The 144179-nt window shown below is 41.1% G+C and overlaps 2 protein-coding genes across 4 annotated transcripts in view; one reads left to right on the top strand and one right to left on the bottom strand.

The window, feature by feature from the left end:
- Window positions 1–8247, top strand: part of SHH (sonic hedgehog signaling molecule) — a 10172-nt gene extending 1925 nt beyond the window's left edge. The window contains exons 2-3 of the mRNA XM_062493795.1: window positions 3197–3458; window positions 7004–8247. Coding sequence (XP_062349779.1) covers window positions 3197–3458; window positions 7004–7698 — 957 coding nt within the window. The 3' untranslated portion in view covers window positions 7699–8247. The remainder of the gene's footprint in view (window positions 1–3196; window positions 3459–7003) is intronic.
- A 23416-nt stretch (window positions 8248–31663) lies between these two features.
- On the bottom strand, window positions 31664–133848 carry RBM33 (RNA binding motif protein 33). 3 transcript variants are annotated; one of them, XM_062506408.1, is made up of 18 exons: window positions 133643–133848; window positions 122457–122535; window positions 116979–117027; window positions 115092–115168; window positions 112282–112582; window positions 104327–104498; window positions 99333–99541; window positions 97197–97449; window positions 91905–91963; window positions 75913–76072; window positions 74656–74987; window positions 73958–74200; window positions 72899–73186; window positions 64878–65513; window positions 51251–51451; window positions 49679–49867; window positions 38615–38703; window positions 31664–38433 (listed from the first exon to the last, which is right to left on the bottom strand). In XM_062506408.1, exons 1-18 carry the CDS (start codon window positions 133668–133670, stop codon window positions 38385–38387), a joined length of 3414 nt encoding a protein of 1137 aa, XP_062362392.1. In that variant the 5' UTR covers window positions 133671–133848; the 3' UTR covers window positions 31664–38384. The 3 variants fall into 3 exon arrangements, 2 of the variants coding, with proteins under 2 accessions (XP_062362392.1, XP_062362403.1); XR_009933851.1 differs by lacking the exons at window positions 31664–38433; window positions 38615–38703; window positions 49679–49867; window positions 51251–51451 and adding exons at window positions 60203–60736; window positions 61960–62563; window positions 111066–111176 and having other exon boundaries at window positions 97197–97506; XM_062506419.1 differs by lacking the exons at window positions 31664–38433; window positions 38615–38703; window positions 49679–49867; window positions 51251–51451 and adding exons at window positions 60203–60736; window positions 111066–111176 and having other exon boundaries at window positions 97197–97506.
- Between the last annotated feature and the right edge of the window lie 10331 nt (window positions 133849–144179).

The raw sequence follows: 144179 nt of genomic DNA, 5'->3' as shown, positions 1-144179 counted from the left end.
AGGAGAGGAGAGGAGAGGAGAGGAGAGGAGAGGAGAGGAGAGGAGAGGAGAGGAGAGGAGAGGAGAGGGACAGCGGGCGCGGGGGGAGCCGGGGCACGGTCGGGAGCGGTGGGATGCGGGCCGGGGGTGGGCTGCGGGCTGACCCCGGCCCCGCGGCTCTCCCGGGGCACGCCGCGCCGGCTACGCGGCTGGCCGCTCCCGCTGCATTAGCTGGCAGCGTCTGAACTCCTGACCTTCTGTCAACTTCCCTCAGACGAACGAAACGAAAACAAATACTTCCCCCCCCCCCCCACCCCCGCCTTCAGTCCTTGTTCCCGTGCCTTAGACACAAAGGGGGGAGGTGGGATGAGAGCGGCGGGGCCGGGGAGGCCGTAGGGCCGGGTACCCGACGGTAAAGAGGGGAGCGAGGTCGTGGAGCGTGCGGGGCTCCGGCACCGCTGGGCCAGGCAGGGAGCGGGGAAGCGGAGCGGGCCCGGGCAGCGAGCGGACTGCTCGCCCTTGCTCCCCGTTCCCCGGAGTGCGGTCCTGCCGCTGACCTCCCTGCCTTGCTTTCCTCTCCTTCCCTCTTTCCCTCGGCCAGCAGCCTCTCGTTAAATCCCAGCCCTTAAACGCCGGCTTCGGGAGCCCTTCAACCATGGAGAGATCTTTCATGGACAGAATCGTTAAACTTGCAGAGTGGTTGCCGAATGCATTAGCCGCTAGTTAATATTAACTCCAGAGGGGGTGTTGGTGGGGAGAGAGGAACGCAAACAGAGGTAGGTAAGTCAGGTTCTCAACTTTGCAGGTGACACCAGCAGTTTGCTAAGGGCTCCCCCCTTCCTCTCTTTCCTCCCCCACACCATACCGGCCATTGGCTGGATTCGGGAGAGAGATAAGGAGGCCAGGTCAGTATGATAAAGCTGGAATTTGTATGAAATAAAATAGCAATCTCGTGTAATGCAGGCACACAACCGGTGCGTGATGTGAGGAATTTAGAGATCAACTTGGCATTTAGGAAGCCCACCAGGTTGTTTACACTGACAGGTACCTGTTAAGTGTTTCCTTCAAGCAATTCATTTGTGAAGAGATTAGGAGCTGGCAGGAGAGGGCTTGTTGAACAACTTTGCCTCCACACAAAGCGTTAGTGGAGGCTGCCCTGCTGAGCTTCACGGTGGCTGAACAGAATTGGGCTTGATTTGTGGCACACGACCCGATGAATTAATAAATAGTCTGGGCTTCACGGCTTTTGACTCTGACAATCCAGCTCAGGCAGTATAAAAGGGAGAAAAGTCCTTTAGGAGGCCGTTTCTTCTTCTCTATCTCGCCTGGAGCCGGGAAGAGATGCTGGCAGGGCCGGAGCGGCCAGAGCCCCTCGGCGCTGCCCGCACCGCTGCCCGCGCCCTCTCCTCCCGTGCGGGACAAGGCATGGCCGTGTCGCGCAGTGCTGTCGCCTTATCAGCAGTTGAGAAGTTTGATCCTTTTTCCCCTTTCCTCTGTAAATCAGTGAAGGAGCGTATCTATCCGCTCAGGTGTGAGAGGGAGACCGGGAAAAAAAATAAATCAAACTCAGCTTCCTTGTGCTGCTGCACTTTGCTGCCGGGAACGGTGCCGAAACCCAAACATCCGTCTCTCTCCGATAAAACAGTAGGCCAGAGAGTCCAAAGTGAGCTCACGGCTGTGTTTTATATCTCTCGGGTGCCTGTGTGTTGCTGGAATCGCTTTTATTGCTGTTGGTGTGGACACATGGGAACTTCCTTGCTGAGCAACCTTGTCACGTCCCTAAAAGTAGCGTCGTCGGAGTAATGGAGGGGCTTTGCCTCCCTGGGAGCTGTGAAAGGGGGACTTTGTGGTCTTTATTGGCTGTGCTGTGAGCACACTGGGGAGAATGGTCCTGCAACAGGCCAAGCATACCAGTCAGGCCAGCAAAAGTGTGGGAAGAGCAGCTTACTATCCCGCCGTGGCTGACAGCCACGACGGTATTTGCATCAGGAGAACAACATTGGGTGTATCCACGAGTTGTTTTCCTCTCAAAAAGGAGGAAGAAAGCTGGCAACGTGTGTGTTTCTAACTCTATACCTTTAGTCAAGGGCTTTTCAATGTTTTAGATGCTGATTTCCTGTTTCTGCCGAGCTGAGAGTCCTTTTTCCCGTCACCACTGAGTCTATTCCCTGCTTGGCTAAGATGGGAATCTCCCCAAAACTTTCAGGGTTTCAGCTGACCTCTTTTCTTCACTTTCCCCCGTCCTGTGCCCCTCATTACTCGGTCCGTACGTGCTCCCGGTGCTGCTGGGCCCAGTTCAGCCCAGGGAAGGCTGGTGGCTCTGAAGGGTCAATGGAAAACCCTGCAGTCCTTTCTCCACGGAATTGGAAGGGTCTCACTCCACACAAAGGGGTTCCTAGCTTGCAAAGCATCTCTGCTCCGCTTAACTTCCCTCCTCGGCGCTCACTTGCTTTTCATCTTCCCACTAAGAGCTATATTATTGTATGGATTTGCTCGGCTTTGTAGGCAAGCGCCGATGTATGTTTGAAGCAGAGTGAATGCTCCCAGCCCATGCAGCTTTGAGGGCTCTAATGAGTGATGGGCGAAGGGATAGAAGAAAAAAACACCCTTCCCTCCAGCACATAAAGGCTGTTAACATGTATTGATACCCTTTTCAACACAGAATTAAGCTGAAAAGACCCGCAGAGACATTCCGGGGGAGGGGGGGGGGGTGGGGGTGTGGGCCGTGGAATCCGTGACTCCGAGATATATGGCGAATGTTTGTTCTGGGCAGAAACTTTGCTCTCGGGAAGGGACAGGGCACTTAGAGGCAGGAATTTGCTCCGTGCAGGTGGCTTTGAATCGCCACGCTCACACCCCAGCGCCGGCGGTGCGGCGGAGGGGGGTACCCCTGTCCCCGCGGCAGGTGACAGGGAATGGGAAAGGTCCGTCCCTGTGGGTCTTAGTGATGGTTCATCCTCCGTTCATCCCGTGTCCCCAGGTTTCGCTCTTCTCCTCCTCACCTGCCCCCGTCTCTCCCTGGCAGCGGGGGAGAAGATGCTCAGCTGTGGCTGAGCCCATCCCGGGGCGCGTTTGGCGGGGAGAGCAGGAATGCCACCTCTTTGGCTGGAGAGAGCGAGCAGGATGCGGCCCGGGGGGTATAGATAGCGATGGGGGGTGTTCCCCTGGCTGTAGAACACCCACAATGACCCTTCCCTGTCTGCCCGTATCCCCTCAGCGCTGCAAGGACAAGCTGAACGCTCTGGCGATCTCGGTGATGAACCAGTGGCCGGGGGTAAAGCTGCGGGTAACCGAGGGCTGGGACGAGGACGGCCACCACTCCGAGGAGTCCCTGCACTACGAGGGCCGCGCCGTGGACATCACCACCTCGGACCGGGACCGCAGCAAGTACGGCATGCTGGCCCGCCTGGCCGTCGAGGCTGGCTTCGACTGGGTCTACTACGAGTCCAAGGCGCACATTCACTGCTCCGTCAAAGCAGGTAAGGCGGGCAGCCTGCCTAGGGACGTGTCGAGGTGGGGAGACACCCCCGGGAGGCGACTCAGCGCCCTAGAGCCTTCAGTGCCTTGTCCCTTCAGCACCCTGTCCCTTCAGCGCCCTGTCCCTTCAGCGCCCTGTCCCTTCAGCGCCCTGTCCCTTCAGCACCCTGTCCCTTCAGCGCCGCCGGGCTCCCTCCTCGGGTCCCTGCAGGGTCGGCTCCCGCGGGATGGCAGCAGAGCCCCGAGGGCTTCCCCTCGCCTCTCAGCGACCCCGCCGGAGCAGAGGTGGGGGAAAGGAAAAAGTGAGGGCGAAAAAAAAAAAAAAAAAAAAAGCCCAGCCAGCTGCAACAGCTTTTCACAGCCCTTTAAGTTGGGTGATTTGCTTGGCCAGCCTTCCCACGAGAGCTGCGTCGCAGCCACACACCCTCCTCCTCCCCCCGTGGGGTCTGATGCTTTCCGCACCCAAGGAGCATGTTCAACACAAACACTCGCGGCCGTCTTCAGCCGCCCCTCTGGCTGCACGCCTTACTCGCGAGCGCTAATCTCCGAGTGGGAGCCGGCCAGGAAAATAAATAAGTAACGTGGTCCCCAGCCTCCTTCAGCGGTAGCCGCTAGGAAATTCCCAGATAGGGATACACATAACACGGAGTTTTTTTCCCTCCCCTGTGCTTACAACGCCACACGGTGTCTCAACCCGGGAACACCTCTCAAGAAATCTCCGACTCGCAGAATTCCTTTTCTTGACACCTGACACGTTTTTTTTGGGGAGCAAATCTGTTAACGAGTGCCAGCCCCAAGCTCCACTGCTTCCCTCCATCCAGCTGGATGACATCTAATGCTCCTTTTAAGAGCACACTCTAGCCCAGCAACCTGCTGGATGTGTCAGGAAACACTTGGCTGCAAAAGAAAATAATGGGCTTTCTTTAAATATAGCTGTTTGCTTCGAAGCCAGCAGCCCCACGGCAGGGACAGCAGCCCGGCCCTGCCGTACCCACCTGCAGGAGGGGTTCGTGTCCCCCACTGCAGCCCGGAGCTCCCCAGGGGCTGAGCACCTCTCCTGACCCATGTGGGCTTTGTCCTGAGAGCCTGCTACTGCTTTTGTTCAGCTCCTGGGTCCTTTCTGGCCGAAAAAAAGGCCCTGCAAAAACTGTCAGCTGTGCGTAGATCTGAAGCACCCCTTTCAATAGCCAAGATGGGCTTTGAAGCACAAGGTGTCTGATTGTGGTGTGCTGTGACCTTAGCCCAGGAGCATCTCCTAATCCACCCCAGGGGTGCTCCATAGCAGAGGAGCCACCCCAAGCTGCTCATTGAGATTCGGCACACAAGGACTTGGGGGCAATATTTGGAGGGTGTCAGGCAGGGTCGTGTGACTGTACGAGGCAGGCTGAAGGGAGCAGGCTTGAATTCCACTCTCTCAGCCTGATCTTAAACTGTCCAAACCTCATTTCATGACAGAGCATCTCATGAGAAGATTAAATCCCATAATGCCAGCAGGAAGATTCTTTATCTAGATCTCTGTTTGCAAAAAGTATGATCCAGGAGACTGGAATGCAAAGAAGAGTTCCCCCAAGGCCTGAATTATTGTCACCAGAACAGAGGAGGGAGAGGCAGGGGTGGTAAAAGGGACATTGATAATGCGATACAGCAAGTATTTAGAGCAAGCTTCTACATTTAAAATTCAAATACAGATCTTGAGTGCCTTGGAAAAGTGGCTCTGCTGTGCAAATAGTGCTTGGAAGGTCCTGGGTTTTTTGGAGAGTATGTGTGTGAATTGGCACATAGGGTTTCTGCACCTGAACAAATAGGGAGGGGGAGAAAAGGGGGGGAAGAAGCTGGGAAAAAAATGGAAGTGTCCTCTCTTCCAAGAGTGTCTGCATTTATTACATGAATCAGAATGACAATGCTGATCCTTTATTGGATTTTAATTAGAGAACCCAAACAAACACTGCTCAAAGAAGCAGATTTTCACACCTCTGCCAATTCACTGGCATGTTTGTAGAGCTGCTACACTACTACATCTATTCATCAAGTCCCTGAATATGCAAACAAAGCTCTGGCCAGACCTTTACCACCAGCTTGTAGGAAGGTGTAGTTTGCTAGCAGAGGCCTCCACATAAAGCACATAGCTTGTTTGTTGCCATGTCCTCCCTGAAGAGGGAGGCCTTGGAGATCTTGCTGCTTCATTTCTGAAGGAGGAGTGATAAAGTCATTAACAAATCAATAACGGTCTAATTTTCACCCTTCTTTTCCTTCCTGAGAAAGTCATTAGGAGACACTCCTAAGGATTTGTTTAGCTCATAGGAATTTCAGTAAGAACCATGGAGGCAAAACATAAAATCTGTCCATTTTTAGGGGCTAAATCACCAGGTCTCTTAACTGGTACAGGGAGTAACTGCGAGAAAGCAGGGAAAGGCAAGGGAGGCTTGGGGAATCTCAACAGCTGTAGCAAAGACACTTACTATCATGACATACTATGGGGTATTACTCAATATTAAAAAAAAAAAACCCAAAAACCAGAGCACTTAGGAACACTGCAAGTCTCTCTGTTAAGACAGAGGTCAGCCTGAAACAGAGCAGACTTATTTCCCCACCACCCCACAGGTGGCTGAGCTTCCAAAAAGTGATTTTCAAGAGAGACAGAGTCTCATTGCTACTTTTTCTTCATTGAAGTCTGAGATTGTTCCTCTCAGTAGCACTGGAAAGCAGCAACAGCTGCTCTAAACTCTGAGTAACTCCCAAGAGCTGGAGGAGGTGTAGGAGGCATTTGCTTGGGCCTGGTACAGGTGTTGGGCTGCTCTGGGAGCACATGCTCTGAGACAGGGAAGAGCATCCTTCTTCTAGCGGGGAGAGAGAGGATTTATTATTTTTTGAAAGAGGATTGGAGTGGTGGAGATGCCAGGCAGGGGTGCTGTGAGGATGGGATGTGCCATGTTGAGCAGGAAAGCTGGAGGCAGCATGGGGGCTTGTGCAGCACGACGGAGGGGGATTTGGGAAATTTAGGTTGTGGCTTTGCAGTTGCAAAGTGCACCTTGGGGCAAAGTCTCCTCCTGTTCTCTGCTGTTTGCTGCCCTAGAAGCACTCCTTGAGTAAGAGCTCAGTGGAGACCTCAAGCATCGAGAGCACAGGCACTTGCTTAGAGAAGAAACTTTATGCTGGCAAAACCACTCAGCTTTGAAATCCTGCAAGTTATCTGGCATCAGGTGTCAGTGCAGGGTAAACAGTAGTCAATAGAAATTCTTCTAGAAGAGATTTTGTTCTGGAAGAGTTTTCTCAGTGGAAATATTTTGGCTCATTTCCTTTATGAGACAAATCACTCTTGTAACTCCTAACCCAAAGGAGATTTTTGAACTGGCTCAAATCTGGCAGGAAGGGGATTCTCACTTGATCCATGGAGTGCAAATGGGGAGTTCACAGATGAAGGTGGAGGAATTTCAGAGGGGAATCTGGCTGCATCTTGAGCTTTCTTGGTGGGTTGGGGAAGTGATAAGTTCCCCCGTGACCCAGCATGTGCCTCCTGTAACCCTGCTGTGCCTCTCTCCTCGCACAGAAAACTCGGTGGCGGCCAAATCTGGGGGTTGCTTCCCTGGCTCGGCCACGGTGCACCTGGAGACAGGCGGGACCAAGCTGGTGAAGGACCTGAGGCCCGGAGACAGGGTGCTGGTGGCCGACACGGAAGGCCGTCTGCTCTACAGCGACTTCCTCACCTTCCTGGACCGCGAGGACGGCTCCCACAAGCTCTTCTACGTCATCGAGACTCGGCAGCCCCGGGCCCGGCTGCTGCTGACGGCCGCCCACCTCCTCTTCGTGGCCCCCCAGCAGAACCAGTCCCACGCGGGCGCCGCCAGCAGCCGGGCGCTGTTCGCCAGCCGCGTGCGGCCGGGCCAGCGGATCTTCGTGCTGGGCGAGGGCGGGCAGCAGCTGCTGCCGGCGGCCGTGCACCGCGTGTCGCTGCGGGAGGAGGCGTCGGGCGCTTACGCCCCGCTGACCGCCCAGGGCACCATCCTCATCGACCGCGTGCTGGCCTCGTGCTACGCCGTCATCGAGGAGCACAGCTGGGCGCACTGGGCCTTCGCTCCCTTCCGCCTGCTCCAGGGCGTGCTGGCCGCCCTCTGCCCCTCCCCGATGGGAGACCCCACGGCCCCCGGCATCCACTGGTACTCTCGGCTCCTCTACCGCATCGGCAGCTGGGTGCTGGATAGTGACTCTCTGCACCCGCTGGGCATGATGGTGTCATCCAGCTGAGGGGACCCTTCGCCATCGCGGCTGCCGGGCTCCGACAGAGAGACAGAGACACGGAGGGGGAGAGAGAGAGAGAGAGAGAGAGAGAGAGAGAGAGAGAGAGAGAGAGAGAGAGAGAGAGAGAGAGAAGGAGAAAAAAAATAGGGAAAAAAAAGAAAAACCTAACAGAAAGGAAAAAAAAGAAAAAATTACGTATTTTTAAAAGAGAGCACGGATTAAGACTTAAAAATAATAATAATAAAATAATAATAATTAAGTAGGACAGTCCAAAGTAGACCTAAAGGGAAACAAAGACCCCTGGAAGTTCTGTTCTGTTTAGTTTATAAATATATATATATTTTTATTTGTTCTTTTGTTTTGTTTGTTGTTTGTTTTTTTTTTTTTCCTCCTCTCCTGGATATTTATTTCTTTGGTATTTTGAATAGATGTTTTAAATGATATGAACCGGACCTTCAAGAGCCTTAAATAGTTTCTTTGATAATTTATTATCATGTGAACTGTACTCACAGGGGAAAAAATTATTTTGTGAGGCCAAGCAAAACTGCGCAGAGTCTATTTTTCTACATGTCACGTGTGTCCTGACTTTCAGAAAGTAAAATTCTGTACTTTCCCATCTCTCCATTACATTGCTCCTTCATTTCAGCAAGTCTAAAAAACAAGCAAACAAACAAACACACACACAAAAAAGACAAACTTCATGGGGGTCCGTAAATTATATTTTTATACACAGAATTGTAAATTAGATTTTTTTGAGAGATCAATACTTAACTGAATCACATTTCGTTTTTTGAAATAGTGTAAAATATGAGAATATATTATTTTAATTTAAATAGTTTCAAATGTAACATCATTTCCTGTATTGTTTTCCATGTTTTGCTTTGTAAAAACATCATTTGGCCACGTTCATGGAAGTCAAGACTGTTACACAAACATTTTATTTGCAAAAATCGTAAGAAACTTTGTTATTTTTAACTTCAGAAAAAGTTTATTAGAAAATAATATTTTTTAAAAAGCGCACATGGCGGCAATTCTGTGACGATGGAGATGGTAGTTTGTACAGAGGGGGGAAAAGGATGTTTTGCATTAATAAATTGAGAAATAACTGCTGTAAATTTACTAAAATGTATTTTTGAATATTTTGTAATAGTTTTAATAGTTTTATAGAAATAAAATGTGCCATGCACAGTTTGGTTAGTATATAATAACTAAGAGTTCCTGGTGCATCCCATTTTTTTTTTCCTTTTTGCTTATTTGTTTAGGAAACATGATGCCTAAATGAGTGTCCATTATTTTATTTAGATGTGTTGCTTATATCGTTTAATTTTGGTACTTTAATTAAGGAAACGAATCCATCACATCTGTGCATTACCTGGAATCTCTTGTACTGACAGTAGAACCTCACTTATTTGCACGAGTGACCGGCAGACAGGTTTCCCTTTGCCAGAGCCCAGGCTCCCCATCCCAGCTCAGGCTCTGCTCCTCTCTTCCAGCTCCAGCCCCGACTCCATGTCCACTTCCCAGTCTGGTCTAGAGACTGTGAATGGCTCTTAAAATTGATTTCTGAGGATGCTAAATCAAGTTTTCCCTTTGAAGCACATTAATGCGAAGGCAGGCAGCTGCCTTCACCATATGGCAACACCGGGATTTCAGTGGGCTTCAATTTTGGTGTCCAGAAGATGGAAATCTGAGGGAGAGACATTGACCTTGGTGAGTCAGAGGGATTCACGTGGCTGGTGCTGGAAGAAGGAGATGGCCACCAGATTTCACTGGCCACTTTGAGTAAACAGCACAGGGCTTGGGGACACTGAGAACAGAGCAAAACGCCCTTTGCAAAACAAACAAAAGGATAAAGATTTGTTCATTTATCCTGAGAGACATTCCTTAGCTGTAACACAGGAGTCCGTCCCGAGCCACCCATGGGTGAATGTGCTGGAGATGTGTTTTAGGAATTGAGTGGTGGGGCCAGCACTGCATTCCCTGCCTGGTCGCAGCCCCAACCCACCCTGAGGGGATCATCCTTGACAGGTGCTGATCAGTGAGGTTCTGCTGCACCACATGCTCCTCCACGGAGAGTTTCCAGGACCCCTTTAAAAATTTTGCAAAACATTGTGTGTGCATATGTGTGCACGTCTACGATGGGACTGTGCAGGAAGGGAGCTTGCCTTGAATGTCTTCTCACCTTTTCTTTGGTTTCCATTACTCACCAATGCAGGATGTTGATCCACCAGGCCTTTTGCTCCAGAGACGCAGCCATGTTCTCTGCTGGGATGGATGGCAACTCCACAGCCTCCCAGAATGTCCCTGCCTGAGGACATCTCCAGAGTGCAGAACATGCTCTTCCATGAATTCCTAGGAGCTTCTGGAGCACTGTAAGGAGCTGGTGGCCGAATTCCACACAAGAGCACTGCTGTGTGAAGCCCTGACAGATAGATGTGGTCTCTCCTTCCTGTCAGCCTCTGGTCCAGCCCCTATTCCAACCTCCAAAGTTTGGACATGGCCAGGGTGATGAGACATCGGAGTGACCACGGTGTGCTGCAGCACCAGGAGAGGAATCAAGCCACCCTCCAGCCTACCCAACAAGAGGCATCACGGGGCACTGTGGACTGCCTGGTGGGTGCTGAGGACCTGCTGTCCCCCCCCAGCTTGGACTCTGCCATCTCCCTGTCTTTGGGAGACAAACCCAGATGATTTGGGGCATGTGATAATGTGACCGTAGAGCAAATGAGTTTCTGCTGGAAGAGTCTGGCCTTAGTACAGCAGTGTCTGGGTGTCTGAGCTCTCTTACCCTGTCTCTGAGAGGTGGTTGCCATTTTTTAAGGCCTCCACACTCAAATAAATGACCATGTTGGAAGCTGCCTTCTCCAGAGGTCAGGTGGTGGAGGTGTTTAGGAATGTCAGTTATGAAATGTAAAGCCACTGGCTGGAGGGCTTCAATATAAATCACAACTGAGATGTTAAAGAGCCATCAGACCAGAGTCCACACTTGTGTCAGGGCAGGGCACATGCCTGGATGGGACCACATCAGACATTGCCTCATTTAATCTTCATCCAAAGGCTGAGATGAGCTCAGAGCTTTGTGGTGTGAGAGTTGCTGAGATGCTCTTACACCAGGATCAGCCTGTTTCACTGAGCAGAGAAACGCTGTTCCATGTTCTCCATCGTACTTATTCCAAGCAGCTTCATGTCCTCCTCTTACCGTGTCTGAATTCCACCTCTCCCTCTGGCACCTCCCATCAGGATCATCCCTCCGTGGAGTGTTAGAAGTGCTTCCTAAGATGGGCCTATCCAACCCACAGCTACAGCTCTCATATGAAGGATGTACTGTCATAACCTTGTGCAAAACATCTAGGAGATGTCACTGTCCATTTTCAGGGTCCGAGTATGGCAATAGTTTGTATAAAATGTACACATAGTGGTGGCTACAGAATAGTTTATGACTAAATACATATCTATTACTGTCCAAATAATGTATAAGAATGTATTTGAAGCTATTATCCTTGTGCTCTGTTGTCTGAATAATTAAAGAAATTACAGAGACTTCCCGAAATGTCTGATATGTGATGGCATTCCTATCACACACTCTCTGAGGATTTTACCTCGATGATATTGAAATGCAGAGTGGGGATCCTGTGGGATTTGGTATTGGACTCTTCAAACACACCAGGAATTGTGCCTGTGTGTCTTCATGTGGTGGCCACAACCTCCTTCTCCTCCCACCTACAGCCACATAGACAGTCTGTCATTTACCTGTGAAATATTCCGTGGCTCTGTGAAGCCTGCTCATTTGGAAGGGTCCTGTGGGGCAGCAGGGGTGTCCTGAAGGGCAGCCCACCAGCAGCTGCCTGTCCTCTCCAGCTCTCCCACCCAAGCCAACATGAGAAATGACCCTAATGAGACTGGGACTAGTTTGTGTTTACTTGACCAATAGTTCAAGCGGTGCCCCGGTGCTCAGACACCAGTTAAACCCTCCAAAGGGAAGCTTGGATCCACCAGTAAAAGAGGATCACATCCACAGTGTAATGAAAATCCAAGCCAAACATTGGGGTAAAACAGATGTTTCCCAGCCAGGTCGCTGTGCTGTGCCTCAGCCAGCATCTCCTTGTGCCCTCGTGTGAGAAAGTTTACCTAGCTGGATCTTCAGACAGATATATGCACACATATGTGTACATATATAATATTATTTTCCTGATATTAGGAGCTCAGCACATCCCACCAGGATATAAATATGTTTACACTGGCCCTCCTGAGCATTTCACACCATGGCAAGGCTGAGCAGGAGATGTAAATCAGCCTGGTTGGGTGATAATTGGGTAACAGTTTTGCAGCCCCAGTACAGCATCTATTTCAATTACAGGGGGAAGGAAACCAGAAAGAGCATTTTATCTTACTCATTACTGCGAGCCATAAGGGACCACGACATTTCTTAAGCTTTTGAAATTCTCTCTTCAGCAGTTTCTGCCTCAAAACTAGTTCAAACTTAACTGAAAAAAGGTCAATTTTCCATGTACAGAGCCCTACAGAGCTTTCAAAGGAGCAGCGTTAATATGATCCTTGGCCTACACAGTCTGAAAGGAAAAAAAAATCATGTTTAAAATATGCATCTTTACAAGCAACGGGATTGTCTCAGATCTGATAGGAGCCCCACAGCCACTGTTTGTGCCAAGATTGTTAAATATAATTTTGAATGCTTTGCATTTGGAGTGATTTGGCTTACACATTTAAATAATTTTGGTTTTCAGGGATGAAAAGAAGTGAACAAATCCAGTAAATAGGAGTTTAATGATCTTTTCCTGGTTCCAGTGAAATCAAGAGTGGTATCCAGAGGTGATTTGGGCGCACAGGCAATTGTGCACCTTAAAGCCCTGTGCAGGACCTATGTAACTTCTTTTCCTTTCATTTTTAAGTGAGAGCAAGACATCTCTTCAGAAAAATATTACTGCAAATCAGGAGTGAAACCACAAGTTCAGGAAAGCTGTTTGGGGTAAAAATATTTGTTTTGATGTCCTGTGACCTAAATGTGAAATAAATACTAGATTTGCTCAGTTTGGTGTGAATAAATGTCCGTTTGTATTACTGAGGAGGAGAGGTGACAAGGGATGCTCTGTGTGGAGTGGCTGTGGAGGGCTCCTTGGCCACCAAACTCACATCTGGCTGCTGCCCAAGGGCAAGGAGGGGTTGGACATGGACAGGGGAGCAGGGATGCTCTGAGAACACCCTGTGCTCCATGCAGCTCTGCCCAGCTCTCTGGACTCTGGGAGTGGCACAGGGACCCCTTCTTCCTCAGCTCATCTCCAGGGCAAAGCTTGCCTGGACCAGACCTCTGGGACACCAGGATGTCTCCCTTGGGAAGGGGATGTGTTCACACGGAAATCATACTTGGGAATGCTGTATCAATCCAAGATCTGAGACTTTTGATGGAATTCTCTGCAAGGGAGTGGATGACAGTGGATGATACATCTGTGTGCAATTACAGCAACATCCTCTTGGTCTCATGACAGACAGACGTTTTGTCACAGACCTGTCGTAGGCTTTCACTGAGGGGAGGAAGCTTATTTACAAGCAGGATACAGATCAGGCTTTGGCTAGTTTGGAGCATAAAGCATTTCATGGGCTTTTTTTTTTTTTTTTTTTTTTTTTTTTTTTAGCACTTTAGGCTGTAAGCAGCCTCTGGTGGTCCCAGGTCTCATCTCAGCTCATGCTGGGCCCACTTAGAACAAGCTGCTGGAGGCCACCCTCTGTCAGGTCCCACATATCTGCAAGGATGGAGGGGCTCCATCCCTCTGAGCAACTGGTATTGTTAAATAAGCTTACAGTTTTCCTAAATGCAGCAGCCTTGCATCCCATTTATCAAGAATCTTCCTTGATATTCTCCTTGCATATACTCTGTGAGGAAGGAGACCAGAGAGTTAAAACTAATCTTGTTTTAAGAAATCCCGGACTCAGAATCTGGGACATACAGAGCTGTGCCAAGCTCTGCTGCTGCTCCTGCAGCCTGCCCTGAGCAGAGAGCTGAAACCTCACTCACCCAGCTCACCTCTTCCTTGTTAGTCAGCCCCATTCTGCTTTCTACAGCAGTAAGAACTGGTTTTAATTATTAGACAGTGATGCATGCAAATACATATTAGCCTCAGGATTGCTCATGAACAATTCTCTTGGAAGAGTCACTGGTTTGGTGAAAGCTTTGTTGGCTTTTCCAAATGATGCCCTTTCTGCTCAGCGAAGTTTTTCTGGAATCAGGAGTGTAATAAATGTACAGTATCAAACAAGTCTGTTCTGGCACAGTATTTGTGTGAATAACCATCTTGTGCTCACACCGATAGAAGCTATGGGGTTCACAGGCATCAAAAAATCCAACTGCCATTCAAATATTTGCAAATAATGAATATGTGATCCCACAAATAACAACAAACCAACCTGGTTGCTTTCATTGAAGAAAATTATTATGAATCACTGTGTACTGTGGGCTCAATCCAACAACCACCAGCGTCAAAAGAAGTCTTTCCACAACTTCAAACAGGCAGGGAGCTGAGCTGTGTTTGCTCAGCTTTACCTGGTGTATCCATCGCTCTCATATTGCACCATGAAATAATAGAATTTACCAGGCGAGTAAGAATTTCCTAGAGCAGCCAAGAGTGGGCACATGTCACCTCCTGACTGCCTATGTGCATCTCCCACTGATGTCAGCAGGGTTACGTGTGGGTAAAATGAGGTCAGACTGTGTTGTCCTACTTTACTTGCCCTGTGGTATTACACTCAATTAAGTTTTGTCTCCCAGGACACAGCCTCTCTCCCACTTAAGTCACCAGGAGCTTTGTCACTGCACAACAGTGCAGGAGGCACGAAATACCAGTCTTTGATCCAGAGTGCAGTATGTTTTAACCCATGTATTGAGGAACTTTCAGCTGCACTTTGAAACAGGGAGGTTAAATTCAGTAAAAAATAAACACATCCATGAAAATCCAACATGGGCATCTTCAGGAGAAGGTAATGGCTTTGGAAACTCACCCAGAGCCTTGCAGAGTGTAGCAGACTCAGCAAGAGCTTCTTCCCAAGGCAGCAGGGCATCTTTCCTGCCCTCTGCCAACAGCTCCCCACTGATCCCTGCAGAAAGATCCTGTATGTCATGGGCAAGACTTCTTTGCTAGCGCAGCAGAATCAGTCACATCTTCTGTGTGGGTGACCACATGCTTGACTACTCCAAAAATATTAACCACTGGTTATGAACTGAAACTATTAATAGCTGTAGGAAGGAGAAAACAGTAAAAAAAAAATTAATTATTGCAGACAAACAAGCTGCCAGAACAATGCTGGGCTTTGAGTGTACCAGGTTTGTTCCTTGCCCCTTTGATGGGCTTTCTTCTGACTTTGAGCAAGTGAACTTTTTGTCTCCCTGGCTTTACCAGAGATGGGCAGAAAAGTGTCTCTGAGGATGCTTTTCCAGTCTACGGAGTCAACATGATGAGAAACACAGTGAATCAGATATCACCTACTGCCCATGTGTAGCTCTGAGGGATCTCCTCTGTGGGCACATGGTGAAATGCAAGCCATCTTAATGCATACATTGGTAAAATATTCATTTTTAGATGCCTCACAGCTGCCAGTATTAGGCATCCTTATACATAAAATAAGCTAGTTTCCTGCTGCATTTTTAAACCACTCTAAATGCCTTTGGAAAAGTGGACAGCTGGCTTTTTGCATGATGTGAAACTCTGCATTACATACATACATCACAAGGAGGACCCACAAAGGCTTTAGCCAGATTAAAGTTAAGAACTTTGGCTTCTGATTGTGTCTCCATGTACCTCCATGGAGAGGAGATCCCTGCTGGCTGGAGGAGTCTGGCTGGACAAAATTTCTATGGACTAATGAGTGAGCTGAGACACCAAGCACTCACAGAGACAGCTGCAAATATGTCTGAACGTAGATGTCCTGACTTTACTCCTGAATCCTGCCTAAAATGTCATATCAGCCTTCTGCAGAGACTCCCCATGAGGTCTCAGGCTACATTTGGAGAATCTTTGTCTCATCCAGTGGTCCTGGTGTGGGGTGCACATAGACTTTCCTTAGCTCTGGAGAGTAACCAAACTCTGGGCCCAGACACTCACCCCTCTCTCTGTTCTGTGCTGGGTAAACCCAGTGTAATCCAAACCCAGGGCTTTCTCTGGAGCTGGTTCTCCACTGTGGGACTGGGACTTCAGAGAGCCCACAAACCTCAGTGCCTCTCTTTCCAAGAGCAAGGCACACTTGTTCAGCCTTGCCTGCGTAGGTATAAACACCATGCACATACAGTGTAGTTAATTAAAACTATTCCCACTCATCTTTCCCCTGGGGGAAGGAAGGGAGAAAATAGATGCTCATGGGAGGGGTGTTCATCATATTGCTTAATGTGATCTAGAGTGGGACATGCAGTGCTGTGGGGATAAAGAGCTGTGGGGGGCTAAGGAAGCACCATGAAAAGCTGTCCCTGGAAAGAAATTTCCCTTAATGTGTGCAGCGTGGAAGGGAAGAAGTGATGTGTTTCCAGGAGAGATAACAGGAGGCCAAGACCATCTGCTGCCCAAGACAAAGAGGCAGGGATAGAGGCTTGCCCCAACACTCACCCAATGTAGACTTCTTGCTTGGGATTTTTGGGGATCTTGAGAACCTCCCACCTACCAAAGCTTAGGTTTTGGGCAGCTCATGAAAAAGACAGGAGTAGTCCCCAGTGCCTGGGTATGACACAGCTGGGTCTGTGCCCTGAGTGACTCAGCACTGACACCAGGAGCTGTCCTGGGCATCAGACCCAGAACAGCCACTGCTCTCCCACCCTCTGCTCCCAAGTCACTCATGGACACTCCAGGGAGTCACTCATGGACACACCAGGGAGTCACTCATGGACACTCCAGGGAGTCACTCATGGACACACCAGGGAGTCGCTCAGGTCTGTCTTTGGTGGTGTGTGGATGTGAAAGGGTTTGCTCACAGGGAGCTGGTGCCCTGGTCTCTGCAAGCAGAGCTGTGACAGGCAGCATCACGGGTGCTGTCCTTGGCTCCCAACCACGAGTACAGACATACCCTGCACTGAGCACAGGGTATGAGACAGGCCCTTCTGAAACATTTTCATTTCAAGTCAGCTCCGGTGTCTTGCTTTTGTCAGTGCTGAGCAGCGTGGTGCTGAGCTGGTGGTGCCACCATGGAAGGGATGCAGCTGGTACCCACCAGTGCATGGGGTGATGCAGGTGACTCAGGTGCTCCGGTGCCTTCCAGCAGGGGCTGAACAATCCCAGGTACAGAAGGAAAGTTGAGGATTTGTGGGATCTGCTGGTTGCAGCCAAAGATGACATATGTGCAGCAAGAAGGACCTAAGCACCGTCAAGAATCTGAGCATGCAAAGTGTTTATTCCTTTCCCAAAACAGGATTAAGCCATCTGCATTTGGAAACAGGCAGGATGCTGCCAGTCATCGGGGCAGGGGGGATGTCTCTGTGCAGCCCCTGCCCCAACAGGGACTCAGCATGCAGACATCTGGACAGCAGTGATGCCATTCCTGAGGGAGGTGTGCCATGGGTTCTTCACCTGGGCTCAGGCACTTGTGAACCTGTGACAAAAGAAGCTTGCAGGGTAGGACCAAAGTGTCCCAAATGTCCAAAATAAAAGACAGATTTCATCTTATAGGTCCCCAAGAAGGGACCAAATTGTCACTTTACAAATGTAAAAATGGTCAAGTTTGGACCTCTCTTGGAGCTCATCTTTGCACCAGGAAAGTGTTGGTATTCTTTTTCAGAGGTGTTTTTTTCTCTTAGCAAGGAAATGTCTGTACTTTGTTTGAAGCAAGGAATGAAATACACGTAAATGTTACTTCTTATTTGGGTGTAACTGAATATGCAGGAAAATTGGAATATCTTCTTGTAGATTATACATTGGAGTTATTTTTTTCTTATTGATATGGATCCTGACAGGACAGAACTATTTATTCAGAGTTAAATGATGACATCTGTTATCGGGAATATCAAATCCAGTAGAAGATGTTTCATATTAAAATGGAAACTCATGGCCAAATTTCCTCTTGATGAACATAGACACAGCTTTATAAACTTCTTCAAAGTTTCACTCTACACCAGAATAAAATTCAGCCCAAGGAACTTCTATTAACAAGCCTTATCCACATGTGCAAAAAAGAATCTGCTTTGAAAAAGTGTATCACAACAATAACAAAAAAGGCAGAAACAAACCCCCAGACCCTTCGGGCTTTGTTGCATTAGGTGGAATCAAAGTGACCTCTAGTGATTCCCTGTTAACTGTGCAGCTTGGCAGCTGCCTGCACTGAGCTCAAGGAGTGAGAGGGGATGTGTGCTGCTCTCTCAGCTGGTAAAAATGCAATCAATACCTGATTGATGCAAAACTAAAGCAAGGAACACAAACAGCCTTTACTATAGCAATTCTTACAGCTTGAGTGTAGAATATTTTCCCAAACTCTACAGATTTTTTTTTTCATGCAAGCTGCGCACTGTTAAAAGGAGTGTTTTTATCAGTCTGTTAAAAATCAGCAACACAATGAATTTATTAGTAACTTACCATCCATGAGTATTCTGGAATTGCTGACGTGCTGTTCTTTGGGAATAGACAGGATAGGAAGTGCACTAGATTTGTGATTTAACTCATTTGTTCCTATTTTTTGGAACAGTCACAGGCTGATCACAAAATTGTTACCAGTTGTGTGTAGGGAGTGTGGAGTGTTGCTGTGGGGCTAAGCCTTACCCATCCCCAGGTTGAACCAGAGAGATTATCACCTCTACAAGGTCATCTTTCCTCTCCCGTCTGGGAGAGGTTTATTAAGGTTTTTTTATAAAAAGAGCATAGAGAGAAAGGACGTTACAATTCATCAGCGGTGGGGGAAATGAAAACTGTGTATCAGCCAAATTATGTCGGTTTACCATGAAAATCAATATCAAAGGGGGTTAGAAATGGGATGTCATCATTCAGAGGCAATGCAGGAGAAGATCTGTCAGCAGCAAGACGGCTGTGTGCTCTGTCCCAGTATTCCCCAGGGATATTTCAGGGATGGGGAAGGCAGAAAAAATCATTGATTCCTCTGGCACGGGAGATTGGGCTGGGCACGAAGGAGATGCAAAGGAGATGCTGAGGTCTGCTGGGACTCAGAATGTAGATATTTACAAGTCCTTCACAGGTTAGATGTGTCAATCTGTGAATCAGAGCTGGGTGAAAACCAGGACCCTATTTCTACCAGAAGAAAACCCATCCGGCTGCTTTGGTTTTATTTATGTTTTGAAGAATTAATCTCTGACCTCTGATTCTTTCCTGCCCTATCTCTACGCCCATTAAAGACCATGAGGTCTGACATCTGCAGGAAGAACTACATTGCTTCTGTCTTGCTCTCTCTCCCTGCTGTCAGCTCTCCACAATGGCCATGCCGAGAGCAAATTTCTCTTTGAATCATTTCCAGGGCTGATTTTGCATTCTCTCTAATCTTCATGGAGGCTGTGCCACAGCTGCTGTAATGGAGCGGGCTCCCTTGTCGTGGTCAGTGCCAGGCTGATCACCCACTTGCAATAAAGATCCCTTTTTTCCCCTGTATTTGTCAACACCTTCCACTCCCACCAGCAAGTACTATTGGGCACATTCCTAAGACACACTTCAGAAGGACTTCACATGGAAATGAGGAGTTTTGCAATGGGTGTTGCCCAACTCACTGTCTCATCCTGACCCTCTGCCTGTCCCACCAGCCCTGTCAGGGATGCTGGGGACCCTCCTGCCTCTCTGGGGTGTCCATGGTGTGAAACCAGGCTGTATTCCTAATAACCTCTTCTCTCTATCCCCAGAACATCCAGGTTGGACCGGAGTGTTGGGCTGTAATTGTCAGTGTATGATTTCACCTGCCACTGCTCAGGAGCATCTTCTGAATTCAGCCTCCTCCATCCTGAGGCATGGAGAAACTTGAAGGAGTAAAATGATGCATGTGTTTGTCCAGGGCTAGAAATCAGCCAGAGAAAACCTATTTGTCTCCCAATAATGAATCCAGCCACCAAAGAGTCCCAGCCCAGGCTCTGCTCTGCCTGGGTAAACCTTCTACAGAGCTATGACTGGGGGACAAGCAACAGGTCCCATCCACATTTCTGTGTCAAGTCAAATACGACTCAATCCCTGTTTGCTTTTAAGGCTTAGAGACTGAAAACATAAATAAACATTTTTATCTGTTGTGAGTAGCAAAACCAATAAAAGCAGGTGGGTAAGAAAAAGCAGGGAGCTCAGCACTGGTTGATGTGGTGCTAACTGTGAATTATCTTTTAGGCCAAGATATCTTTATTGGTGTTAAACCAAACCAGAATCCTTCTGTGCTTCAGTTATTTTCTTTCTCAAAGAAACATGCGCATTTTATTAAGCTCCTTATAAATTTCATTTTCATTTTGGATTAAACTATATCATTTTAATGAAAGGCAGCAGCTAGAAAAATGCATTTTGTCCTGAAAGAATCACTTTCTGGTAAAGAACTATTTCCTATTTTTAAAGCCAGGACTGTGATAATCCAAATACTTGCATAGCCTTTGGTTACCAGCCCTGAAAGCTGTAAAAATATAATTTATTTTACACATGCATGCTGTGGGTTTATTTTTCCAGCCAAGGAATGAGAGAATACAGAAGCTAGTTTCACTTTTGTGGTCTAATAGGTCAGTGCAGATTTACCATTTTAAACATGTGCAGCCATAAATACAAAACAAAACAAATTGTTGCTGCTGCTGTGATCCAAACCTCAAATTAAAAACAAATACAAATTAGAAATCCCCTTTGGAAATCTCATCTGTTGAAAGCTGTTGAAATATTGTCTTGATGACAGAACTTCTCACATAACAACACTGCATAATGGGTTGACCATTTAGAGTATTTTTACTAAACTTTTGTTTGTTTTGAATATCCTCGGAGGCATTTTTAAATTTGACGCTGTCAGCATGTGTTTGCATGTCAATTCCAGATTGTGTTGGTTTTTTCAAGTCATCTTCCAGCCTTCATTGTCTGCAGCAAAAATGTTAAACCTGTGAACCTGAGATGTTGAAAAAAATTAAATAAGGAAATTAATACAAAACTTGCAGCTGTATTTATGTCATGGTAAAGTCTGCACAGTTGAAATTGGGATCAGGAGATGATTCAAAAGTAGCAGAGTGGAACACTGAAATTCTTTGATGCTGGAAACCATAGAAAAGTATAAACCAGCCAGCTGGGTACCAGCCCACCCAGCTCAGTGTGTCCCTAAGAGTGTGTCACCCACCCCAGTCCTCCTTGGGCTTGAAGGAGAAAAATAGTGATGTTGAATATTTTGTAAAAGGTTCACTGCTGTCTGAAGGAAAGTTTCCCTAAGGGAAGGAGTATGACAATCTGTTCCTTAGAAAATATCTTGCTGAATTCATTGGGACTGGAAGCAGTGGTGGGGTGCAGGAACAGAGACAGCCCAAACAGCCTGGAGAAATCAGTGCTGCAAAATGTGCTCCTGCAGATTCATCACAAGCATCTGTGGAGATTTGGGGTTTCTGCCTTGGTACCCAAGAGCGGATTTAGAAATGTCAAAGGAAGAAGCAAGACAGAGGAGTGGCAAACACTGGGGCTGAGGAGTCCCTTCAGCTCCTCCCCAGCATCTCCTGCAGGGGTTTCCAAAGGGAGCCAACCTCCAGACTTCTCCCAGGCCAGAGGGGAGTGAGTTAAAATATTATAAAAACTCAAGGTTCCTTGGTCCTGCTGGGGCTGCACAAGCTGCCAGGCACATTTTGGGTCCAAAACAAACAAAAAAACCCCCAAAAAGTGCTTACCAACAAAACCTAACACTAATGGAAAGGATGGTGCCTGAAAGAACAGTGAAGCCTTTTGAAGGCGTTGTGACTATTGGCTCTTCTCCCTGTGTCTTCCTGGACTGTGTCCGTCATTTAGAAAATTTTGTGATACCCAAAAGGCATTGAAAATTCATTTCCAGTCCTTTTCAGGCACCCTTGCAGAACCTTCAGGCAGAACCTGACACATAACTGCAGGCAGACCTCACTCCTGGAGACCAGCTGGCAAACCTCTGAGCAGCAAAGATGCCAATCTTTTTGGAGGTTCACAAGGAAAATTCCTATAAATCTATAATTCCTATAGCTCAACTTTTCATAGGAATAACCTAAAGGCTGTTGAAATGTCCAGGTAAAGATGAAGCTGTGCAGGGAGAGCTTCATTCACCCTGCAGAGAGGAGCAAGTCAAAGATAACTTAAGTACAACTTGAAAAGCACCTTGCTGTGGTTTCCAGGAGAATACTGGTACTGGACATGGGAGGAAGAGAGAAATGGCTCATGGATACATATGGAAAATTACTGGATCCACCAGAGAAATTCAATTTGCCCCTTTAAGCCCTCTCCACCCAAGAGCAGACAGGAACCAGCATTTGAGATGACACATCCAGAGAGGATGATGTTACACAGGTCCATCAAATCAGCTGTGTTGGCAGGGCAACTGTGAAAGTAGAAACTCTAATTTGTGGTAGGGAGCAGAGTGCCTGAGCAAGCACAAGTCAAATGTCTTGACCCTGGTTTTGCCCAAAAAACAGAAAAGGTTTTAGATGAAAAAGGGATCAAAGACTGAGAGCTGAACAGAGAATGGGATTTATAGTACCAGACTGGGTCAGTTAATGTAGAATGGCTCTTTGATAAAGTCAGCGATTTTATTTTATTTTTAGAGAGAACAATTGATCTAAGGTGAATTTGCAGTGGTGTTACATTAGTATGTGCTACCTCAGCCCAAGAGGATGGAAACAAGCAGGGCTGATGGGCAAGCTGAAGGCTTGGCAATGAGGGGCTCACCATGAAAATAGAAGGAAGAGACAAATGGATTTCCTCACACATTGATTGTTTCACTTATCCACTCTAATGCCCTGGCAGAAATTTAGGAATGTGTAATGGTAGGTGACAAGAGGAAAGCTGACACAGTCAATAAATGTGACCAAAATACTTGCCAGGAAGCAGAAGACAACCTTGACCAAATAACAGAAATTATAATAAAATGATAATCAGAGGAGCTCCTTGTGAGTAAAAACAGTTATTCCTGTTAGAAATGGGAGGCAAGAAGGGAGAACAGAGTCCTGCAGGCATTAACCACATCCATGTAATCATCAGGAATGTAGCATGCCTGTGCAAAAATCCAATGTGATGCTAAGGTGAGGCATTTCCACCAGAGTTGTGGGGAAAGCTTTGGGAAGAAGCACATAGGCACAGGCAAAAAGGGGCTTTGAAGTTGCATTTTTTTTTGCTTAGAATTCTAGTGAGTCTGATGATGATGGAGATATGGGAAGAAAGTCAGGGGGTTGTGTAGGCTGAAAGAGGGAGGGTTAGAGATGGGCCCTCTGCTGCTCATCCTTTATGTACATTTAATCTGGTCAGTCACACCGCCCATGGAAAAAACAAACATTCAGCAACACATCATGTCTCTCCAGGAATTTCAACAGGTTTCACACATATCTCTACAGCTAATTACTTGTTATTTAAAGCAGTGTTTAAGCTTGCACTTAGATGTCAGGAGAGATTTCCAGGGCTGACCATTGGGTGTTGGAGCAGCTGTCAGGAGATGGGCAGAGCTCAGGGTCACACTGAAGATCCCATCCCAACCCAAGCTTTGGTAAATCAGGCCTGTCCAGCCCAGAGGACAGGGGTTAAACAGGAAAGAGCTCCAGGACAGCTGGGCACAGCTGGATGGGATGTCCAAATGAGGTGTCTGGGAATGCTCACTTATGGCTGATGTTATTTTTGGTGGCCGCAGTCAGAGCTGAGGTGGTGTGGGTAGGAAGTGAAGCTGTGACCTCAGCCAGTGAGGGCTGCCTCAGGCCAGCTCTGCTCCTGTCCAGGAGCACCACCCCACCACAGAAGGTTGCACAGGGCAGCCCCTGATGCAGGGTCCAGTTTTGGGTGGCTCCTGCGTGGACAAACAGCACACAGCTCAGTGTCAAAGCCCAGTTTTGTCCCAGTATGATGAAGGGACTTTTGCCTGGCCAAACCTTGAAGCCCACACTGCCACCCAGCTTTTCTCTTGGGCACCAGTTTGGTGCCCAATTCACTATTTCTCATAGTGAGTTTCCTTCGGTTCAAGAATCTGCTCTTCAAGAATCTGCATCCACAGTTATTATTGAACTAAAACCTTCCCATTTTTCAGTTTCATTCCAGGTAAAGAAGCTGACAATTAACCTGATTTGGTTGTGAGTTAATTCATGTAATCTCCAGGTGCCCTTAATCTTGAAATTAATACCCCTAAAACATGGCTAAGTAGCATTCAACTCTCTTCCTTTAATTACGTGTATTATGAAGCTCATTTAGAAAGCAGCAGCAGTATGGAGACCAGATTGCAGGTGTTGCCCCTCTTTCCCACTATGATCCAAATCCCATTTTCCAGGTTAGTAAGACAGTCAGGACTTCATTCAGCACCAATTGACAACATTGGTCCTAAAATGTCTCACATGGCACAAGGCTCTGGTAATTTGGTTTCTGTGAAATACAAAGAAGAAACAGTCTCAGTGGACCCAGTCTGTGGTGTGTTATGGTTTTTCCTGCCCTCTGCCAGCAGGTAAAGAAGTTTCAGTGGCAGCAGTCCCCTCTCATTCCTCCCACCTCTCCCTGAATTAATCTTCTGCTCTTCCACACAGGACCCAGGCTCTGGCATCCCTCAAATGCTGCAACTGAGCAACAAACTTGAGCTAAACTATTGTTTTCTACCTGATGTCCTGAATCTGGAGGAAAGGAAGCTCACGATAGACTTTATCACTCTCTACACCCACCTGAAAGGAGGTCACAGCCAGGTAGGGGTCAGTCTCTTCTCCCAAGGAACAAATGGTAGGACAAGGGGAAGTGGCCTCCAGTTCCACCAGGGGAGGTTTATATTGGATTTTAAGAAATAATTGGTTCACAGAGAGGGTTATCAAGCACTGGAACAGGCTGTCCATGGCTGTGGTGGAGACCCCATCCCTGGATGTATTTATAAGACGTGTAGATGTGGCACCTGGGGACATGAGGGGGGCACTTGGCAGGGCTGGGTTAACACCTGGATTCAGCATCTCAGGGGTCTTTTCAAACCTAAGCTGTTCTGTGGTTCTGTGGTTCTAGTTTGATTTAACACCAGGAGGAAAACTGGCATGGAAGATGAGCATGGCAGGAGTTGTGTCCTGCAAGGAGTGCCCTTCCCAGCATCCCAGACTGCAGCAGGCTGCATTTCCAGAGCTGCTTCCTTGCCTGTTCATTATGCTTCTGTCTAAAGACTGTTGGGGATGCCAGGAGGAAAAAAAAATAATAAAAACCCTCACCCAAACCACTGGTAATTAGTTCCTGTAAATGAGTTTCAGTCTGGTTACGTCTCTGGCTCACTCTGATGTAAGGTTTTTTCATGCCCTTCCCAAAATCACATGTTAAAACTGGTTCTCTGAGAATATTCTGGGACATTTGGTGTAAATAATTCTGATATAGAACTGCAACAAGGGGGTGATTTTTTGTGTCTCTCTAGGGTGTTTCAAATCATGGCACAAGGACCATATTCCTATGGGAATCTACCCACAGGAATCTCCCTCCCTACCCTTTGCTCCCCTGGGAAGTTTGGCAGTGCCCAGCTGGGCAGCTCATCCACCCACTGCACACCTCCCAGCACACCAGGCACCTCTCCTGGCACTTCTGGACTGGGCATGAGCAGGCAAAACTCCAGCACAACCAGCACCTCTTCCCCATCACTCCTCCCTGGTGGCCCGGCATGGCTTGTGCCCACCCCATTGCTCCATGAACGTCCACATCCCTCCATCATCAAATCTTACCACAGAGACAGGAGGAGGAAGGGGAAGGTAAGCACTACAAATGGATCTTTAATCCATAAAAGGGATCATGGGTGGACACAGGCCCTTCCTGGGATGGAGGGTTCCCTTCTGAGGTGGGACAAGGCTCTCCCATCCCAGTGGCTGTGCTAGAAGAGGCAGCACAGTTCAGGTAAAGGGTTTGGGAGGGGAGTGAAGGGTCCTGGGGGAAGAATTTCCCAGGGAATTTCATCATGGATTGCTGGCCTTGGGATGGGCAAAGGTGTGGTTGAAGGATGTATACCAGGTTTATTTAATTTTATGAGGCTGAGAAAGAAGCAAAGCCCTTGTATCTTCATGCCCAGCATGAGCACTTGCAACCAGGGCCAAAAATATCACAGAGCTGGCAACAGTCTTTCACTGTCTCTCACACTGGCACATCCTTCTCAAGATTCACTCACCAACATAAGAAAACCTAAAAAACATCTGAGGACCTTCGTGACACTTGGGTTTCATGTATCTTGTCATGGGTAACTTCACACCTCCATTCAGGAAGCTACCCCAAATATCTTGTAAATAAACATAAGCTTTATGGAGAAGGTTCCCATCCATCACGTTGCCCGCTCTGCACTTCTAAATAAAACTCAGGAGATTTGAATAGAACATGCCAGCATTTTCTTCATTTGCTTTGATGTTTTTGATGTTTCAAAACCACTTACCTTCAATGTCTTGACCCCATGGCCTGCAAGACCCCCTCACCTTCCCTCCTCCTGATCCTTGGGGTGAGCATCACCTTCACCTGAGGCCTCCCTCACCCTCCTGCCAAGCCCCTGTGGGTGGAGACCCGGGGTCTGGTTTGTCTCCTCCATTCAGCTGTAACAACTGAATGCTCCCAAGTCCATGTGACCTGATGGGATTCATCCTGGAGTTCTGAAGGAGCTTCCAGATGTTATGGCAGGACCCCTCACCTACCAAAAGTCCTGGAAGTCTGGGGAAGGTTCCTCCTGATGGGCACTATTCAGTATAAAAACCTGTGAGGAAAGACCCAGGGAACTACAGACTCTTAGTTCAACATCAGTTCCTGGAAAAATTATGAAGATTATGCTGAGTACTACTGAAGGACACTTAAGGAATGATATAATCACCAGGCACCCTCACTGGGTTCACGTGGGGAAAATCCTGTTCTCAGTGTTTATGTTTCAGCAGACTCACAAAGCTGGGAGAGCTGCTGGGTCACGCTGGTGACCAGGAACTTGTGAGGAACTGGTGGTGGGTGGGAAGACAGAGGTTTTCCTGGCTGGGTCTTTTCATTTGATGGGTTGGCTGGTTTTGTCTGTGGGATTTTTGGATTATTTTAGGATATTTTTAGGCTTTTTGGGGTATTTATTGATACTATTTTGTTAAGTACTTCTGTGCTCAGTAAATCACCTGCTTCATTTAAGAAGGAGGAGGGGGAAAGCAAGAATGCAGCAGCTGCCAGGTACGAGATGCTCAGAGGATGCTGCCTCTGGGGCTCAGCAATCTCTCACATCCTGCCTTGTGTGGCCACCCCATCTCCTTCCGAGGCCAAACCAAGGGGCAAGAAGTCAAGAAGGCAGCACTTCTCAGCAGGAGGAGGCAACACTGGTGACACCGTGCACTAACCAGCCTGTTGCATCCCACAGGACCCTGGACGTTTCACAGGTAAAATTCTCATCTGAAAATGCAGAGTCTCACCAGAAACAGCCACGTAAAAGAGGAGCAGTGAAAGCAGAGCCTCACTGGGCTGTTCCCTCGCTGCTGGCACCACCGTGGCTCACGGCAGCCATCTGGTGACCACAGTCATCATCTTCTACACAAACAGGTGAGTGATGGCAATGGCAGATGGTACCTGCTCTCCCTTGGGCTGTACACAGCATGAACCTGGATGGGCTCTTGCACAGTAATAATTAATTAGATATCAGATACATCATTTTCAATGTATCCAATGTGTTTGCTTTGTCATCAAATCAGTGACAGAGCTAATAAAGCCAGGGAAATATATAGGCATTAAAGCCATTGCCATCATGTTTTCATGTTTGACTTCATGTTTCTTGCATACTCAAAATATTTAGGGTTTGATTTGTGTGATTTTTTGTTTTTTTGTTTTAAGGGTCCAGTATGATCTGTGAGGATGAAGGTTTAAGCTGGACCACCAGTCATAAAAGGTTCCTTTCCCCTTTCCTTTCCCAAGCTATTCACCCTCTCCAGCTTGCAAACAAATGCACTCATCATATTTGTTCCTTGCAATTGATTGGACAAGAAGAAAAAAGCCAGGTGCTTTTAGATCCTAATGCACATCTTTGCAACAAGAAACACAAGGGCTCTTGCTTTGAAACAAAGCAGGCTAAGAGACACTTGCTAGTTTTAATCAATAATGCAGGGAATGTCTTGGCTCTGGGCTCATCCCTGCAGGATGTTGTGTCAGGGTTTTGAAGCTCCCTGGGAGCAGAAGGGCAGGAGGGATGTGCTGAGTCACTCAAGGACATCACCCCGTGCAGGATGTTGGCACGGGGTTCAAGCTGCCAAGATGTGCCATAAAAGCTGTCGGGAAGGATCCTGCCTGCTCCGGGACAGCCCCTTCATCAGCAGCATTCACAGTGTGAGGACCCATTTCACCTCCCTGAGAGGGGTAATTATTTCTTGTCAGCTAGACTCAAGCGCTGAACTCCACACAGCTGGTGGCACAGAACCATTTAGCCTCATTTACCACCCTGATAGCCTTTTAGCTCTTCCACATTTCACACGGTCTCTGCCATTTCGCCCATAAATTCTTCTTAGGGGAAAAAAAAAAAATCATAAAAATTTATGAGGAAAGAAAAAGGCATAAAATGGTGGCTGCTAAGAGAAAAGGTACTAAAATTTTCGAGTGAAGATGAGGTTACATACCCCCAGCTGTTTCAAGTGCAGTGATTGAGGGTCTCGCTGATGAGGGATGATTACATTCCTCCTGCCCCTCACCCCCATTACAAGCAGTGTGCATCCTCCCTCTGGATAGGGCTGATTAACAGCAGCGCGGGGAACTCTTGGAAACAACCACATCTTCCCCGTTTTGATGCAATCCTTGAATTTTCCTGACTCAAGTAGAACACAAGCCCTCTGCAATAAGCAGCACCTTTAAATAGTCTGAAAGGTTTAAAGCAGTAGGAACTGTGGGTATCGCTTTGCAGAGACCCTTTTGTGGCAGTGTTTAGGGTGGAGGATATACAGAGAAATTGTCTTCTCATCAGTTAACTGGGATTTGGCTTCCAGGACTGGTTTTGCTGCACAAAAGTCCAGGCTAGAAACAGAAAAGGGCATATTTACAATGCCAGGGTTCTCAAAGTCCATCCAATCCATGTGACTCAGATTTTGCACCCAGTTGTTTGCTGAAGTGCAAATTTCAATAATAAGGTTAATGATGATAGCAGTAATAATTTTTTTAATAAGCAAATTGTAAAAAGTGGTGAAGAATTGACTGAGGGCTGTAAGAGCAGCCAGGCATCCCAAAACCCTGAATACCTTTTGAGTCTTTGAGCTTCCTTCCACTTTTTTTCCTTTGAAGCTTTTAGCTATTTCCCTATTTCTCAAGTCCTGCACTGGGGTCCAGGTTAATCAAGGCTGTGGAAGGCACCTGACTCACTGCACAGATGAACATAGGAGAAAGTCTCCCAAACCCCTCTCCCTCTGTTCCCACTGGCTTTGCTGCAAGTAAAGACTGTGTGCTGCCATACAGGAACATCACAGTTTCAGAAGGCACAGCCTAATTTGTTTGAGACCCAAGAAAACAGGATTGCAAAACGCTGTGAGGCTATTCAGTCCATCCTTGTGCTGTCTTAAAATCCTTCTTATGAAAGGAGAATCCTTTCATCAGTAATTTAACTGAGAGATTGTTAATTAGGTAACAATCAGTGGCATACAGGACTGGAATTGGAAGAAATAGAAATGCTGAACTCCCAAGTTCTCCCCACAGCATCCCCAGTGACAACAGCATCTCCACAGAACAATTTTCCTGGTCAGCATCTTTAATTTTTCACCAGTTAAAGGCACACATTCCCCTGGGATCTTTTCAGAACAGCACGGATGGGTGAAAATATTTAATGTATATTCAGCAGTTACCAGAACTGACACCTGAAACCAAGGAACAGTGGCACTGTGTGACCAGTCAATTCTCATTGAACCCGGCTAAGGATGTTTTCTGCAGCTTAAGCCCTGGTCTTTGAAAGGCTGAATGTGTAGAGCAAAAGCAGAGGAAATCTGATAGATGAACCATTCAAAAAAGCTTTCAAAAAGAAATATTCACAGGGTGTTTTTACTTAGGGTAGTAGGGAGGTGGTTGTCTGGGTTGCAATTTTTTAAGTCCAGCATTAAATCTTCATACCACACATACACATGCTAATAACTCAATTCAGGAAGTGCTTGATGCATCCAGCCTAAACAGGCAGTACTCTTTTTCCTCATAGACCACCCCATCTATAGATCAAATATCTGCAATTAATTCACGACTCTTCCTCTTTTCCCAGTGACTCTTGCAGCAAAAATCCTTATTTATTAATACCAGAGTGAATAGCCTTGCACTTTGCAAGATTAAATTTAATCTCACCTCTATTATTCTAATTCTCTAGTTCATCCAATTCCTCCTATCCTCCTCCTCATCTGAGCCCTCCCTCATCTGTCTCCCAACATGCTTGATGAGCACGATCCAGCTCTTCCTGCCCAAATCATTACAAATTAATTAAGGTCAATCAAGACCAATTTTTGAAGCACACCACTAGGCACCTCAAAATTTGATTGTAAAGGTTTGTTTGCATCTCCCTTGGTCACTCCCTTTCCATCCCTTCAGTAACCATTTTCCAGCCACATTGATTTAATCTCTCTCGGGTTGTCAGCCTTCCAGCTCTCAGCACATCCCTGAGTGAATCCTGTGATCTTACAAATTCATCAGGAGAACATTTTTACTTCTGCAGACAAACAGACTTTTACGCCAAATCCTCACCTGCCCTCTTGAAAAGGGAGCTTGTTCTTCCCCTGTGCTGTGCAGTGGTAAATCCATTCAGTTTATGGCAGGAATGTAAGGGAGCTGATGCTTAGTGGTGCTTAACTTCACTAAAACACAAATTCCTGCCCCAAGACTACAGACTGACAGGGAAAGGTGGTACAAGGAAGTGAGGAGACAGGATTAATGAAGTTTTGAGGGATTTTGGTGAGGTTTACTTTGGTTTGGAGCCTTCTCTGGAGGATGAGATGTGGAAGAGGTAATGCTGCAGTTGGGTATTTACAGTGTGCTCCTACTGTTAATACATGACAAAATCACAGGTTGAAAACAAAGCTGGAACTTTGAGCACCAAGACGGTTATTCTTACATGGGTCCCTTTTTAAATCACCGAATCAGAGGCAATTTTTAAACCCTGATGAGCCTTCTAAGGTCACTGTGCTGCTGGTTGCTGTGTGCCCTCCATCAGGCTACCAGCAGAACAACCAACCTGGGTGTCATTAGTCTGCCCCACATAACGATGTTCTCCTGAGATCTACCCCAGTGATTATGTGACAAGCTAGCAATGTTTCCCTGGAAATGGATACACTGGATCACAGGTGCCACTTCCAGTCATGCCAGGATTTTTACATTCAACTTTGTGAATAATGTTAACAGACTACTAAAAAGCCCTATGAAGTGTGGGACAGCTGATTCTGACTTCTTTCCTCGATATGTAACAGGCCAGTGGAATTAGCCTCCATTTATGCTGATATAATTGAGTTCAGGAAATAATTGATGGTGACCAAACTGAGCTTGCTTGCCAAGAGCTCCTCTTTATGTCATGAATCAAGATAAGCAATATTTGAAAGTAGAGCTCTTTTATTAGACATGTCAGTATAACTAAAAAGCATCAGAAAAGCTTTAACACCCACAAACTTTCCTCCTGTATGTAAATTAGTTATCTCTTTTTAAGAGACCCCTCTTATCTTCTAGACCCTTTGAACCAGCCGCACAAGTTCCTTCTACCCTCAGTCACTTTTGTTTCCATTTGGGACACCTTTGCACAGCTGGGGAAGAACCCTGTGCTGTGCTGCTGATGTAAAAGTAAGCTCAGAGATCATACCATAATAAAAATGGTAAAATAATCCAGTGTGTGAAGCTTTTTTTTTACATGTTTGAAGTTGTACATCAAACAACAACGCAGGAAGTTATAAAGATCAGGTTTTATTGACATATTTTAGGTACAATAAATATATTTACATGTTCACATTTCAAACATGGAATTACATGTAAAAAAACTTGGTACATGAGATCATCTTTGTGTTTCCATTTTTACATTCACTTAAATAGGTACGACAAAGATCTCTTATGCACGTGGAGGGTTTGGTATAGTCCAGTATTACACTCAAGCAATCAGCAGTGCACACCTTGTGCAGAGGATGCTGTAGAAAACATGAGGCAGATGCACTCCCAGTGCAGTCAGTATGACACAGTCGGCTGCTGAATTTATATCCTGAACTGCTAATAAACAAACTCTGCAATCCAGATTAGAGCAGTACATTTGAAATGATTCTCAAAACACCCAAATATAGATATATGTATACATATATATACACTGCTTAGGACTTTACAGGTTAGGAAGGATCACATTCAGTAATAGTAATAGGAGGTAGAATCATGTCGACAGTGTTGGTATTTCTAGGTGGCAATAAGAAAAAGTGCTATTACTATCACTGAATTCAAGAACAGAGCTCCTGAAAAAGTGAAAAGGATAAAATGGTTGTTAATCCTGTTTAGCCTGGCTAAATGCTCAAGCATGTAAAGGAAATGTCTACATTCCCCAGCATGGGTAAACTGCAAAGCAAAAGTGTTAAGTGATGCTTCTCCAGCGTTCTGGGACGGGCAGCATTGCCTAAGGGATGATACCTGTACCAAAGCAACCTCAACTTCAGGAACCAGAGTCTGCAAAGGAAAGTACAGCATGGTGGATTTCAGGGCAGGACACCTAGGGTTCAAGTAGCCTCAAAAGAGCTGGAAGAACAGAAAACAGAGCAGAAGATTGAATGCAATGCACTCGGGGAAAAAAAAAAAAAAAGGCGCCCAGAAAAATGAACAGGGAGTGAAACGAGCAGGAAAGAGGATACAAATATCCCTCTGGAAATGGAAAAATGGGGGCAAATGAGATGGAAATGAGAAAAAGCATAGCAGAGAGGCAAAAGGTACCACAGGAAAAAGAAAGCTGACTTAATCCAAGGGCTCCTTTATAAATAAAATTATATTCAGTGGTACAGAAGATCATCTGTGAACAAACATGTGTTAGTGGCTGGCCTCTGCTGGATCTGTAAGTGAAAATGTCTATTAACTGGAAGTTAAATCGTTGAAAGAAGTTTCATTATCTGTAAAAAAGAAAACCTGCAAACAAATGGTTTTGTTATTCTGAAAACAGAAATAAAACTCTAAGGTTCCAAACTCAGCCTGACAGACACTAGAAAAAGAAATTCCATGCATATTAAAATCCATTAGATGCACACAAAGAAAATCCTGAACAAACACAACATCAAGACAGCACTGTTTGAAACTGTGATCTTCCAAGTGACCACACACAACTTTGCAATACAGCTACATTTAACTGCACACAGGTTCTTTTACAAAAGTATTTGTAATCTGCAATACTGTTTAAAGTTTAGACGGTAAAAACCACTGAACACAAGTGCTGTTACATAAAATAAAAGCAGTGCAACCTGTTGAAAAAGTGTATCTATAAAGCCCATTTCCAGTTAGTTAGAAAAATCAGTGCATCCAACCAAGAAAGCAGAGAGCAACACAGGCACCTAAAAGACCCCGTGAGATTAACTTTCTGCTTGAGGCTTTCTTTAGTGCAACAAGGACCACACTTTCCATCAAAATAAGCAGAGAAGTAGAAAAGGGAGTTTATTTGTTTGTTTTAAATTAAAAAACCCAACCCTGCCAAAAGCAGCATTATAAAGAACAAAATGATCCTTCCCAACCATATTATACCAGAAGTTGGTATACGCAAGGATCCAATATGAATCTGGTTTTGTACACAAGCCCCTGTGCTTATGTGGACAGCAAGTTATCTCCACGATTAAAAATCAGGTTACAAAAAAACCTTACAGAAAATCCTTAGGATTTGATACTAATTGAAGATAAAATACTTTCAAGTATTATGTTTATAAATTAAGTAGAGGGCAAGGCATGATTTAAGGTAACATTGAAACAAAAGCTCTGTGTTACCCTAAATGACCTTTATAATACAGCTAACTTTCTGCAATCTGGGATTTGTTTCCTTTACATTTAATTTCTCATCCAACACGATTCTAAAAAATAAAAGAAAAATAAAAGCACAAAAAATGCATTAAAAAAAGGTTTATGTCTCTCTGAACAAAAAATGCCTTTTTGACAGTGATCAGGTGAAATCAGATTTCTACCTTCAAGTACCATGTCTTGCATCACAGACACAAGTACTACACAAAGGACAGGAACATCACAACACTATGCCAGAGGACAAATCCAGGGCAACCCCCAAACAGACCAAAAAAAAAAAGAAAAAAAACCAAAGCAAAACATAAAACCAACCAACCAACCAACCAAAAACAAAACACCAGGCCAAAAAACCCTCAGAAGAAGAAACCCCAGAGCCTCCCACACCCCTCTCAGCCCAGCTACAAGGGTGACACACACACATACAGACACGCAGCTACTGAGTGCAAATGGCAAGAAGTGCCTGCAGCAGCTTCCAGGGAAACTGCATCATTTCAAGCTACACAGATAAAAGATACTATGTTTTAAAAAAGAAAAAAAAATAGCATCCAGTAAAATGTGTTTTCTTATCCCCAGTAGCTGACCTCAAAAAAAAAAACCTATGAGGACCTCCAAGGTTATTCTGAAACAACCTTCAGTTTTACTCTCACCTGTATCCTTGCAGTGGAAACCTAACCATTAGTGAATTAAAATGCCCAGCTTGCTTGGCTTTTTAAAGGCTAGAAGGACTTCTTTACAGATTTGGAAACCTGAAGCGAATCTTCAGATTTCAGCTTGGGGGATAAACAGGATATCCAAGGATCCTGCAGAGGGGGTGGGTGCTTGTATCCACTCCTCCTTCCCAAAATCACACTGGGGATCCGTGTGGCTGAGGACAGCATCCCTCTGCCTATGGAAATGCCACAGACCTGTCCTCGTCTCCCTGCCTGCAGCAAGGACCTGAGTGTGCCCAGCACCACGGGGCTGGTGTGCCACTGGTAAGGTGTGGGTGGCACTCACAGCACTGCCGTGCACCAACGTGCCACCAACCCGGCCTGGGTGTGAAACCAAAACTGTGAAACCACAACTGCCCCAACTTTGGAGGACAGGATTACACCACACACCTCATTTGTACCTGCAAACAGCACAATGGAACAAACCCAGAGAGACCCCGTGCCCTGGTCTGACAGTGCACTGTATTTCCCCATAGAAGTTAAAGGACAGAGTTGTTTTAGGGTTTTTTTTTTTTAAATAATAATTTAAAAAAGTAGAACATTCTACTAAAATACCACAGATCATATGGGTAATTCAATATTTTAGTCAAGGCAAAATATGAATAAAGTGAATTTTCCAGTGGTACAAGATGGAAATGAAATAATTAGAAAAAAAAAAACCAAAAAAACCTGACTTCATATAACCACCTACTGGAGTTGCCTATTTAAATAATCATAAAATTATGCTAATAAAAACTGAACAAATAATACACAGATCAGGATATATGTATTGACTTACTAGCATCTTTATAAAAATTTGAAGATATACACAAAAACACATCAACATTTATGGAACCATATCCATTTAAATTTAGATAAGACAACACAAAAAACTAACAAATAGCTAAGATGTGGTTGACTGTAAGCACTTTGAGTAGCATTTTAATTTTAAAAGTTCAATATTTACATACTACATTAAATGCCTTCTCTTTTTTTTTTTCCCCCATTTTGCATGGTATTGTGAATTCACTACAAAGAAAGAACAAGATAATGGTTGCAACAGATCTTCCAAGAAAGTCAACTTAAAATGCTCAGATTTAACTCTGTGCTGGAAGAGAACACATCAAGAACACGTCTGTCTAGCTTTACCTCTACTTCCTTTGGGTTTTTTGGGAGGAGACAACAAATGGATCTACAGGACCTGTATCATCCAAACCAATCAAAAGCAAAGAGATCCACTTTTAAGTTAGGATTTGAGAAGTAAGAGAACACAAACATTTAAAAAAATTACTCACCTAATTGCTACTTTCGCTACTGAGTTTTTTAGGATATTAGAGAGATATGGTGATAACACAGGGTGAGTATGTATGTATGTATGTGTATAATAAAACAAATATAGACATACATACATACATATAAGTATGTTTACATGAAGGAAGGTAGCCAGGTACTGCAGTAAGCAGCTGAATTAACCCCCAGAAATCCACCCATACCCTGTCTGTTGCACAAGCAATAATCTGCAACTGCTGTTAAAAAGGATGCATCTACTCGTTGAACAGGCATTGTCACGTCACTCCTTCATTTAAATAGATATGAGGCCATTTCATATCTTTATTCCAAAGCCACACATTTGTCTCAAAAAAAAAAAAAAAAAAAAAAAAAACCCAGCTGAATAAAAATTTTTAAAACTTAAGTTGGCTGAACCTCAGGCTTTTTGGGATGGATTCAAAACCCAAAGCAGGAGCATTTCTACAAACTTCTTTGACTTTTGAATCAAACCCATATTCTCAGGCTCCAAGAAACCCTCTAACCCCAATAATGTTTGCTTCTGACAGGACAGCTGATCAATTGCAGATGTTCCTACTGCTGAACTCAGCTGCTGGCCTGTCTGGCATTTGCATCTATCCCAGATTTCCAGACACGCACTACTATAACTCCACCCCGAGATGTCTCCTTGTCCTGCTTGCTGCAGAGAAGCTGCTCCCTAACAGTGGGATGAGCAACTGTTCAGTGCCTTGTTTTAAAGAAAAGCAGTTATTTCTTACGAATAAATGTGACATAACCTGAGGAGGCAGCGTAGGAGTCCCAGAGCTGATGGTGTGAGGAGTTAAACAGCCTGGGGCTGATCAATCTGCAGGTCTTTGGGGTTGGTCCCACTGGGCACTTCCTACCTGCAGCTCATGCTCTGTCCTGGGCTTGGCTCTACCCCGAAGCAGTAATGGCACTTCATGTACAGCAATTGAGGCTGTCATTAAACATTATGCATGAATTATACAGGTGGGTGTAAACCTCACTTCCATGAAAAGAATTTCATTCTGTTACTGTGTCTTGTAACTAAGTTTTAAATGGACTTAAAGAGTATTTCCTAAGCACCATGTTATTCTGTATTATTTCAGTGAATAGAGAGCAGGTCTACCTAGAATACTTTAGCCAGAACTTATTCTCCCATTATTTTTGTTAACTTTTACTTAATTGAAAATCTGGACCAAAATGGAAGAAAGCCAATTAGGTATCTGTGCCATTAAATCACCCACAAGAAAAAAATAATAAAAAAAGATACTATTAAAAAACATACTGTAAATTCTATAAATTTACTTCATCTCTTCATACCCATACCCGTAGTGTTTTTCTGCAGTCACTCAGGTAACAAACCTACGTTTCTCTAAGTCCCCCCCTTCAAAAAGTAGGTGGAGTGCTTAAGAGCATTCTTAAAATAAAGCATGAAGCAAAATATCATGGTCTAAAAACTAAGGAAATGTTCATAAAAACTGGAATCCAATATAAAGATGACATTTTAATAAGTTTATTCAGAAGTAACTGAAAAAACTGTTCCTTTGGCAACCCCATCTGGATGGTTCTAACCAAAAGGAAACATTACGAATTTTACTTTGAATAAAATATAAGCTCCTTAATGTTTGCATGGCATTTTTGGGAACTGACACGTTCACCAGGAGATTCACAATGTCCTTATAGTCCTTTAGGTATCAGGAACACCACATCAAAACAAGTCCTTTCAGTTACGGGTTTCTTATGGTTCAGCATTAATCACAAAATAAATCTCAAAAAAAAAAAAAAAATCCTGATCAAAATAAAGCATGAGGCAACCACGAAACACTAGCCCAAAAGAACTATCAGGAATTCACCACTCTTCCTGCATAACAGTTTTGAAGTGACCCACCAAATATTTCTTTTTCCTTGCATCTGGCAGAATTATTTAAAACAACCTAATTACAACTCGGAGTTCACTACCCCACAATGCTACTGAAGGGTGAAGATCCTTGCTTTTAAAAACCAAGGGAAAATACAGCAGTGTTATTTCTCCTACACAGGGTTTTATGGAATAAGTGGAGTTGGAAAGAGAAGATGGAAGTCTATGTTGGAACAGAAAAATGCAAAGACAGACTTATTTACAAAGATCAAAACTACAATTTTCCAGTGTCACCTCCAAAGCTTCTCAGCAAACTGCTATTCAGCAAAGCAGACCATGTTCAAATCTATGCAAGAATACCTTCTGTGCTCTCAGGTATACAATGCAACTAATTTGTTTAGAAAATGAGTTTTCATTCAAATACCTTGCACTGAAGATAAGAGCAACCATTATCAAATATTCTTTGCTATGGAGAAAGTTTTTTTTAAATCTTTCGCTGTAATTGTTCTCTCTCAAGTCACTGTGGTCACACAGTAGGATCCTGAAGAACAATGTCTACATGCATCAAAAGCATTTTGAAAAAAAAAATAAATTCTATAATTCCATGTGGTTACAACAGAATGTGAAGAAACCAAACAGAAATTCCACCTTTGCAGATCCTCTGGAATTCACCTCTCCTGGAGGTCACCTTGGTGCTGTCTGTAGTTCAACAGAGCAGTTACAGACTGAGCCAACAGGGCTCCCAGCCCGATGGATTTTCCACTGTGAGTCTGTAGCTCCACAGTACACTGAGGCAGGTGCAGAGGCTTGTCTCAGCAGACATCACTCCACAATCAGTGCCACGTTGATGTGGGACAGATCAATCATGTGCCTGTTAAAAGTTAAAAGAAAATTAAATGTGGTGCTCAGACTGATTCTGGCATGGAGCTTCTATGAAGGTCACTAATCAACAGATGCTTGACTGGATTAAAGAAACACTGAGCCAGAGGAGACTGATTTTATCTTCTGAAAGGAGGGAAGGAACCAGGCGGCAGCAATGCTTAATTATTTACCTGTGGAATTTCTGTTGAAATGCTAAAGCATGTGCTGGCTCCTTGAATTTTGCTATGGCTTTCCGTTGTTGAGGCAGCATCTGTAAACTCTGCAGAGACAAAAAGCCAAAACATATTTTTAATATTCACTTCAAGATCCACTTTACAATAGCCCCTTATTTTTTGCATGAAACCGACTGAAATGTTGCTGTATTTCTTTATTCACAAACATATTTTTATATAAATAATAGACTGGAAAGAGACTTCTGAGACTGCAGTCAGGGTCCCAGATGATGGTGTTGTGTTGCTGCATTAAGTAACTGTACCACCTGTAAAACCCACACCATCACTTGTTAAGCAAAGGTGACAACTCTTCAGTTCAATGCACGAAGATGAGCCAAACCCCACAGCCAAACTCCCACCAAGTAAGAAGGATTCAACCGGTCAGAGCTCAACTCCCCAGACAAGCACCTCGAGTCATCTACCTGATGTACATTAAGGGATCATGGTTTTCCACAGGTTAAACAGGGCAGAAACAGAAAAAAAAGTGTTAAGTTCCCTCAACTGCATATCCTCACATGTTTTCATAAAACCAGTGGCCAGCTTTTGACAGGCACCACCACAAAACCCCACTGAGATGGATTAGGTCATCACACCCAAGCCCTCCATACAACACACATCTTCCCAGACAAGTCCATCTGAGTTGTGCCTCCCATACCATGAGAGCAGCAGTTCACAATGCTTTAACTATGACAAACTCCTTACATGGCACTGAGCTCTCCAAAATGACAGCACACCTCAGCCAGGGCTCTAGAGAACTCACGTCCTTATTCCCTGCTTGCAGCAGGAAGTCCAGGCCAGGCTGATCCCAGAGAGCACCCCTGTTCCTTGGTAAAAAGGTGTTATCACACTTAGGAAGATTAAAGTGTATGCTTTGAGTTAGCCCTTCAGTTATAGTAGAATATTTTTCCAAAAGACACTTGAGAAATTCAAGAAGATGAAGCTTTATACATTAAATAGCTACATACCCAACAATGAGTGAGAACATCCAGCAAGTATTCAGCATCACAGAATACTCAGGATGGAAATATGATCCTGAAATCCTGCTGCCTGTGAACACAGGCCAGAGATTTCAGAGTAATGAGGTTAAAACAGATCTGAAGGCTTCAATCAAAATTTCACAGTTCCACAGTGATTCCAACATCTCACAGAAAGTTCTGGATGTTTAATAGACTATGCTGCAGCACATTAAAGACAGAATTGCTCTGATTCAGCTTCCAGTTGTTCTTACGGCTTTGGATGCAGAATGCAGAATTATTAACATCCTACTTTTCTCTGAGTTTCTACATAAAGGCAATACAGTTTAACACTGAGATTTAGATGGATATATATACACACACACACACACTTATATATATCTGGACACCTTACAGCATTTCTAGATTATGACCTCCTGATGCATAAATATGAATCTAATTCTTTACTCCTGCATTTTGCCTGGAATTCAGCTGCATCCCCCACACCTGGATGATTCCAGCCCTCTGATGGTCAGTCATTTTAAACTTTACCTTCAAAAATTCTGTATCATTATCTAGACTGTTAAAAAAGTACTACAGATCTTTAGAGAAAGCAACAACTCCTTGGGGAACAACAAAGAACCCCATTCAATACATTTTGAGGGTGACATATTTTGGTATCTCTTAGTAAAATAATTTTTAATCCCACTAATCTGTTCCCTGTTCATTCAATCTGATGGAGCATTTTAAGCAAGATGTCAAATGCCTAGATGAAATTTGTTATTAAAATTGTCTACTTCTATCTTTTCTGAATACTTAGAACTCTCATGGCATCTAATAAATCATATGTCTTTGTAACTAAACCTGAAAATTCAGCTTTGCCTCTGTCTGTAACTTACCTATTTGTGATTTTGAAGCAATTAATTTTGCAACTTCTTGTAACTGACAGGAAACTTTCCTCTCTTCAGGAAAATTACAGATATTTAGTATTTCCACCAGCCTGTGGTTTCAAAATGAAAGCTGAGTAAAAGTTAAAGGATTCAACAAATCTGATAAATCAGCAGGTTAGTTTTCATTTTATAGTTTTTGGAAAGCTGCTATGATTAAAGGTATAGCTAAATCATTGCAACTTCTCAGTTTCTGAGCTGGTAGAAATAGGATTTAACTTTTTAAAAAAACACTCAGCAGATGATTTTTATTTCTTTTTATATCAGAATGCTCTTGACACAGTTAAGCACATTTTACTGACAAGAATGCAGTCACACTGCAGAAAGCAGCAGTGATAGACCCTGGATAAAGCTCAATGCACCTGCAGGTTTATCTGCAGGAATAAGTGACAGATGCTGAAGTCTGTGCTCTCCTCCCTTACTGACTTCACTTTTTTAGGATTTATAGAACTAGATCTTAACACACATTTTTGTGACACCACTTTTCTTGCTTAAAAAGAAAGAACCATGAACTAAAAGTAAGTCCTGTCACTGAGGACTATGCTTTGAGGAGTAGAAATTAAACACAGCCTTTAAGTAAGATTTGGAAAGAACAAACTTTAAGAGTTGTCAACAAAAGTATCTCTGAATTACAACCAAAAAACCCCAACCAAACAAAAAAACCTGTTCCTTTCAAAGACAACACTTTTAATAAGAGAAAAACCCGTTTCAATCACCGAAATGATGAATATTTCAGTGAGCAGTTGAACAAGAGGAGCTGTACAAAAACCCAGGGATGTATCCTTCCAGCTGCACCCTGCATGTCCTGCTGTCCTCTGCTTCCCTCCCTTCTTCAGATCCACCTCCAGCTCTCCTGCTGCCAGCTGATCCTCCCCACAACATCAGGTCTCACTCAACTACCACAGCAGATTCTCCCAATGCTTTATGCTCCACACCCGTTGTGACCAACTGAAGAGAAGCTGTGTTTGGTGACTTTTCCCACATGAACTGAGCTCTTATTGCATTAATATTCTTGAGAGGCACAAAAGTAAAATTTGATTTTGCAGTTTATATAAGCACGATGATGAATTATTAACAAGTGTCTCAGTAATTAGCATGTAAAAACTGACTAAAGGAAGACATTCTGGGGTCATGCAGACTTATTAACAAAATTAGGCAAAGCATCTAAATATTATTATAGATAACTTATTTATACTTTCTTATGAATTAATAAGCCTATTGACTGAGTAGTTTGGGTACTGTGTTCTTACACTGTATTATTGCTTTATTTTCCAAAGGGAAAAAAAAAAAGCAATCAAAACACTAAATCCCTTTTAATACTCAACTGCTTTGGCAACAAGGCATCAGTTCTTGGTTAAGTTGACTGAGAAGGATATCAGATTTAATTTCACTGGTCAATACAGCTATGGAAACAAAAAGCCAACCCATCTGATCCTTCACTGAACTGCCTAAACATAACCCATCACCCAGACTGGGGTAAGGCAGCATCTTCTCAACTGCTGCAGCTACATGTGCCTAGATTTAAGACCAATAATTAAGGACTGCAAAACAAAGGATAAACTAATGCTACACAAACGGTATTGCTCCAGCTGGAAACTGTCTGAAAAAATTAATTTAAATGGATTTAATTCAAATTCTCAGCCTCTGCTGCACTCAGATATGTAGCAAAAATTATGCACAATCACATCACGTTTGTTAAGGTATATGAGGTATATACACCTCCTTTGGGTATAGGTTAAAAAAACCTTCAGGTTTTGTATTAACAAGAGACAATTACTAAGATAAGTTACTCTGAAGACGTGACCATGGCCTGAAATGCCACCATCTTTGCCACGTTTTCAAACAAATCCTCATCTAACATGACTTGCAAGTGTGAACATTGTGCATCCAGATAACAAAGATTTATGTTCTGATTTTGGGACATTATCTTCTCACTCACTCAATTACTTAAGCCCTGAGTTTTATGTTTTAAGAACATTGATTATTAAGGCACACAACACATTTACCATAGGTGTAGGTCCTGAGCAGACAGGCTATTGGCTGGGCAGAGAAATTAAAGAGTTCCACTTCAGCAGAAACCTGAAGTAAAATTACTGCATACTCATCCTACTGGATTATTTCTGTCTTTTCAAATTTGGGATTTGTAGTTTAGAGGTGATCCTACATTTACATGATGTTAACAGCTATAGTCATAAAAAACATTCCTTATGTATCCTGTGGTATTTTAATAGCTCAAATATTCAAGGCATTATCTCAAAGACTTACTGCTTCAATTTCTGCTTTTGTTTATTCCAAACACACAAGCTAGGAAAATACATCCAAAAATTTTAATTTTGCAACTCTTAATCATGTTACCTTGCTAGTTTAACTTTATTTTTTTCATCATTTTTGAATAATTTGGCAGCTAGGTTTTTTTTTTTTTTTTTTTTTTTTTTTTTTTTTTTTCCCAGTGATAATATTCAATAGCCCCTCTCCCCTGTTGAAAACACATTATCCCAGAGGCACAACCACACTGCTGATGGGGTCAGCCTAGGCCAGTAGTGGGTCCATCCTGGAGCTGGTTGGCATTGGCTCTATCAGACACAAGGGAGCCTTCAGGCAGCTTCTCACAGAAGCCATCCCTGTAGAGCCCCACTACAAAAATGTGGCCATGCAAATGCAATATACATTTCTCTAAAGTAATTCAGTGTGTTGGTTTTAGACCCGAGGCAGCACCACAAAGCAGCTATGAGCACCACACAGGACTAATGACAGCTGCTCTCTCATTTACAAAGAACAAATACTCCCACAGTAATCCTTGGTCTTATGATCTTCATTGTAACAACAAAACACATGGTTCCATGTTTCCCAAAGCATGATACCTCAATTTGATCTGAGTTTGGTTTTATTCTGTGACCTACAGATGCTGGAAGGCCAGCAGTGGGAGGCAGGGCGGGATGCAGCTCTGGAGACCAGCTGGTTCTAGCAAGCATCTCTTGACTCCTCATTTAATGGGAGGGCCCTCACTCTCCCTCCACAGGAGACTTCCCTATTGCCACACTGTGCAACACCAGAATCTCCTATCCTGAGCCAATAAGCTGAAATACCACAATCCTCCCAAACGTCACAGCTCTGAGAAAACAACTTCATTCACATCTTCTCTTTAAGTTGACCTAGTCAGATGTTCACCAGAGGATGAAAACCTCTTCTGGGATCCGCTCAGGTGGAAAGGATTGACAATACATACAATAACTTCCAAGGGATTTCAAATGACTGGTTACTTTACAGATCTGGCTGTACAGATCTACCATGCAGCACTTCCTGATAGCAGCCTGAGGTCAGAGGTATTCTGAGCATGTTCCTGTCTGACTCTGGAGAACAAAGATTACATTCTGACATATTTCTAGCATTAAGAATAAAAAGCCAGTTTAGAGTGAAGAAAAGTATTTTACATGGAAGAGATTTAGGAAGCACAGAACTCACACTGATCTTGACTCTCTCCTTTTTCTGCTTAGGAACTGCCACAGGAAGATGCAGATCTTAGGCTGAATGGAAAATTCAAGAAACCCAGTATTTCATAATCATGCTTCTGATTGAGAGCCTGCTTACAAGCTGCTTTAAAACTTATTATTTAACTCAACAACTTAAAAATAATCAGCAGCTCTGGCTTTTTCTGCAACTGAAATATTACCAACCAACGACTAAAGTACGAATATTATAAAAGGACCATTCCCCCTGAATGTATTTCCTTAGGCCTGAAGATCTACACTGCCCTCAAATTTCTCCTCTATCCAAGCTCGTGTAATTAAATTTGCATTTACTTGTACAATATTGAAATAGCCAGTATGATCATATCAGCACATTAATTTCTAGCAAAGCTTCACTGCAAAACCAAGGGCTTGAGACACACAGCAGGACATCCTCAAGTACAAACAAGAGACTGCTTGCAGAATGCAAACACCTTTGACACCAAAGCTCTCAGAGGTTACACAGAGAGCATGACGTTAAAAGGGAGGTAACAGAGCACTACTGGGAGATGGAAACCAAGCAGGTAAGAATGAAACTGGAGCAAGCACTCGTTTCAACCATAGGAGACACATGGGAAAGGAGTTTCCTCCTTTATCTAATTCCTCTCACTGAAGTAATTGGACTGCCCAGCAGACCACACGTTCAGTTTATCAGTAGGTTTGGGTTAGGAGTGACAGTTCACACAAAGCTGCTAAAAACCAGGTCTATGCAAAAAGAAAGTAAATTTCCCCAACCAACATCACCTCTAGTGTGTGACCTAAGCTGCTCTGCAACAAGTCAAATAGCAGCACAGCAGACTCTTTCTGAACAGAAAGATCAGGTTCTGTTTTTTACTTACCTCCCATCAGTAAATGCAGATATGTTTTTATTATCCTCACAGTCTCCTGACACCTGAAGCATTTTTTCTGGCAGTGACACTTCCCAGCCAGTGTCAGCAGGCAGAGGAGCTGGGACAGAATGTACTTATTTCATCCTCAGCTGTTACAATTGATCTCTTCCACCTTCTGTTCCTTCTTCCTGCTTTTCTGCCACCTTTGACTTCCTACTATCTGCCCTTAAAAGTACTCAGCTTTTTTTTTTTCGTATGCAAGGTACCATGAGGGAAAGGCATTTCTGTCCCTGAGCCGGGCATCTGACATTCACACACAGCTCTACAACAAGGCTGAACAGGACAGGCTCAGCTGCTCTTCCTTTCCCCTAGCCCCAAGGATGGAGCAGGACTGGCTGGATCTTCTCCCATAGCTTCTGCAACAGCTGAAAATGTTTTCACAGGCAGAAAGACCAAAGTGGTTCCCACGTCAGCCTGAGCACCTGATGTCGAAGAAGCCCCCTGCTGACCTGCAAGAGCACCCATGTTCTGGGTGTGTGCATCCACGGCATTTCCACCGATGGCCCTGTGACCTGCAGATAATTCCAGCACTTTGGAATGCACGCTCAGGGCAGGGGGCTGGCTGCGGCTGCCTTTACACCAGCTGAGCACTAGGTAGCACTGTCACTCCAAGAAAGCAAAGCCAGGCACATCAGCGTTGGAATTGCTTTTCCTTTCCCAGACCAGAAATGACAGTGTCAGCAGAGTAAAATCCTTATCTGTAGAACTACTCAAAGTACACCTACAATCCTAACAGCGTCGTGACCTCTGATACACAACAGTGAATCTTTCCTTTTTTCTCTTTTTTTAAGCATCAGAATTTATGACCTTAAATCTTCACAAACACTGAGATCTTGCACTGATGTTTTATGTTTGCATCTATCTGATACAAGAAAACATAAGTAAAGATGGTGATGATGATGATGATGATGAAATCCCTCCACAGAACAATTCCCTCAGTACTCAAATTATCTGGAGATCTACAAAACAGTCTACACCTGCCACCATCCTAAAAAAACCTCAATTCATCTGAGGGTGGCAATAACTAGCTGAACACAACTCTCTTTATACAGTATAAACATTAAACCTGGATTCAAGAGCACAAAACAAAACAAAAACAACAACAACAAAAAAAAAATAAAAGTGCTATTTCTCATGACGTTTGCAACTTATTAGTAATCTACTTTATCAAGTGGTTCTGGATGGATGTGCACTGAATCCAGCCACTGCTCCACCACTGTCCTCAGGAGGCTGCAGCTTAGTGATGTGCTCAGAAATCTTCTGTACTTTCCAACACTTTGGAATACATAATTTTACTTATAACACGTAATTATTTTAGAATCAGCAATGAGATTTTAGTACAGGTAGATTGTTTGCTTCTGAAAGCTTATCCTCTCCAGAAAGATTATGACAGCAGAAGTGTTATGCTGGAAGGAAGCACTTCTGCTAATTTCATCATGTTTGAGTTGCAAAAGGCAGCTATAATGAAGGGGATGCTCCTGGAGCCCAAAAGATTTTCTTATATTCAATGTCAAGAGAATCTAATGGTATTTTCTTTTTCTGTGTTAATAACAGAGCACCTTTAGTGAAGCAGGGATGAGAATTAAAGAGTTTTCAGTGATTAGGCAAAGGTATTTCAAAGGTTACACATGGAAAAAGATGATTTTCTCTATTTCTAGGGTATGGGATGGGGAAAATGCCAAATTTCCCACTTCTGCTCCAAGTTTCCCCCATCCCGTCTTAGGCATGCCCAGTTATTCCCAAGATGTGCCTCTCAGAACACAGCAATGAAACCTGATGGCAAAGCTTGGAGCACTGAACATCATAAACTGAGGGAAGTTTTTAACTTCCCTTCCCAAGGTTTGTGCAATGTACTTGTACCTCGAATGATACTGACAAGAAAAACCTAAAAGCAAAACCCCAAGCCTTTTGGACCCAGAAAAGTAATCTCTTCCTGTTAACTCCATTGATAGATTACAGACTTTTCCCACAACTTAAAACTGTTATTCCAGCACAGATCCACTTTCTGAGGAAAGACACACACACACAGGATGATCACACTGTAACAAATTCAGGATATTTGGAAACAAGAGCTGGTGTGGGATCAGCTTTCTTACAGATGCCCCAGCATGAAAGGTGAAGATTAAGCAGAGGTCCTCTACCAGGTGGGACAAGTGCTTGTGGTCTGCTCTTGTCAAAGAGCAAGGAGACCCTTGGAAGTTTCTTCCTCCTCTCTGCAGCTCTCAGTGCAGCCACTCCCACATTCACATCCCAACTGCAGCAGAAATTGATACAGGAGATACTCGGATTTCTGAGCTGTGTTTGCACCTGCTTTGAAGCAAGGTGCTTGTTTAACATCATAAATGTATGCCCCACAGTTTGTGAATCCTTACCTTTAGCCAGAGATCTGGGGGTTGGATATGTGTCATTTCAAGACACTATCCAGGTATGAAGGAAACACCTTCTTTTTTGATTTAAATTTCCTTTACAATTGCAAAAAAAAAATAAGCATGAGTTGAACACACTTGTTTCCCCTGGAGACAAATAAAATGAAAGATCTTGATCTCAAAAGAGTTCAGTTCCATAAGGAAAATTTTGGTGGATATAGTCAACAGATGAGGACAGGATATTCTACATCATAAAGACTGAGTCACATAGAACTGACTCACCTTTCCCTCCTCTTACGATTTCTTCAGCTCCATCAGACACCAGCTAAAAATCAGGGCCACCTTGCCCGATTTAAACAAAAGCAGCTAGAATTTCACACCTTGTTATTTTCTCAAACTGCCATCTCCCCAAATCCCTCCTATTTCAGTCCATCAAGCTGCAACCCTTCACCTTAGAGGACCAGAGCTCTGCACTACCCAAGATCTGTTTGCTCTGGTCCCTGTCTCACACACACACTGTCCTCACACAGGAACCCCCTACACCTGCATGGAAAGAGCCCTTCCAGCCACTACTGGCCTCTCTTCAGCAGCTCACTTCAGCACTCCTCCATGCAAAATCCCTTACATGAAACTCTATTAAAGGAAGAATGAGGAAATACTTGAGTATCCCTTTGCTATCAGAGCCTCATGACCCTCCCAGCTGCAGGGGAATTTGTACAGCACTGAGCACAAACAACAGTTAAAACATTAATTCACAGCCAGGAGAAAATCCACTAGTGTACTTCAGGATATTGACCTCTTTAAAAATCTAGCACCACCCATATAAAACTAATTGTTGTGGATAGCAGCAATGCAGATTTTCAAACACTGTTTTCCATTTTTGTCCTCCAAGTCACTTAAAATTAGCACAAGAGCATTCTGCATCATTAGCTAAATTCAAGCATCTTGTTCAAGTACTACTTCTAGATTTCTTGCAAGATGAAAACGGATGATGATTCAGAAAGCATAATTTCCAAAGGTACAGTTGATGCTGCTGCAACAATATAAGTTCTGGAGGGCATAGATATGCATCAAATCCCACTAGAAAATTAGTCATTGTTTTTTCTCCTGTAAGTACATCCTTCTAAATTGGCCTGTGACATTGAATTGAGAGACCGGGATTTGGAGTCTGCTATGAAACAGCAAGTACTGAATAAATTTTTTAGCACATTCTCAGTAACTTCTCTCAATTCTGAGATTTCCTTGCAGGGCTTTTATTAATCTCCTCCTAATATTCTCATGCAAGATTTAGCAAGTAAACACTGAATAAATGTGCTTTGGAACTGTATGAATAATTTCCAAGAGTACTAGAGAACATGAAGGCACAAAGTATTTTGCGAGGGTAGTTTTGCTTTCCCAAACAAATTAAACCTCTCTGAATTGATGACGTAAATAATTCAGCATTATTCCATTTACTAAATTAAGAACAAGTGAGGCAGAGTGTTCATCTTTAGGAGAGCAGTGTGTTTTGCAACAGAGATGATCCCAGTAATAAAGAAGTCTCACAGAGCACCTCCCAATTCATGCATTGCATTTGTCTGTAAATGCTGTTCCTGTCAAAAGGAAAAAAATTTCTCACCTGTATTTTTCATTATTCATTGACTGATATTTTTAAATGCAGTAACAATAAGCCAGACAGGGCCTCCTAAGCCTTTCACTGCTTTGAAAACCTCCAGCCTTCCTCAAGTCAAATCTGACACATTGGTTCCAGGAGGCAGTTTGTGAACAGAAGCTGCACAGCAGATACAACAGTGTGTGCATGACATAACCTTGCTCACAGGTCCCTACCAAAGAGAACCTTCTAAAAAATTAAGGATCAATAAAATCCTCCAAAGAAGACTGTGTTTTCATCTGAAAAAGTAGAGGATGTTACACAGAATTAAATGTCTGCTGGGTCACTAGGTGCTTGTACCCCAGGACTGCAGTGACAGGAAAAGGTAAATGTCAAAAAGGAGAGTAGGTGCAAGTCAACAATAAACAAAGACAGCACCCAAAATACATTTGCTTTGATATGACCATCTGGCTTCAACAACTTCAGAGAATGGACAGGCTTGTATTGCCTAAGAGAATAACATAGCACAGGAATTCCAAAAATGAAGGAGAATTTTGCAGCAGGAATGTGATGGCTAGCAAAATCCTACCATGCCTCCTGTGCTGCAATATCATCACGTGCTTGTCTTTGCTACCAGCTTGTGTGGGTGGGGGTGCCTTCAAACATAAATTGCCAATAAACACGCGTTGTGTTTAGTGTCAGGGAATTAATTGAGCTTTCCGGAATGAAAGCCTTTTGGCACAAAAATGATAAACCAAGGTTGACCTACCTGAATGGGTCCCACTGACATCAGCAGGTTTTTCAGTTGGACATCAGTAGTTGATGAAGAAAGCCCTTCAACTGACACAATACAGGGCTGAGGTTTGCACTCCACCACTCGCAGGTTCTGTTTATTTGGCATCAAGCGTCCTCGGCCCATCTGGCCTGCTACTCCTCTGCCTCTGCCGTGCATAATGACCTGCCAACAACAAAGTAACAGTATTTTGATTTACTTACCCACTGACTCTGCTTGCTGCACTTGACAGAGGATATAAAAGTTGGCTGTTTACTTGAAGACTTGATTAAAGTACATGTTGATTTAAAACACCTTGTTGCTGTTTGCCAATTTGAAAGGCCACTTATTAACATATTCATCCACTGCTTATACAAACCTCTTTTGGCAGGATAAGTTATATATTGACTTACATATACTGCATTCATCCTAGAAGCCTCAGCTCTATCACAAATTGATAAATCAAGCAGTGGATGATCTCAGACAAAAATACATAGCCTGGTTTTCAGCACTGATCACATCAGCAGCATGTGTTCAGCTCCCACATTTTGAGTCTGGACAAAAAACCCCAACAGGTGGTCCCTCTCCTTTATCTATTCTTAACCCACAGTTAAATTTGATGCACTCACAAGATCAGCAAAGTGCTTCAAGCCCCTTCAATCCCTACTGCTACCAACTCTTGGTATGTTGCCAGAATGGAGTTTTATTCGCATAAGGCTAAATAACTTTAAAGTAATTTTTTTCATTCCTCTCCAAGGAGAGGAATTTTGCAGCAGGAAATGCATGGATTTAATTCTTGCAAATTAAAATGTTGAAGAGTTAAGAGTGGAAAAATAACAATGAAACAGAGTAACAAACATTAAACAGAGTTAACACAGCACTGAGTCAACATTCAACAGAGTTTCTTGATTCCTACTTGGAAAGCCTATGATGGGCAATAACTTTTCATACCCTTCAACAAGACTTTATCCTTACATGAAGCAGGAAGATTAGAACTAATAACTTAAAAGCCAAAATGCCAGCTACTTCCAAGGACTGTGCCAGCTTGCAAATGCCGAGAAGGCACACACTGCTGCCCCCTGACCCTTCCCTGCCTCCGACCAGTGCATGATCAGTGCAAAAATCAAGATAGAAGATCAACAACTGTTTTGAGTGATACCAACTTTGGGGATCCAGCAAAGAGCATCCTGAAACAGTTGCTGTGTGCTCCTACGTATGCAGGAAACAGCTAAAATAAAATCTTAAACACAACTTCAACAAGCCACTTGGCTTTAAAGCCAGAAAGCACGCTGGTTACCATCCCCTCCAGTAGCTGTCTCAGGACACTTGCACTTCCCTAGGGAGGGCTGAGCTGGCCAGAATGCCAGCAGATGAAGCAACCTGCAGGCATAGCCAGTCTGTGCTGGATATAAACAAGTCTCTCTAGATTAAAAGCTTTATATGCAATTATGCATCTCCTGGGTCATGCAGCCCTGCGCTAGCAATTGACAAACAGAATGCTGGTTATTAATAGAGTAACACAGCTAGACAGTGAAACTTTTGGCAGCAATATGCATCTAAAAAAATCACCTTTTTAGGCTGATGGATTCCCTGGATGTTTTTGACTCCTTGAGGAACTGGTGAATGGATCTGTGCCTGCTGCTGCTGTTGGTGCTGCTGCATTCCCTTTGTCAATGTGACCTTCCGCACTGGCTGCTGTTTCGGCTCCGGGGGTTGCTGAGGCCGCTGGGGTTGGCCCTCTGGGTGAAAAAAGCCAGCATCCTCTCCCCCCTGCTGAAATCAACAACACAACAGCGGCTCAGTGTCCAGGCACTGCACACCCTCACCCTGAGCAGACTCCTGCCACATCGCAGCTCCTTCAGAGAGCGCCCAGGGCTTTGTCTGCTACAACAAACTGGTGGCTGTGGCAGGCGCGTGCAAAGGCTCAGCCTGGAAATGGCACTTCAGCCTAAAATAAATCCGTGCTATGTGAAGAATAGTTTACTTTGTTCAGGCTTTCTTATAATTACAACGGTCAATCTTTTCATATCTGTCATCACAATGTCTTTTCATATACAAAGGAACAAGATGTTTTCACTCCTCTTTTCAAATCATTCTTCCTTCCAGGTTACATGTGAACTATGCTGTGTGTTATTATCTTGTTACTTTTTTTTTAATACAAAGAGAGACATATACATTGCAGAAGGAGGAGCAAAGAACTGTGGAGGCTGGAAGATCAGGCAAATGCTCTCTTCATCTTTAAATCTCCAACCTCCCTTTAATTAAAAACTGGTATTTATTTTGAAGTGCATACTCATTCTGCCAACTTCTATACCAACACTGTTTAAGCAGTCCCCTTCCTCAGACACTGTACTTGGAACAGTTCCTCAAGGTGTTTTTTTGTTTGCCTTACAAAGCTCTTATTATATGTGTTTGTAATCCTGAACACAGTGAAAGGCCATCTCAGCGTCTCTCTCTCTCCAAGATAACTCTTGCCATTATATGTCATGGTGCAATCAGGCACAGTAAAACCACGAGCTTAAAGCACTGAGAGAGAAATTATTCCCTTCTACTGCCTCTACCCAAACAGTTCAGGCTTTTTTCTACAAACAGGTGATTCTTGAATTTGTGTCTGCCTGTCCAGATTAGATCAATCACTGAAAATTCCACAGAGCAAGAACCAGCAGAGTCTGACAAAAGATCAGGTACTTTTCCATCTACAATGTGCATCATATTATTGCATGGTTTCAACAGCAGTATCTATCTATACTTTGACAGGACTTCAACTTTAGACCTCAAATACTAGAGAACATTTTATCTGCAGGGGGAAGGCTTTGACTTCCTAACCAACCTCTGGTAACCCCAGAAAAGCTCTCAAATAGAATGCACATCTAAGGGGAAAAAAGTAAAATATGAAAGCACCTTTATTTACACAGGGTTTTCTTTTCCCCTTCCCTTAAATATTCACAAGCTAAAACTTATTTTGCATCTGTATGTAACACATCACAAACCAGAGGATTTCATGCTAACTGGCACATTTCTTGTAGATAAGGAGACAAAACACAAGGATACAGAAGGAACAGGCTTATGGTCTAACAGCAAGATTACTTTCATAGAGAATACAAATTACTATCCACAAATTATATATATATTAAATATATATAGTATACACTACATATAACATATATTATATAAAATATATATAATGTATACTAGATATAATATATAATATATAAGCATATATTTTATATATAACTATACTATATGTAATAAATATAGCATACACTAATATATATTACACTCTCTACATTAAAGAAAAGCAAGAGAAACACATAGTGAAGACTGGTTTCTAAGCCCCAGCTAAGATTTAAAGCAAGGCCTCTGCATTATAAAGTATATGCAGGCCACAACTTCTCAAGAACTCAAGTATTTCAAACACCATGATAAATGAGTTTCAAACCTCCTTGCACTACAACTCAAAAGCACAATCTGTCACAGGGAAAATCCTAAAGCTCATCATGGTATTTGTCCACAGTGTCCAAAACAAGAAAGCAACAGAAATCTGCATCTGTCTTTTCCACCTCTAGTCACAAACAGGTTTTTTTCTCTACTGAACTGAATGGCACCAAGTCTACACTGAAAGTTTTGTATATAAACCTTGGAGAGCAGCAATTAGTGAGAAATTATAAAGCCGTCCCTTCAGTTTCTTTTCAATTTGTGTTCAAAAGCAAGAGCAATCCTGAAAAACCCAAACATATGCACAAAACCTTAATAGCATTAAATCCTCCTCATTTTAGTATTAATTCTGATATCAGCATCACCATAAGCTCTATGCCTTGATCAGATAATTTCTTCTATTCAACCCTACAGCAACGGGAAGATGATGAAGCTAAAAGGAACAAAAATATTCTAGGAGGAATTTAAACGCAATAACTGGGAGTTAAAATCTAATCTGTGCTAAATGACTTCTGTGAGAACCATAAATATTTGCAACCACTTCTTTCCAAACCAAAAAACGATTCCAGCACATCCGAAGAGCATCTGAGAGCAAAGCCCTCAGGTACAAAACACATCCAACATGCTCATTACTGAAACTTCAAAAGCAAACAATCATTTCACATAAAAGCCTAGGATGGCCAACAACCACCCAATATTCAACTACCAAGCTCAATTATCACCAAATAAAACTGTATAAACTGAACAGAGAACTGTAACAGAGTCAAAGGCATTAGCACACAACATTGGTTTGCACTGATGAAAAATCTGATGGGGTTTGTTCCCTGCTGTGGTCTCAAATGCCACCATTGGTCTTTGCTGCTACGAAGATGCTTCTGCAAGAGTCTGAAAAGGTGGAAAGCTCTGAACTTTTTAATGAATTGATCCATTTCAGAAATAAGAAAACCTACAGAAAACAATAAAGAAAGGATTTAGAACAAGCTTTGCTCGTTCTTGCAAAAAGAAGGAAAGGAAAGGCAACTGGATCAATCCCTTCTTTTTATATTACTGCTCTGAACATTTACCGGTTTTGAGTGTGTCAAAGAGGGGAAGCAAGAGACAAAACTGCAGCACTGCTTCTCAAGAGAGGTCTGTGAGTCAGTGACATGGTGCTCCAGGCCTAACAGAGCAGAGCAAGTCAGCAATCAGCAAGACATTTGTTCCCGTTCCAGGCAGCCTGGCTCCAACTGAAGATAAAACCTGGTGGTTTTCTTAAGAAATAAAAACCAAACGTGACTGCTAAGTAACATGTGCCAACAAGCAAAACTACACAGAAGAAGCATTTTAGCAGCGTTTATAATTTTTAACTGGTTAACGACGCAACAGTGCAAGGACAAACACAGTCTGAGCCAAAGTGAACAACATATGCAGTAACATGTAGTGGCAAATTACTCTCACCACCACCATCATTCTTTAAACTTCCATGCAAGACAACAGCAAGTGGCTTTTCCAGGCACAACAATTACAAACCAAGTCAACCAAAACACCTGAAAAGAGCTTTTTAACTTCTGGACTTAAAGCTACAAAACCTCAGAACACCACTGACAGGTCACATGCTCACAGGAGGACACCGACACTTTGGAGGGAAGGACATACAGTTGTAAAGATGACTGTACATATGCTGACTCCTGATGTTCCCTTGTGAGCTGTACAAAGAACTGGCACCTGAACACACAGTAAATTGCAGGTAAATCCATTGAAGCTGTACTGCAGTAGCTACCCCAAATGACACCTACATCAGAGAAGCTAAACTTCTAACATCTCCTCTACTTCAAATGTCTCAGGTCTAGCTCATCTTAAATCAACTTTTGCTTTTCCTAAAGACAATTTCTGTGTTATTATTTTTCATCAGCTTACATCACTGCCCTCCCCAAATTTCAATATGCAACAACAGAGGGAGGTATTAAAATTTTAAGCCTTCCCATGTCAAAATTTTCTTTCCAAGACTATTTTACAATGAACAGGGCTGTACTAATTTTTTCAGAGATGCACCTATTCATCATCATAGCCTGTCTCACATAATTTGATGTACAAAATGCTGAGCCCAGGTAGAACACCTCAGTCAGCCACAGAGACCCGGGATTGACTGATACAAGCTCTGATTTTATACTTCAAATTCCCTATGAAGTCCTGTGCAGAAAATAAAAGTTCATTCTTTGTCTGCAAATCAATGAAGGAAGAATGCTTTCTTCTTACTGTCTATTCCTTAATTTCTAGATTACAAATCACCCAGAGCTTTGAGCTCCAAATTTCCAAGTCTTACAAAGGTCTGCATTCCTAAGATCTGGCCAGGAAAGAGTTCTCCTAAAGAAACTTTTCCATTATTCAATTAAAGCTGGAGTAATGAAAATGCCGTTTTTTAAGTTGCAGGAGTTCTGTTCGGGGGAAACTATAAAAAGTATTTTTCAAATTTCAAGTACTGAAAGATTATGAGCAGTGCCAAAACAGGTTAATTTCAAATACTGTGTATATATAAACAAAGCTCAAAAGATCGAGGTAGAAGGATTTGATTTACATGGTGAATGTTTTTCAAAACTCTGCTCTGGAAGAACCTGCAGTTTGACCTGAAACTAGACAAGCAAAAAGAACTGATGCCATTCAATGGCCATGACTTTTAGAACCATTTCACTGATACCTATTGAGGCTGTTTTTCATCAGCCTTTCACTATACAGATCTATATATAGTCAGTGCTATGTTTTGAGCAACACAGAAAGAATTCTGTCAAATATTAGATCACAAATCTTCTAAAAGTAGAATTTGATGAAGGATTGCTTGAATTTAGCAAGCTGGAGCCCTCTGTCATAATCATTATGACAGTTTTATGATGAAGATGAAGTTTATTTGCCACCAACATTAGCAGGACAAATTTATTTATAACAAATGCTTTAAAAATGTGCTGATAAAAATGCCTATTGATACTGTCAGAGCTGCTTGCAATTTGACAGATCAAATCTTATTTTCATTCTTAAACCCCATGAAGGAATGGTATCACCAACTTGCATTCTGTAGTGAGCAAATTGATTAATCCCCTTCTATAGAAATCTCAACTCTTGATTACACCTATCAGACGTTAAGCAGCATTATTCTAGAGTGACAACACTTGACAAATTCCCAAACCATTTTTCTCAGCCTTTGTGGCCCTGCTAGCTTGTATTAACCCTGATGAAAAATTAATTTTCCTTATCTTCTGCTAAACCCCAAAATCCAAATCCGCCAAACTGGCAACTCTTTCTGTAAAGGTATTATGAAAACCTCTAAAAGATTAATTGCATGTCTTCAGGTGACATTAAATTAATTTCTGTACTCGTGACAGACATTTGATACTCCGTACTGAGAGGACAGATAACATTGTCAGGATACACAGAAGGACAGTGGTGCAGTGTCCCAGGGCAGCCTCTTATGAATTCTCCTTTCGATAAGGCCATACTTCACTGTCATTGGCACTGTTAGTGATCTTGCAGCCCACAGACCTCACTGCACAGGTTTCTATTAACTACCACAATGCTGTGTCTATCCATGTAATCTTTGTAAAGCTAAATCAAAATTGTCCAATAGCAAAGGGATGCGCATGCTGGATAAGGGAGTAAATAAACTCCGGCTGATTTATGTAAAAATAACAGAGAAGTAAAACATTGTCAGCTTTTCTGAGATGCACTGCAACTCAAATTCTCTGTAGTATGATGAAGACTTAAATCTTGTAGGGAAATTCAGTCAAAAACTGTGCTGTGATTGATTTCTTGTAAGAAAGGAGAAACCCCTCATCTGTTTAAGTCAATATTTCTAGAAATTAGTACCTTAAAAGTATCACAGTAATTGGAGCAGGAAAGCATCCTTTCAGTTATTAAATTCATCCTTACTTTCAGGACAAGAGAAATGACTATTCATGAGCTATATAGGTTTTCATAGGAAAATTTGTATTTACTGATACTGCAACTGACTGTAGCAGAACAGACATCTACAAAGACAGCTGCAATCCCCACAAAACAAAGAGAAAGAAATGTAAAGCAAAACCCACATAGAACAGCAGTGACTTTCCTCTAATATATACGAGTATTTTTTCACTAAAGTTATCAGGAACATGTATTAAAAGCAAACCCCTAATAATGAGCTATTCCTCTTTGACTGCTCCTCCAAATGCTTTACCTCTTTGATACAGCTGGCTGACAGACTGGGGCCCTGGGAATAGGAAGCCTAATCACTTGCCAAATATCCCACAACCCAGTGACATGACCAAGCACTGTTTCTGAACAGTTGACTATCTGTTTTCAATCTGTCAAATACCAATGAGAAACACCTGGAGACCTTTTATCTTTTTTTCTCCCAGGCCTTCTAGGACCTTTAAAAGGTTATTTTGGCTTTTTTTTTTTTTTTTTTTTTTTTTTAAGAATAGCAGTAGTTAAGAAAACTGCTCTCCCATCAGGCTAGAAAATACCACTCTATCAATAGACAACTCATCATTAACAACTGGTTTAAGACATATTAACAGGTTAGTTTTGACTCAAAGTACACACAGCAAAAAGCTACATCTGACTACAAAAGTGATGAAAGAGCCAAATCATTCCCAGTTCACACCAGAGAAAAAGACTTCTGATGCTGGTCAGTGATTTAGGGGTCATTTTTCCCAGCCTAAAATTTTTGTATAGGCCAAACTTAAACCAAGCAAGAGCACCCAGACTAAGCAATAAATAAAATGCAGAAACAGTTCCCTTCCTGTGGTAAGAAGACACTGCTTCAGCAAGCCACGATGTGATGAGTATCTTCTGTGCCCAATAGTGTATGAAAAGTCAGAACAGCAAGAGGAAAATGTCTTGCAGAAAAATTCCATTTAATTCCATGTATTAACACAATTCTTAACTGAAGTATCTCCTCATCCACCTGAAAGGAGAACTAAGGCACGGAGAACGACTGGCCAAAGAGAATCCCAGCCATACCCATGCTGCATAAAGTTTCACTGGGAGTGACAAAAGCACAGCTTGAATCATGTTGAATGACTGCTGAATCACAACTACATGTTTTTCAGTTAAACCACTTACCCACTCATTATGAAAAAAATAAAAACTGTATGTCAAACCTACAGCAAAATCAAGGTTTTGGAATGGACATGTCTAATACTCCCAGAAATGCCTTCATTTTTATGTGTTGTCTGCAAGATAGATAGTGTAGATACACAATGTTTTAAGCAAAGCTTCCTGGTTAGTTTTTCACATGCTGGTCTGGTTTTTGTATAGAGAATTTTAGCAAAAACTGCAGAGAAAGACCAAGACAAAGAAACTCCTGTTGGAAAATATCAGCAATACAAAACTTGTGACGGCCCAAAGCTCCTGGAAGAGCATTTCCCAGCTGGGCACCAGCTATGGCATATGCAGTACTGGCTTTCTTCAAAAACCTGTGCAACTAGAACTTCCCTTCCTGTGCCGTGCCTGACCTTTCTAGTTCATGTTCCTTGAAGCTTAAAACTACTGGCAAGTCAAACCCCTCTTGTGTCCTGCCTGAAGCTTCTTGTAAGTCTTAATGAAGACAATCCCCACTCCCTCCCACCCTCAAAACAATCCTGACTGAAGAGTCAAACCTCTACACTAAAGGCCTATTCCAAGTGGTCCAACTTTTCAACAGAGGGATGTGAGTTCCCAAAATATTAAACTGTGCAGCTCTGCAAGCTTGCCTCCCAACTTAAGAGACCGCATTTTCATATGAAATCTGACTCTTTGTAAAGCACTTCAGTGGTGTCACAGCTGTCTTTATCAGGAAACTGGGCTCCAAGATACTCTGTAACCCCAACATCCTACAGATACATATTCTGCACTGTAACATTTATGATGGCAGAGGAACTCTCCTTTGAGACTTAACAGGAGTGACAACCAACAAACCCTCTGTTTTCTGGGTGTTCAGGAGCGAGCTGTATTCTTCAACATATAATTTAAAAGTCTTCTGAGGAAAAGGAGAAACCTGTTCTGCAGTCTGCAATAGAAAATACTTTACTGCACTTTAGATTCAAGCTATCCATAGCAAAGTCAGATTCAATTTAGGTAAATATCTCTTCCCCCTTTCACACATTTTATGAGAAACCCATAAAATGAATTATCTGTGTCTGGTTTGGCTATCACCTTAATTCTCACTTGCTAGGTGTGCCCACACATGGCCCTTTATTTCCTTTTCCCAGTAATCAAATATGCCCTAAAGAGTACAGCACAGTGCACCTCCTGACCCCAGTCCATGAACAGTCTGTCTCTATAGGGACCATCCTCACGGGAAGTCTGGGAGGACACAGTTTACTCCTCATTTTCAAATGCTCCTGCCATGGTCAGGGACACCTTCCACTAGACCAGGTTGTTCAAAGCCCCATCCAATCTGGCCTTGGACACTTCCAGGATGGGGCATTCACAGCTTCTCTGGGCAGTTCTTCATCATGATCACAGGAAAAAGTTTCTTCCTAATATGCAGTGCAAATCTACCCTTCTTCAGTGTGAAGTCATTCCCCTTGTCCTATCACTCCATGCCGTGGTAAAAGGTCCCTATTGAGCTCTCTTGCAGCCCCTTTAGGAAGGTTCTATGAGGTTTCCTGGGAGCCTTCTCTTCTCCAGGCAGAGCAGCCCCAACTTTCTGAGCCTGTCTTTAGAGGGGAGATGCTTCAGTCCCCCTTACCAACTCTGTGGACTCCCCTGGACACATTTCAACAGTTTCTCACAATTAAGAAATTGATATCCATTTGTAAAATATTTCTAGAGTGAAATCTTCCAGGCTGTGGCAGGCAGAGTCCTTCTTCAACAGCATTTACATTAATGCTGCTTCAGAGGTCTTGCCCATTTTGCCATTCTACCTGGGCACTCAGACATGGCTCCTGCAGCTCCCAGCACTCCTAGTGAGCACTGTCCATGACTCCTTCAAACCGTGGGATACAAATAAACACCAAAGACACTCTCCCATTTCTTAAAAAGTTACAGGACTGTACAAGGGTAGGGGAAAGGGCTTCCTCATGAACTTCCCATACAAATGCCACAGTTCTTAGTGTTTGCAATTCCTGACATATTTAGATGAAAGGCGCTAAAGAGCTTTCAAGTCAAATATTTTTAATTAATCTTGAACACATACATGCAAGTAGAAACACGTACAAACATTAAGCAAAGTTAGTTGATAAGTTACATTATCAAACAAAAATCATCTCAATCAGTATCTTTTTTCCATATTTAGAACTCCATCTCACACTTCCCAGTTGCTTGAAATACGAACAAAGTTGTCCATCTTCCATTTTCATCTTGTTTTTTCAATCCAAGGACATTTTTTGTGACAGGCTTTTCAAACAGAAGAACTTGCCAGCTCTTTTTTCAAGTTTTTGTACGAAGTATTTCAGGTTTTCAGGAATTAGGATCACTTACAAGATACCGCTTGTAATGCAACAGGGAACACCAAGACTTTTATGTATTTTTATCTATAGATGCATTTATGAAAAAACCCTCATTGTTCAGCCTTCCACAGAGACAAAGATTGGTGTGTTCTGTGTTCTTGGTGCAGCGTAAGAACCAGCATTTTCAGGCCTTTGGGACAGACACACAGCTCTCTGAGCATGGCAGGACATTTTCTGGCTAAGAGAGAAATCATTCAACAACATAAGATGACAATGATACAGAGATTTTAAGGTACTGCAATTTACCACAGGACCTCCAACTAAACAGAAAACATGTTCAGCATATATTTCACATGATCTTAAGATACGTAAGATTATAGCTGGTACAAACCTGTTTTTCCAGGACTAAAGCAACTTTCAGTATACTGACTTAAGGAATTCAATTGCATTTGGTACTAGAACTCTTAACAAACAGATTGATGACAAGAGAGCCAAAAGAGCACCACAAACAGGCAAGGTGTTAGAAAACATGACTCATCGAGAGAGAATGAGAGAGAGTAGAGCTCAGAAACAGTTAAGATATCTTTAAAAAGAGAAGCACAAAGAGAGAAATTCTTCCCCATCTCCCTTCAAGTATAATACAAATAGTCAAAAATTCAAAATTACAGCAAGAAAATGTGATTTGGTAACTAAGAAATTCTCATAAATATACACATTTGATACTGGAATAGATGACCTGGGAAATCTGCAATAACGAGATCTCAGAAAAAGGTTGGGCAAATCTTTCAGGAGTGCTACGGAGTTCATCCTCCCCCTTCAAGAAAAAATAGTTCAACAGTCTTTCACCCTTATTTTCTATAATTTTCTACAATTTTATGATCACATTTTGAAGTGATTTACTTGGGTATTTCTTTCCTACACTCTCACTGACTTTATACTTACAAGGAACTTTAGGATTGACTTCAGGCTCCTCAGCAAGCCCAGCAAGTCTGAGATGCTTCATTAGTAAAATTTACAAGTATGAATCCTCAGTGAACACACTGAGCTCTTGTATCTGAAAATGACAGCTCTGAGGAAATGCCACAAAAACAAAGCACACTGGATCCACTGAAAGATATCTGGGCCTCCTTGGAAAAAATAAAATCAAGAACAAAACCAAAACAAAAAAATAACAAAAAAACTCCCAAAACCACCCACCTTCCACCCAAAAAAAACCCAATCCAAAACCGAAACAGCAACAAAAAATTCCTAGTCCATGTGCTAAATTCTGCCCAATTTTCCAGGAACATAACATTTAAAGGAGTAATTTAAATGAAAAACTATTCACTTTACTGCCATTCCTGCATAAATTATATATATATTAGAAAGGGATGGGCAAACCAGTATTGAGGGGGAGGTGAAGGGTGGTATTTATTTAAAAAATAAAAAAGCATCAACAGACAAAATCATTACTGACAGTACCTAATGTGTCACGTTGATACACAGACTTAGTCTTACATACTGGAAATGCTGAATCATTTTCTACTTTCATTTTCCTGAAGAACAAGAAGTCATAAATTAAGGCATCTTATGCATCAGGAGAACTGAACAATTTAAAATATTCTTGGAATTTACATGGCAACTCTCAAAACTCCAAAAGTAAAATCTTCTCACAAAAGAATATTGTGGAAACAGATGAAAGACTGTTTTATCTTCCTAAGGACCCAAGAGGTATTTCTACCTGCAGGTCAGAGATCTTCAGTAGCACTGCTGTGCCCAGCAACACAAACAGACAAAAGCTCAGCCTGGTAAAGACACTGCCCTCAAGAAAAGAAGCCATTCTCTACTGACAGCATCTGTACTCCACAGTTCTCACCAACACACCACACTGCTTCACTGTTACACATAAAAACATCAGCAGCAACACCAAACCACTGAATCCTGGTTCTACAGACAGCCCTACTGAATTAATAACAGTCCTTGTTACCAGTTTCTGGTTTAGGCCAGCTTGGTCTAGAGGAGTTAGTACAGCTCTGCACTCCAGCAGCTCCTTCAGCAGAGAGCTCCTCAATGGTGCTGTGCACAGCTGCAACAGGAGAGACTTGCCAGGTCTTGACTTGAACCCAGTATGCTTCAAAAGAAATCTGCATTCTGTCTAATCATGAGTAATCACTTGTACAAATGTATTCACAACATCTCTGCACAGAAGAGCCCAAGAAAGGAAAATAGTAAAGGAATTAGGCAGAGAGCAAGGGCAGGGATGCTTAGCTGCAGGATTGAGCCAGTGCACACAGGTAAGAGATACCAGCAACCCTTTGGCCAAGGGCAAGGAGTACCAGGAAGCACCATTACATGCTAAGGAGAATGGCCAGGGAAAACGAGATTTGATTTTTGCTTTATATATTCAGCACTCAGGAAAAGGCTGTGAAAATAAATAAAGCATGTGGCAGGACTAAAGTAGTGGAAACTAAGTGTGATCTCCAATCGTGATAGTATTTGGAGTCCAAGCACCTTTTAAATCTTCTTTTAAATCCTGCCCAAAAAACACTGTCTGCCCTGCTGCTGAATATATATTTCTTTCCTTCTGTGGTCAAAGAAACACAGTCACAGACTCAGCTTGTCACTAACTGACTAAAAATTAATCAGCTATGTTGATCAGTGTTAACAGCTAATTGCAACGCTCACTTTCACTCTCCCACAGCTGGAAGGAAACTTAAGAAGACCATGGCAATATGACAACAGTGACAGAGGCTACATGTAAAGAACCTGCTTCACCTTGCTGGAACCTCAGTATCTGGAAGTTAAGGAGGACAGAGTAAATCTGCTTCTGTACACAATGAAAGAGGAGTTACACATGCATTTAATTAAGCTAATTGCTCTTGCTTACCACCAGACTGATCTGAAACAAATCATTCATGGTCTTCTGGAACAGAGCACTGTGATAAAAACTATTTCATTGTGAATGCTGCTGTGGGCACTGATAACTATTTGCTACAAGGAGCTGTAAGTTGTGACTGGCATTGTTTTGTTTCACCACATGATAAAAGAAGTTGTGCATGACTGCTTTATTCAATTATGCATGAATCACAAACCTGTCATACCTCTTGCAGGCCACTGGGATTCCTGAAGACATATTTATATATAAATATTTTTAGCTCAACAGAATTAATTTCTTTCAGCTTCCTGTACTTTATTCTCCTGTACTTAAGTTACCATGTCTAAGGAATTAGAATTGACAACAACCTGACAAGGATGACTATGTAGTCAATAATGCCCGGTATGTTAGTATCTGGGAAGACCATACAGTCATTATGCAATTCACAGTTCTGAGTACAATTAAGTTTCATGAACTGTAGAAAAACATTAATAAAAAGTAGTTAAGACTTTGGCATTTCAACTTCCTCCCCATTTCCACAGAGAAAAGCCTAGCCCCCAAGGTCTTATTCAGTCCCTGTTACATACTGTTTTGTTTTCCCTATAAAATTCTCCAAATAATTTAAAAGCATTCTTCCAGAAAAGCACTTCCAGTGTGCTGCTACATGACATCGTTCTTTCCTCCTCAGCATAAACCCAAGGACAGACTTCAAACACTGACAACATGATCTCTACGTCCCCTCATCTTACAGTTTATTTAGAGCCCTAACAAATTGTCTTTTCATTAAGACAGAGGAAATTTGGTCGAGACACTTTCTCACCAAAACCCCAGATTTTAAATAGGCACACTGTCCTCAAGACAATTGTGAGTCCTCCACACCAGTGCTCAAGGGACACACTGGAGATAAAAGATCCCTCATCAAGAGATAAGGAAATCTCATTTAGATGCAAAAGTGAAATGGTAACGTTTTAAACCCAGCCTCTAACAGAAAACACCCCCCTCCAACATACTGCTTAAATTAGTTTCATGAACATGCTTCCCAAGAAAATAAAAACCATCTTCCCCTGAGTAGGAATCATAGTATACCAACATCTGCACACAACTAAATTAGGCGGCCACGCTTAACAAATAAGTGGGTCCTTTTCAACCAAACCTTAATTAAATACAGTCACCTACATTCTTTTCTCTGAGCAATTATCAGTCCTATCAACCTTAAGCAAAAGGAACTCAATTGAGCAGTCTTTCAGATTTCAGACTCCAAGTTACCACTTAAAAGAACGGAGTATTTCAGTATGATTTCATTGGTAACTGCCTGGCAGTAAAGGATTACAGGAAACACTAATTGTTTAATAACTGCTAATAAATTACAGCTCTGAAAATATACTATATAGACTATTAGGCAGGCTAAACCTGTTACTTCCCTCACCAGCTCAGGCCCCTTTTTTATTTTGGGATTACACGTAGTCAAGCACACAGAAACAAACCACGAGGAGACACACAGATGAGATGAGCCTTGTAAACTTACCCCTCCTGACAACTTAATCACCCTGACTTTGCTGCCGACATGGGGCCCATCACTAGCACTGTTTGTCCGCTGCATGACAGTCCTTTTCACCCCCGGCTTCTGCTCCTGGGGCCTCGCGGGGACGGAGGCCACTCGAGCCGCGGGTGGCGTGGGCAGCGCCGCCGCAGCAGGTTTGCTCTGTAACGCTTTCTGTGCTGCCTGAGGCTGACTCGCAGGAACTGTTCTAGCTTGCCTCAGCTGCTTCACTGGCTTCATCTGCTGTCCTTGGTACTGCCCGTCCCCTGCGCCCTGGGGGAAGTCTGCGGGTTTGGGGTGGACGTTTGCAACTACCGCGTCTTGCTTTCGAACAAGGAGTCTGTTTTTCACGTTGTGCCTGGTCTGCAAGCCGGAGTGGGGTATGTAGGGGCTGCCGTTGGTGGGGAACTCGGAGGAATCCTCCTCGTGCTGCATGTAGGACTGCTGGGAGCAAGGCTGGTGCTGCTGCTGCTGCGCAAGTCTCTCCAGCAGCTCTCTCTTCCTGGCCCCAGCCTGCTGCTGCCGTCTCAGCTCCTTCTGCTTCAGGATCTCCTCCCTCAGGCGCTTCTGCTCTTCTATCTTCAAACGATACAACCGGGTTTCTTCATCTTCCTCTGGATACTACGAAGGAAAAAAAAAATGAATTTAAAAAATTCTAACCAGATGCCCAGCTTGGCCAAAACAACGTGGAATTGTTTCAGATGTTGTAAAGCTGTAACTCCAAAGAGCTTTTTGAATTTATCCTGATATCAAAGCAAGGCTATTAGTGCAGTGTATGAGCTGCTAAGGTTTATTTACTATTCATTACAGACAAACAGCTCAAATCTGGTTTAGGACCTAGATATACCACTTCCTAGACAGAAAAGCGTTAATACCACTTGAGAAATCTGATCAGAATATTAAAAAAAAAAAAAAAAGACAATTAAAAAAGTTTTACAAATTGGAACTCATTTAAAAGTTTCCAAAACCAATTAAACTATTAATATAATTCAAGATATCAAAATATGTTTCAAATAGAAGGTAACAATACAGAGGCAACCCACTGTCACACAGGTTTTATCTTGCTCTTTTCTGACAAAGTAACAAAAGGTAGGGTGGTAAATGACCTGAAAGGCCCTGATTAGAACTATTGATTTTTCTCACAGAATTTAAGCCTGATCTCAAACTCATTTGTCACACAATAATTGGTTATAATGAACAGCACAAGTCAATCTCTCTGACCTTGAACTCATGCACTCTCTTCAGAATCAAAATGTTGCCAAACGCAGTGTTGGAATATTAATGGTATATAGAGAATGCCTTTAATATTCCAGCCCTGGGCCCCTCTGAAAGTACTACACACCATCAAATAACCTTTCTAAAGATTTTTCAACTCTGGCAGAACAGGTTCTTATGAAAAGCTGTATAAAAATGGACAAGAGTCAAGGAAATGCAGAGTCTCATCATCCTGGAAAAGAAATCAAATGGCTCTTGCAATAAAATTGCATATATTTTTTCAAAATTAGGAAACAGACTTTTTTTATTATATTATTTCTCTCTCTTTAACCATTTGAAATATTAAGTTAGACTTATAAAGAATGCTTACAAATGGTAATGATCACAACATTCTACTCAAGATGTATTAATCATTCTTAGCAACAGCCTCTCCAAGTAATGATACTTTGCATACTGGTAAATTAATGCATAAAGAGCATAAAAATATTTCTCAAGAACTGGGAATGTGTGATGAACCTTTATGTATCTTGCAGCAACTGGGTGCGAACTGTTTTCGACACAACTGCCATTTTTGAACATCTGTGACCCAAATGTGTGACTTGAAGGTTTGTTTTTTTAATACTCAAGCACTTTTAATCCTAGTGCACCCAGAATCCTCCACAACCCAAGGAAAAAATCCAGCATAACAGATTCAGCCATAATGTTGGTTCATGGATGTGAAAGCCCAGCGGAGTCAGATTTGTACTCACAGTACCCAGATGCACAAATCCTGGATGATTAATTCCTTCAGCTGTAGCTGCTTCCTCCCCGAGCAGGTACTGACAGGGATTATTCTCACAGTTACCAAAAACCAGCTCACTGTCTCAAATTAGAAGTCCAATTATAAGCATCTAAATAGCAGTCTAATCAGAAAACTAAACAAAGGCTAAATAAAACTAACCAAATTGCATTTTTAAAATTTGTATTTCTTTTTTAAGTATGGGTTGTAGTTTATGGATGAGGTCTAACACAGTTCTTTGCACGAGAATGCTACATCTACCCAGAAGTTCTTATCTTTATCTATACCTCGTGGAACATGACTGTGGTGATTAATAATCACTGTGACAACTGAATTAGAGCACTGCGTTGATAGATAGTACAGAAACACTCTTTTACAGGAGTAAATATTTCATCTTGTACTGACAAGTGGAGATGCTGGATTGTAGCAAAAAAAATAGACTATGGCCTTTATGAAATACAGGGAAAGATTAAGAATACTTTGCAAAGGACAAGAAAACACATAAGCTCTGGCTAAGAGGAGGATGTGCTGTTATGCAGATCCTGATGCAATCAATAAAATTTTCAGTAATTTTCAGAGACACTGAGTATCACAATTACTACAATCGTTCAGAGAGAAAGCTTGTTTCACTTAATTAGTTTATTTGCCTGCTTTGGCTTAGATCATAATATTCTACGATTTAGCTAAACAAACCTGATGGATGCCATCTTTCAATTGGAACATTGCAGCACGAGTCTTCAGGAGACCACCACTTCTACCAGTGCCCTTCATTATGAGGGGTTTGCCTGCTCATTTTACCACCTAACAAGTTCTGAAGGGCTTGGGAGATGCAGATCACGATGTGGTAGGCTCAGAACACCAACTCAAAGGTTACACATAGCAGCACAGAGACGTGTGCTTTGCAACACACTCAAATGAGTTCTGCCAGCAGACAAGGCAGGAACATCCCGAGCGACTCTGACTAATACATTCCTGCAACAGCCCGTGGACAGATATTCTGGCATAGCTGGAATCAGTGTAACACACAGAAAGATGACTGACAAACTCTGTTACCAACACACATGAAGTTTGAAGAATGCTTAGTAGAACATTCAGGCAACTTGATCTCAAACATAATCTGAAACCTTCCTTTCCTTTCTGGAATTTAACTCAGGAAATTAATGATGATCCTAGGAAGTCAATCCCTTCTTAAATGTTAAAATCAAGCATCAAGAGCCCTGAGGTTATATGACAACTGCAGATCAATCTGTTAACAGGCTAGAGGTAGACATGAATCCTTCAAAAGCAAGTTACTGCTACAGCTAAATTCTAAACAAAATACCCTTGGCAGCTAGAGGAAAGTAATATAAAGGTCCTGGTATGATTAAAAGAATGTCTCCATTAGAAGTCACGTTTAACTCAATTTAGTTGTACAATGGCCCAAAAGTACAGACTGAGGACAGCAAACTCCTGATCAGGATGAAAATGAGCAGTTAAATCCTCTTCTCCTCAGCTTTAAGAGAACATTATATATGCCATCCTAGAGACTGGGGTATATATATGATGCATAGCACATATAAATAACCTATAGTGTGTCACAAGGACATTCAGCATATGGAACAGGCAAGACAAGGTCAAGATGAACACAGGACACAATGCCTATTGCTAATGATCTCCATGCCATTAGTTCAGTAAGACCAGTACAGATTTCTCCAAGAAATAATAGCACTGCCAAGGAAAAAAAGGAGAAAGGCAAGGCAAGCAAGCATTTTGCCTACAGAATCAACTGGGAGAAAGTACACATCCTTTAAAGTTCAAAGCATTCTAATTTTCACATCCTGTGTCTGGAATCAACATTACCTGTAGATGAAAAAGGAGAAAAACAGATTTCCCTAGATAAAAACTATTAGGCTCTTCACATGTTTTGGGTAGAAAACTCCCCAACATGAAGAAATAGTACATTGTACATGTATATGGCTCCTCCTTTTATAGGAGGCTGCAGAGTAACAAAAGGCCAGACATGCACTTGGTTTCATGGGGGAGATTTTTTTCTGCCAGGTTTTGTTTTCTTTTCTATTTCTGTGTTTTTTCTTGTTTTTTTTTTAAGTGGAAATTCTCATCCATCTTTGAACAGCTTTAATGCAATGCATTTCACTGGCGTTTGAAGAATGAGTCTTAGATGTAAGTTTTTCTTCTGCCTTAAGGTCCAAGGCAGTTTTGATGGAAAGCATCAAAAGAAAATGTTACAGGCTGCTTTCCTGAATCTAGCTGAAGAGCAACAGTAAGAGAAGCAGCAGTCCAACATCCTTCTTCTGGGGAATCTAGAATGACACTGTTGACTTAGGAAAAGACAGCAAGGACACACTCTAAATCAAGGGATAAAGCTTTCTGCTGAAGTTTAAGTCCTAGTATCAGAAGCTTGCTTTCCATGCAGTGAATTAAAAAGAAACAAACAAACTTATGCCTTTTCATAGGTCTGCAGGATGAATTGCCAATTAACAGAACTAAATGCTGAGTCATAAGAACCAGACACTATTCATGTTCTGGTTGGCTCCCAAGGAGCAAGAAAGGAATCATGCAACCAGGATCACTTAGGTGTCTCAGTAAAATGGGTGCAAGAACAGAGCAATCAAAGTGGTTTGATCTGTGGCATAAACACCAATCTATTCAGCAGACTTGTCTTTATTTTTTTAAGCTGTAACATTAAAAACATAAAAGGCTAGACTAATTTGTCTAAAATTCATGCCAGTTGTTTGCAAAAGGTACAGCCAGATCCAAATTGCATCACTTGGCTGTTTGTGTTCAAACCCACAAAATATGTGAATTAAAGGGTACCTACGTATACACACTTCACATTTCACACTGCTGATAACATCAGCTCCTGAACCCGAGGAAGGTATGAGACACCCTACAAAGCAGAGGTGCTGTACATCTTGGACAGACAGGGAGAGAGTGAAGAACAAGGCTACAAATTGCTCCAATTAGCCCTCTTCCTAATTTCCAGCTGGAAACAAAAGCTGTGATAAGACTCTTCTAAGCAGAAGACAGGAGACATCATTACAAAAATCTGGAAGACAAGTTACTTAAACTGGAGAAAATTCTAGCATAGACATTTACAAATTTTCAGGTAGTTAATTTCCAAAAATATTAAAATATTCAGATACATTTGATCCAGTAATTTTACTAGCAACTCTTTCCCATATTACAAGCATTGTTAGAAAAGACAGCAACATAAAATCCAACAACTTAAATTCACAATTTACTGTTCTTGGAAGAATGGAATACAAAGGTTTTCTTTCAGCACATCAAGGACATTATCCCCAATATAAGTACTAACACCAGTACACCAGTGACTATGCAGTGCTCTAATTTCCCTCTTGTTCTGAGCTCAAATATCCAGTTCTCCTAAAGACACATCATCTTTCTCCACTCTCCCTCCTCTTGAAACTTAAAAATGCTTAAAGCTGCCTTAATTCCTTTTATCCTAAGCTGACTTCAACAGGAGCAGAATTAGGCCCACATCATCCAGACTTTCCTATTTGAATGACAAAATGATGTTTCAGACTGAGGATATACAATTTAAATCCTGGGGAGTAAAAGCCATTCTGAACAGGCATTTAAGGCCAGATTTTGCAGCCTCACAGGAGCACAAGAATTCCATTAATAAAGAGTTTTTAATCTTCTAGTCACTCACGTTGCAAACCTTTCAAATATCTATATTTAGGATGAGCAACACCCTCTGACAACCAACCAATATTGCTATTTTTTGGTGCTTCCTGAATGATAGGCCACTCATAAATACAGCCACTGACTTTAAGAAGAAAGATGCAAAGAAAAGTCTTAATTTTCCAGTTGAAGACACCTGCAAAATAACCTGCCCAATTCAGTTATGTTCCATACAGCTAGAAAAGGTGACAGAACTTAACTCCTTCTCATTGTCATCAAAAACAAAAGAACAGGATGAAGTCAACTAATTACAAGAAAAACACTCAAAAAAGACTGCAAAACATTACAATCTGCCTAAGGAAAGATATGTAATAACCTACATTACAAAAACAGTGAAGGATATTATTAAACGCCTGTAAATAAACATTTTTAGTGCAGCATTCCCATCTGTAAGAATGACAATAAGCAGCAGCAGTGAACAAGACCACTGCAGTGGCACACCAGAAATGGGACAACTGCTACTACATTGATTGCAGCACCAGGCTCTGTTCCAGGTGTGCTTTGGAAGGAGAAGGTTCTTTGTACACACAGCCACACTGTCCTAGTGCTTGCCAAACTTATCTACAAGGGCTTTACTAGGAGACGTCACTTTTATCCAAGACAATCCCGGTTTCTTATCCTGCTTCACAAGAACTTGGATAAAACAGGTATCCAAATATTTTTGGTGACAATTTTGACAAAGAAATAAAAAGAAAGCTTTATTCGTAATACACCAAGAATTCACACAGGTAAGATTAGTTGGTGTGACAGCCACAGGCTAGAGTATGTTTAAAATGTAAAATGGAGACAACAAGATGACTGCTTTGGGGTTGGTTGTTTGTTTAGTTTTCTAATTAATTAAAAAAAATCAAAATATTCCTATCTTTTCCTAAATACTGCCAGAGATATTTTGGAACTAATGCCTTAGTTTTTACAGGACAACACTACTAAATAACTCCAAGATGGTTTAGATGGGGAGGCCTGTGGCTGATTTTTCAAGACTTACTAAACTGCCTGAAAGACAAGGCTTCTCTATGAGGCACTACATTTTCTGGGACTGAGATTATTCCAAGAGACTGAACTGAGGGGAAAAAGATTACTTAAATTTTTCCAAAAAAGGTGAAAATTGAAATCTTAAAAAAAAAAAAAAAAAAAAAGGGATTTTTCTAAAATTTCCATTGAAAAGCAAGTGCACAGGAAGTCAAACACTGACAGCTTTGGGTTTCTTTTGTGCCTCATTTGTGGAAATTAGTTATGACCATCCTTAATTCAAGAACAAGATGAAAAGCTAATCATGAGCAGCTTAAAAGGAAGACAGCATTATTACAATTAAAACTTTCAATGGCTGTTGAAGAAAACCTGGTCCGTGAGACTAGATTCATGGTTAACTATAAAGATTTACAGTTCCTCACAGAATAGCCTGACAAAGCACACAGGGTGCATTTAGCCATCATGCTCAGGATAAAGAGCACCATCAGTCCAATCCTACCCACTCAAAGTAACAGAGCTCATGGAGAGTCTTCTCTAACTTCCAGGAGATCTGTGCAGGGAATGCTCATCTGTTCACATGACACGATCCGGTGGAGCTGAAAACACCGGCACCTGATTTTTTTTTTTTTCAATTGTGCAGCATACCAGAAGAGCAAACAGCATCACTTTTTCCAAAATGGAAAACTTAAAAGCATCTCCTCTTTTCCCTTACATGAAAAGGTTTCATAAAAAAGAGATTTTCTTTTTCAAGAGCAAGACGCTCCAGGGATAGCATAGCTATGATCTCCTGCATGAATGCTCAAGGCCTAACAGAGGCTGAGCAGCCTAAAGGAAAACAGTATGAGGAAAAGAGCTCTCCAAATAGCCTCATTTTTTCCTTTGACCCATACAGCATTACAGAAAATGACAAAGAAGAGGCTTTCATACTTTGAAGAATGTGATCACCTGAAAATAAATTGTAATTCCCAAAGATCAAAATAGGGAAAATAAATATTTCAGAGACTTGTATCACTAATGACCTCTACTCAAATTCTGCCTTTTCCTAGTAGAAATGACACCTCCTCCCGCAAAACAAATTCACCATAGCCTTGCCAACCTTCCAGACCTTTTATGTCAATGGAGACTATTTCTGCTGTTGTAATAAAAGACAAAAGTGCAATTCAGAAGGGAGGCCTCTAGTGGCACTAAAAAATACCTGGTGGGTAATACATTAAGCATGCTTTCAATTCATAAATCAGACTAGGAAAGTTTTTTTAAAGGCAGGAGCTTTGTTTCTTGTTGTTTGGTTTTTGGTCTTTTGCTTAAGCAAAAAAAAAAAAAAAAAAAAAAAATCCCTTACCTCTGGTTCAGATTTTCCTTCTGACTTTGCCTGGCCCACCGGAGCGATTGCTTTAGCTTTCATCTCAGGCCTTCCCTGGGAGTTCCCACCACCAGTGACAGACTTGGTGGCAGACACGGTGCTGGTAATGGGTTTGACCTGAGCAGCTGGGGTGGAGCTTCGCCTGCTGTTGCTCATCTCCATGGCGTGGGACGGGGCTATCGGCAACTCGCGCAAGTTGCTGTTCCTGGGAGCGGTCGACTGGAGCTGCTGATTCGAACGCTTGACAATATTCTGTGATGGGGTACTCTGGAAAGCACAAAGGAAATAAACTGCTGACTTCCACCACAAACCAGGCTGAGGTGGTTTTGGTTTCACGTTTTCCTGATTTAGTTCAATTCGGCAAAACAAGCTTTGTGAAGAGGCAAAATGTTTTCAATGTCAGAAAAAAAAAAAGAGAAATGACAACATTTTAATAACTGTTTTTTCTAATTAAAAGCAAAACTTAACCTCACTTGTTTATTAACATCGTTCTCAGAAACTGGATTCAGTGTGTGATGTCCTTTCCTAATCCAAGCAAATATGCTAAACTATAGTTTTATTTTCTTGAGCACTGCTTCAGGCTGTTGCGCTACCCAACCTACCAAGCAGCAGAATGTGGACAGGAGAGGCATTATCTAACTAGAAAACTGATCAGCAGTGGTACAGACAGGCCTTCAAATCAAAGGAGTGTCACAGAACTGGGCTCCCACACAATCACAGATTATCAGCAGTTGTAAAGCCTTTTAAAGCAAACCTATCTTTCATTAAGCCCTTCACTGCTGGTTCTTGGGCAACTGCAACATTTCCTATCGGACCCAAATCCAAAAGAACACTGAAGACTAAAGGAGAAAAGAAAGATACACACAGTATTTTTCAATGCAGATTATACAATTATTGAGGCAGCAAATGAGCAAGAAATGGTAAAAGTAGAGGAAAAACCAGGAAAGAAATAAACAGAACTGAAAACCCACGCTGGTGAGTTTTGAAACCTGTGCTGACATGCCTGCTACTCATGCAGGACACCGATGTGGTACTTACATGCCTTGGTTTCATTGGACCCTGCCGTGGCTGACACTGCATCCTGTTGTTATTTGGCTGCTGCTGTGTGGCTTGCATGTGAGGCCTGAACTGTGGCTGGTTCATGGGCATCAAGGGCTGTGGAGGCCCTTGGAGATGGTGATGTTGCTGCTGCTGGTGGTGATGGTGCTGCTGTTGTTGCTGGTGATGGTGCTGCTGAGGCTGAGGTTGTGGCTGAGGCTGTAATGGAGGATGCATAGGACCCTTCACATGGAAAAAAAAGTACTTTAGTTTCAAGGTAATAAAATGCTGAAAAGGAGCTCCAGCCTCCTGAGACCTTAGAACTGTAAGCAGCTATGAACCAGGTTAAACTAAAATCATACAGAGGAAATAAACAGACCAACAGAAGCAGTGTAAGGTCGTTCTACGCTTAAACCTGTGTAAGGCAAGAGCTGAAGTTAAAAACAAGACGAATTCAAGGATTCCTGTCCCCTACACCGTTATCTAATGACGTTTATCCCGACCATCTGCACATTCCCAAGGCGCAGCCCCACGGCGCGCCCGGGCAGAGGGCGCTGCCGGCAGAGGGCGCTGCCGCCCCGCGGGCCGGCAGCGGGGAGGAGGATCCATCCCTGTCCCAGCACTGCACTACTGCAGGACCAGCCCCCCGGGCCCTGCGGTGCCCACGGGCTCCGGCTCGTTCCTGCCCAGCCCCGTACCTGCATGCTGGGCTGGGTGTGCGGGGCCAGGAAGGGCTGTCCCGGCGCCTGCAGGAACTGCTGCCGCGGGGGGATGAAGGGCCGCGGGGCGGCGGAGCCCGGCTGGTTGAAGTGCAGGATCCCCACCGGGCCCTGGGGCTGCATGCCGGGCCGCACCGGCCGCTCCCGGGGATACACCGGCTGCTGGCCCTGCTGGTTAAAGGCGGGCCCGGGCGGGCTGAAGGGCATCGGGCTCTGCGTAGGAACGGGATGGGCGCTGTTCAGAAGCGGGGGAGGCGGTGGCGGTGGGGGGCTTCGCTGCTCGAACAAGGGATGACCCGGGAACCTCGGATCTGTGGGAATGAGAGAAACGATTAGGTGACAGCCTCCCCGGGACTCAAGCACGTTTTGGAAACAAAGCTCTAGTCTGTTTTGGAAAGTAACCTGAAATTTGCAGAATGCAAAACTGTATGGGATGTTTTCATTATAAGAGCTACCCTCAAGGTTATGTTTCTCTTGCTCCTGGTCACTGGTGTATAAAAGGAATTGATTCTTCCTTGAAGACCAGCACAACTGGTACTTTGCTGGAATCAGCAATACCTTTTGGTAACTCTACTTTAATAAAATCAATGAAGGATTCTGGCGATTATAGTTTAAACCACAGAAGACTTATAAAGCACTGACACTGTTTGCTGACCAGGTATTTAGCATATTTTTACATATTGTACATGTGTAAAATATTATATATATACATTACATATATATATATATATCCACACACACAGTATAAGCATGCACTTACACCCTGTCTTTTGTTTGCTAGGCTACAGCAGGTTCCTACATATAAGATGAACCTACATAAGGTTCATTTTACCTAGCTTTAACAAATTTCTTACAGTACACACACAGTCCAGGCAGTTTAAAGAGTTACAAGAGGAAACCCAAGTGTATGGAGAGTACTTGCTATCCTAAATATAATGAAGTACAACAACTTCATCGCAACAATCACTTAAGTATTATTTTTGTGTCTTATCTCAATACCCAGATACATGGCAGTTAGACATGAAGACACGTTAAAAAAAAGTGAAAATCCACATAAAAAGTAAAAAATATACTAGACAACCAGAATTTCTGGCATGTACCAGCCTGGCTACATCAAATGGGATCTTCCAGCCTTCGGGTTCCTCTGAACACTTGGTGTTGTGGGATACACAGTCACAGTGCAGAGTCACTTTACAAAAGGTGGGTGTTAACTGTTAATGGGATTGAAATGCTCACCTGCTAAGAAAAAAGGATCTCTGTCCTGAGGAGGTGGAGGAGGGAGTGGTGGAGGTGGTGGGGGTGGCCCTCTCCACTGGTCCTGGATTGGCAGCCTCGGGGCTTGGGAGAAGTTGGTAGGAACTGGTCCAGGTGCATGCTGCTGGAAGTCTGGAGGGCCCTATTTCATAAGGCAGAATTAAAATTAAGGCTACCATACAGAAATTCATGTATTTGTCTACTGTAACTTTTTTCTGTTAAGAATACAATTGCTGTATGAATTATCTCCTACCACCTGTACAAACTGACAGCCCTTACTGAGTCATTCCTTCACAATGGAAGATATATTAAACCCCAGTACAGTATCTTGAAATGAATTCACAATGTTTAATAATCACTAGCACCAGAGGAATGCCATTTCTTCTCAAGCTTATTGAAATCCATGCAATTATTGACCTTCTTTCCCATTAATCCAAAAAAATCTGAATGTCTACTTTAGAAGACATTCCTGACATTTATCTTCATAAATGGTACTATTCTTCATCATCAATTTAGCACAATGTAAGCTACAGAGGGGAGCAGCTTTACTTAAAAAAAAAGAGGGGGACAGACAATTTCTGGCATCCAGAATATTAAAGAAATCATCTTTCTAAAGAATTAAGAGGAGAGTAACATCTCTGTCTATTCACAGTTTAGCATCTGAAGCATTATAAGAGTACAAAATTTTCTTTCCTCCAACAAGGCATTGGATTTTTTTCTTTTTTAATGCCTTTGCATATTGCAGGAAGCACTATGTTAATACAAAAGCAGGACTCTGCAGAAGACGCATTTAATTGAGTAATTCACACAAGAATTTTTTTCTTTTATATCAAAAGTTGACAAAACACACTTGGCAACCTCTGATACACAGAGTAAGCTTTGCTTTGCATAAATTATAGTCTCAACCATTTCTTTATTAAGTGAGTAAATCCAGTTAAGTAATGAAAATAATCTCTAGACATCCTTGCTTTTTTTTTTATAAAGACTGTGAAATCAGGGGTGGGATCTGTTTTGTCTACATGTGATGTTCACCTTGAAGCTTAAAACTTGCATTGCTGAAGACAAGCTTTTCAGAACAGATTCCAGACCAGAAACTCCCTGCTTGACTCAAGTACTGTCATCAGGAAAGGGCCAAACAACTAAGCTGCAGTAGCTTCTCTTCTATCTCTTGAGCTGCCCTCACCAAGGGTATGCACAGTCTCACCATACCATATTCATACCGCATGAAGACTGGAATTTTAGGATAATAATTTCTCACACAGCAACAATGGCCCTGGAGCACATTCACTATCAAAGCAGCACAAGACAGAGCTGCTTTACAGTCTTCTACCAGCACAATACAACTGAGATTGGCAAGGCCCAAATAAGTGTGTGAGAGGCACCAAGGATCAGATCCATTATTAAATCTGTGGCCTTTCTGAAACACCTGAATGGGGACATGTGAGATACTAAGACTTGTTATTTGGGACCAAGACTATGACTACTTATTTTATGTCACCATGCAGCCATCAACCATAGACACATCACCATTCCTAGAGATTAAAGGGTCTATATCCCCTTGCCAGTGCTTCCAGCCAGACAGTCTCCTGTTGATATTTCATTTAGTGAAAAGACATTATGTCACACCCAAGCATGACAGTCCTTGTAACATACACACTGTTTGTAAGAGGAGCTCTACACTTCTGTAAGAGAACAGTTACAACACAATATTCCTGCCACCTTGGAACTGACTACTACCTTTGAATTTCACAGTCTGTCTGCAAACAACTGCAGCTGGAAAAAAAAAAGAGTTGTTTGGGATGGAAAAAAGTGGAATTTTTTTGTTCCATAAAAACCTTTTCAGGTTTAGCTTAACAAGGATGTTTGACTGCATTGCCCTGCCCTCACGTTGAGCGGGACAGCACCAGCTGCCTGCCAAAAAGATCAACTGAACACAAACCTTGAGGATCCTGACCCTTCACACCCAAAACACACCTCCAGCATCACTGCACACAGGAGCTGCCAGAGCTTCTTTCAAACTAAGGTTAGACGCACTCCCTCATTTTGGAAGCCTTTGTGATAAAAGCCTATTTCTCCAAGTATTACTCTTACAGCAATCCCAGAGAATATACAGCCCTTCCACATGCTACACATCCTTGTGGGATGCACCCAGCAAACCAACGTGTTTTTAGCTGTTGAGTCATTAGTTTACCAGTGGATAATGCAAAAGGTCATTGCAACAAAAGCATGGGGAAACCCAGTTCAACAGGGCAGTTGCACACAAGATGGTTTTAATCTTGCATCTGATTTACAGCACGTAGTCACATGCTCATCTTGCATCTTGGGTCCTGACAACCTTCTTTTCCCCATTTTCAGAGAGCTTAACTTGGAAGCTCTCAAATTCCTCATATTTTTCCCTAGACATATGCCTACACTTTTCTTAGTCATTTGTAAAATAGCCGGCAAAAAAACAAATTACGTGGAAACTTACTGAAACCTGGACTAATAAATCTTAAGTGTCACGTATCTGCCACCCGAGCTGAAGAACTGGCAGCAGCAATGATCTGTCTGGGCTTGCTTCCAAGCACCAAATGGCAGCGCAGTGATCACAGTCTCCTCTACCTGCTTCTTCCAAGCTCCATGTATTCTGCCCTGCTCAGGGTAACAGAACCTTATCAGTCTCTCCCCTCACTCCCAGACTTGCTGCTAGACTGAAAGGCAACAGGCTTAGTCTACAAAATAAGCAGCCATCTTTGCTTCTCAACCACATTCGTAACCTGGTCTCAAGCACCTTCCTCAGCATTAATTCCCTGCCCAATCTGCCTTTTTTGCTCTCCTGGTCCTGGATTGAAGGTCTTTAACTCCTTCAGACACATTCTCTCACTCTGCCCGCTGGTTCCTAATCCCAGCATGGATTCAGCATCTCATCTTCCAGACTCCAAGCTGGTGGTCTTGTGTTGTGGCAGCTGGTCAAGAGCTCCTACTTGCTCCACTCAGCCCCTCATTTCCTTGCCTATACACTTACACCAGGCCATCTCCCCTCTTCTTCCTGCCAGGGAAGCAGCAGGCATGGGTTGAAAAAAAAACCCAGTATGTTTATTTTAAATAAACAGTTTTTTGTACCACCCTTCCCTCTCCTGCCAACCTGTATACTCATTATTATGCCCAGATTCATCTCTTCCTAAGGCAGCCCTGAATTGCAAATGCATGAAAAGTCCTGTTGAATTTCACACAGCCCTTATGTACTGAAACATCCTCAGCTGCAGCCAAACTCAATTTTCTTCCTTGGAAACTGAGCAATAATAAAATATTTCTAAATAACTCACTTGGGCACAAGAGTATTTTTCTACTGGTTCAGTCTTGCAATGAAAGTATTTGGAAAATTTCAACCAAATGGATTCAAAATGAGAACATCTTGGTTTAGGCCACTGAAGTCTATTAGCATTACACACACTGAGTGCAGCTGTATATTTCCCATAAGGAAACAAATTTTTATGAAATAAGATTTAGGTAAGTTTTAGAACTGAGTACTACAAGGTCATTTTAGGTCTAAGAAAGTTCACACTTTTTCAAAAAATGGTATTATAGTTTAAAAAAACCCCACAAATAATAATAATCAGCAAGACATTTTACTGTTAAAAACAGTAGCAATGCTGATTTCAAGATCCCTGTGATCTTCTGTCCCAAGGCATAAATCCATCCCAAGAAGCAAAACATTTCGTGTCCTCTAAATACCTTCATGGGTTTAACACAAAATAACAGGTATCCAACTGTTATCCAAAAACTGGTGTCAAAAAATTCCAACAAATGCTCACTAAGATACATTAAATTTTTTTTTCTCTAGTTAGTAGTATATGCCATATAAGTACATGCTGCTACATAAGCTTCGGTTAAATAACTCTTGGAACAGTCCAAGAAAGAGCAAGAAGGAAATACCTGAAGTTTGGAACTCTTCCCTTTGGCCTCTCTTTTTTCCCATCCCTAGCAGTTAAGAACCTCGGGGTTTTTTCCACTTTTTAAAATTCCAGATTCACTAACAAGTATGTACTTATTTGATTGCTGAACAGATTTTAACTTTATGTATATGACATTTTGAACTATTAAATTATGACTGATCACATTTCTTGGCTGATAACCAAAGGCCAATCATGCAAAATTAATTGCAAAGGCATTTGTTATTTGCTGAAAAACGAATTACCAATGTTTGCTTCTTAAAAAAAAAAAAGCTCGATTTTTTTCCTTCTAGTAGTCATGATAGACTGACCTCTACTTCCTTCCTAAACGAGCTTTGCTTCTATATCCATAAAGATAAAAACTTCTGCCATAAATAACAGTAAAACAAGAGGGGGAAGCTTATATTTTGGTATCATACATTGCTGAGATTTTTCCTTCTGAAAAAGCTTCTAGGATAATTCCAATAGGAATTCAATTGTATGATGGATTCATATCACACTCTACATGTGAAACTAAAACTCTTAACATCCAGACACGCATGAACTTTTCTTTAAAAAGAGAATACATAAGCTATAATGGGTATTTTTCTAAATTATGAGGTCTTTGTCTATTATTCTCAAATGACATTACTTTTTTTCCCAATTCAACAGAAATACAACCGTACTACCACTTCAACTTTTATTTACTTCAAATTCTAACTGCCCTAAAGCTGGTACAAAGTAATATAACAATTCTCCATTGCTTAAAAGTTTTGAGGGTGGGCTTGGCTCTTTTTGGTGGGTTTTTTTGTTTTGTGCTCAACAGTCATTAAACTACAATTTTAGTAGTGGATTATTTTACCACTAATGTTAAACTCTACATTCAGCAAGTATTTGTTGCTAATAACCCCCAAGTGTCCTCTGGTATTTGGTAGAAAAGACCACTCAGAGCTATTTAACTTCAAAAATTAATGAAGAGCAGGTGCAAAAGCCAGGTTTCATAATGGTCTATTTTTGATAAAATAAGCATACTGTAACATAGATGCGTAATAAATCTTTATATGCACAGTAGTTACTCCCATTTTTCATGGTTTTGCTCTCCGGACAGTATTAAATTACACCCAACTATTCAGTGCATACATCAGCTAAGAGTCCCTGCAAAAAACATTTTAACTATTACTTCACCATTATTAAATCTTTCAGGAAACTTCCTTAGTCTTCAGAACACCTCCTGCCAAGCTAACAGGTTCCAAACTAACAAAAGAAAATTGCAAATTCATATGATAAGCAACAAACAGCCCCAAGGTTTTACATCTCTGTCCAACACTGGGGCCAACTCTAACACAAAGGGGAAGGACAAACATTTACGTGCCTTCCCAGTGAGATTCCACAAGGTTAGTTCACATCCATACAGAAATGGTTACCATGACAGCTACCAAATGTCCATAAGAATGACCCAGCATATGTCTGTATCTTTTCCTGTTTTTAAGGAAAGCTCTGAACTCCATAATTTAATTTATCCTCGTGCAATTTTATTTTGAAAATTCAAGAAGAAAAAAAAGTGGTGTGTAAGAATACAACACCTGAGGTCTAGAAGGAAATTACATTGGAAATTGGATTCTGTGCAGATTTCTTAAGAGAACACAATCACAGACATTTCTGAAATACTTCAAAGGAGAAGATAACACCACAGTGAAGTGCTACTGACAGGTATTTTGCTTTAAATCTTTGATTTTGTGATGTTTACTCTTACAGAAAAACGTTCCCACTCTTCCTCCCACACACACCATAATTTAGTGCACTTCAGACTGACATATTTATACAAGTCTGAATAATTGCAGGTTGTACAATTTCCCCTTTTAGTAATTTCAATTATTCGGTATAGCTAAGGCATAACCTACACCTTATCAATCACTTTTGGAAAAAAATAAGGGCAATACAAACTTGTGTCTACAATTCATTAGACTTGTGAATAGCTCATTGAACATGACTTTCACACACTCATGCAATCCCACCTTCTGAAAGAATATGAGATAAGGTTACTTTAATCCTTTCAAAGAACTGCACTATTTTGCCTTCCTTTTATCCCTTTAAATATCCTTCCTAGTTAAGAAATTAACATTTTCTCTCATACAATTCTTACACAAATTGTACTTTTACTTTTCTGCATCTCTTGTTAATTACATGATGTTATCTCCAATAATCTATTCATGAAGCACAGATAACTTTGGTTACCAATAAAAGGGAAAACTTAGCATAAATTGCTTAGCACAAAGTTAATCTTATAAAGCAAGGAATAAAGAGGATCTAACAGCTATTATATGATTTATCAGCTTCTCTAAAAGGGTCACTCCACTTTTTTCATGAGACTAATTAAATACCTTAACAATGTCATTGAAACTTCATGAATCTTTCAATAAAATAGACCCTGCCTGTACAACATGTTTTCATTTATTAATCTCACTTAAAATGCAAAGAGCTAGGAGAACCCCATTGTCAGTTAAGCAAGGCCACTCAGTTAATTCTTCTTATATGGTTTAAATGCAAAGAATAATGACCACTATAACCTGTAACAATTAAAATTATAACCATCTGTCACAAGATGTTAATCCTCTTATTTCAGCAGCCCCCAGACTTTTCAAAAAGCTTTCCTAAACTGCCTACCTTCTGTGCAAGGAACTGACTTTTCATCCTCTTGTGTAGGAAACCCTGCTCATGCATCTTTGATATGGTTCAAAAATTTACAAGTAGAAATACACATCAGTATCTTCCACAAAAAATGGGTCCTCAAGTTTTACAGTACATTCCTTTAGTTGGCACAGGATACATAAAGGAATGACTCATGGAATTTTTTTATTATAAAATCAATTTTGATACTTTTCAAATACAGTTTCAATGATTCACAATTGTTCCTCTGATGTCTATGACAATCATGCAAGTCCATCAAGGTGAACTAAACCTAGCAAGCACCACGGTTTTCTCAAAAGTTTTAGGATAAGATCAATTAATATAAAAGACACACCTTGAATTCATGCCAATCATGGACAAAAAAGTTCAGAGTGCCCAAAAAAGTCCAGGCAATAGTTTTATTTTACCCATATATGAGTCTTTTTAAAATTTTTGGAATAGATTTTCTATGGGGAAGATGTATAGAGATAGCCAAGCACTGTTTCAGGTCTGTGGACTGAACAGATCCTGGCACTACAGGCAGACTGAGTCAGAGGGAATGGGTTGATATTTTCAACTGAGCTGAAAGTAATTTTTAATATTAAAATGTACCACACAACTTGGACAAGTTCCTCTCTGACAATACACAACTCCAAGAGATAAGAGAGTGTTGGGAAGCTTAGGAAGAAGTCCAGGTCGTCTGTAGGAGAAATCACCAATGCCCTATTTCACTGTTTAGGGTCACAAAATAGAATTCAGCTCACATGGTAAACCAACACAAGCAAGGAAAGAAAGGCATGGAATCCCCTGTTATTTAAGTCGACTCATGATCAAATAGCTGAAATAAGTAACACAGGCAATACAGAGAGAGATGGGTATTCCCAGCAGACTGACACATCTCTAACAGTTCAGGAGACTAAAGCTAAAAATTGCAACTATTGTATACTAAAAGTGTCTCTTTTCAGCAGGTTTCAGGGCATCTCCACCTTACACCCAGAAAGAACAGATTCATATGGAGACAAAAGCACTCCCAGCTTCAGTGTGTTTCTAAGAGAAGCAACAAAGCAAGTGGGCCCATAAGAACTTCTGCTTCAGAGAGTCCCTAATGAAATACAGACACAGAAAATGTACTGGTAACTAGATACCAACTCCAGATTTAAATTCCTAATTGAAAGTGCTGAACGTGCAAAAAAATCCCCACACTCCCATCCATCTATTTTGTATGGATGAAGGAAGAGTGCCCCCAGCAGAGACAGGCCAGACTGAGAAACAGTGTGACAGACAAGCTGTTGCAACTTGCACAGACTGAAGGAAGAGTAAGCCCAAGCCTCTCAAACCACAAACCTCAGGCATTTCTTTAACACTAAATTCTTAAACTAATTCATCTGGAAGATTCAGTTTCACTTAGGTTTGCAATCCTCTGCAGAAGTGGGGTGTAGAAGAGTGCATAATCATTTCTGTATGGTGCCCTCTGACTTTTAAGATTAAGTACAATACAAACAAATTGGGGAGAAGACAATGTCGTTTACAACAATTAACTCTCCCTTGAAAGATGAGGATTTCATAATCATTTAGTAAAATGTCAAATCCTTCTGCATAGTTTTTGTGCTGAAAGCTAACAGTTTCATGGATGTGTAAAAACTTAGGAACCCTTCTTGCTGTCAGAACAAATGAGATAAGATCTTTCCCTTGGACCTGGCAGAAACTACTCCATGGAAATATTATCATGGTGTTTACGTGCATCTTGGTGGTCTGTAAGTCACTAACAACTCTTGAGGCTACAACTAAACTGGATCATGAATATGAAATTCAAGATTTCTACATTACATTCCAAGCTTGAAGTTGCAGTTGCAATTTATTTAAAAACAATCTGAGAACTTCAATGTGACCTGGGGATGATGCTTCTCCCTTTAACAAAAAATGGTCAGATTGCCAAGAAGCAGCCAGCTTTACAGAAAACAAAAAAGAGAATTACTTCTAACCTGGATTTTGAAAAGGATCTGATAATTTAGTAATCAAATTACTGGATTGATGATTTTTAGTTCTGTTAAGAAATCTCATTTTTGAGGTGCTCTGCACATCTCTGACCTTACGAACACATTGATGTTAGAACTTTATCTACTCAGAGTTCCCAGTATGCCTGCAGGTACTATTGATGCATTGGGTAAGAAGGTTGGAACATTTTAATCATTTTTGGGTATTCTACAGTCAACCCACTATAACTCTCTGAATCTGAATTATTTTACTATAACAGTAGTGACTTACTGCTTTATAATAAAATGAAGATTTTTCACTTTCATATTCTACAGAATTAGCAAGAACTGAAGGCACAGAAGGTGAACAAATACCAGTTTACAGAGTTACTCTTTTTCGTACTGTGATGGCACAAATGTACTGTTATCTTGTAAAAGGACATTCTCAGTGAAATAGCTTAAGATAACTATACTATCATCTAATAATCTCTAGTATTAAGAGATACATTTTAGTTCTCCATTCAGTGTTTAAGCTCTAGATTACTCTTACAGTATTGTACTCAGCATATTTATTATTATTATGTAGTAGTAGTATTATTATGATGTATATTTTAACTGGATTTCTTTACAAGTCTTGATTTCTGCAAAGTAACTCATTAACAGTGCTTAATTAATGGCAAATAGCATATGCATAATACTTTCCCCTCTTTGCACTGATAAAAATTTGTGCTTTGCTTACAGTGTTTTTTTTAAAAGCTTCACGTTTTGTTCATAGAAACTCAGAAAAACCAAAGTACAACATACATAACAAGACAAACAGAATTTACTGTGAGGGTGCCTGAACACTTGCAACATCCTTGAAATATTCAAAAGCCATCCACATGTGGTCCTGGGTAACTGGCTTCAGGTGGCACTGCTTGAGCAGAGGGACAGACCAGGTGACCTCCAGAGGTCCCTGTCAACCTCAGCCATGCTGTGATTCTGTGTTTAGCAGATACCAAAGATGCATTGAAGAAAATCTACTGTCATTAACAAAGGGGGAGAAATCTACAATACTGGGGTTTTTTGGCTGTACTAAACAGCAATCACCTAACAGAAAGATAAATGGCAGTAAGCATAAAATATAAATGTACAAGTTTTCTGCTCCATTTTACTGTCTACAGAACACGTGCACACTGGAGCCAACATGACAAGTTAAAGGGTTACTGCATTTAGATACCAGCCATTTTTCTCTTATTTAATAGCTGTTACCATCATGTTTAGCTGCTGCTGCTCCTCCTGCAGATGGGAATTCATTGATATGATTAAATTTGATGGTATGATAATGTATGGTAATCGTGATTAATCAGAAGCCCACTAGCAAATGGAGGATGTTGGGTATTATGTCACCTGCATTTTAAACTGCATTCCCTCTATGGCAGCCTGACAATACTTGACAGCTGGAGCGATCTCATGCTGCATTTGCTTGCTACTACTTAGAGATCTGATAAGAGAAAGTGCCCATCATTCCTTCACTATCTTAAGTGCTGTAATTACAGAGCTTTGCAGTCAAGTTGTGAAAACAGTACCTGTTAAAAAGCAAAGCCTTTTGCTAGCTGCTGAACAAGCTCTGTCTCACATCTGCAAGGGCTATAATCTGAAAGAAATGTAATTTGATGCAGCAGACTCATTCAAACATGATTTGCATGAAACGCTGTGTAAAGCAGTATCCAAGAAATGTCAATCAACACCACCTGATACCGTGTATTCTGTTAAATGAAAACAAAACGCTTTCTACACTACCTGTGATCTGCCACTACTACACAGTGATAGAGAGAAAATTTCATTTACTGCTGCTCATTATAGTGAAGCCATAGCTAAAGCAAAATAATTGTGAGGAAGTAAGAGAATAATTTTCACAAGTGGCTTTTTATTTCCATTAACAGTTTGTATCCTACATACATACCACTGCAAGCACATACTGGTTACTAAGTATCAGTTTAAAATGACAGGACTGTTCATAATTTGTCCTTACTATGAGTACTGCAGAATATGAGCCCACATTAATAAGAATTGCTGAAAAATCTTTACTCACATGTACCAACTAATTTAAAACAATTTGAATTTGAAAAAATGGGGGGGGGGGGGGAATTCCACCCTATCTGCATTTCCCAAAACGCACAGCAAACACTTTTGCAAGGAATTTTGTTTTCAAAAGCACTGCAAATTCCTGCCTCTACATCCAGTAAGAGGTGGTGCTGCCACAGACCCAGGCCCACTGTAATACCATTAAGCCAACCCATATATGATAAAATGATGGTGGCGTGATCCAAGTCAGGCCAAGGGTCACCTGGGAAAAAATAAGTAAGCTGTATTATAATGTACCTTTTATAATTAATTTGCATAGCACTAATATATACTATATGGTTTTTATGGTATACATACTTGTTTTTTTAAAAGAAATGTTGCAAGCAATTGACCATGAAGGACAGCAACTTCTGTTTTGAGCAATGACCAGTCTCTTGTTTAAAAACCTCTCACAGATTAAATCATAAAGAAGTGTTTAAAAACAGTGTCTGGAACACAACACTTGAAAGCTCAGAAATCAAACTACGATTTCCAGAAATGGTGGGAAAAAAAATGAATCAAAACTAATCAACTGCCTTTCACAGCATCCATTTGAGACACCACCACCTGATGTGCTAGAGATCAAATGGAAGCATGTTAAATGAGAACATGAAGAAAGCTTACCAAGGTACTTCTTGTTTAAGGAAAAAAAAAATATATTTGAGATAAAGATTATTTTAAAAAGAAGTTCTAAGTTCCAAAAACAAATAATGCCAAAACCCCTGGGAATAAAAAAAGAAAAACATACAACATAGGTTGTTCACAAGGGCCTGAAGATAAATCATCCTAATGAAGTCTTAAAAATACTAAATAAAACTTAATTAATGTTTTACAATTCAGCTTTTTAGATATGCATCCAACAGTCATCTGAAAGACACAGACGCAGTGCACTGAGGTGTCCTATCAAAAGAGAAAAGATTTGTACATTAAAAAATAGTAAAGCCATGCTGTCACAAATTAGTCAGGTAGACACTGGTGCTGCTTCACCTCGTGCCTGCTGCCGCTTCAGACTGTTCCCAACTTCAGCTCTGAAACTCAAGCTGACCAAAGGTGTCTGTAGGCTGGACACCTGCCTGGCTCACACCACACCCAAGGTGACAGCTTAAGGACAAGAGCTAAATGAGAATTTATCCCAGGTTCCTGAAAGTTTTCCTGGCCAAAGGAAAACAGCTCCATTAACAGGCTCTGCTCTCTCTGCAGCAGCTTCAAAGGGGGACACAGGTCAGGGACAGAGGGGGAATGATCTTGGACCTGAGGAATCCCCCTTTTCTGCCTTTAGCAGTGGGAGGCAGGTTCTCTGCAGCTTCTACTTCTCTCCAAATGCCCCACACTCCAGTCACAAGTCTGGATGCTAGGGACACCTCACAATTTCTGGGTCAAGAATGCTAACACCTTCCCTCTGCCACATTCCATCCCAAAGTGGGTAAGAAAACACTTCTTTCACTTCTGCATGTACATAAAATACTGCACACGTGTGTCACGTAGTATTATTACTTTGGTGTTCATTAAGTTAAATAAATGATGCTTGAAGCCAAAAGCTTCTATAATTTTTTTCTGCAGGCAAACACTGAACTGTTTCAGACATGGAATGTGCTGGTGGACTCAGATCAGCTGATGGTCCCGATTTTTTCACCCCTTAACTTACAGCTTCATACTCACTAATGCTTTGGCCTCTGTAAAAGTCAGCTAGCAGCAGCCTTTATATAATATAAAGTGTTTAGAAATACCTCTTCTATTCTCTATTTAACCTCCTCTTCCCTTGTTTTACCCCATCTTTCTTCACACAACACAGGAACTGAAAGAGTAATTAGCCCAAATAACAAGCACTGGATGAAGGACAGGAATCCAAGTGGTCCCTCTTGTGTAATATAAAACCCTTCAGGCTCCTTTCCCTGCACTGGGGCATCCACATGAATTAGTAAATTGGTCAGAAAACACATGAAAAGTTCAGAAGATCCGTATGAACAGTCTGTGAATAAAGTCTTCTGTGACCTTCCTTTAAACTGATCAGTCGCCAAAGCAGACTGTTGTTTGTGAAATACCAACTGTGATACTGGGACAGGAACTCTGGAAAAGGCCTCTTAACCACCTTAAAGCAAAGGCAAATGATAAAGCCAGACCTTCAGAAGGACTCTGCCAAAAAGGTTATTTAATCTACTCTTTAAACTGTTTAAAGAAAACATGCACTTGGCACTTGCACAGGTCCAGGTTAACTCAAACCATGCTTGAAAACTGGATTACAATGAACTACAGCCACAAGTACTGTGCAATTCAGACAAACACAATTCACATCCTTAACTCCCAGATCCCACAGGTTCACCATGTTTCTCAGCTGTGACACACCTCAGATCCACCATTTATTCAGTCCTTATCAGTTGCATACAGCTCTCAAACACCATTCACACCAAGTCACCTCAAACACTTACAGAGTAACTAAGACAACTCGATTGCTTGATTCAAGATTACTGTAAGTGTTAAATTAACTGTAGGCAACACAGATTCATTGCCTTGCATCTTTTCCAGTACTCCCTCTCTAAACATTCCACGAGTTAGGAAAGAAATAATGGAACCATGAGCTCTACCCTGAAATACTAAAATTGATATTCAAGGTTAAGGGAATTTAATCAGCCCCCACTCTAAGCAGGTTCAGTCCTGATCAACACTAGCCTGACATAGCACTACATTATTTCCTATAATTTAGGTCTCACACCATATGTTAACACGCTCATTACAACTTCGTTCAACCCTTCAATTACATCCTTCTGCAGAAGGTTGTAAGAATTAACCATTACATGGTTACAAGTCATTTCATCAGCCTTAAATTAACAACACCTGGTTTCCAATAGATTTATGACTGGCAATTGATTAGCTCTGATTGAAGTTCTTCCCATATTTGGGACACACAGGCTCTCTGCACTGAGAGGTTTCTCTCCTGCATTAGATAGAAACTCTGAGACAAATTTTTCCTTCAGTTATGGCATTGCCCCACATCTGGTCTCTTCTTGCAAGAATTTAATTATTTTCATGTTTCCATCTCTGCCACGTTCAATTAAAAGAAACCATCCAGTTCAAAGTTCAAGGGGAAAGCAGACTACAAATATTTAATTCTAACCCCACTACATTTTAGAAGCAAAGCAATCAGAAAAATCAGTTAATTATTATCCTCTGATTATGCAATCCTAAAAACAAGAGCGAATTCAAGTTATTACATATCCAGAGATTCTTTACACAATGAAGAAAAGGCTGAATGAACTGTATGCAGTCTGGAGTAAGTCTTTGATCTTTTTCAAACGGCTTGTCAAAATTGTCTAGCCATTGCTGCATTGCTTTAAGTCAACATTTATACATAAACAAGTGAATTACAATAGCACAAAGGCATCTGACATGTAACAGCAAAAAAGGTAGTTCTGCAAGATAAAACGTTAGTCAGAAAGTAAATTTGTCTTCAGCTCAAGAGCTAACATACTACATTTAATAAAATAAACATGAGATATGTACACAGTGACACTTAATTCCTAATCCTAATATGACTGATAACCTATGCAAAATTTATAAAGTACTTCATAAGGGAAGTCCACTTTATAACTCAGTGAGCCATGGAAAGATGAAGCAACTTTCTCAGGGTCATGCAGCATGTTACAGCTGAAGTAGAAAAACAACCAGCCAGGGCAACCAAATGACAGTGCCAGATACTCCTAGTTAAGTCAGCCCTCCTCCTCCTCATGAAAATTTAATTACACTGACTCTTATCTGGTGCACTGCCTATATAAATAAACAGGCAGCAAGCAGTCTAGTTTTTCCTGCAGGTTGAAGGAGCAAGAGTCCTACCAAAAGATGTTCTGTTTACTTTATTCCCTTTTAAGATTAGTTAGGTTTGCAATACTTCTCAACTTGCAACCCTGAAAGTGAGCAAAACCAAAATCTAATTTCGCACTCAATTAAAAAAGAAATTAATTTCCAATTTTTCTACACAGATGTAAACACACTTCAAAGATCCCAATTACAATGCCTTTACAGATATTCCTTATCCTCCAACTTCTTTTCCATCCCAAATAGTGTTTATTGGCAAATCAACTTAGTATCAAAGAAAAACAAATGCAAGACACTTCTTTTCATAAAAAATGACAATTAAAATTACTTTCAAAATGTAAATAAGGTAAGAAAGGCTGAAGAAGACTATTTCCTCTGAAAACTGCAATATTTTTAATTTCAAAAAGCTCAAAAAAATTGTATTGACAATACAACATAACATGAATTTACTTCATGAAACTGTGGGTTTACAGCTTAATTTTTTAAGAAGTCACAGAAGAAATGCAGCACTGTAAAGACTGTTTCACTGCAAAATCCAGATCTCACAATTCCTCAGTTGTATGTCCCGTATGCAAAATATTGTGCATTAAAAACCAGGTCCTCACTGGGCAATCAAAAGTCACATCAGGTTACTGTAATCTACTTCTTCCCAGCACATCTGATCTCTATGCCAGTAATTGTCTCTGATACTACACAAAAGTTCAGACATTTATTTTCCTCCTTCAGCACTGCACACATCAACAAAGGATTTTTTTGTGTTTTATATATTTGGGAAGCATAATATACAGGTTTCTACTTGAAAATACTTCAATATTGCATCTTAGGTCTTTGCTTGATACTCTGCTTGATACTTTGATACCCTGCTAAGCATTTCAACTAGAAATTTAGGATAACAAAACTGAAATGATGAGAAAAGTTCTAGAAGTATGCACTCTTTCCATTCATAGAGTTAAAAAACTTATGAGTGAAATTAGCCTAGTGAAGCAGCTAAGTGTCTTGTTTGTTTTCAAAATTAGAAACATAAAAGAAAGCAAGGTCATGCAATGCCAGTTCTATTTTTTATATAAAATACATAAGGCTGCTGAAATACCTTTAGTTATGATAAAAATTATTGCTGCATTCAACAATAAATACATATTACTGCTTTTTAAGCTTAAGGATTATTTCAAATAGCCTTTTATTATATCAAATAAAATAAGGATTCCATTTATACAGAAAGCGTCAAGTAATAAAATGAAGCCTGTATTCCTTAAGACAAGATGCATTCATGCCTTTCCCACTGGAGAGACTGGTTCAACAGTTTTACAGTTAAACAGAATTAATTCTGCTCTCAAAAATCCATTGACCTTAAGCTTTTAACAAACATTTTCAACTGCAGAGTGTATTGTCAATATTTACAAATCCTTAAAATTGTATTTCACTAGAACAGCTTTTATTTGCTATATTAATATTTCCTTGCAAATGTATGCTTATCCATATCAGAGAAGAAGAAACAGCTGCTACTCACAGGAAATCTCTGGGGTCCCACAGCAGGTCTTGGTTGGGCGGGAACTGGCAGCAAGGGCACTGAAACAAGAAGCATCTTTTAACACCATTTGTTTTACCTAACAGTTGTTGCAGTTATTTCCAAAAGGAGTTGCAATAAAAAGCCATTATTAAAATCTGCTACTTTTACCCTCACATGTTACAGTTCCTACAATTAGCTTTGAGCAACCGTTCCCTCCCCTGCAGCATGCAACAGGGCAATTAGGCTTCTCCTAGTTAATTTACATAATTTAGTTCTGCATTTTCCAGAATTAAATTGCTCCTTGTTGCAGGAAGGCAAAGTAGAATAGTTATTCAGCCAAAGACATCTCTTAGACAAAGCTGACAGAGACACTAACAATAATTTCATGTTTCAAATAGAAGGCTACATGATTAATTTGCCTTCTCAACTTCACGCCACTCAACATTTTCTAAGCATCTCCCGGTCTCACCACCAAGCTACCACAGGAAGCATGGACTTGAGAGACTCTAACTGGTATAAAATCACTGCTTGTGAGGGTAAAATAAAGCAGGCAGCTGCAATTAACAGCACACAAAAACTACTTAGTCTGGCCTTGCTACCACAGTGGTGTGGGCAGCTGTGATCACAGAACTGCTCATCTCAGATGACTGTGATTGCATAGAGACACCAAGAAGAATTAGGAGACTTTTTCCTGAAAAAAATAACCTCTAAAACTAGTACTTTAGGGTGATTAACATGGATGATTTGTCCTTACAATTGCACTTTGAAAGGCTAGTCACAAAAAGCTATTTCCCAAAACATTCACTCAATGTTATGGCAAAATGCACAAAGCGCTACAGCTGGATCACCTTGGGAACTGAACCTATATTCGAATCTCAAATACAACACGTAATGACAGCTTCCCCATTTTCCAGTGCACTTTTTATTTCCTATCAGAGCTGTCTAAGCGGTTAAAAATACAAACATTTCCATGCTAAATAAAAGGCCTAGAGAAGTTAAATAAAGCATTTCAAACCACACAATGTGTTTTCTCATTTACTAAAAGCTTTTAGTACGATTCTTCTCCAGTTTGTTTTCAGCACTTCTGAAAGTGATAGGGAAATATTTTCCAGGCAGGGTTAAACACGGACTTTGCAGACAGCTACTGTGTTACACTTCAGAGCAGGAAAAGATATCAAAAATGCTGCTAGTTTGAGAGAGAAGTTGGGTGCAATTCCCAACACAGAAGTTTGCTAAGATGCCTCAAAAATCCCTTTTCCCTTGGTAGCCGAGGCACAAAAACTAATCCATTAGTGGTTTTTTTTTCAGTTCATGTCCAAGTCTGGCTCCTATCCACTTTTCTTAAGTACTTGTGGTTTGCTGGTTCAGAGACTGATGGGGTAAACTAATTGCAGCAGTCTTTCAGCACAGGAGGACTGTGTGCAAGCTTTGTATCACATTACACGAGAAAATGATTGGAATAGTTTCATCCTGGCTTTTAATGAACATCTGTCGGTATCAAACAGCCTGGTATCAAATGGCTACGTGGAAAAAAAAAAACAACCTGATACAATGCTCTTGAAAGACCTAGTCCTAAAATAGTTCAGGTATTACAGGTCAAAGAGGCATTGAGAAAAATAGCGTAAGGTGGGAAATGTAGAGAAAAGTCAACTGAACAGAGCACTAGAGTCTATTTCAGTATCCTGCCTCCAGCAGTAGCATATAAATTCATATATTTATATATTTTAAACAAATTAATACTCATGAAAGATAGTAGTTCAAACTCTGTGCCCTTTCAATCCTTGGACACTTTCTTAAGCAGCAAAGAAGTCTCAAGTCCTCATTTTCTTGATGCAAAATATTCCATAGGTGTGAAAAGTATGTTTCAAAAATAATACACAGCATGGTGTAAGATACTATTTTAAGGAGATTAAATTGCTTCTGGCTATAAATTCCAATGCCATATTTGAAAAGATGAAGAAGTTATTCCCACACTGATTATTCAGGAGAATTACAATGTGATTTTTCCCAAGACACCAAACAGTTTTCAAAAGGTAAATGGCATACCGAGCTGCCATAAACTGCTCATTAGCTCATATCAGTTTTGGCAGCAGCACAGTATCTCTGAAAAAGTTACTTGTGGTATAAACATTTAAGGGGAAAAAAATGCAACACCTATTTTCTCAGGTTAAATCAGTATTTCATAGTACATCTGCATACAGTCCTCCAGCACTAATAAACTGATCATACTCAAGTTTGGACACACATTCAGCAAAAATTACTACCTACAACTCAAAACTAATTTGCAGAATAGGACACAAAGAAAAGATAAAACTATCTCCTAAAACTATGAGACCAGCTAAAAGGTACAGGATTCAAATGCCACAGGAGGCACAGCTGAACACCAACTGCACAGTGCCTGCAGTGGGTATCCACAGGTATCCTCATCTTTTAGGTGTTTTACAGACCAAGTCCTTCATCATTTATGAAGCTTCAAAGACTAAAAATAGCACCAATTCATTTGAAACAAAACAGACTTGAAAGTAACTATTTTTTCGAATCAGGATTCGGGGCTGGGCAGGGAGGTGGTGGCTACTGTGAAGAGATTTGCCTTTGAAACATCAAAGGAATAAGCCAATGATAGGACTCTGCAACAGTGTTTCTACTCCTTTTCAGGCTGAAGTAGCTGTCTACTTGAGCTCCTTTACATGGTATGTTGCTCACATGAAAATTTCGTAACAATTTACAGGAGGTTTGAGTCTATTTTAGAAAACACTGATATAGACGATGCATTTCAAGGCTAACTCAAACCAAAAAGATGTTTAAAAAGTGTATTTCTACTCTCTGCAGTTAGGAACAGTGTCCCTGGTGCTGACAATTATCTTTTATCCTGCTTTATCCTGCCATAAAATTAGAGAGGAAAAAATGCCAGTCTGCACTAAAACATGACAGCAAACCATTAAAATTACCAGAACCTAAGTGCGCATATCATGCACTTCCAGACATGGCATTTTTAGCTTCCAGGCATCACATTTTCAACAACAGAATCCCAATAAACTTTGCACCTATCTGACTGTATTCTCCAATGTGTAAAGCCCCCCATGTATCTGGAAATATGTTCAGCCAAGAAGGGGCAGGACATCACCAAGAACATGAAGTCAATCTGATCTTTCATCCTTCACGTTACCCTGAAAAAAATGATGCCACAAGTGAAAAACCTCTTTTTGTTATCACTACCAGTCTCTTCCTACGGGGGCTTCAAGCAGATGGATTAAAGGAAGACCTTTAAGAGGAAGCTTGGAACAGTACTCCCTACACTGGAATTTCTATCTACCATTTGCCTGCAGTGACTGCTTTAAAATTCACCTTAATATGCAAATACCTTTGAAGATTTTAGAATTATGCTCATTTATCTACACAAAGCTCATGATTTCCAATACATTTTCACATTTTCCTTATCTGTGCAAGTATTTACTTTCATGCAACATAACTGTACTGCTGCAGATTAAGACTGAGATGGCCACTATCCTCAGTCACTTCAGGAAACTTAGCTTCCAATACATGCTCTCTAATCAAGAAGTTAAATTTCTACAGTGACTTTAAAGATTGCACTTCATAGCATGCTGCACACCTATTAGCAGAAAAATTCAGGAGTCTTGCCAAGAACTCTTTCAGTAAAATGAATGACACAAAAGGTATTTCATATGAAGCAGCTGACATCAATACACAGAGCAAAGAATGCCCTTGCTGAATGCAGGTTTTAACACCATTCAGCAATCAATCACTCATTCTTCCAGGGCTGCTTAACCTAAGAGAATACCTAGACTTTTATAAATCAAGAAATGAATGTGTACATGAAGTCAGCAGATATAAGGTATAAAAAAACCCCCCAAGAACTACCCTCCCCATTACAAATCCAATACTGAAGATCTCCTAACCTGCAGGAGGTACGCAACTTTCTGGAAATGAGGATATGCATGAAGACTGAAAAACAGACTATGAACAAGATCAAGCAAGAGACCTCCAACAGCTACAATGACAAAGACATAGTGGTAAAGCTGAGAAGAGCCTAAAGCTGCCTAGTAATGTGAAAAAAAACCTCCTAAAAACAGAAGAAAATACACCAGGATACTTTTGACGTTAGGCAAAAACACAAACCCTCAGTAGCCATTCCCAGGATTACAATCACATTTGCTTAACTAGATAGAAAAGATCTGGTGCTGTTTCACAGGGACAGAGAAAAGGCATCTAGAATCATCTAAAAGCAATTTTTGCTTCTCATTAAACAGTAACTTACTTTGGTAGTGCTAGAAAAATGCACAGAAGGTACAAATCCACAAGTAAAGGTTATTCTGGAGTGTTTCCAGATAAACTATCCTGATGGATAATTTGGTTGGAAGCACCACAGGGAAAAGCAAAATAAGCTCTCTGACACAGCTACTACAAAGCCATTTGTGAGAAGCACAGCAGTCCTCCATATACTGGCAATATTCTACCCTACCAAATTCCTGCTTTTCATTGGTCAAATCAACAAAGCCAGGCTAGCACTGGCTAGGTGTTCTGTTGATATGAAGGGGGAAAAAATACAGAAAACCTAACTGTAAATACGTAAAAATATTTATTTATTTATTTAGTCTGTCTTGTCCCAACATAATCAGAAATCAGAGCTATGCAGGTGTCTCTTTTTCTAACCCTCTTTGGGATTACACACTTCCTAAATAAGCAGTAACACCAACAGCTTTGCTGAGAACTACCCTCAGAAGAGTAGGCCAAATGTTTGTGTTAACTTAGAGAAAAAAACATATTTGCATATTTGCAAACCAAAACAATTACAGAAGTGATTCTGTGAAAGGAGAATTGAGGACATGTATCTTCTCAAATAAGGACAGCAACTGGTGTCCTTCACAGAGCAACTGCATTGCAAGGAGTACCTCAGTACCATCTCATCAAAACAGGTAGATGGTCTTGGGAAATTTCCAAATTGCAGTACTTCCCTAGTTTTGAAAATTGACATTTATTCTCTTTTGAAAAATCACGTTCTCTTTTCAGTTTCCATTTTTACTGCTCTTCTCAGGCTTTACATTATAATAGCAAACATGATAAAAGATGAAAAGGTTTTGCTTGTTCAGTTGGTCACAGTCCAACAACATTATGTCTTACTTCAGGCAAAACATTTGTTTCAAGCTTCAAGAAAAAAAAACAGCAGCCTGAAGCACATTTCCATGAAGTGATAAACAAACAAACTGTTCCATCTCTGGCAAGGAATGAGATGAGTCATGCTTGCATGACTGGGAAGATGTTCAGAAAGCTCACCTTGTACAGGCGTCACTACCGTCCCCTTGAAATGTGGATTTATGTGTATGTTCTTCGGTTGCTGAGGTGTCACTGGAGGGGGAGTCATCATTATTCGAGGTGTTTCTATCTGAGGGGGCATATGTAGCCCTGGAGGAGGAGAAGAATGATGCTGATGCTGTAAAGGAAGCAGAGATTGTAACTGTTGCTGCTGCTGCTGCTGTTGTTGCTGCTGCTGTTGCTGCTGTTGCTGCTGCTGCTGCTGCTGTTGCTGCTGGAACAGACTCATAACAGGTTGCTGGTGTGTTGGAATTAACCTCTGTGAGTGCGTCTAAAGTCAGACAAAAGAACAGAGTCACTAGGCTTTAAAGTTAAAATAACCTGACATAAATGAGCACAAAACCAAGACATCTCTGGAGAACAATTAAGGCCAATTATGAACAGAGAAACTTCTTTTCCCCTATAATCAATTGGAACCACTAAAAACCATCAGCACAGGAAAGCAAAGGAGCAATCAGAAACATTCATATGAAGGAGGGGACAGCGAAGAGCAAAGCAGCACAGGGAATGCACATAAATTCACTCATTTTTAACAGTGAGACTGTCAAGCTTCATATGTCAGGGTTTTGCATGTCAGTGTTTTGCATATGTCAGTGTTATTAACTGCAGTAAGGTTTCTGTGAACATCAGAAGAAATCTGAGTCTAGTATCAAAACAAATTCACTACCTTTTCTCTCATGTATAGAATAGCCTCTCTGAGATAATAGGCCTAGCACTAGCAGCAGAAGTCAAAATACAAATTCAGATCTCAGTGCAGCACACAAATTCAAATACCCTTCAATATCAGTGCAGCACACCTAACCATACTGCTTGGAGAAAAACCTCATTTGAAGATACCTTTCAAAGGGCTCTTTCCGAACATAGAAGAAAGTCCCTTGCTGCTCAAGTCTCAAAAACAAATGGCCAAAATCAGTGCTAATAAATAAAAAAAAAAGGTGTCTCCTTTCAGAGACACTCTTCTGCCTCTCAAGTCACTGTCACTAGATCTCAGTTCTAGTTCAGTACCTTCCAAATGGCAATGTAAGAGAATCAAGGAGGCAACCTTTTAGCAATAAAGGTGTGACATTGTTTCTTTCAGCAGCCACACATATAAGGCAAAGCAGCTACATACTATGCACAAGACACTGTGATTAGCACAAATATTTACATTTAAAATCAAACTAACTTACAAGAACTGCAGCAAAACAAAAAAAAAAAAAAAAATTCAACCTCCATTGCTTAAAAAGCACAAAATATACTACTGCAGGGCTCTCAAGAACTGAGATATCCACTGACTCCTGCCAGTAACCAGCACCTACTTAATGCTGTTGGAAAAAATCATCTTTGTTTAACACAGATGACCTTGTCCTGCAAAGACATACACAGACTTTGTTCTACAATCTCACCTTCCGGTATATTTTATGACAGTGAACAAAAAATAAGTGTTGATCTCTTGATCACTGTCTGCTTGGTTTTAGTTTACATAAGGTTTTTTGATGGAAAAAGTCCTTTATATTGTGATACAAAGCACAGCAGAGAAAAAGAAAGTGGTAACAAAGCTAAATTTCATTTGAAATCCCAAAATAATTTAGCTAATAGTGAAGTGGTAATTAGTGTCCTAGGGTTTTATTTACCTCCATAGAAGCATTCTTATATGCAAATGGAGTTGTCTTATATGCAAATAGATTTTTAAAGAAGTATCAGCAAAAATATTACCTTGACAGAACCCAACAAGTATTTTACAGAATCACAGTTTTTAAACTACATTATTATGAATAACATGGGGCTGAACATGTTTCCAGGTCACATGTAGACTTCTCAGAGGAATTCAGTTTTTCCTCATGCAAACCAGCAGGTGAGTCTGACTGTGATTCATCAGTCAAAATGCACTTTTCACTTGGAGGTCTTGAGATTGCTCAAGGTGAAGCCAGTAACAGGACTAAGTACATACTTGACAATCATCACAGCACACAAAACCCACACTGCCTAACAATGCTCTGAGAGAACAGGTCTACACTGGAATAAATATTTCACCTTTGCAAAGATTCATTATTTAAAATGCATTTCTCCACAACTTCCTGCAAGGATGCTCAAAGAACACCAAGGATTAAAAGGTACCATTGCTGATGGCTGGTTTGGCAGCAGTGCAGGCCTGTGATCCTTCATTCTTCCCCTATCATTATTGTCTCTCCTTTGTTCTCCCATTCCATGACACATAACTGAGCCTCCTCTTCTCCCTCCTCTCCTGGAGCCATATCGCCCCTGCTTAAGCTGCCTTTCCCTCTCTTCAAATTCACGTAATGCTGCTTGGGCTTCTGCAGAAAGCTCTGTTGAGACAGAAAGGTGGAAAACATTTTAGTTTTGTGCTGAAAGGGTGAAAAACAATGACAAATAAAACACTGCCAGAACAGCAGAAGAATCCCTGCAACTAACATAAAATTTGCAGGCACTTGGATCTCCTTTAGGTGGCATGTTAACATTTCATTAACAACATCTTTAAAAGGAAAAAAACACGGATACTTGTGTCTTTTGCACAGGCAAAAAAAGCAGCAGTTAAATGAAACAAACATGTACAAAAAGGTTTGGTTGTTTTCTTTTTGAAGATGGTATCAAACTCTGCCTTATGCTCCAAGAGGAGACTGTAGCTCCTCTCAAAGTTTTGTTATCTTTAACATCTCCTTATCTGCAGATGTCAGGCAAGATGATGAATCTGCAGTAAACTTTACAGTAAAGGATCTGTTGAGTCTTCCATATAAACAGATTTTATGCAGCAGACTCTTCTGCACATTGACCTGTTCCAGAGAAAGACATCCTGCTCGCTGAAGTGTTTCTAGTACGTAACTACTTAATTTTTGTGTTATTGTATGTAGTTTAAGAACCAGCTGTACTTCACAAGTGGAAATTCCACTGAAGAGAGAGCACACATTAAAATCCACGCCCAGCTCAAGTCAAACACATGGCTGCTGATAACACCCAACTCACATTGTGGGTAAACACCAGAGAACATGTGGTACTCAGCAAAGATGACAAATGTGAAACCTTGGACAATGCTGACAACATTAAGCAATAAATGATGCAGTAACAGACCCAAGTAATGAAATCACTTGAAAATACAGTACAGAAAAGGTCTACAACAGACTTCAAGAAACGCACTATGAAAGCATAAGCAGAACCACTCATCAGTTTCAATCACTTACAAGGGGTAATAAACTTTACTCAAACATGCAGCTGAATCTGTTGCCATGTGCTAGTCAGATCCTTTGTTACCCCTAATGTTGATTTCTGCCTCTAGCAAGGCAAAAATAAACTACTAGAAACAAACATGCTCGTGACAAATAAAAGCACACTTTGAATTATTATTTACTTGTCAATACTACACACGGTGGCTATAACACCTGAATATCAGAATTAAAGTAATTAGTATCTGGAAGGAGACATTACTACTATGCCTCCACACCACTAGTCATCCTCTCCCAAGAATACGTAACTAAATCAATTAGAAAACTCTTGCAATTTCTTGTGAGTCTGAAGGCCAAAGCTACTTAAACCACCATCTTAAACATCTTCATAAGTAATCTCTATTAGTCTTTGAAGTCGAGGATTGACAGAAGGGCAGAAAAGGGTGAGCACTGAGCATTCCCTCTGTGGCAGTTATTCTTACTTGGCTACAAAAACTACCTCCAAGATTGAGCTGCAAAGACTACAAATTTGCATGTCCCAGTTTTCAGAAGTATTCAGCTCCTCCACAATCAGGAGCTTTTCAATTTTTAAAAGTTCTGAACTTGCAGGTCACCTGTAAGAACACAGCGCACACGACAGACTTCTAGAAGCCCAAGATCTGCCAGAGTTTCCCATTTCATTTTTGCACCTTGGTGATGAGACAAGTTTCTCTACCTCCTTTTCTCTCCAGTCTGACACCACAACTGAATGGCATAAAGCCTTAAGTACTCCGAGGAAACGTTGGGTACCTTTGCCCTCAAGGCAGCTGCATAGCAGAGCCCAAGACAATCAGGCTTTATCAGGAAAATCATACAGAATGCTTAGAATGAGGGAAGGAACCATAGTCCCTCAAGTCTTAGGTATCAAATGTGCACTTCTGACAAAAATTGAGAGATGTACTCTTGCAATCAAAAGCATTAGATGCAAGTAAAACAACCACCATAGCCATCTTTGGCTGATGGGGATCAAAAAAGCTGGTTAGATGGGAAAAACTGAGCTCTGATTGCAAATCTCCTTCCTCTCCACACCTGCAGCAAGTTGTGTTTCTTCAGAAACTCACAAACATGGAAGGGCCAATGTGGGCTTTGACCTGACCTGCCTGAAAGACAGACTGCTACTTCCCATATATCCACAGGGAGGAAATAGTGCCACTACGCTGAAAATATCTTTCCCTTATCCAGAAATGATCCAAGTCCTGCAGGGCATCCTGGGCGTGCTGCTGTTTGAACAGTTGTTTTGTTTTCCCATTAATAGGACAGGAAGTGCCAATTTCTCTACCATCTTCCACACTACAACCCTGAACTCAGCCAGGCTGTAGCCTGGAAAATAAAGTTCAGTCATTGCAACAAGTATCTACCACTGATGATCAAGCAAGATAAGAAGCAAGTTCCTATTATATAGCTTAGAAAACACACCTGAGGAAAACAATTTTTAATGAACTTGGGAACAGAGCTAGGTTTCCTAAAACACAAGACTATGGCCAAGTCTCTCAGCCTCTTGAGCAAACATTGAGGGACACTGAACAGAAACAAATTTAGAAATAAAAATGGACAGCTCCAAACAAAATTACTTCAGAGCACTATGCTGATGAAGCTTGGGGAAGGGATGACAGCATCCATACAAAGTCAAGTCTGTCAATTTTGGATGTGCAGAATCACTCTCTTGAAAATACAAAAATTATTTTCTTTCCCACTTAACACAAAACTTCTCAAACTTTTAAGGCTTCGTCCTTAAAGACACAGTCCACACACTCAGGTATTCTGCCAGAGTAGGGAACATACATAACACCAACTTTAGAAAAAAAAAATCCCAAACAAAACCACACATGAATTCATGTTCATATTACATCTGTCATCACAGAAGTAGAATATAATAATTGATTTTAAAAATAGAAAAATTACATCAATATCGAGCAGACTTCCCCTACAACATGTCACTGAGGGCAACTGTCCTACCTGTGAAGAAGTTTGCTTAGACACGTAAGTGCAAGTTCAGAACCTTCTTCCAAAAGTTAAGACTCATGCCACTGAGCACCTCAAGTGCTGCATGTAGCTACACATCACCACTCAGCAAAATACAATCAGCTCTATTATGAGGGGGGCTGCATATTGAATGTGAGAGCATTGTTTCCCACACACACAGATATCAAGCAGAAGAGATGACATGGCAGATGGTTTTGCAAGGAGGGAAGCAACAAAATCAGTCCCCACCTCCTTGAAAGCAACCTCAGACTGCTCAAATAAAAGAGGTGATGAGCATTGGAAGAAGTGATTCTCTTTCCCTCCCTGGGTTCTTCCAAAGCACAGCCAAGTACTCAGATGAATACAGCTCCTCCCTGGCTAAGAACCCATGCATAGCTACATATACATATTCATTTACATATATATGCAGTATGATGTAATTTATTTTCTCCTCATCATCCAGCTCTGCAAACTGATTGTGCTTCTGGACACAGAGCAACTGCACAAATTCAAAACACTCACATTTCCTAGCCCAGCCTGAACTCTCAGCCACAAGGCATGAGAATGAACATAAGCCACTAAGCAGGGCTTAAGAAGTACTGCCACATCCAACTGACCTTGGTTAGCACTTGGCAATTGGTTCTGCATAAGTCTAAGGGTTTGGGTTGTGTAGTTTTGATTAGATACAGAGGGAGTATTTTAGTTTGATAATACCAAAGACATTTTTCCTCTCCACATTCCTCAAGAGGTAACTACATCCCAAGAATAATGACAATTCCCACTCTGAGAAGACTTCACCTACAAGCACTGAAAGAAGACATGTATTTCTTATCAAAGGTGACAAACTTGGTATTGCTGGAAATCAATTGCATAGCTGTCCTACAATACCCCTCTTCTGAACTTTGAAAAGCCATTCTTTACATTATCTAGGAGGAAGAAATGTTTAGGAAAGATCTTAGCTACATTACTGAGAGCACTGTATTTTTGCATCTTTTTTACATCTTTTTACCTTTTTTACACTTGGTCTCATCTTGACTGTATAGTTCTCACATACACAGTTAATGCAGTGAATCAGCAATTATTTTTCTAGTGTCTCTAAGTGTCAAGATTAATTTCACTATTGCTGGTAATAAAATGGTTTCAAATGACATCGTTAATCAGTAGGTAAGAATGCACTCCTCCAATAGAGACAAGCTGTCACAAAAGGTCACCAAAATGTGACAGGATGGAAATTACGTTTGTAACTTCAACTGAAATGTTAATTCCTCTAAGTGTTTTCTGAACTATGTTCATATTTCAGAGTAAGGAGATGTAGGTCTCCAATGAAATTTCATTTTTAAACCATAGCAGCTATATAATCTTAAAAGGAAGCAAATATTTATATGCAAACAGAATTTTTTGTAGTTTAACCTTCTACCACACGGTCAACTATCCTGTCTCTATCAACAAATTTTTAAGAAAAACTAGTATGAATAGCAACCATTTCACAACAGAAATATTATGTTTTTGCTAAACATTCATTTCAGAGCTACATCCCAGATTACTTAGAATCACACTTAAAAGCCTAATTCAAATCACTGTTCCTTTAACAGTCAAGCTCCATTACAGGTTCTCTCCTTATTGGCTGGTCTTGTCTTTATATTAAGCTAAGGAACAAATCCACAGATACATGAAAACAAATGCAATTGTCATTTACCTTGCAATTATGCACAGAAATTCAGTTATTCCAGTGCACTCTTGTTTTTAAAATATTCTGTTTTGTAAAGCCACCAGCACCTTTTGCATAAACAAGATACAGTCTCTGTGTGATTTGCAGAAATATGGTCTTATGGCTGCAAACACATTTGGAATGCACCTCAGCTTAAATACACTTTGCCCTTTACTATCATTCATTACAGCTCTGCAAAACAATCCACTGCCACAAAACCTCACCCAAAGTTTCTGGAATGTTTCTCCTTTCTCTTGTCACATCTGAGAGCCTGATGATCGTTCCTTCTTTCCGCTCAGTTTTGAAACGTAATCGTCCAGACTCTTCATCATCATCCTCCTCTTCATCAGATTCTTCTTTTGTTTCTTCTTGAAGTTCCAGAGATCCAATAGCTGCCTAAATCACAAAAACCAGAGGACATGCAGCCTCAGAAAACCAAGTCTCTTGTAAACAGTATCAAAAGCAAATTTTTCCTTAAAAGCCCCTCTTTATAAATTTTGCTGGCATTATACAATGTGCTCATATATAATTCAGTGAACATTTAAGAGCTTGGCAGGTTTTTTTAAAATAAAAATATATGTACTACATAAATAATAAAGTAAAATCTATTTAGAAAATAAATTTGCTGTAATATTTAAGGGAATATTAAAACTCTAGTTAGAACCTCCATCTGATTAATAGGTACTTCTGCACACAGACTGACATTTTATCACTGAATTGACTATGATTCAAACCTTGGTTACTGCCAGATTAAAATAACAGGAAAATCCTACTTTTTTTTTAATCTTTTAACAACTGTCAGTAGTATGGTGTTAAAAAAAACTAACCAACCAACAACAAAGACAACCTTGCATCTCAATTCCATTCCTCTAGGTATGTATGCCTTTACTTATTTCCTCAAATACTGGCAAGTTTCAATTCAGTAACTGATAGGAAGAATGAGAATAGGAATGGATAAATTTGAAAATACTAAATTTGTATTCTGGATACTACTGGAATGCTTCTGGAGTTTACTTTCCAGTTCTCTCTAAAACAGAGACTATTTATTTAAATAAAGCAATGTTCCAAATGAAAATGGATCCTTCTCCTTCAAATTAATGGAAACTTAAAGAAAAAAAAAATCATTTTCCCATGCAGGCCTGACAAAAATGTCCAGAGTGTTACACAAGTTATACTGTATTTCTACAGTTGAAAATTAGAAGTGCTCTAATATCATGTGAGTCTCCATAAACAATTTTGGTTACTGTGTATTTACTTCCTGTACAAGCCTACTTGTTCCATTCCTAGAGCCTGCTTATGCATTTTAATTCTATGCAAAGCCACTAAATACATCATAAATTTTATGCTGCTTGAGGGCAGTTAAAAATGAGCCAAATCTAACACACAAAAATGGTTTAGTCTTCTAATTAACCAGATCAGTGCAGAAATTTATATGAGAAAGGCATAGCAAGTGTGACAGTCAGGTGGACAGATATTAAATCACAAATCAAGAATGAATTAATGGCATAATTGTGCAAGAGATTGGAATTGCCCTATCCAGCAGCCTAACTTCATCCATAACCAAAAAAGAAATGTGGGAAGCAAGACCAGAGACAGGGTGACCTGGCAAGACAGCTTCTGCTTTAAAAGACTACAAACCTTATAAACTCAAGCTCAAAGCTACTCCAGCTTTGGTCTGCTGAATAAATCATCTGTATACATAGTTACAGGGCTTTAATGGCTTACTGATCCCAAGTTGTTTTATCCATTCCAGGCAAACCTTTAAGCACTACATTTCCTGACCTCACAAAACTGCTTGGAGACGTAGCTAAGAGAACAGTCAAATTTTACAAAAGGCTTTAAGGCGTTCACATTACAAATATATCTATTTTGATGTAACAACTTTATAATATTAAAAAAAAAGGGCAGGTAAAAACAGCAGGCAAAGCAGGAGTGAAAAAAAAATCCTTCAAGACTGAAAGAAATCCAAACCTCAAAAGCAAACCCAAACTGAGCACCGCTGGTCTAATTAACATATCCACATATAATCAAAATACCTTTGAGGACAAGCAGTTGATATTTGTGGAACAGAGGAGGGGTGTTAGCAAGGAAAGAGATGCTAACATGGTTTAATGAAAACAAACAACACCGATAAGACAGTGTTGGCATTTTACTTTGAAAAGAGGGACTCCCAAAAGAGCAAGGAGTAGCAATATCTCTATCAAATCTGTATTTTTGTATCACAAACCCCATAATTTTACTGTCTCACTGCTTCATTTTAGAAACTTTCCCTTCAGGACCAGGATCTGGAAGTCAGAACTGGAGCAGCTGTTTGACAAGACATGCTTACACTACTACACTGAGCCTCCTGCTTCACTCTAAAGCATAAACCCCAGACACATCCACTCTCTACATCCACAGCCCTTAAAAGCTACACTGGAATTCTGGTTTTGATTAATAAAAGACTGGTCTCAGTCATGCAATCTCATCTGTGAGTGACAGACTTAATTGTGCAAGGCTCTCTGTGTAGCTGAAACTTCAGAATCAGGACTAGAAAGGGTAATGAAGTCTATATTGTCCTGAATCTGCTATGCTATTTTAATGAAATGCTATTAAAAAAACCCTGCAGAAACTCTGTTGCATTTCGACAATTATTCATTCTGGGGAAAAAAAAATCTATTCTGAAAAGAAAATATCCCAAGTTCTGACAGACTATCAGACAACTACTTACCTACAGAATAATTAAAAAAAATTCTCAAACTTTTCTAGACTAGCACTATTCTACTCTTACCCAGTTATACCAACTCTGAAATCTTAATGCCCATGCCACCCATTAACCAGCAACAGCCATACAAGCCCTAAATATCAAAGACAAAAAATCAAAGGAGCCAATGAAAAAGTACACGAAGGCAAGGCAGTACTGGAGAATATGCAAGGCTGATTACACCTATTATAGAGGGATTTATGCAATGGAGACACAAACGTGTGACAGACACCCATGCATTCTCTCCACAGAGCTCCAGGAAAGGTTGGCTGAGTAGGGTAAGGGCACACACCCTTCCCCTGCAGTTTCTTCTGCAGCTGTTATATGCAAGATTCCTACATGACCTTTCCCAACTTCCAGCCAAACAGAAGGAGCTGCTTTGCCAAGATTACAGCATGAATGGATTCACTGTTTCAGAATGACACAACTGCAGACACTGAATTAAGACATATAATTACTTGTAATCGTGAATATCCCTGCATATGTATAAACAGTCCTTGAATGGCCACATGAGGTCACTGGACTGGACTCAGCAGCCCAGGCTTCTCAGCAGCTCTCCTCAGAGGGAGCTTTACACTTCCCACTGTGACACCTTGCACAAAGCTACCGAAGAGCTTTGCTGACCCGTACACAGAAAGAGAATGACCTTTCTTCTGCCATGAGGTCAGGGGGTTCCTGCCATCCTCATTAAATAACTATTTCCTAAATCCCAGCCACTGAGCAGAGCTCCTCACGCTGGGTAAGGATCTGCTATGGAGAAGGAGGGAGTGCTCCTCCCTGAACAGCTCACAGGCAGCTGCAGGAATGGCAACAGACACAGCTCAAGGGAAGCTGCAGAAACACTGACAGCATGATCCTCCCAAACATGGGACCCCTCCCGGTGTTCAGGAGAGCTTTGTGCCAGAGATTTCTAAGATGTGCAAAACCAACTAAATTAAAGGTGAAACAAAGAACTTTTCCAAAAAAAGGAAGCGGAGACACTTATTACATGTTAACGCTGAAGAAGCAGCAACTGTTCAATCCCAGGAGATCAAGAAAAAACAGGGCAGGTAAGAAGATTATTATACCTATTCCAAGGACACCCCAATTCCACAGATGAAAAATGGAACAAAAAGAAAAACATCTAAGTGCCTCCAAATATGTTTAAAAATGGGCTGCTTTGATTTGCACTCTTTTCAACACTTTCCTTCAGGCTGGCAGGTAGCATTTTGAACAACAACTTGAACAACAGAACTAAAGTGAAGAAGTTTTGGCTAAACACAGAAGGGACAACTCAGAGACATTGGCGCTTTTTTCCCAAGCCTATATCCCATCAAAAGAAAAGCAGTATGCAGCACTTCTTCATGAAATGTTTCTTGATTGAAGTACTCTTTATTTATCAGCATAACCCAAGACACAGTTTAAATTATGCAATGAAAAATCCCCTATCATTGACTTCACAGATTACTTCCAATATAAAACAAAGACATTATAAACTCTATTTTCATGAGGTTTAATTTTTATGAACATTCCACAGAAGTAATTAGTGATATTTTTTCCTCCAAACTATTTAGGACATGATACCTCATGTGGCTCTTCTACCACACCTATTTGCTGCTGAAACTTCTGGGTGTTGGGTTTTGCTTTATACCTTGGGAAGGCAAAAGTATTTTCTGAAGCACTGCTACTTTTTTCAAGGAAGCCACAGAGAGTTTTATTTATTTAAAATCCAAGTTCTGCAATTTTAAGTACTGTTTCAAAAACAAATTTTACCTGCCTATTCCTCACTTCTCCAACCTGAGTGCTACTTGCAGTAATTGTCTCACCTCCCTTCTTCCCTTGTCTCCCCCCATCAAGTTCCAGTTTGCCAATAAGTCAGCTTTTCTCTTGGTTTACAAAAAGATTTCTTCATCAATATAATAAGAGGCTTTAGTTGGTTTTGATGTGGTAACTGCTTAAAATAAAACATCACCCAACACCCCTCTCTGTTATTTAGATGCCAAATTTCAACCACAAAATAATGCTCTTTCCTTGTACCACATCCATTACAGCTGCACTCTTGTGTTGCAGGAGAACACCCTTACCCCTGTTTACAAACACTGAATGTTATGAGACAAAGAAAATTCTGTTAAATAAAACTTGAATAAAGAATAAAACTCTTCAGAGCTGAAGGCAGGCACCTAACCACACAATAAACAGAAGTGAATATTCCAGAAAGGCTCTCTGTCATGGTGTTACTCTTCTTTGGAGAGTGCAACTGGGAGCCTTCTGCCAAATGGAAGTAAGATCCATACAAAATAATAAAGGAACAAAAAGATGGTACTATATTAGAAAAAAGAAACCTGTGACAATCTACAAATCATCAGAATAAACCCAAAAGAGTAACTGAAGGTATGGCCAAAACATTAAACTTACATTGATGAACAAATTCCATAAAAGCTCAACTTAAAAAATCAATTAAAAACTTGCACTGATGGCACCTTTTGAATGAAACAAATTTAATTCTGAATGGGACAAATTTAAACAATGTAATTATTAGAGAATTCTCAGTCCAGAGCTCATACTCTCAAAATGAAGCTGTGCTTTTTTACAGCAGTAAGTCCAGCAGTGAATGCTAGCTATGTATTTAATTTTACATGATGTGTCTTGTGTCCATCATCTCAGACTGCGGCTGCAGACACCACAAATGCATCAGTTCACCTCCAAAACAGCAAAACAAAAGTGTGCATCATCATTTCAGTGAAGGAATAAAAAGAGTTCAAGTATTTCACAGTTCTTTTGAAGGGCAGATTTAACACTCGGGAAGTCAGAAATTAACTACGTGTATTGGTGCAAGATGTTACACCTGAAACAGTGAAGGTTGAACCATGCAGGTGGTCCCTTTCAATGCACATCTCCACCTTCCAAAAAATGTTGTTTTACCAAGATAGGTTTGATACAACTGGAGCATCACAGCACACCCAATTGTCAGAACTTAATACAGTAATGCTGCTGTGTCTTTGAGGAATTAATTTCCTGATGAGTTAAAGCTCCAAAGAGGAAATACACTCTGACTACACTTCTCAGCAGGTAATCCATTCAATCCTATTTAATTAAGAACTGGAATAAAAGTAATATTAAAGCAGATTCCTGGTGGAGAAAAGGAAAAAAAATCTTACATCAAAAACTTGCTGCAAATTAAAAATGGTTGTGATACTCTTGCCTAATAACAAAAGGAAAAACCTTGCAACAGAGTTAAAGTGGCAAGACAAAAAAGCAATTTCTTTATGAAAGCTTGCAGGTACACAAAATATGGCATTGCACATGCACGATACAGGATTTTTGTAATTTTGTAAGGTTAATTAATTAGTATATCTAGCCAGTACATCCAATAGGAAATCAGTTATCCCGATAACCCAGCTCTGCACCAACTGGTCCAGGGGCTTCTTTGCCCTATTTTCTTGTTATGTCTCTTAGGTTCTGGTAGAACATAAGATGTCCTTGTCAGGAATTTTCTTCTTAAAAATAAGACAAAACCATTTCAAGAATGTATAGTAAAGGTTTGTTTAACTGTGAGAGAGGGGCAGGAAAACTACTAGAAGCTACATAAATGTATATTAAAAATCTACAATGCTATAAATATATGGAAAATACATCAGCTAAAAAACCTTTAGGCATCACTGCCAGGCTAAAAATAGTGAATGCATAGTTGGCAGACTCTGGCATAAGCTTTCTTATTGCAAATGAAGGAACTCATCCATTTTCTTCATCAAAGAAGATAAATCTCACAGGAATTACAGTCTCAACACAACTTTCAAAACAAATTCACCTTCGCCTGTCTAAAACACCAAACATTCCACACTTACACTCCTCCTCAAAGGGACATACCAGATACCCAAGAACTGTATTTACATCCCAACAACACCAGTGATCCACCTGATAAAGGGAAGCACCATATCTCTTGGAGATTTAACAGATTCTGCAGTATTACTGACATTTCCTAACCAAATGGGCCCTTGAAGTTTCTAACGTTGAAGCCAAGACTAAATATGCACATTTTGAGCTCTCCCTTATGACTTTATTCCCAAGGGGGAGAGGATACACGATGTATCAGACAATACAGATGCTATCACATTTCATTTTATACACAGAATTCAATAATCCAACATGGGCAAAGTTACATCATACCCAGCAGTATGTACAATTCCACAAAATCAAACTGTACCAGAACTAGTTATTTAAAGTTTCCATTAAATTCATACCTCTTCTGATTCATTAGCCATTGTCTGGGATTCTTCCAACTCCTCATCAGCTGCATACTCTGCTTGTTCTTCCATTGCTTGCTCATTATATGACTGCATGTAATCTTCATCCTAAAGCAGTAAACAGGAAGGTGGAAAGACAAGGCCAACTGAACAGGTGGGGTCTGACTGCATTGCTACAACTTCCAGAGTAGAAGAGAAGTATTGCACCTCTCAGAACAGTCAACTATTAAGTGATATGGCACACATACAGCAAAATTAGCAGGCCCTTGAACTAGACAATAATTTCAGAATTACCAAAACTAAATCAATTTCCATTCATATCCCAGCAATGCCATCATAAAGATCCCATTTAACGCTGTTTGCTTCAACTACTTGTATACATCTGCACCCACTGACTACAAATTCATGAAGCAAACACTACAGGACTTTCTTACAGGAAACAGTCATCTATAGCATGTATACATTAACATCAGATTTTACCCCATCAAATATAAACGTTCTTAAAGCATTCTGCAAGTGCTTACATATGAGTGGGTTCAACTCTGAAAAATCATGAACATAAAACAAAAGCAAAATCTTGCTTAAGTTTGCTTGTATTTTCAATCACCTCACTGATTACATACAGTTAAATTAAGATTAAATCATTTCATTAGCAATTAGCGCCAGTGCATGTTCTTAATGCACTTATGCTGCTTAAATTATATTGAATTATGCAGGTGACATTTTCTGAACTAACCTCCAATCTCTTTATTCAGGTTTAGACAGCTCTCAGTTACAAAAAGGATGAACAAGCAGAACATCAATCACTTTGGGATATTAGCACCTTAAAGATGTCTTTAGCAGGTCAATAATCTTTTCACCTTCGAAGGACTTTATCAGATCTTGTCTAAAGCCTGGATAAAAGCTTTTGCATTAAGTACTTCTAACAATTGGCAGTGTATCTCCACCACACAAAGCTGTTTTCTTCCTTAAGGATACAATCCTCAAGGTCACAATTCTCAACTGCTTTCCAGCATGACAAAGGAGCATTACCTACCGCCAAACAAGCTGTCAACACAAACTTTGTCACAGCCTAGATAAAGAAACTGGCTGACAGTGATAATAGGTCTAATTTCCCCTCCTCCCTAGGGAGGTAAACAGATTTTAAATCAGTCTAAAACCCTATGCACGTGAAGCAATGTTATCTTGGAAGATACAATAGAAGGAAACTCACTGGAAATTCATCTAGGGGTTCATTGATTTCAAGGTCTAGCACTTCATCTTCTTCTCCAGGCTCTTCCCCATATTCTATTTGGTCTTCTGTCAGCTCAGGATCATTGCCTTCATAATGTCCTTCCTCTGCATACTCGGAGGCATATTCTTCAGGTGCTTCAGATTTGTCATAACCAATTTCATCTTCCCCTTGGTCATACTCAGACTCGTGTTCCAGTGAGGGATCATTGATGGACTTGGAGAGTTCGTATGATGTCAGGATGCCAGATGTGGCATTGAGGCTCACTGTGACACCTGGAGAGCTGTGGGACAGGGGGAAAATTCAGAGGCTGAAGTCTAACTGGCAACTACTCACAAAGATTTAGCTAAACAAAGGCAACAAACAAAATCTCCAAGTTGGTGGATAGAATTATACCCCATACACTATTTGACTCCATGCCATGTTCTCATAATGCATACTAAAATGCAGCTTATCACCAGCTGCAGGCTATTTGACCAGGGGAATCAAACCAACCAGAAGATTTAGCAGGTCAAACCGGCAAAAGTCCTGCTTGGTAACCAAAGCAGACCAGATTCAAGTTTAATTCCAAGACTAACAGAAAAAATATACAAAATTACTATAACTGCATCTCTTTTCCTAATCTTTCAGAATGCACTAGTAAAATACTTTTTGCTTAATATATTAATATTGCTCATTCTTGATTATCTTGAATTCAAACCTGCATTTTTATGATAGATTTAATGTTCTACTTAATATAAAATAAATAGTCAAGAACTGTAATTTAAGTCATTAAGACATTCTTAACTAGCACAGACACTGAAAAAAACAATCAATACAAAAATTTGCAAGCTTATAACTTCCATTCAGGCAAAGCAAAGCTAAGAGTTTACTGTTTACAAAAGCCAGTGTCATCAACACAAAAAAGCAACTAACCAACAGCAGATTAGTTCTTGATTTGAGAGTTCCAAGTATAAGGAACACAATGAATTTTATTTTTTTTTATAACATTCCTATTATTCTCCATTTTCCTAAGTTTAGGGAAACAAGATCCAGGCAGCTTTGAGATACCTGCATCTCTAAGGAGAAGATTTAACATGAAAGTGAAGACATTATGCAGGATTATCATTATCCTTCCAATAACAGAAGAATGAGGTCGACTGGAAACAAGGGGAAGGGAAAGGTGCTCTCTGGCAATAAAACTGCTAAAAATCTAAAACTTATCTACAGAAACCTGCTTTCACTGGGCAATACTATCACATTTGAGATACTTTATCACCACTGTCTTTGGCCACGCAGCCGTCCCTGCTACCCAGGGGTCTTGAGGAGGACATAGGAAAAAAAGATTCAGCAAAGAACTCTACAGGAACAGTCCAACCCTCACTCCTTCAGGGAGGAAAATGGCAGCCAATGAAGAGACTGATGGTGGTACATCTTACCATATTCCCATCAGTCCAACGTAAGGATAGGAGTCCTTATCCTAACTACAGCTAAAGACAGGAGGCCTCAGAGATGGAGAAACACCTATGTATGTTATGCATAAGCATACATTCATAGCCCTTCAGATAACATAGCCTGCACAACATACAATAAGGGAAGCTGGAAAAACAGGCCATTAAAAGCAGCAATGGCACTGCATCACTTCGGCACCACAAGCATCTTCTCTCCTACTTCAGTCCAGCTTGAAAAGTAAAAACAACAAGAGACTCATTTTGACTTGCAATGCCCAGAATTCAGCTGAGGAGCTGTTATTACCACAGGGTATTCAGAGGGCATGATACTCAATAAACTCCCATGTCAATATCTGCTCCTATTAAGTCTATTCAAAATTTTCTGCTATGTAATCATACACAAATATTTAAGTTACAAATTCTCCTCCTTGGAGCCTTAGGAAGTAAGATAGATTTTCAAATGAAAGATGGCAGAAAAGGACTACATAGGAGTGATGCCCTTCCCTTGTTCCTAAAAACGAAGGCCAAACACAGCTAAGGGATAAAGGGTTCTTACCTCGGTATTTCATAAGGATCCTTATGGTGCACCACTTTGCCAAAGTGGAATGCACCAAAATGCACACACACAGTAAACTGCACATACAATTTTACAGACCTCACAAATTAGCCTATCTCCCCAATGAGAGGCTTGAATGGATAGAGTGATATCCTCCCACCCCAAGAATTCCCCCCTGGATGGGCTAAATCTCTGATTTACACCATGTGTTCTAGAAAGAACCTTGGTTTTTCAAGATAGCTTAGGGTTTTCCAGCCTCTGACTACAAGGCCTTTAGGATGCTTGGTCTCCTGACCTAACAGAATATGAGGACTACAGTAAATGATCAGACTTAAGGAATTACAAGTATGCATGCTAAGTGTACTCAGGATACATAAGTGATATAAATGGTTTATAAAAGAAAAGGCAAAAAATCATCTTGGCATATGAAAAAGGAAGCTTACCACAATAAGCAATACTGAGGCAGTAAAAAAAGCTCTGTAAGTACTTATACTTAAATCTATATGCACAGCAGATGACACAAGCTTCTTCTTACAAGCTTTTTAGAGATTTGAATAAATGTGTTAGATCAAAATAAAAAATAATTTTACTGAAATGTTAACAGTGTTACTGAGGACATCATATTTACATCACTAACTAGCTGGCTAGGTAAAAAGCAAAACTATTTTAAGGATATATCAAAAACTTTAGTAGTTATTATTTATCAGTAATAGGAGCTTCGAAAAACAGAAAATAGAAGAAAAATAGAAAATAGAAGCTAATTCATAGCTTTGAGTTATCCAAAACAAGATTCAAAAAAGAAATACCGGAATTCTTGCTCCTCTTCATTGTCACTTTGCAGAAGATCATCATTCAGCTCTTCATCTGACAAGTCTGACTGATTCTAGGTTTCAAAAAAAAGTCAATCATGAACATAAAAGATACAAACTTTTAACTAAGTACTTAACGCTAAATATTATTTCATGAATAATACATCCCTAACTAAAACCGTATCTTCAAAATTGCCTAATTCCATGAGAAAAACACACAAGATCAAAAATCTTAAAATACATCTTTGACAATCCTATGGAAATTTACAGAACTCAAATTCGCCTATCACAACTTCTTATCATCAAAGATTAGTCACTTAAGACAGTCCAGGAAGGAAGCTTAGCTCTTGTACACAACCTTGTGACCTTGTTGCATTAGGCAAGTCAAGAAAATGCATGAACTGCAACTTCCAGAGAGAAGAGATAGAAGGCTGGATGAAAAGATATGATAGAGAAAACTGAAAAAACATTGTTAGTTTGTAAGTGAAGAAAAAAACAGAAGAAAATACTCTCTCTCCTCCTAATCCATCTGTCAAATGAAACAGCTTACAATTATTTTTGTTTTGTTTTGGTTATTTTGTTGGGTTTTTTTAAATAATTACCCCCTAGGGAGACATAACTGCAGTTCTGAGCAACATTTCCAACTGCTAAAATAATAGAGCTAGAAAGGTTACACAATGAAAGATTTATCTCAAAGTACTAGGATGAGATTAAACAGAAGGAAGATTAGCCTAAATAACTCAGGGAAAACTTTCTGAGAAATCCATTATTACCCCTCCACATGAGTCCATACCAACAGATGCCCTGTAACACGGCAAACTAAAAAAAAGAATAGAAAAAGCACCAAAAAACATAATACACTGGAGAATCAAGTACTGGTTAGTATTCACATATATAATTTTTAAAGATAAGTAATAGCTTTATCACCCCCATTCAATTTAACTGCTTCTGGTTTTGGTAAAACATCTGCAATCATTATACTCCTGGAATTTTACTCTCTTCAAACCAGCACATGAGAATAAGGAACTTCCTATCTTTAATAGGAAATGCTTACAGAAACTGCAATAATTTCAAGAAGCTAACTTCAAACATAGAGAGGATGGTTATAAAAAATTACAACAAATAAAACTCAAATCTTAATAGAGCTGAGTTTCTTAACAACCTATTAAGCTCCAACTAAAACTTCAAAAACTACTTTCAAAATTAGTTTATTTAGAAGATAAAATACAAAAAGAGGTGACCAGTCAATCTTATTTCTCAAACAGAAGTCCTGTCTTCTCCTACTGCTATATAGCAAATCCAAAGATCCATTCAGCTCTTTTCACAGTTCAATCCTGGAAAGAGGCACCAGCAGGAAGAGTCTATAGCAGACATGGGGAAAACTTGTTTCCCAGTTTTAGCTGTTCCCCTATTTCCCCCCTCACTTTAAAAGGGAAAATCCTCTGCCTGCTCATCAGACAGGCAGCAGATCATGCACACTGAGAGTGAACTTTCACAGACAACACTGACTGCATTTTCATTTCCACTGTGGTAAATACTGCTGGTATTTTGACAAGTAATTTTTAATAGCCAGGAAACTGGCACTTAGATTAAATTCTCCATCACGCTAATAACTAGCATACAAGAGACCTAACTGGGTTGAAAAAAAATTCTAAGTTTTATTTTAAAAGCCACACTTGCAGGTATTTACAAAAAAAAAAAAAAACAAAGTCCTGGGGGCAGAATGCTCTGGCAGTAAGGCAGACCTCAGGTACCTGTGGCTGCCATGCTTTGGGGAGATGACTGTAAAATACATAAGGTCAAACCAAACACCTGAACTGGCTAAGCTGAACAACATTCACATTTTAATATCTACAACAACTCACTTTAATACACATCTCTTACCTTTTTTCCAGGCAGCAAATCCTCTCCAAGCAAGTCATCATCAAGTTCACTGTAAAACAGTAACAAATTTAAGAAGCTGACCTTTACAAAACAAAACAAAAAACCTTAGAGGGAATATGCCTTAAACTGCCTTGAGGATAACTGCTGCCAAGCCAGCACAAAGCCTATTTTAGCCAAGCATTCAGGGAATAAAAGGTATGTATTTCCAGTGAAACAACAAACCACAGGTTAAGCAAGTCTGCTGCTGCACAGTCATTTAATGTCCATATCCTCTCCTTTCCATACCCCCTCAACTAAACATAGCAGAGAAACCTAGCCAAGCACAGGCACAGCCAGCCAAAACAGCCATTCTAGATCACTCACTCCAAGGTCATTTGGACACATTGTCCAAATCCATTTTGTCCAAATTGCTGATTTCCAAGCTCCCCAGGGAGGACATGAGACATGAATGTCCTGTGGGCAGCACTCTGTCTATTGGTCCCCATGTGTCCCAAGCTGCACCTCAACAAGGAGCTGGGAGGCTGGGAAGCCAGCTGGCTTGGGATCCTAGATCCCCCCTGAAGGCCAGGCTTAGGCCTTGATCTTCCATAAATACTTTATGTCCTCCTCCTCCTCAAGTTGAGGGTAAAGTCAAACATACATCTGTAGGGTGACAAAAATCAAATGCATCAGTTTTATATTTGTGCCCAAGTATTCAGGAAGCACAGGAATATTGGCTTACAACACTCCTGCCATCACAGTGTAACTGCCCAATAAATATGATTCCATACAAGGAACTGCATTCCAAGTGAGTTAAACTTTAGAAAAACTGCTTAATTTCATTCTTCCTTCAGTGAAGGAATTATCCAGTGACAGGGATGACAAGATTCCCCTTCTATAATATGTACTTGTTACTGACAAAACCATGTATTAGAATATGCTTATCAATGTAAACTAAAACGAGACGCCAGTGATTTGAAATATGAGTTGTACTTTGAGACTATTTCTACCTGCACACCTTAAAAAAACAAAGAAAAAGAAAAACCACCATGTCTTAGGTGGTACATAAAAACCAAATCATCCCAAGTGAGAATGGCCTATAGAGTTCCTTAGGACTACAGGGTAAATACTTGAAAATGGGGAGGCAATCCTAAAACAAATCAGTTGATTTTGCAGATGGATCAATCTCCTTCAGAGCCAATTTCTGTACAGATAGCACAGAAGCAAAGGGGGAGTAAGGGTTGTAAAAATCTTGAGGGCTAGGAAAGAACAAATGATACACCAAATAAGCTTTAAATACAACATTATCACAAGTATACAGAATTTATACACTGTTATTGATCACAAATAGTTCCAGGAATGACTGTACATTAATAACAGTTGTTTTGTGCTCAATGTAATATTAAACAAAAACTGGGAGATAAAACATATCACACATTCCAAAGAGCAAACTGACTAGAATTTCAGCCTTTTCTTTCAGAAACAGGAAACTCTATGTAACAGAAATGGCTGCAGAAGAATTTCCTACGTAATTTTGTCGATTAAAAAAACACTAATCTTTTCAATTGCCAGTAATCTGACAAATGCACCAAAATGTTTGAAAATATTTCCCAGTACCATGGTCCACCATTGACAGCTTTTAATAAAACTTCACTAGAAAAATTCCATGAGATGGCAAGAGCATATGCTACAGCAGCAAAGACAAAAAAAAAGCTCAGGTAGCAAGAAATTCAGATTAAAGAAATTAATACAAAAGAAAGTGAAAGATTAAATTAATTACCTAAACATACCTAGACCTATTTACAAAAAAGCAGCCTTGATGTAGTTATTTAGAAAAAAAATAACATTTTATCTCTAGAATGAACTGCAAACACATTCCAGATTTTTGGAAACACTGGCCTATTGTTAGACAGTCAAATTAACACCAGGAAATAAATGAAGTTTGTATCAGAAGCAAAAAGTAGTTCACACGATGCCCTTCAAAACCTATTAAAATATTCCATGCCATTCAATATTTTCATTGATAACTTAGAAGAAGAAAAAAGTAACTTTTTGAGTAACTTTTTGAATAAACAAAGTAACAGCGAAAAGCCTGCACTGTAAAGTGTAACTATCTCAAGCTCCTTAAAAGTTGCCACATCTGAAGCTATGGAAAAAAGAGGGATCACAAGGACTAAATCTGACCATTAAAGAAGCAAACAAACAAAAGAATCACCAAGAAAACAAACAGAAAACCCCCAGACACAAACAGATCTTAGGCTAGCATAGAGAAATCCACAAAAATGAATGGCGGCAATTTGATACTGAACCGTGAAAATCCCATACGATCGTGGACAAAGACCCTCTAAGGAATTAAAGTTACAAAGTGGTATGTTTATCCAGTGGTGGGAGTAGTCTCTGAAAGGTGTGACCACCCCAAACAAGGTTCTTTGCCCTCTGTTTATTTCCCAAGATCTTACATACCACACATATACATAACCCCAGCATCTCCCATCCCCACTCTGTAGTACAATGAGGCTATTAGTCCTTCACACGTGCACGATTCCTTGAACGGGTCGGTGGTCTCAAAATGGGCCAGTGGTCTCAAAGGATGAAGTCAAGAGAGTCTTCATCAGGTCTTGGTGACCTTCTGGCACGACCCAAGGCCCCCTGCTTTGTGATTAATTGATATACAGTGCAGGTGCTGGCCATTGTTCTTACTGGTTTGTCTGTTCTTACAACAATTCACTTACTCCACGTTCTATACGCAAGCTCATAACAGCAAACAATATAACAATTAGCTCTAGATTAAGCATCTGGTAATCATTAACCTACCATCTGCCTTCCTAACTTGTATCTTGGTCGTGGAAATTGCTTCTACCCTTTAGCCAAAATCTTAACTCTTTAAAATCATGATGCAGTATCACTCAAATCCACACAGAACAAATTAAATTGGAATAAAAATACACACCTACGCTAGTACCAAAAGCATCTTACCCTTACTATCATCAAGACACAGAAGTCCTTCCAAAACCACAATACTAGGAAATTTTGGGCTAAGATAATTTTGGGTTTGCTGCTCTCACAAGAGAGAGACAGATTTTTCTCCCATTTCTCGACTCCCAATACCCAACGATTTCCTCTGAATAAATTTAGCTTTGTCACATAAGAAAAAAAAATAGACAATAAAAAGCAGAAAGTTTTCAGCCAGCATAGAAAAATCACTAATCTCAAAGCAGGGTCTAAAGTGAATTTCATCAAAAAATCAGCTACTAAATCTGCTCTGTTATCCTGAAGGAGTGCACCAGAAATGCAGGTTTTTTTCCCAAACCCAAGCTTTGGGCTACTTAATGAGAAAAATGTACAAATTAATGTGATAAAGACGTCAGACTGGCCCTTTTAAGTCTCCAATTTCATAAGCATGCCTCATTAAACATGAGCAGTAACAAGGACACAAACCTTTCAGGAAAAGAATTTGTAAAAAATGGGAAGAATTCTCCAAGAACAATGTTACATTTGTACTCTCAAATAACTGGGGCCTTCTGACTCTCAGTTGACACCCTCCAGGGTTTGAGAAAGGACAGAGATTTGAAAATTCAAAATTACTTAAGTGACTGGAGGACAGGACTCAGCCAAGTAACACCCCAGGAAGAGCTGACGGCTGAGGAATATGTGTGACTAGCAGAACTTCATCTCTTCCCCACTCAATGATGCTTCAGCAGAAAACAAGGCATGAAAAATTAAAACACCAAAACTACTGGTTTTTCCACCCTTTTTTCCCCACTTTCAAGAAACTATGTCCTAAACTGAATTAGGCCAGTAGGTAAAACTCTCAACAATTACATGAGGCAACAACCCATACACAGCATTTGTAATTGTAAAGACACCCAACAGAACTTGACACTTTAAAAGACTGCTTTGCAATTTGAAGAGAATAACATTAACCAAAAAAAAAATCCATCACATGCAAACAGTATTTTATTAGATACAGCTGTAAAATAAAATTTCTGAAATAATCAGCAAGATGGAACTCTAGAATCTTCTGCTCTGCACCTGAAATCACCTCCCTCACAATTTCACTGCAGTATTATCATCTCTCTTTAATTAAATACAGCTAATAATAAACACATAAATTGAAACTTTTTTCTAAAACTAAGTCTTTGTATACTTCAAAGTCTCAGCTTGATGAAAATAACTCTAAAACTATTAAAACCAGCTTTGAACAAGGTGTTTACCACTGGGCAAAAGCTTCCAACTACTGATGCAACAGCTGCTTGACTCTTCCAAATTCTTCCAAGTGATGAGTAGGGCAGCTAAACCCAAATGTGACCAGTCAGCAGCTAAGAGTCCACACATTCAGGCACAAAAGCCAAAAACTGAGAAAATATTCTAACACAAAACATTCTGCCTTTAACACTGATTTTATGGTTTCTGAATAGCCAATGCTGGGGATGGGAGGCAGCACAGGAGTGACCAAGCCTGGACATGTCATTTTAATTACACTCTCAAACCCCAGAGCAGTTCCTTGGTGCTCTTCAGCATCCAACCCTCTAACAGCTGTACTGTCCTGAGAGAGAGCAGACACTGCTCACCAGCACACAGCACAGCACACTGTATATACCAGAGCTACTGTCCAAATTCCTCAGTCACATACTCGCCTCCTGAAGCAATGAAAGCTACCCACTCAACCTAGCAGAAGCCAAGGAAGAGGAAACTAATGCCTCTGGAATGACAATAAATGTAGAACAGTTGATATATTCCTAGGACACAGCTCAGTGGAAAACTACTTACAGTAAAATTTGTTTACTACAATCACTTGAGTGATTATTAGAGAAGACAGAAATCTACTTGGAATACTTCTTTTCTCCCTTTTAGAGTGAAAACCACTGGCCAAGTCTGAACAAGTCTATTACTAAAAAAGAATAATAGAAAAATAATAGAAATAAGTGAAAAGTTTTCTCCCAGAAAGAGCAGACCAGTATAGTTTGATTCCTGTCTCATAAAAAAACCACAAATTCTCCCCCAAAATAACCCAGAGCACACACACTTCTAAATCTTTAAAAGTGTCATATTGTTGAAGAAGCACATGCTTAAGCTCTCCTCCTCTTCCCCGATTTAAAACTGAAGTAGAAGTTTGAGGGTAAGAATTTAAACATCAGGTAAAAAATATTTTGAAAATTAAGTTGGGCAAACTCAAGTACTAGCAAATTCTATTTAAACCACCTAGGTCTACTAAATATTTAAAAGCAAAATCGAAACATTAATTGCAAAATTACACACTGCAAATACTTTGTATTTATCCAATTTTAAATGGCATCTCTTCACAATGCTTTATATTCCTCAAGGCAAGTACATGTTTGGTACGATCTAGCATTGGCTGACACATGCAAAACAACCAACATCTTCATTAGAATCTAAATGTGCACTGCTCTAAATGTTAAGAGTACAAAATGCCAGAATGGGAAAACAGAACAATGCAATTCAGCATACAGAAACTGAACATGAAAATATTCTACCTACCTGTCCCAGTCGTCATCTCCTGCTCTTCTTCTCCAAGACCTTTCTGCACCAGGCTTATCAAACTGATCAAAGTCATCATCTGTTGAAAAAAAAAAAGTGACTACATTAAATAATTCTTACTGAAATCAAAGGTTGCCAAAGCAACCACACAGATGGGATTTTCTGGGTGGGTGTGGGGCTGTGCGTGTTGTTCAGAAGATGCAAAAATACCTTTTCTCTACTTTTCAATTAACATGAAGAAAACAGACAAATACTAGCATATAATTATAGAATCATTAAGGTTGGAAAATATCTGTAAGACTGCAAAGTTCAACTATCAACCCAGCTCCACCACCATGTTCACCATCAAAACATATCCTCCAGTGCCATATTCACTATGTTTTTTGAACCCTTGCAGGGATGATGACTCCACTTCCCTGGGAACCTGTTCCAAAGCTTTACAATTATTTCAAACATTCAATCTAAGCCTTTCTTGGCACAACTTGAGGCCATTTCCTCTTACTCTGTCCCTTGTTACCTCGGGAAGAGACAGACCCACCTGGCTGCAGCCTCCTCTTGAATCATTAAAAGCTATGTGTTCAAGGACAAAGACTCTCTAACTAGTTAAAGTATGTTTACTAAGACGCCAGTGGGCTGCACGGGGGTAACCCCCTAGAGATGGGGTAACCCCCTAGAGATGTGGCAGCCCCATACAAGGTTCCTTGTCCTCCATTTATTTCCCAAAGTCTTACATTCTATACATATGCATAACCCCAGCACCTGCCATCCCCACTCTGCATCAAAATGAGGCTAATATTCCTTCACACGTGTGCAATCCTTCTCTTGAACTGGGTTGGTGGTCTTGAAATTGGGTCTGTGGTCTTGAAGGATGAAGTAAGGAATGTCTTCATCAGGTGTCCGTGACCCTCTGGCACAGTCCAATGTCCCCTGCTTTGTGACTGACTGGTACAAAGACCAGGGTCTAGTCATTGTTCTACTGGTTTCAATCTGCTCTTGTAACAGTTCGCTTACTCCATCTTTCTATAAACAAAATGGAAACAAGCTCATAATGGCAAACAGCACCTCCTGTCTCCATCTTAAGCATCTAATAACCATTAACCTATCACTTGTTTATCTAACTTACATCCTGATCAATATGAATTGCTTCTAACCCTTAGCTAAAATCTTAACTCTAAAATCATGATTCACACTCTGGCGGTTGTAGAGAGCAATAAGGTTCCCCTGAGTCTCCTTTTCTTCAGGCTGACCCCCCCCCCCCAGCCCCCTCAGCTGTTCCTTGTCAGACTTGTACTCCAGACTGCATTTACTTCCCTGCCCTTCTCTGGACACATTCCAGCACCTCAGGGTCTTTCCTGTAGTGAGAGGCCCAAAACTGAACACAGCATTTTAGCTGTGGCCTCACCAGTATCAAGTAAAAAGAGGTGATCACAGCCTTTGCCCCACTGGCCACATACACAAACCAAGATGGCCTTCTTGGCTACCTGGGCACGCTTCTGGCTTATGGTCAGCCACTATCAATTGACATCTCCATGCTTTAACAAGAAAAAAAACCCAGAACATGCTGCACAGCTTTGCCTCTTCTCACTGTTGCAACAAGGATCACCAGAGCATGAGCTAAACCCACTGGCAAATTCTGCCAATGAAGGTCATTCCAGAAACAGCAGCTCCCCAGAAATGCATGAAACTGAGGCACAGTGGAGGTGAAGGTAACGTCATCTGCTAAATCTTTGCTTGTCTTGGAGGCCACAAGCTCATCCACTAACACTGACCCTTCAAAGGCACTTTGAAAACAGGAGTAAACGTCAGGTCAGCACAGGGCAGGTCAGCACCAGCAATGCAACACAGAACAGAGAAGTCAGGTGGAAGGACCATCAGTCATCTCAACTGGACAATAAAACCACCAGAAGTCACTCAAGTAGACTGCACTCTGTACTTAAACATGCATTTGCCTTCCAAGAAATAACTGCTGTTCCATATTTCTCTCAACAAATGCTCTAATTTAGCCCACCACTTCTTCTTGCATAGCTTAGTTTGCAAATGAGAATTTTGCTACTTAAAAATATTAAAGCTTCCATTTCTCTGCAAGAATATGCAAAGGTCACTTGCTCTGTTCAGACATGCCTTGTCACCTGGAAACTGGAAGCACACACACTCACGTGCACTCACCCCTCCACCCTCCCCTTCTCTGACTACAGCCCAACAAAGAATGCACACCTGGATTCACCCTCCTTTCACACATTTTGACAATTTTGGTAAGAATCAAACAAGTGGGAATATAAAAGTTATGCATAACACAGAGGGAAACTTACTGCAGTTTAATGGTCTGCAAAATACAGGAGGTCAAGCAATCCAGTCCTTGCAGTCTGACACTCTGAATCTGGATCACTAAGATGCCATAAATCTACCCAACCTCCCGAGTCTATTTGGATTCAGCTCTTTGACCAAGCATACTGCCAAGGAAGAACTGTTTTATTCAACTGGGTTTTTTGTTTGGTTGTTTTTTTAAATAAATCTCCAAAACAAAATCTGTCTTCAGCTCATCAAACTCAGCCCAGTATCCTTAAGTGAGTATTTCCCATATCCAATGATAAAAAAAAAAAAAAAACACTTCTCACTTTATCTTATCAAAATATCAATATTAGCAACTCACGGAAATTTAAAAGTAGACAAAAACATTAAAAAGAGAAAATACAGATCTTGCAACATCACTGTATTAAGAATATTCAAATCAGAAATTTCAATCATAAATAGCTATGAAAGAAAAGAGTGCTCAGTATGAACTATGATGGAACATGAGACAACTACGACAACTCTTATCTTGAAACAGTAGGTAGAAATAATTCCCCTTGATCAGGTTGTCCCCATTGCTATCAACAGATATGTCTATATTTTAATTAATCTTTTTTATTTTAACTGATTTACATGAGCTAAAACCATTGAAAATAGTTGTTTTACATTTCTCTGCTCAAACATCTACATATTGCAATCTCCTCTTCCAACTCCTATTTCACTCACAGAGGAAGGCCAAACAAATACACAAGCATTTCCTCTTGAACACTAAATTAACTTATTCTGTGGTTTCTGGGAAAAAAAAAAAGGCTACATTGCTCTCTTTACGGTCACTCAAAACCATGCTGCAGTGACTGTTTTAGTACAGTGACATTTTAATGGCACAAATATCCTGCACTGACACTGTTCTTACAGCTGGATTACAGTAATCCACTGATTTGATGTAGCCACCACCAAAGATTTTTTAAGGTAAAGCAACTGGTTTGGCAGCAACTCAAATAACAAGTGTTCACATATTGCCTAACACAGCTGAAGACAATGACCACCATCAGGAAGACAGTAAATTCTTTTTAAACTATGCCTGCTTGCCAGATACAGTTGACTTTTCTAATCCAGATATCAAAGTTTCATAGCCACAAACATGTTTCAGCTTATTATTACTGCTAGGGGAGGAACTATAGCAAAGGATGGTCCTAGCTCCTGGCAGGTTTCTAGTGTGGACCTGAACTCTCACCACTCAGCCAGCATCACGAACCTCCAGGCCCCAGCTCTTCCAACCCCTCCAAGTTTCTCACATCCGATTCCTTAATTATGAGCAACTTCTACCAAAATTCAAAGCTGAATTACATCCAGCAAAGCTCTTTTCCTCCGCTGCCCTCTAGCAAGATGCACACAAAAATCCTCAGTCATTTGCCTGTAGTGACCACAGCTTCCAAGAACTGCTCCACATTCACATCCCTGTTCCCACTTCTTCTCTCCCCATCTCAACAGACGATACAAAGATCTTCTGGACAGAAGGAGACAGCTTTTCCTTTTTATGCTTACATGTTCTGTGACAGCTGACACTGACAATGAGCACAACAAATTATACCATGTTGACATTAAGGACTGTCAGAGCCCACCAGAGCAGGTTGTAGCTTTCCTTTAGAAAAGGAGGTCACAACAGTCACACATCTACAAACAGCATTCTGTGCCAGCTTTACTGGGAGACAGGAGCTCTGAGATGGACTCAGGCCTTGCACTTGCATGTGATGTGATACCTAACAGACCTCATGAGGCATCATTTTCTCTCCATTTCTGAAACCACACAGACTTATTTTTCTTCAACCTGTCTAGGCAATAACATTGCAAAATACCAGTAAATAACAACCAGTGTAACATTTATAGCTGCTGCTCCTTGAGAAACTTGTCAGTGTTTGTGTCACAGGTGCTTAAATGCCTATAAAACATTAACTTGTACAGAAATAAAACCACTCAGCATCAGCAGAGTACGCAACCACCGACAGCAACTAAATGTAAGGGGTTTTTTTTAAATTATTCTCAGTATTACTGTGTAGAAGATAGTAGGGGGGAAATGGATGGTGGGAACCCATGAACACAAGCTTTTAAAGCATTAAAATGTCCACGGCAGGGAAGAAGTTCCGTATCTCTTCAGCAGTCTCCTTGCAGCTGTACACAGCAACTGTTGCTAAGACACAGAAGGCGCTGGCCACAGCTCTTCCTCCCAATTCCAGGCATCCATGGCAAAGCACACAGAGTCGATGTTTGTGCATCAGCTGGCTACCAACTGGAAGATGCTGACAGGTGATCTCTAAACACACTAAGCCCCCTCTCATTTCCAGGCAAAACTAGTAATTAAAACAAACAACAACAACAACAAAAAAACCCACAGCAAACCAAAGGAGACCTATTGAACACGGAAAAAACATTAACTGAATAAGGAAGCAGAACAGGCCAGTTATAAACCAAACCAATTCACCACTTGGCTCTTCCTACTGCAGTTCTAAGAAAACCACTGTGATCAAAGTGGCAGGGAAGTTTCAGGATGCTGCAGAGAAGGACTAATGCTGGCTGATTTGTTAGAGCAGCCTGCCATTCAAGGCTCTGGCCAGCTGTGAAGTAGAATAAACACAAACACACTTGGGCCTCACACTGAAATGTTGCTATTTAATTTATATTTACGCTGGTGCTGCACAAGCAGTGATGCAAGTTGTTCCATACAGCTTATGTTCTGGTTTTATGATACGTGGCCAAAACTGGGATCTTTTTTCCTGTTCAATGAGAACAGATCATCCACACCAGAAATCTACAAAATACAAGCCTCATTTCTTCTCTGGCTGTGCTGATGGCAGTTTCTAACTCTGTGGACACTCCTTCAATAAAATCCTCACTAATTTGTCTGTGTAAAATGGAAGTCTTAAGCTGCACAGTCAAGTCTCACTTAAGCGTAGGAGGTGAATCAGCAGAACACTGCAGAGCTCTTAACATCTTAAAATGGTACTAACAGCCTAAAAAGGTAGTCACACACAGCAACTGTTGCTACCATAGAACATTTTACTGCAATGAGATGGCCAAGACTTCTGGAGTAAGGAAAACATTTGACAACTGCATTTTTAGTCCTCCCAAACCCACACCTGAAACCTTTCTGGAACACAAACCAGGTGCTGTCTCACAAACCTGAACACTGCAAAATTCTCTGTTTTGGTTCACTTCACCATTACACTTTCATGAACACAAAGCTTATTATTGCAGTTTTAGGCACTGAAATGGCACTGAAGACTTATCCAAAACAAGATGTAGATGCCACAATGATCCTGTAGTTCAATAGCTAAAAAAGTTCTACGTGCTCTTTACCCAACATGTCTTTCAATGAAGTAACTAAAACTCACTGGTTTGAGGCAAAATAAAAATCAACCCAATATGATTCTATGATAGGTAAGGGAGCTAGTAAAAGAACAAAAAAGAACAGAAGATTAGAGGAGGAAAAGCCATTTGCCACATGAAATAAACATCCTTTCTCTATTTTCAAATAACACTGAATATAACAAGCCCATCTTGCTCTATCCCATTCAAAACACTAAACATGACAGCTTGGCAGTATTTCAAGAGCAAGACTCCAGATTCAAAACATTTTACCAGACTGTCTTTATGTAATATCTTATTTCTACAAAATATTTTTTTTTCATATTTCATTGCTAAAGGTTACACAACACACAGGAATTGTAAAAACTTGATTTTCACCTGAGTACACCATGTAAAAACAGCTAAACAGTGAACTGAATTTTGGTATCTCTTGCTATACAAAATAAGAGGTTATATGAGGGATGTCTGTGCCTGTAACACAGGCTGTACTATGAATACCAGTTGAACAAAAACTTCTGGTAACAAATCCTGACAGCATCTGGCAGGAAAAAACCCACAAGGTCAACAGGAATTTCTGAATCCAAGTCAGCGCCATAAACCAAGCACTTAATTAAGCCCACTATAAATCAAGTCCCACTTATTACACAAAAATAAAGCTTTCTACACCATCACAAAAATCATGTTCAGTCTTACTACCGCATTACACACAAATACACCACATTCAAACACATGCAATTCAGTCTGTTCAGGAACACACACCAGGCAGCCTTGATATTGGTAAACAATTACTCATAGAAGCCTTAAGTACAAGGTGACTAAGTATAACAACCTAACAATTGCCTAACACATTCCTCAATTAGTGTATTTCATGTTTTGTTTCCAAATTATTACTATAGCCAAAGTTTCGTTTCCTCAAAGAAATAAAGAGAAAAAAAGTTCCACTGGAGAGAAATTATTTTTACTTCTTAAAACCAACTTTTTTTGTATGTTTGTATGCAAAGCAAGTCACTAGCAATATGCAAGACCAGAACTAATTATGATATGCTGTGTGGAACTGAAATTTTCTAATCAATGCTTGAATGAAATAGGGCCTCTTCTTCCTTTTCGAATTAATAAACTACATCTAAACCCAAAACTACCAAGCCACAAAAAAAAAAAAATTAAAATTACTTTCAAATAAAAAATTATTACTTTCAAAGTCTGATTGAACTAGAAAATATATTTGCTTTGGAAATCCAGAAATGCCATAGTCCTTGTTTTACAAATGTTGAACAGCAAAGGAAGGCCAAAAGTTTAAATGAAATACATATGAGCCTGGTTCCCAAATGGATTTGGATGCTGATGAGAAACTACAACTCTCCAGAAACTCTCCAGCATCTTTCACAGCAACCAAAAGTTATAGCTAAAACTGAGGCTGCATTACAGCACAACATAACACAGGATGAATCACATCACTTACTTGCAGGTTTTTTGTTCAAGCCTGTTACAGCCATAATTTTAAATTATCCTGGACAACAAATCCTAAACATCTGAGGTTTAGTATTTGATACAAAATCTTCTGGCCTGGCTTTCGTAAAAACAACTGATACTAGGGCTATGTTTATTTCAGATGACCTGAAAAGAGAAAACATTCAGAAGAGCAAAACCTTGTCAAAAAAGCAGAGATTAAAATTTGCTGTGTTTAATGGACATTGAAGTAGCATTGTTTTTTGGCACTAGTTCTTAGTATAATACTAAGCACAACACAAGGGCACTAGCTCTTGGTACACCCCGATCATATTATTTCATGCATTATAAACTCTATAGGCCTTTAAGACTTGGGAGTTTTCATGTGTGCACCACATAGGCACAATGCAGAATCTAATTCCAGTCCATGGATAGCCCAAAGTTCAACTGAATTTGTCACACTGGACAATTTCTACCACATCCTTGGACAGTGACCCACAACACACAGAACATACCACACATGCTGTGCTGGCAGTATCAGCTTTTCTCCACTTTTCATCAACTGCTTCACAAGAGGCTTTTAAAGCCCTTACACTGCTAAGAGTGCAAATCTTATACATGCTCAAATGAAACGAAGCTGATGACAGCCTCGAAGGTAAAGAAACACCCATTCTGCTACTCCCAATACAGGACTTCCAGCAGGAAGGGACACGTGTCAGTGTACCCTTCCCATCTCCTCCTCCACCCCATCCCAGGTCATCACTCACAAACCAAGGACATCTCCACCTAAAGTCTTCTAGGCCACTGTCGTTCAGCAGAAGTAAACTAATCAGAAAGGAAGAAAATTTACAATAATTTTCCCTTACTGCAGTATGGCAGACAATAAAAAGGTGCTGCTTGCTTTGTTGTGAGCGTGGTTTGCTGTTTAACCTGAAACCATCTCTCCCCTAAATGAAACTAAAATCTAGCTGCACGCTGACTGCAGTAAATATTATGAAAAAAAATTCAGCATCTGTACAAAATGGTTGTTACCTTATACGAACATTAAATCACATAATAGTCCAGGTTTGAAGGGACCTTCCAACACCACCAGGTCTCCCATGAGAAAGGGAGCCTAAATGAGATAATTTATCTAGCACCCTGTCCAAACATATCCTGAAAGTCCCAAGTAACAGAGATTCCATCATGTCCCTGAGGAAATTTTTCCAGTGACTTATTATTCTCCCTGTTAAGTCTTTCTTGTAGCAAGTGAAGCCTCTCCTGGTGCAGTTTGTAGCCACTGTCCCTTGTCTTCTCCGCCTGGCTCCTTGTGATGAGAATGCCTCCATCTTCTCTGTGCTCACCCTTTAAGATTATGTTACTCAATATTCAGTGACTCCTCTGGTTCTGCTTTTGTATGTAAAATTGGAACAAAGTTTGGGAACCACTGCCTTATCAATAAGCAACTATGAGCCCTCAAGGTCCCTCATCACTAGCACACCCTCCAAAACTTTTCATGTTTCAACACACAGCCATTCTAGAATTAGAAGCAGGTTGAATCAGGCTGATTAGCTAAAGAATTTGCCATTATGCAACTGTGAATTACTCCCAGAGACCTCAAAGACCATTACTTCAAAACTCCCTAGCTTGTGAAACCTAACACCAAAAGAGCCTTAACCTTCATCCTTAGAAAGCTTTGCTGCATCAACACATCTGGTCACAGAAGTACTTGTGAATATTTTATTCTTAAGAAGCATGCTAGTATTTCCCCAAAGCTTTAAAGATTATAAATAACCAATGAATCCACACATGCTGTCCAACAGACAAATCTCTTTCCTTCATCAAATACATTTAAATGTTCAGCCAACGCAGACATTTCACATTTTATTCTCCGTCCTGTAACACACCCTCTCAGAGGACTTAAACTTTAATCTGCATCCTCAAAGCCAAAACTATCTAATTTTGTCAGCTGTTATGCTATAATGTCATCAAATTCACACTGATTTGTATTTCTAATTAATACCTATTTTGTACTATTTTACCAATCATTAGCCTTTTTTTTTTTTAGGAAAAGAATGGGGTGCTGTTGTCTGTATTTTAAAGTCTTTCCCTCACACAAAAAAAAATCAAAAACTAAATCCCTAACATTAGTTCCTACAGTTAAAACTTTAAATTACCAAAACCACCTAGTTCAGAGCTCCTTTCGCATGCTACCACTACTGACTTTAGATGGCAGTCCCTTTCCAAATAATAGCTGCATGTTCCATTTCCATAAGTTCTAGGCTTTCTTGACTGGGCTTTACAAGTGTATTTAATAACCTGAACCAGGAATTCTCCCTGAGTAGCCACATGAACATAAGTGTGTGACCTGTGGGCTCCTCCACTCAGCAAGTGTTGCACAGTGATCACCAAGACTAAACAAACACTGTCTATATGGGGCAGGGATCATCTTTAAGTGGCCACCATTTATTGATGAGCACAGCGTGAACCATGGACAAACAACTGCTTGTGCCCACTTAGAACAAAGGGATCCCAATTCACCCTTGGACACAAATGGAACTCCACAACAACAAAAAACAGCCTTGAAATTGCAGTTTCACCACTCTGCTGAAGGCTTTCTGCTGCAGCACGCACCCTTGTACATGAAAGCACACTGACTCAACCTGAAGCAGTTTTAAACACAAGAACCAAAGTGCTTCAAAAGGGACAATTTCTTTAAATTACTCTATCCTTACAATACCACTAAAACTTCCACCTAGTACATGAATGGTAACCTTACTTCCACCTCACAAGTGGAACCACAGATCTGGACCACAGAAATTAGCACTGAGATTTTTGAAAAGTAACTTCAATACTGCAGTATATTTAACAGTATTGTAACAATGCTCAAGGTATTAAACTATTTGCTCTTTTACCAGTAGTGCTGTCCTTCCTAGCCTTCTTCCTAAACTAAACTCCTCAATTTGGGAATTTCTTTGTAACATTTACCTTTACGTATGGCAAAACTTACCATGAAAATGTAATTACGTTTTGCCTTGTTACCCATCAATCCAACCATGGAGCACAGTCAAACCCCTCAGCTGAATGACTACTGGACCAGCCACCCCTCTCATCCTCAAGAATAACTTACAGAGACTGAATCACCAAAAACTCTTGTACAGACAGGTGGGTCAAATGACCACTCTCATCAATCTTTGTCAAAAAACTGCTACTCCCAATGAAAGCAAGCACAGAAAATACAGATATTCTCTTAACTGTATCTCTCCTGAACACTCCAGAGAGACCACTGAAAGACTTTATTTTAATCACCCAATTAAATATTCTCATTTTAAAATCTGCTTAATCAGAACCACAGAGGGTTTTAAACTGTCTGCTAAAATGCCATGTGTAGAAGTATCCGTAGTCCTGCAGAAACACAGTGGAACAAACACCTGAGAGTCTTGGAGTCAAGCACTGACTTCATTTTACACTTTTTAAGTGAGATCTTCTACTTCTGGGCAGCCTATGAAACAAATTATAACTACACTGCAGATTAGAGACGTGTTACTCAAGCCACACACCTGTAACTGTAAAAACTACGTGAAAAAATACCCAGCGTCCCTAAAGGCGTTTAATGAAAGACCGGATGCAGCACTTAGGACCGTGGTTTAATTGATACGGTGGTGTTCGGTCATAGGTTGAACTGGATGGTCTCAGAGATGAGACTTCACTAGGTTTTCTAACCTAAATGATCCTGTGAGTCTGGAATGTCTTTCAGTAAAACACACCCACGCCCCCCGAAGGCCCGCACCCACGGCGAGGCCGCTGTCCCTCCGGGCCCTGCCCCAGCCGAGCGGCCACAGCACCTCCCATCGCCGCACGACGGCGACTCCCAGGACCCGGAGCGGCGCTCCCGGGAATCTGCGGTGCCAGGGCAGCTCCTGCTCCCCAAGACCGCGTTCCCCCAGCCCCCGACCACGCGGGACGCGCCGCCCCCAGCCAGGCCGGCAGCAGCGGCGGCGCCCCCGCCCCGAACAGGCCCCGCAGGAGGCCCGAGGCTCCCGGCACGCCGCCGGCCGCGCCGCCCCGAGCCAGCCCCGCTCCCCCGGGCGCGGCCCCCGAGCACCCACCTGCGCCTCCTCCCAGCGCGGCAGCCATGGCTCTGCGTCCGGCCCAGGCGGCAGCGGCGGATCGCGGCAGCGCCGCGGTGCCTCCCGCCGGAGCGGCAGGTACCGGTGCCGCGGCGAAGGACACGGGCAACGGGCCGGGAAGGGCTCGGATTCAGCGCCCGGCGGGCCCCGCTCCCGCCGCCCGAGAACAACAAACTAGCACAACATGGCGGCCGCCACCGCTGTCGCCGCCGCGCTGCATCCTGGGACGGCGGCGGACCTCGCTCCCTCCTCCGCGGCGGGGGCGGGCGGGCGGTGCGCGCCGCTGGTTGGTCAGGCCGGCGCTACCTGCGCGTGCGCGGAGTGTGAGGGCGGCGCGCGTGCGCGGCCGCGGGGCGGGATGGGCGCGTGCGCGGGGGCGGCGTGAGGGCGGAATGGCGGCCGGGGCGGGGCGGGGCAGGGTTCGCTGTCCCGGCTGCGAGAGGGGCGGCTGAGCCGGTGCCGGTTCTGCTGGCCGGGACAAACGGCGGAAGTGGGTGGGAGAGACTCCCTGATGGAGTGTATGCGTGTGTCTTGCGGACGTGGGTGACTCCTCGTACCGCCTCTGCAATGCGCGGCTCACACTGAATCACGGAATTGGTTAGGTTGGGAAAGACATCTGAGACGATCGAGCCCCAGCCATGACGGAGCAGCAGCATACCAATTACTCCACAGCACTGAGTGCCACGTCCAGTCTTGCCTTCCAGGAACAGCGACTCCTCCAGCACCCTGGGCAGCCCATTCCAACCTTTAATCGCTCTTTTTGTCCAACCTAAACTTGCCCTGGTGCAGTATTTCCTCTTGTCCTATCGCAGGTTGCTTTAGCAATGAGGTAGACTCTCCGCTGCCTACACGCTCCTTTCAGGTGGGTGTAGGTAGCGATAGGGTCCCTCCTGAGTCTCCCTTTCCCCAGGCCATACACCCCCAGCTCCCACAGCTGCTCCTCATCACACCTGGCCTCCAGACCCTTCCCCGGCTTCGCTGCCTTTGTGTGGAGCCGCTCCAGTGTGTCCAGCGTCCTTCCCGAATGGAGGGTTCCAGAACCGGACACGTTGGGCTGTATTGGGGCTTTAGGAGTCACAGGTCCAGCTTGAACCACCGAGTTCAGCTTCCCTCTTCGGTGACAAAAAATCTCATGTGTTAATGAACTAAAATGCACCGTGAAGGGGATGGGTCAGGGTGTGTTAGTAGATCTGTGGTCCCTCATCTTTCAAGACTTGAGCATGCAGGGAAGTTAGCCCATGTGTTAAGTAAACGGAAGAAGTTCAGATCATGTGGTTCTTGCTTCCCCACTCAAACCTCACCCGAGTTCTCTCTTTAGGGGTTCAGTGTTGCAGCACGCTCAGTTTAGTTCCCTGCAAGCTGGGAGTCCCTTCCTGCTGGCTCTCCAAGCGCTGCTCTCCTGGCTGCTTGGCTACTTGCTCCCCTCTCCTTTTCAAAGGACCTAGTGTGGCCGCTGAGTATATCAGTTTGGATCACTGATCAGGAAAGTAATTACCAAAAAGTTTTCCTTTCAAATTTCCTTCCCGACTTCTCCAAGTTTTAACAGGGGAATCCAGACTTCTACACAGGACAGGTTAAATGCAATATAAAATTATGCCATGATATAAAACAAACTTCTAGGTTATACTACTTGTAAGGAAACCAAATCTGACCTAAAACACTTTAATGGAGCCTACTATAACAAGACTAGTTCAAGTAAACGGCAAAACTTTCCCAGGTGGACAAGTCCTCATGGAAATAATTAACAATGTTAGTATTTAAATTATCAGCGCTATCTGATTAAACCCTCGCTATGAGAATAGGGAAGTTCTCATGTCACTTTGTTCTGTGCTCCCTGCAGATTTGTCTCTACATCGCATTTGATCTCATTTTTCAGGTTTTCTTCACAACCATACAGCTAGAGATTTATTCTTTATGTATTCCTACAAACTGAGCCAAATTCTGTCTGTAATTTGGGAAACAGGCCATCAGTAGGTGATGCTTGCTGATAATTTAATGTGTAGTCCATCAGTCCAGCTCTCATTGCCTGACATAGAGTCAATAAGTAAAGACAACAACTACCATTGATAAAAAGCTATGATGATTTTAGTGGGTGGTCAGGAGTTCACCAACTGCTTCTTGGTATTGATCTGTTTTTCCTGAAGATGGTTTGCAATACAAAAGGGTTTCCTGGCAAGGGAAGGGGTTTCCTGGATCCTTTAAAGCTGTGTGGGGCGAGACTCAGCTAGGTTCAGCTGCAGCTTGTTACAATTCACAAGCCCTCTTGTCAAAATTCTCTGTATCCCTTTCATTGGGTGCTGGGAAATTGTTAAACATAAATAGTGTTCACAATGGGTAGCTTTGTGGAATACAGATATGTAGAAGAGTGGATTTTGTGGATATTTTATACTCTATATTTTTGCTCATTTAAATAGCAAATTTTTTTGACTGACAGTCCAAACAGAAACCAATTTACCATTTTCTTAACAAACCAGTGCAATGTTAAAGAGGAATAACAGGACTCTTAACTATTATTTTGTTAATATACAAACATTTTAGCCACTTTGCACAGCTCTGGTACGAAAAAAGAAGTGGCCATTCCCAGGTGTCTGAACTTCAACAGGTGTGGAAAAGAGACCTAAGTGATAATGACAGAGAGAGGTATGGTGACTCTACTCACCTTCACTCAGAACTTTCTATGAATTTTTCAAATTCCAGGAACTATAGTTGCTCTGGATTCTGTATTATCCAACTTTTTCTCTGTACTACCTACACCATGCTATAAAATGTGAATGTGCTTGTGTCTTTTCAGTAAGTTAACATACAACTTCTGGAACACAAGAATTAAAATTACTTTATGTGAACTAGTTCATCATCAGTTTAAAAAAATACTTTTGGAAGTTCTGCATAAATAACATATTGCCTATGCATCTTCCAAGCAAATCCTGTTGCAGTCAGGAATGCAACAGATTGTCTTGCAAGGGGATTAAGCAAATGACAGAGGGAGAATTCAATATCCAGTAATCCTGGTTCTGCACTCACTGCATTACTGGAGCAGGTTGCGTTGTGTTTTCTGCCTCAAATTTCTTCTTTTAAACCTCTTTTAAACCCTCTTTTAAATCTTTCAATAAAAATTGTTGTGTCCTAACTTCTCTACATTAATCTACTTTTACAGTAATAGTCATTATCACTTTTATTTACACTGGGTTTGGATGTTAATATTTTATTTTCAAAATAATTTGTGACTTATTTCAGGAGCAGACATAATATTTTTAAAAATATTTTTTATATTTAAATCATTATTTGTTTTTTTCACTCTAGAATGGTTAAAAATTAGTCAGAAATCCACTACAACAACCTTCCAAGTTTAATTCCATAGACAAAATGTACTTTTGAACCACAGTTATCTCTTTGTGAGTTTGCTTTCTGGTCTGGCAAAACCAGACTGAATTTTCACAGCATGGCAGGCTGGCCCAGATGGGTGATCCAGTCATGGGTTCAGCTCATAACCTCCTTGTGCTGAACCTCTCAGTGACACTCACTCTGAGGTATCATCTTCCATCCAAAGTTAAACCTGGCTTTGGGTGAAGTCCTCCAAACCGGACACTAAGCACTTCTTGGGTTATTTCAGCAACATCTTGTGATGCAGCAAATGTTCTGTCAGGCCTGACAGGAAATTCTGGATTTAAAGTGTACAAATGAGGGGTGCAAAAGCAGATTTGCTCTCTTGTAGGTGTCACTGGGCCTGTTCTAACACCTGTTGGCGGTGACAGCAATCACAGGAGGCAGCAGTACCTCTTGAAAGAGAGGCACAGTGAAAGGTGCTTTCCCTTTGAGGCAATCCCCTGGAAGGGCAGAGGCAGATTAGGAAATTGCAAAGACTTAAAAACTTATAAATGCCTCACTTAAGGGAAGAGAGCAGTTTGAGGATTAAAACAAAGTATATTATTAAAAACTCTGGTGATAGACTTTGAACAGAAACATTTCTGAGTGTGTTACAGCCCCATGACTAACTGTGGTTTCAGAGCTGTGGGCAGTGTTCATGTGTATCCAATTTCAGTTTCACTGTAATTTTTCTTTGTGTTTCCTCCTGCATTCTTGTTACATATTTATCCCCTCGTTGCAGCTTATCTGCCTGGTAGTCTGCAACCCACTTGATGCATTTTATTTCAACTGTAATTTCTTCAGAGCAATGTGACCCTGGGACCCTTTAAGCAGCTGCGAGGGTGGAGAGCAGGAAAGCTTGTGAGCTGAGAAATGGCCTGAACAAGCAACGTGTCAAGTCTGTTATTGATGTGTCATGTGTGGAGTCCCTAGAAATCTGGTCAACCACCACAGATGAAAATCTCAACAGAACACATACCTTGTTGTAGTGTAAAATACATAAATTTTTACCAGCTCCAACTGGCTGCAGGGCTGTACTTTGGATTCTGAACAGAAAGCAGCACTCAGAAACCTGAGTAGTGCTCTGGACTCCAGTGTTTGCAGTCTATTTTAGAAATCTAGTGAAAAGAAATCAAGAAACACCAAGGAAATCCAAGTGTTAAATATTTTGCAGTGGTTTATTTCTAGGTTTGTTTGCTGAAAATCTTACTAAGCTTTTCTTCATTTCACCAGGATCTCATCTGGTGTTAGGGACAGCATCTGAATCAGGGTGAAGTTGACAAATGTAAGGCAGTCCTTCCTTTCAAGAACGGCTCAATGTAGTTCATAATGTCTAAGATCTCCCATTCTTAAGTAAAGGGAGTGGTACCCCATGATAAACATATCAGAATAAATAAAGGTTAGGAGTATTTCCCAAGACTTCCTGACAAGGAGCCAAGTACAGCACTGTTGGTCTTGCCCAAATGCTGAGCTTTGGGAAGAGTTTGCTTTCTCTGGACACAGGCCAGGCTGTAAAAGAGCAGAAGGACATGTGATGGCTCTAGGCAAACCTCAGAGCATCACAAGGAACTCCTGCGGCTCAGGTTCCCGTGACCCATAGCTATGAGCAAAGCACAGTGCTCTGTGGAGACCCTCTGAGCATTGTGGACAGGTACCAAATGTCAGCAGTCCTGTACGAACTTCCAGATATGCGCTCATGTTCCTAAGAACTCCTCGTGCCAGAAGGCTATAATCCTGTTAAAAGCCTCTGGGAACTACTGCAATGCAAATAATAGTAGCAATAATTAGCTCTGCTTTAATTGATACTGTGTATTCCTCAAATGTCAGTGAAAATTTGCTTTGCTAAGCCAACAACTTCTCCCCTGGAACTCTGCTGTCTTTACCAGAATTACACGAGGGGTGAGTTTGGATCATTGTAGGTTCCTGGCATAAATTATCAGCTGTTGATTCCTTGCCCTTTAAAACTTGGCAAGCATACAAGAAGAGTTTGCCAGACATGCAAGAACTAGGTCTATGCATTTATGGGTAAATCCTCTGGGACTATGCACAGAAAGGAGTACAATTTGCTAGAAGTAGCCAGCTGTGAAATCCAGGAACTCCTGCACACAGCTCAAGCAACTTAGAGCATATTTAGCCTGGCATCAATACCAGCAGTTCCTGGAAGCAATTTTTGCACCCTCAGCTTTATGAAAGCAGAATGTGATAGCAATAAACACTTTAAATGTGGAGATGCTAAATTTACAGAATCATCCTAACGGGGGTGAATTTGAGTGGTATAATCTAGAGTCAGTTTACGGTTTATCCCAGTGCTAGGAGTTGTCTCTGCTTAACATTGAGAGTGCAGGTCTGAGCACATCATTGGCATAAATTAGTAAAGATAACACACTTCAAAGCTCTCAGCAGCTTCAGCATGAACCACGTCCTCATCTGGACCTTTTGTCTTACTGAGCACCTGAGAATTTTAATGTTCCATCCTTCATGAACAGATATCTTGCTTCATAACACCGGTACAGCTCCATGCTCAGCTGCTCCTCAGGGCTTCTTTCTATTGGGAGGATAAAAGCTGTCTACCTCTGGTTGTGTAAAGGTCAGAGCTAAGCTCCTTGTGTAACCTCCTTCACTCAGTTACATTAGATGAGCTGAGTGGTGGCTTTTAGCTGTGGGACACCTCTCTTGGTCAAAGTGAAGAGAAATAAATCTCATCCGTAGAGTCTCTATTTTTATAGCACTGTGCAAGATTAGTGTCACTAGCAGATCTCAAGTCCAACATTTTTCATATTTACCAGGGAAAGGCTCCTGGCTTGGAGAACCTCAGTGCATTATTACAGAACCAAGCCATTTCTGTGTTTGCTGGGCCTAACAAGTAATGGCTTTAGGCTATAATGGGGTCCTTCAAAGGCTCAAAGATACAATGCATCTGATTTTATGGGTTTTCCATATGTACAAAAGTGTTGTTGCCAAACAGACTCAAGAACAGATCACTTTAGCACATCACTAATAAGCCAACTAGAGAAACGAAGCATTGCAAGTATTAGACTGCTTTATGCAAATATATTTGTGTAGAAAACAGAATCATTTGAACGGGGTTTGCGTTCAGGAAGACCTTTCCAGTTGACATGTGGTGATAGTTGCTAGAGCTGTTATTGATTAGTTTCTCTTCACTCTGATATGTGTGGATGTAAATGCAATGAGTGATGTGAACCTTGATGAACACAAGCATGGTCAGGATTTAGACATTATCATGTGTTTTTTTCAGTAGCTACATTTAGTCCACAGATTTTGCAACACCTTCTAACATTAACTTTCATTGTACTATTTTTCCAGTATAGTCATTGACAGAACTCGTATTTTATTTGGTCCAAAATCCACAAATTTTTTACATTCAGCTACATTCCCTACAAGAAAGAATAATAGAATTAGGGATTATGCATCAAGTCAGTATGATTTGGGGACTTTAATTTGTCTAGTTGATCCAACAGATTTATTTATCACAGCCTGTCCACATTTAGCTGGGTACCCTTTTTGCAGTGCATTCCTGGAAGCCCAGGACCAAGTTATGGAACATGACCCATTACAGTGTGCTGAGGTACAGGGAACCGATAGAGATGCATTATCCAATGCACAGGTTGAAGTGCTATCTTGTATAACAAATTATTGACTTCATTGTACATAGTACTGGGATTTAATTAAGCGATAAGGCCCGTCATAGTGGCCCTTTATCTAGCAGATAAGGATTTACCAAGCTTACCCCAGAGGTCTTTATCTGAAAGATAAGAAAAAGGTACATAAGGTGCCTCCTGCTTTTAAATCTTTAATTGAAAAGACCTTATTTTTAAAGTTCTAGGTTGTTTTTTCTTCATGACCTAGTATTAAAGATTCAGATGGATTTTTGTAAGGGATGTTGTAGTAGAGAGGGATGTTAGCAGTGGCCTTTGTTACCAGTGTGAAATTAATAGGATTTATGTAATTTTTATTCACAATGTACCAGCTCTCAGATGAAGTAGAAATACAGTGTCTGATTTCCAGGAGATTTTCTAGCGTCTTCATGATCTCATGGCCATAAAATTATTAATTCATTGACTATTTCAGAGAGTTGTAATTGTGATTATATTGTGAAGTTTAGAAAAAAATGCAATTGCACAATAGACATAAATGAGGGAAAAGTAATTTCAAGACAGTTCTTTTAATAATTGTGTTGTCAGGTAAGCTAAATTATGTCTACTTCTCTAGTTCTTTACCTATGTGATGTAAAGACATGTAAGCAGAAAACATAAAGAACTTAAGGGTAATGCAAAGAATTGGTGCTTAGAATAAGATGAACACACTGGAAAGCACAAAATAATATTACTACTAATGCTCAGTAGAGAAAAACAGAGAGGAAATTCCAGAGAAAGGAGAGAGGAGCATATGTTTTTTTATGAGAAAATCACACATAAGGGCCACTGCATGGTTGAAAACAGGACAGGATTTTTGGATTTAGCTGATTTAATCCCTAATGTTACAGACACTTTTTTAATAGAATCGTTTCATAAAGGCTCAAGCTCATTTTAGGAGTAGCTGGGCTGTTGCCTCCCCCTCCCTTAGAGAAAGGTTGTTGTGCAACATCCGTGCACTCAGAATTACCTGGCATCTTCCAGTTTACAGTATGACTGTATCCCTGGCCAGTTCATACTTGTTTTTTCTTCCGTGCTGCTATCTTTTACCATAGTGACATTTCTTCCTTCCCAGTTTTTTTTATTCCCATCCCCCTGTAAGCCCAGACATCAGTCACCCTTTGCCACAGCATATGAACAGAGCCGTCCTTGGACCACTCTGTCCTTGCCACTCCAGAAGTGACAACCACACCAACCTGTGCCCCTTCTGGGACCAGGGACGTACCAGACTCAATGTTCATTCCACCTCAAGTTGCTTTGTGCATGCTTTGTGAAATTCTCCTGAATTTCCAGGCATCCAAGAACCTAAGCTGCTGCATACTGGAAATCCAGTAGGTTACTGCCCAAAGCAGTTGTCTACCACATAAATTGATAGTGTTGGCAGCTCTGCTTGTGAAAGACCCCCTGTTCCCCAGATTGTTAATCATCCTGCTCTGCACCTGTTCCAGCTTGAATTCTTCATGCTTGAACAAGGGCAGTAAAGCAGAGTCTGAAGGGATCAGATTGTATTAGAAGAGCTTGGAGCAATTCAAGCCAGGACTGAGTAGCAATTATAATGAGAGATACCCTCCAGGTTACACAAGAGGCAAATTGCCTCAGCGGTGAGCAGAAGTTTGTAGTGCTGCTTTGAGTCTGTTTGTTCAGGAACCAGGGGATTTCAGTTCCATGTTGACAATATGACACCTTTTACGGGCAATTGATTCTCATTCTTAAAAGTATATGGCACAGAGGCAATGAGTGAGTGAAAAGGTGTGAATTAAAATATGTACATGTACATGGCTAAAGACAATCATTCAGGTATTTGCTTAGGTCTGAAATTCCAGCTGCAAAGCTGGTATAATTCTCTGTTGCTCCAACTACTCTCCAGAAATTGCCCCATGAGCAATTCTGCTGTATCTTTTTACTTATTTATTTGCAACTTTGAAAACTGATTGAGGTTTCTGCCTCTGAGAAAGCTACAAGCAGGGTCCTTTCACTTTAATATAACCCACATGGAGTTCCTTCACATCGGTGTAACCTCTCATGCCTGCAAGTCTTTGAAAGAGATCTCTGCTGCCCCATACTCCAGAGAAGTCAATGAAGCTGCATCCACTGGCTTCAGCAGAATAACTTTTCCACCACACACTTCGTATTTATTTCACTCAGAAAAAGATTTTGTCTGAGTGTTGCTCACAGGCACTTCTGCTGACCTTTTTCCCTGACAACCTGGGAACAAATTCAATACCCCTTCACTTACATGTATTTCAACATGAAATTATTTTGTTTAGTACATTTGAATGGTATCTTATAAAAAGGATTTTTCTTCCTTGGAATCACACTCCAGTGGGAGCTGCCCCAATCAGCAGTGTGTGCGCTCTCTCCCTCTCTCTCTGTAGTTGTTGCATTAAAGTAATGGGAAAGCTGCAACTGTGTGTCCACTGTCATTCTGTGTTAGGAGTCAGGGGTAAGGTAATGATATGCAAGGTTGATCCTCCTGTAATACTTTCCTTGGAAGTACAGTTCTGCCGTTTCTGCTGTCAGCCTGTATTTCGAGTGCAGAGAGTGCTGCATGACTTGAAAGCAGCAGTAGGCAATTCCCAGTTTAAGCCTTAGATATTTACATATTTATGCTCACTTCAGTGGAGTAAATATGCTATGAATAAATCCTATTATGTTTGAAACTGTACTTACAGTACAATAAAATCACAGTACTGTGGTGCAATCTCAGGTTTTATTTTGGTGTCAATATGGGCATAAATGTATTAAATTATATATTGTTAACATTACATTCATCATCCAACAGCAATTAGAATACCTTGTATAATGTGAGAAAATGAAGAAAAAGTCCTTTACTCTTTAAATAAGTATTGAAGGAAAAACAACGCCTGCAGGTAGAACAGTTCTGGTGGAAATAGCCAGTCCATCAGGGGTGCCTCTACAGCTATTACCTTTGTTATTACTGGTTTTTAAGTTGTGTGCATCTGAATGTGCCTACTAATGCAAGAAATTTTCTCAAAGGGCATTGCCAGGTATTGCTGATACAACGCCATAACATTGCACATGGTGGTGCTGAGTTCTGGGGAAGAGATCATTTGATACATGCCAAAATTCCTCAGAATTTATGTTCTGGAAAAGGTGGCTGGCTGCTGCTTGCATTTGCGGGATCCCTGCATCAGTTATTGCAGTGTTATGTTAAGATGAGGGATCCCTATGAGAAGAGAGGCTTTTATTGTAACAAAAACCTCAGACAGAACATCTGCTTTGTGTTCTGAGTCTTACTACCAACCTTTTCTGTGACCTTCTTCGAGACATGACACCTTCCTCTGCTTTTATTTCCTTCCCATCCTCCATGTGTATGATGTGTACTCTTCAAAATATTACCATCCAAAGGATTTTTAAATGCTTTCATTATTTCAAAGCACTGATTTGTGTGTGTGTGTGTGTGTGTGTGTGTGTGTGTGTGTACAAATACTTAGCACCAACATCTCATCTGGAAGACTCCTGAAGAAACCAAGGAGCAG

Source organism: Cinclus cinclus, chromosome 1 (genome assembly GCF_963662255.1).
Source record: "Cinclus cinclus chromosome 1, bCinCin1.1, whole genome shotgun sequence".
Classification (NCBI taxonomy): domain Eukaryota; kingdom Metazoa; phylum Chordata; class Aves; order Passeriformes; family Cinclidae; genus Cinclus; species Cinclus cinclus.
This window is presented reverse-complemented; position numbering and strand designations above follow the sequence as displayed.

What these genes read in the sequence shown, in the direction of transcription:
- RBM33 (XM_062506408.1), bottom strand. Translation starts at nt 133,670, where the DNA reads ATGGCTGCCGCGCTGGGAGGAGGCGCAG. An exon ending in CAAACCAGCCATCAGCAATG is followed by an intron (nt 97,450 to 99,332) that starts GTACCTTTTAAT and finishes AGTCTGTTCCAG; the next exon opens with CAGCAACAGCAGCAGCAGCA. An exon ending in TGGGACCCCAGAGATTTCCT is followed by an intron (nt 76,073 to 91,904) that starts GTGAGTAGCAGC and finishes CTTATGAAATAG; the next exon opens with GGCCCTCCAGACTTCCAGCA.